We start from the raw sequence: 144,179 nt of genomic DNA on the forward strand, positions 1-144,179 counted from the left end.
TTTTGAAACGCGTCACATCGTATTTATGTTAAAAGAATTTAGTAAATAAATGTCTTTACTTGGTTTTATGTCAGAATTATAGATACACAAATTAATGTCCAACCTGTTACTTTTGTAATGGCATTATTACATGAAACAAAATATAGAGTTATTTTGTATGCATATTGAAAACATGTTTTTATATTAAAATAAAACCATATATCATATCACGCATAGAAATATAATACATATTTTATACCTATGTTACGTGTTCCATCATATTTTACTCTTTATCAAGAGCATTGTTAACAAAAACCTTCTAAAAAGGAATCATAAAAAAATCAAAGTATTTAAGAAGTAATCCTAACTATCAATTCTTTTAAGTTAAAATAAAAAATTCTAAAGAAACAAAAATTATAAAAAAGGTTAAAGGAAACTATTCTCTTTGCATTTATTATATTCTCAAAAGTCTATAGAAAATATAGGATGCTGAAAACTTGATAAAAACCCAAATAAGTTAAATCTACGTTCACTTTTTCCACTTTATGCATTTAAGTTTACAATCATTCACAGTGTAAAAGTCTATATAGGTTATTTAACTTGATTATTATTGTATTAGTTAGAAGTGATAATAATATATCTGAATAGTTGTTGAAAGTATAAGTGATACTAAGAATACGTGGTTCGTTGTAATATGTTTGAGTATAATGAGACTTTTTAAGAGTACTTTAAAAAGATTATTAGACAGAGCTAAAACTTAAGGCGAATTAATATAATTTTTGTTCTTCATTCTCTTACTCTTGTATTTTAATGATTCATGTTCAAATCATTTCCATTTTTGTTCAGCTCCCTTTTAAAGTATATATCTTAATTATTTCTAAGAAAGTAATCACTTATTTAATTTGATTTAATCAATAGTTACCTTTTCAATAAGACTTCACATAGAGAAAAAAAAAAACGTTCTCTTTTTCTTGTGATAACATTATTAAAGTACTCTTTCAAAATATTACAACCAAACAATTATAAATCTACATGTCAATAAGCAGCATCCTATACTAACATTATAATTATATAAAATAAGTAATACTTGAGATATTACTCTTAGTTAGATACTCTTTCAATATTTTATAATCAAACAATTATTAAATCCTACATTACAATAAGTGGTATTTGTACATTCTAATTATATACTACAATTGATTAAATACTAAAAGTTGATGAAATTTAATTGTGTTAATAATAATAAAATATTTATAATTTGAAAGGAAAACTTGTTTCTATCAATTATTTATATTATTCCTATTACTCCATATCATTTAAACAATTTAGAGTTATAACAAAAAATGTTTGTATTCTTTTGTCTGTGAGCCTGGATTAATGGTTAACACTTTAGTTAGGCCTTTGACCTAGGTTCGATACCAGACATCACTGCTCTTTCATATCATCCAAACTCAACAACATCTCAAATGAGGTACTCCTTAGTACCTTTCTTTTTCAATTTTTTATCTAATTATAAAAAAAATATTTATTATACTTAATTATTATTTATAAACTTGACTTTTCATAATATTTGTCCATTTTAAAATATATATTAAAATCATAATTTTTATATGAATTTCATAGTCATTTTAAAAATTCACAAATATGAGGTATTTTAAAATATCTCTTTTATTCAATAAGTTTTTTATATTTACTGGCTTAATAATACTTTATATTCCATTATTATTGTAAATTATTTTTTCTTTCACCTAATTATTTTAGACATTCTTAATATAATTATATTTTTCCAAAAGATATAAACACGTCATATGGAGAATAAATCATATAAGAATATCATTATACTAATATAATATAAATGACTATGTTAACTTATTTGAAAAAAAAAAGTGTAATTAAATAAAAAATATTTAAAGTAGTGCGATGAAATTTAAAGAAAAAATGACTACCTAAGAGAAAAACAACTATTAAATTTTATTTATAATATTCAAATAGTTGTGATACTGTGTAGCAATTTTGTGCTTTTGTTGTGCATTATATCGCTTAATATATCAATATACGAAAAGGTTAATAAGAAACATTTTAACATTTTATTTTCTCACATTTTTTTATTTGTTATTTTCTCTGTATGTTTTTAACTGTTATTTAAGCTTCAAACTTTTATCATAAAAAATAGTTAATGTTACCTTGAACTTTGGAAATGAAATATTTTTCCAAAGTATGGTCAAGTAGTAATATACTTTCCGTATTCATCAATTTAAAATCGAAGTCTAATATTTAGAGATGTTAGTATTTATTTAATAAATTCAAATCTCTTAGTAAATGTGCTTTTACCTATACACAGTCTATAAATTAAATATCCTAGCACATACTTAAAAGTAAGAAGTTACTATTGAATTATTAAAGAGGATAAAACCCACACAAAAACGAAAATCACAAAATGTTAGAATGGGTCATTGGTCATTTAATAAGTAATTTAGCTGAAAAAAGATAAAAGTCTATTAAAACTACTATACATATAAAGGTCATTTACATAACATACATATAATCTGGATTGATTGTTAATCAAAAGGTTAATATTGAAGTATTTTTCGCAAATATCGTCCGAACGTTGCATAATTTAACCGACGACCCATAAACTACTTACCTTATAACATAATTCGTCAGGTATGCCACAATCACACCCAAGATTTCTGAAACACTTATAATTTTTTTATTATAATTAATTATTATTTATAAACTTAATTTTCTTAATATTTGTCTATTTTTAAATAAATATTACCATTATTATCAATTTCATTGTCATTTTAACAAGTCAGAAATATGTTTTTCAAAATTTCATCACTTTCTCTCAATATTCTTGTTCATTAATATAAGAAAGAATACCTAATAATTCTTTTACATTTTGTATAAAACACAGTACACAACAATTATTTCGAGAATAACAAAGAATACATTTAATTATTAACTATTAACTATTCCTTGATATCTAAAATCAATATATATTTAAATGTTTTAAAATGTTTGTCTATCTGGTATCTGATCTAGTGGTTTGCTTCTAGTAAATCCATTGGGTCCAAGGTTCAAGGTCGGACACCTTACTCTCATTCTCCACCACAAACCCTACACATACTATTCTCATTATCTAAATGAGGCACTTTAAAGTATCTCTCTTTTTTAATGAATTTTTTGTATTTACGGGTTTAATAATTCTTTATATTTTATTATTATGGTACATTTTTTTTTTCAATTTCATCTTATTGTTTTAGACATTCTCAATATAATTATATTTGTCCAAATAATATAAACACGTTATAATTATTTTTTTATTTGTTACTTTCTCTCTACTTTTGAACTGTTATTTAAGGTTCAAACTTTTATCATTAAAAACACTTAATGTTATCATGAACTTTGAAAGAAAAAAAAATGAAAATAAAGATCTTTCAAAAGTATGATTGTTCTTGAATAAATCTGCCATTCTGCTTTCCTGTCTAGGAGACTTCCGCTTGCAAAGCTTGTTCTTCAATGACTCTGTCAGAATTTCTTGATAGCAACTTCAACTCATGAGCCTCCAACGACCCTTGGACCTCTTTCATCTTTGCAATATCCTTGGACTCTTCTATTGCAAAAACGATGTAGCCTATTAAAATAATTTGCAACGAATTCTTGATCAAGCATGGACAGTAGCTCATACTGCCTTCTGAGAGATTACAACTTCACTTTCCTAGTTTTCTCAGCACCTCCATATGCTCCTTTCAGAATATTCCAAACCTCGTTTGTTGTCTCGGCTTTGAAAATCTTCCCAAAAGTGACAAGATTCACACATTGATGAAGTAAACAGCATGCCTTGAAGTCTCTTTTCTTGGTTGTCGCATCTCCTTTTCCTTTTCACCAATGCCTTCTTTCACAGTGTGAAGGACTTCTTGATAACCAAGAATGATCTCCATTCTAATCACTCAGTGGTCATAATTTTTGCCATCCAGAATTCGAAAAATGGACAAGAAATCTCCTCCTCCATTCAAAGCCATGACTACCCTATAAGGTCCCAAATCTTGATGCTCTAAATACCACTTGTTAATAGGGAACAAAATAATAGACCATATTCTGAATAAAACACTCTATATTATTGCTTCAGATATGACTCTATTTATAGAGTCAATTATAAGCTTGACTTAGTTACATACAACTAGAAACTTGAATTAGTTACGACAATTTTTTACATATACACGATCTAGAAATTGAATATCTCAGCACATACTTAAGTGAAAAAAATAATACTGAATTATGTCCTTCCATATTAATTAATATTTATATTAGTCCTATTTTCTTGTATTAAAGAGGAGAGAAAGCCCAAACAAATACACAGGTAGGCCCATAGAATCTCTAAGCAAAAGAGATATGTACAGTGTATGACATTAACTGTATAGGCATGAACTATAGGCCAAAATATCTGTTACCAAATTGGCTTCTCTAATGTTACTTTTTCCATAAATGATTACAAAGAAATTTATTCAAAGAAACATTTCAGTGAAAGGAAAATATTGTTATTTCCTGAACTTCCCATATGCCCATAACTTGGAAACTGGCCCTCCTTCATAATCACTGTCACTGTCTGAGGAAGATGTTATGGATAGAGAATCATCTAAAAGATATTCCACAACCTGAAATTAGGAAAATTAAAAAGTTAGTGTTAGCTACATATAGTCCAATTCCTCTTGTACATGATTTTTGATCGATAGCTGGAGACAAAGAAAAACGATATATCGTATAAACAAAAGTAGGTCATCCCTTGAGAAGAGGTCTGTGATACTTTTTTGTAAAAATTATTTATTTCCTTATCCACATCTGTCTTTCCCCTTTTCTTACCCATCGTTAACCCTTCAAGCTAGTAACTCTAAGAGGATCCATCCAAATACAATGTAAAGAAAAAACACTAGGATGAATGACCAAATTAACCTGATACAAAGTGGCTAAATACAGTGCAGAACATACCTGGAATGCTGTTACGGGCTTGATATCTTGAATTTCAGATATTCCAGAGTGTACATTGGGACATTTTGCGTTATTTAGCCAAACTACTGATTTGCAGTGTCCACAATATCCCCGGTTGGTTGTTAATATACTAGATAATGCTCCTACATCAAAATCAAACTACTTAAGACAGAAGAGAAAATTTAATGTGACGTGTGTTTCTCTATCAGAGGGAGAAAGAATAACTCATTTATGTGATTATAGCACAAACATTTAACTGAAAAATAATACAAAATTCAAAGTTCCTAACAGTTTCTAAAGCTGTAATGTCGTTTCCAAAAAAATTGAACCGAAGAATAAATTTTTAGTTACATTCATCATTCTAACTTTTAGCATATGGTTATCAACTTAATTCCCTAGTCTCACTAAAGTATACTTGTATTCCACTATTTGACTGAGAACATGTTGGATAAAAAAAACAAAACTGTTTGACTATATTTCTTCAACATTCAGCTTACCAGTGTATGCTCCTTTAACTCTGTCTTTCCAGTTAGTAATAAGTCTATTATCAACGGTTCCCTGCAAAAGACTATAGTTCTTTCCCTCAACCGGTTTCGTATGCTTCAGTTTAGCATCATTACCGAACAGTACAACATGCTGCATCTGCCACAGATGGTTATCGTTTGCAGCTATGTTCCATGACCTAAATATGCAATGTCCACAAGTAACAGGGAATTTATTTTCATAATGATATTTAACAATTTTCATGACAAATTTAACGAGCACTCCAATGTAGAAAAATATATGATAGGTTCTTGTATTTCGCATCCTCAAGAACCAAGATGTGGCTAAAATGATGACTTGATGCAATGTAAATATGATGACCATAAAAATAAGGAAAGCATTACCAGCAGACTAGCCCCGCTGAAACCAAAGATTTCATATCAAGAAAACTGAAAACGTGTACAAGAATATCTTGTGGAAGTTGCAGTGAAGCTGCAATACAGGAAAAACAAACTTCTTAAGCATGATTACTTTGCCTTCATTAAATAACATAAAGCCATTTCTTATTACTGTATATCATCTGACCTTTCTCTATCAGTTGAGCTTTGCTGCGTCTCTTATGAGAAACCATAGCATGCTTAAATTCTGTTACAGCCACATTCTTTTTTCGATTTGGTAGTGCTGCTTCTACACTCTGAAGGAGGAAGTGGACTGCTGAAACAGCACTCTTAGTCTCTATTCTAAAATTATAATAGAAAAATAATGAGACAAAGTGGGCCGTGAAGACGACAGCTAGGTGCTTAATTAAAAATTTCATATAAAGTTAAAATTGATTAAAACTAGTAACAATCATTTGCTCCACATGAAAAAGACAAAAATCACCCTTCTCAGTTTTGCACAAGGCCTCTTTAAAAATATCTCTCTGTAAATACTTTTAGAAGAAGTAAAATTAATTGAGTTTCTCCCATAAACTATAATCAACCTATACACTTAACTTTTTCATAAAAAGTTCTTTCATTTAACTCATCCATAAATTGAAATGCAAAAGTTAGTTTTATTCTATGTAAGAATCTCAATTCATTTTACTTTCATATTTTTTTCTCTCCTATAAACGTTTATGGACAAGTTTATATGAACAAGGTAAATTCTTCCATTGGTTAATGAAAATTCTCCAATACAGCTTTTAGTTCTGATTCTAATTCAAGTGAAAAGCAAGATATGGTTGCAACTAACAGTTTAATACTTTTAAAGTTTATTAGCCAACTTATACTAGCAATTGCATTGCTTAATCAATGTCAGGGAAGCTACCCATTCATATCCACACAAAGAAGCGGCCACTCTAACCACCACTTTCACCTTTCTGCACATTGCGTCTTCATGTTTGTTCTCTTCCAGAAAAGAATGTGTTTAAAACACTGTTAATTTGACTTATAAAGTGTACTTAGATAGAGATGCTTCAGTAGGATTAAAAAAACTTTCAGCTCAAAGAAAATATATGACACAAGAACCAGCGCTGTGATTGACACTTTCAAAAGGCAAACAAAATTGGTTGTAAAATTGCTTCATTTTCCATAAATCTCCTGAAATTTTCAATCAGAAGAAAAAGGAACTCCAATATATGGTAACCATGGTCTTCAAATAATAATTGCTGACACATAACAATTGGCAGCAATTATCACAATTCCAAATTATTAGATTAAGATTAATCATGTGCGGCGAGTTTGATTAACGAAACAAATCGATAATTATAACGAAAAAAAAAATATTAAAGAATGAAAAGCCGTAGCAAGCATACTCTGGGAGGAGACGAAAAGCGAAGAGGGTGTCTTCGAAGATTATGGATTGCAAACTTTTGGGAATTTGATGAAAGGCTTCTCTGAGGATAAAGCTTAGCTCTTTGCAGGCAATTGAGTATCTGTAACACTTTTGTAGAGACTCTCTTAAGCCAAGTTTTTGGTATCTCTCTGAAGGGCTTGTCATCTTCTCAACACAGTTCAGTTCTGTTGTGTTAATCGATCCAATTCATATATTCGAATCGAAACACATATACACAAAATAGAACCCTACTTTTGGTTGTTTACTCCATTCGATCAAATTAATTGGGTAATCTTTTAAATTATCTTAATGTTTAAATATTGCTCGTGTTAAATGACTTCTACTTTAGAAAAAGATTAATACTGTATATGTAGGTAAATACAGATCTAATTAACCCAAATCTATAGTTTCACGGTGTCCATCAGAATAATTGATTATTTAACTAAGTTAAATAGATCAGTGTGATATCTAATATTAGTGTTGAACAAAAGCTACCTGTATTAATGTTATGATGTGATATCACCATGTGATATCCAAGACATTTAAAAGTTTATAAAATGAAAATTAAAGAAAAAACTTTACAAAAATTAAAATTAAAATTTTGCACATTTTATAGAAATTTAAACTAGTTATTTTGAAATACATATTTTAAAATTGAGTGATGTATTAAAAATAATAATAAAATATTAAGTTTATAGTTTTATTTTGAAAGTAATATCAGCGAATTAATATTTTATAAGGATAAATATTATCGGTGTATATCATAGATGATGAGTTGTCTTTGTGCTCAACTCAGAGACAAATATATTTTTATATGTTAAAACCAATAATAATTATGTTGTTAAAGAAACTTGTGATATGAGCAAACATTTTTTTATTATATAAATACAAGAAAATTGAGTAATATATAAGAAAAATTCATAAATAGGAAGTCTCAAGCTTTTATATTGAAAATGATATCAAATTTTTTATATAGATAATTCATTCATTAAAAGTGATAAATCTTCCCACAATAAACACAAAATCCCAATAAGTACAGTTAGATTATAACCATATAATTCTTTCCTCTTAAAATATAAAGGAAGCATAAAATTATTTTATTATTTAGGTTGAATTTATTTTTTATCTTTAATTTCCATAAAAAAAATTAATGACACATTTGATTTTAGAAAATTATAAACAAAGTAATTTTATGGTGTAAACTTGGAAGATTCATCATCTTTGAGACATGAGTTACGTGTATAAAAAATTATGAGATCACTTCTAATTCGATATATTAAAATTTAGTTCGTTTATTAACATTTGTTATTGATTATGTTTTAAAAACTTTTTTTTTAATGATTTGAGCTAAAACTTCCCTTTAATATTTTGAAAGCGTTTTTTGGTTTTTATTATTATAAGTTTATGTGTGAAAATATTATGATACAGAAGGAATTGGTATTGCTTGCAATACATGTTCAATTTTTATACGATTGTATTTTATTTGTAAATGATATGTTTAATTTAAATTTTATTAATTAGATCAATGTTAGATTCTGAAATTGCCCTGATCGTTTACATTGTCTTCTTGGTTGGGATTTGCCGTTTTAACGTGAGACTAAAGAGGTTATTTCTTAAATTTCACAAGGTATTTTCATGTTTTTATTCTAAATCTTGAATTACAAACACCATGAATGCAAAAATGCGCAGTGTTTATGTAATATAAACATTTCATATGAACTCAATCACGCAGATTTCTTACTCGTTTGCAGATATAGTTATTTCCTTGAATTTCGACACAGAAAGAAAAAAGATAGGAAATAAATTGCGCGAAAAGGTAACATCTTTCCAAATCTTAAGAAAGATTTAATGTTATACACGATAATTGTAGAATTTGATTTATAAGCATTGCATCTACACTATCCATTCACAAAGTTCTACTCTCAGACAGTGACTTGCATATAATCTATCCTATACCTAAAAGGTCTGTGGTGGATTATTCCAATTTCCCAACAACACATAGCATGTATTAGAATACATGTTTCCACTGGTTTTCAGACAATGCAAACCATAACTGAGCACCCTCTCCCAAACATGATGCATGATAATGATCTACACATTCTTTGAACCCATATAGCATTTCAGGGATGCTTAAATCTCTTTAACCTCTGATTTGTGCATTCTTCGTACTTTTAGTTCAATATCTCTGATCTGCTGAGTATTCCTCCCTGGTTAAAGGGTATCCTTTGGTGATAGATACTCTGACATGTCCAAAACAAAATCAGCTTTCCACAGTCTAAAGAAAATAAGTAAGCTGCTCCTGCTTCTTCTTCCTTGAACCTCCTTCTCCAAATAAATCATTCCACTCCTCAAGCTCACTCATTATTGATCCTTCTGCTGCAAAACTAGCAGTCACCTACATTCAACGAGCATCTGTCAATTTCTATGCCACAGAAGCTAACAGATTAACTTTGTATCGGTATCTAATGGTGCAATGTTCATTGAAGAATGGAATGGAGTGTTAATTGATGTTTATAAAATTACTCAAGGTGAATGTTCTATTTCTTGGATTTGATATAACTTTTAACCTCAACTATATAATATCATCAATTTAATGTCATTTACCCAAATACCAGATATCTGTTCTTGATTTTCCTTGGACCATCTTGTAGAATTATTCGTTCTTAAGGAAGTTAACTATCTTTGAGACAAATAAAGTACCCTCTAATAATTGAAGTGAAAAATTGTAGATACCTGACTCTTTGCCTGTCTCATGTCATCCATGTTAATAGGTCTCAAAGTAATAACTCGGTTTTCTTTATCTTCTTTAGCATCAGATGCACTTTCTGAGCTTTGAACTACTGCCTCCTTTTTGTTCTTTTGAAATAAGACAAAATGGTTAATGCTTACAATGCAGAAAATAATAATTTTGCGTTAGATTGAGATCTATTTATGGTTCGCATTATTTGAACACATAATTTTAAGTGATTAGGTAATTACATTTTCCTTAATCCTCTCCTGTCGTAGTAGCTCTCTAACAGGTCGATAGGCAGCAGCCGTGCACAAATTCTGTTTGCATAAATAAATGTCAGTATAATCACCACAAACTATAATTAAGGAATCAGAATAAGCAATAAAGTGAACCTTAAGATCACTTCCAGTATATCCTTTTGTCATGATTGAAAGCTCTTTAAAGTCAATATTTTCATATTTTTCCTTAGCTAGGAGAGTTTTCAAGATCCTTTCCCTGTTTTCAGCAGATGGAATACCAACCATGATCCTGCTCAACATCGTGATCAATAGATATATCAATCAGAAATATTAAAAACAATAGCTTTGGACTAAACTGTGCAATGATATGGCTATGATATATCTATCCAAGGAAGACATCAGGTAAACTCAATCTATTAAAGCAATTATGTACCAAAATAAACGTAATTAACAATTTAAACACATTAGTGGTTCTTTCAAAAAGAAAGTTTGCATTTTGGATCAGTTTTCATAATAATGTGTAGTTGTTCTCATAAATAAAAAAACAGCAGCTGAATAGAAGCAAGAAATCAATATGATCATGTCATTCCAACCATAGGACAAGTGAGGTCTTACCTGCGCTCAAACCGTCTTATAATTGCTTCATCAAGGTCATATGGCCTGTTAGTTGCAGCAAGAACCAGAATTCGCTTACCGGGTTTTGACAATAGCCCATCCCAGTGGACCATGAATTCATTTTTAATCTTTCTCATTGCCTCATGCTCACCAGATTTAGTCCGTTGCCCAAGCATGCTATCAACCTCATCAATAAAAATAATAGTTGGAGCAACCTTTGCAGCTAGTGAAAACAGAGCTCGGACATTCTTTTCATCTTCTCCAAACCATTTTGAAGTGATGGTCGATATTGAGACATTGATGAAACTTGCTCCAGCTTCATTTGCAATTGCCTTTGCAAGCATTGTTTTTCCTGTACCGGGAGGCCCAAAAAGCAATATACCTTTATAAGGCTTCAAAAGCCCACCATTGAATAAATCTGGTCTTCTGAGGGGAAGTAGGACTTCATCTTGAAGTATTTCTTTAATATCATCCAATGCACCAATATCTTCAAATCTAACTCCTATCTCTTTTGCAGGCACCACATCTGCTCTCATGCGCTTCTCATACTCGTTGTCAGGAGGAACATCCTGAAACATGCAAAAAATTCATTGAACAACATGAGCAAAAATATGGTAAACTCAAAGAATTGGTGGAAAATACAGAAACAAGGGAATTGTTTATGGTATGAATATCAATCATCAATATTGGAACCGATATTAATTTCTAATTGGTGAAAATATGTTTAGAATAATTAATATATTCTCTTTTTTAAATTATTTGGGGTTCAGAAGGTGACTAATAAGTTGGTCTAAAACCAAAAGGAAGAAAAATAATCTATTTGTTTTCAGTAGACATTTCATTTACCTCCGCAGGAGCATTACTGTCGCCATCTTTCTTTGTTACAGGAGCACAGTCATTACAATAAAGTAAATGTGATGATCCCCTATTTTCTAACTGATAAAATAGATCACATACCTTGTTTGAATCTTTGGTCTCCGAATTACTTTCACTTTCCTGGAACAAACTCAATACATAGGACAAACTGCCCAAATCCAATATCAGTAACTAGAAAACTTTTCTTACTAAATAGCCTAAAAGGAAATTTGTCAAGATATTTACCTCTTGGCTGATATAACTAATTTTCCATTTCGGTATTCTGGATCTTTAGTCCTCTTTAGGTGGTGAGAAACTGCTGCTGCCACAATCTCTTCAATGCAACTACTGAGTAGCATAGTGTCAGCATGGCAGACGGAATTCAAGTCATCACAATCAATGTCACTTGCTGCAAGTACTTCTGCAATGTGGTTTCTGCTATCTTGAAACAGAATTGTTTTTGTGTCCTCTTTCAGTTTGGTTTTCCAGATTACAAGATCGCTGTCATTTTGAGGTGGTTTGATCTCAATGTTGTAAGGGAATAACATAGTGAGCTTGTCATCAATTTCGGGATCCTTTTCATAATCAAATATCTGCGAACCGAGTATTAGTACTGGTCCTGAAAGTTTCTTTATTAGCTTTTGGAACAAATTGTGTAGCCTTGGTGATCGAACAAAGAGCTTCTCAACATCCTTGATGTATAAAATAATGGAACTGGTTTCCGAGATAGAAACCAAGACCTGAAAAGTTTCATAAGTCTGCCTGTTAGAACTGTATTTGTAACAGATATATCCTGACAATCTAAGATTTAATTAATATTTGATTTTCAATGCACAAAATTTAAAGAGATATTGCGAGTAATTGACCAAGCGCAGAGAAAAGGAGGATTTGAGAGCCATATGGGCCGGGGTGAAGACAGCTATGTATAAATTCATCATTCATAATATCATCTCAATGAAATTTTGTCAACTGAACTACTTATTCTTGACACAATAGAAATTTGTACTTCAAAACAAGTTTTAGTGATGAACTCACCTTATAAAGTGATTGCACGAAGAGCTTTTCATCAAAACAGAAGCCGCTTGTGCCCTTCAAAGGAGCTGAAAACATGAACTAAAACAATAAGTATAATATTGCTGAAGAACAATGTAATCTCGTGCATAAGCGGCAATAAAATAAAGCATAATGGACTTATCTTACTGAACTTTAATGGATTTAACAAAAGAATTTTGACTTTTAAAATTAGATCATGTCAGAGTACACGACTGCTAAGAGAATCATAATGAATAGCTACAGAGAATGAAGTAACCAAGTAATTTACAAATCAATATTAGAAAGTGAGTCTAACTTAACCCCACAAAACCGACTTGTAAGATGAGGTTTGTACTCCACTTATATATTATAATTTGACTTTATCTCTAGTCGACGTGAGACTTCCAACAATCAAAGCATTATTTTGTCAAAAGGCACACAGCGCACCACTACAGTAGAGAATTAAAAGAAAGAGAATAAAACCAAACAGTGAGAAGAATAACAGGCCCAATAACTTGCGAAAGAATATAATTTAAAGCTATAAATGTGAATATAATTATGGAAAACAAGTGTGGAAGATAATAACTAAGAATTTTCCTTTCAAGTATGACCTGGATCTGATTGATCACATTGAGAAGAGCTAATCGTATCACATGCACTAGAGGCATTCCTACAAAGTTTCAGAGGATTGCTGGAATTTTCAATTTCACTACTCTGTCGAAGTAGTGTACCTGAGAAGAAATTAGCATTCAAAATATCATGAAATGATAATTAATGACATAGATGATACAGTCTAGGTAATCGACAATAACTGGAAGATACAATCAGTCAATGCAAATTCAGAAGCATTAGAGAGATGACATAAATGATATAAGAACTAATGACCCTTCATAATTATGAGCACCACTTTGAGATATTGATAGCAAAAATAAAAAGAATAATCAATTGGTACATTTCAAATAATTCACCATTTTTAACTGATGATGACTAAACTAAACTTCATAACAGGCAATCATAAAATAAGAATAACATTTCCAAAAAGCTCAAGTTTTACTTCCTACAGTACCTCTGGTTCTACCAGTTGAAGGGAAGATTGGAAAGGACCCAAACAAACCCGACACTCGCTCCAAAGTCACCTCAGAAATGGACCTTTTAAAATACTGTCATAAGTAAACGGGTTAGAAAAATCAACCCACAAACATTAATAAAAGAGCACTTCAGTTCAGGGAACCAAAAAACAACCCAGAAAAAAGTTCACCGAAGAAATGATCACAATCATCTCAAATTCAATAAATAAATTGGTTGTGTACATGCAGGGAACAACAGAGTACAGAAATAGATTAAGACAGGGTGAATAAATAGTGATTTATCTTGAAGCAGAAGCAAAATATGGAACAGACAAAACTTACCGGTTCTTTTCGGGGGCATCCATATTTCCTCTGCATCTGTACAAAGGTAAACATGACAGGTATGACTATATTTGTGATAATTTAAATCACAGGGAAAAGATGTAAATAAGTACCTCCAAGGAGAAGTCAATTATGTCTAGCAACAGCAACTTCGATCCAAAGCACTGAGCTAAAGCTTGGGCAACCTTTTGCTGATAAAGTTCTTGAAAATGTAACATGCAATAATGTCAATTATATGGATTTGAAAACCAAAATCGATTTTGGATGGAAAGATAGAACTTGTAGGTAATATACCTGCAGGTCCACAAAGCAACATAGCTCTGCTTGCTGGACAAAGGTTCCTCATGTGCTTGGAAAAGTCTTGTTTCAAATAAACATATCCAGCACTTGTTAACGAAAATTGGTCTCTTTCACTGTCATTTTGATCATCAGACAGAAACATAAGACGTGGTACAATTGGGCGGAGGTTTTTCATGACAAATGTATGAATCAGGAAAATGGTCATTCACATCAAATTCCTTCATGGCTAGATCAAATCTACTTGTAACAGGATTCCAGGTTCAAATATAGCTATCTATGCTGCAGATTGGCCCTTGCTAAGTTAATTAGAGTATTCATAAGCTTACATTTTCTTACTAGCAATTCATTTAGTACCCAGACAAGGTTACTGATATAGTGTAGGGTACAGTGGTTGGAAACTAATAAGACTAAAAATCAAGAAGCAGGAGTTTGAATTCAATAGAATCCAAGATGCACCATCAACCATAAAGGATTTGTTTTTTAATTTTTCAGTAGTTAATAACATTTATCATAATTTTAAACCAAGGAAATCCTTAAATGCTAGTACATAGCAACTTACTTAGCAGTGAAGTAGACCACATAAGAGCAGTAAAACATATGGAAGAAATCATATATAATAAAGGCATCTAATAAACAGGAACTTCTGAGGACTATGAGATAACAGCATTTTTTGGGTAAGTTGGTTTTGCCACGATTTGAACCTATAGCTTCTACCTAAATCCACGCCCATCTAACATTCTCCATCAAAAGTAACTTCTTTCTCAGAACAAAGTATGATTTTGATGGAAGAAATCACATATTCCAAGAACATTGCATTCAGCCAATTAATACATTAAACGCGGAAAGGAAATTGGAATCTTCCGTAAGTATAACGTTTTAGCAGAATTTTGACCTTCAGACGCAATAGTTTTGTACTATGCAAAAAAAATTCTCCCTTGCATGTTAGCTGGTATGACTTTCAACGCGCAGGATTACTCAAATCACAGTTTATAGGTTCAATGAAACGAAATACTAACTGAAAAATGTCACAAAGTATAGTAAAGCACAACTGGAAAAGTTTGTATCTTTTATTAAGACTTGAAGCAGGTATCTGGGATGGATACTTAACTTAAGCAACAAACAAACTAGAAAAAAGTGTCATAGCACACAGTAAGACCAGGTATTCAATCAAAGTGTCCTTTAATTATTAGGACATAAATATTTCAGTCCCAGCATATGAATTCCTACACTCATTCATTTTTTTGTGCATATTTAGATTCCTGATATACTTGTGGGGATAACAGGGTCACCTTGCATCGTCTCATCGATGTTTTACTGAATAAATACTCAAAATAACTTTACATTGAAAAGGCAGAAAGAACTGTCAACAGAAGGTCAAAAATTGAGGTTGTCAATGTAGTGGTGGTGAGGTGAAGTCAACGACAAACAATCTAAGAAAAGAGATGAGAGGTGAACCATAGACTGAAACCAGAAAGAACGTTTACTGTGAAATTCACAGAATATTGCCATGAAATTCGCAAGTCTAACATGAAACTGTTTCATGTCTTGAAAACACTTTGACCAGTCAGGATTATTTTGATAAGGAATGAAAATATACTAGAGTTAGAAAATTGAATCGCTGATAATGAATGAGTCTATAAATTACCTTAAGTAATAAGGAAAGTCTTCAAATGTGGTTTTGCTGTTCTTCCCATCAATGACTTTGTTGTTCAGCTCCAGCACAATTTGCTCCCCAGAAATCTCATCTGATTCACAACTCCCTCCCACCCATTTTTGAACAGCCTGTCCTGTACTCAATCCAAGTCCTACTCCCAATCCCACCCCAACACTCAATGCTGACAACAACACGTGTTTCTGTTCCATCACAACCCACTTTACTGAACACACAAAAGCTTGCTCCTTTGACACACCGGTGATCTATTTTCACCAAAGGGTATCTGAATTGTTGAAATTCATAGGAAGCAGGTGAAAGATTCTTGATGCTTGAAAGAAATAGAGAAGTGGTTCTTTATAGACAAGGTATGGGAAAACAAAGTCTGTGTGTACAATTATTTCTCCGTGTTGCTTCAGGTATAGCTTTCATAGATTCACTTCTGCGAAACAAATTCAAAATAATGTAAAAGGATCCTAGGAAGATAAATAAAGAAACTCTTCCTCTACATCGTTTTGATAGAAAATCCTGGTATAGATGAAGGTAACACGTAATATTTTATAGTGGGTGTTCGTAGTTCAGTTCTAAGGTGTCAGAACGACTTAAGAATTCATATTTGATTAATTAATATTTGAAATAAAATTTTAGAAATTGTTAATTTAAAATGTATCTTCAAACCTACAAAAATTATTTACGATCCTCAAATTGGACTTACTGCTAAAATAAAAATTGACTAAGATCTTGTATTTAAGTAATATGGTGAGACCAATTCTTACATTGAAGATGTTCTTCTACTTGTACTAAATATTTTACTCTTTTTTTTATAAAATACTTAAATATAGGATAAAAGAACCCTCGATTACTTTGTTTAATTTTTATTATTTCTTTTTAATTGTGGAGTTCAACCTGGAAACCCATAATTAAAGTAGTTCGCTAGTGTTATATAAATTAAGTTCTCTTGATCCAGTTTTAAGGACCAAATATTACGCATGTCTACGTCATTATAACTCTTATAAAAGAATATTAACTCGCATCAAAATGAAATATGGATAACGATTAAAATAAAAAAATATTACGTATTCATAATAATGAAAATAAATTATTTGTAAGAAATAAAATTTATAGGGTTGATGTTCAATAGAAATGGTTTTAAAAATAATAAAAGATAAAGTTCTATTTTATCTTTAATATATAAATTTATAATTTTAACTATTTGATTTTATTTTGTAAATTCATTGTTTCTCTAAGAATTTATTTATCATATTTTTTTTATTTTCTCTTTAAATTTATGACTTTAATTCTTGTTTTTTATTTCTTAGAAGTCGTTTTATAGAAAATAATAGATAATGTGATTTGATGATTGACAGAATCATTAAAAGCGCACCCAAACTCCTCTGAACGGACGCTAGGTGTCAAGTAACGAGGATTCGAAAATCAGATAGTGGAAGGCAGATGTCGACAGATGAGCGGACGTTCGTTTTAAGCAAAACTGAGTTTTTAGAAAGTTTACGTCACACTCTCTGCATGCATCTTCTTCTCCCAAACTCTGAAATTCTCATTTCTCCTCCTTCTCTCTAAAAGTTCTCCCTTCTCTCTACCAAATCTCACATTTTCTCTTCTCCGATCACCGTTCAGACACCGTAGAAGCACTTTCGGCGTCTAGAGCTTCAGACTGAACCAAACGGTTTCGGGTTCTGAACTGGTAAGTTCTTCTTCTCGTTAACCGTTCGTTATCTGGTACATGCACACCATGTTCTGGTTGCATGATTTCATCTCGTCTGAGCCATTGTTGGTTTTCTGTTTGGTTAGTTTTTGAAGAACTGTTGAGCGTTGAGGGTAGAAGGAATTTTAGTTAGACGAACCTTAATTCTGCCTCTAGGAACGTTCGTTCACACTCAGAGGTAAGGGAAGCTTATTAATTTAATTTGTATGGTTATATGTATTGCATGAACGTTCGTTGAATGGATGAATTAATATGAAGTATGATTTTTGATATGTCTGACTATATGAAGTATGATTATTTGCCATGTTATGGGTGTTTGATCTTATGATAATCAATATTTAGAAATGAGTTGAGATAAATGATTTTGAAGTATGAAATTTTCCCTATGAAAGTGTACGTTCGTCACTGAACGGTCCTTGACCGTTAGGTTTTTCTATCAAACTTGGTTAGAATTGGATTCTTTCATTTGGGAATAATCCTAGTTGAGGACGAGCGTCTTAGTTTCGAAATCCTGTGCTTGAGCGTTCGGCCAAGCATAGTTGGTTCTTGGTATTCAGTGATAAACTTAAATATGTATATATGTATTTGTATATTTTAGTTTATTATTAAACACTACTCCAATAAGTATCTTATTATATTTATCAAGATTTCTAATATAAGTTTAGTAGTGCTCGGTCTTACACCAAGCGCTCGTACTGAGTAGTGCTCGGTCTTACACAAAGCGCTCGTATTGAGTAGTGCTCGGTCTTACACCAAACGCTCGTTCTCTTTTCTTTTATAATCTATCTTGATGAAAATAGCGTTCGTCCAACTTCGATAGAGTTCTCTCTCTACCGTGCTCGGTCATTGACTGACATTCGGTTTTCTTGATGTGAATTCATATAAGCTAAGTATTTATAAGCGTACGGTTTCATCATGTGAATTCTTCTAAGTATTATTCTTTGAAGTGTGTGTATTCATTGGTTTCGGCCTAGAGTCTTAACACATGGCATGGTCTTTGCGGTGTTCGGTTTGAGCTCTCAAGAGTCAGTTCATTTAATTGGCTCACTTTGTAAGTAACGTTCGTTCTAGTCGTTCTTGTGATATATGATTGTACTCGTTTCTTTCTCAACCCGATATTAACCCTCTCGATCTTAATCCGTTCTAGAACTGGAGACCTCTCGGTCTCGCTCCAAGTGTTCGGTCTCGTTCTGAGTTAATGTTGAACGTTCGGTATTTTGTATCCCTACGGATCTATGTGCGAAATGTTTAAGTGAGATGACTAATAAAGAAAGATGAAGAGAATATGATATGGATGAAATGTTTTGGATTATGGACGAGCGTTCCGGGAAGGAACGACTCATGAATGAATATTGAAATTGGTAAAGTATGAATGTGGTCATGCTAAGCTGGCGGTTCATCCTAATGTTCTGTGAGTACTCGTCCTCAAGTAGAGGAGGGTAGGTCATGTGTGTGAACGGCAGGAGGTCCTAGTCCTTATGGTTAATTTGGACAGATAGGACTAACCTCGGGTGGTAGCTGTTGAGGGCATCCCAGTTACTACATCATCCGGGTGCACGAACGTCGTAGCTACACAGATTTCATACAGTCCAGACAGTCAGTCTAGTATTAGGCTTTGTATGAACGAACTATGAACTATCTTGTTTGTTTGATTTTGTGAAATGTATGTTTATACATGAATTAAATTACATAAGCTTACTCTGTGTTTCCTGTCTTGTCATGTTATGTACGTTCGTCTTTGTCATTGCAATGATCATCCGTGTGGATGTGAGCAGAAGGAGACGTACTGCTGGAAGATACGCTGGAGGAAGAAAACCTAGTTGAGGTTGAAGTGAAGACCGAACCGTAGGACGTTCGGTCAGTAGTTTAGTTTAAATGTAAGGTGGTCGTTCGATCACCTTCCCCTTTTGATTTTTTGACCGTTCGGTATAGGTTTTTGTAAACCGTTCGGTCAGATCTTCTTAACCTGTATAGATTAAGTTTGTAACTCTTTCTGTAAGGCCATTCGGCCATAAGCGTACGTTCGACTCTAGTGTAAGACTGATCTGAATTATTATTGAATGTGATTATTCTACTATATAGTTTTAAACTGTATTTTTGGGATGTTACAATGATACTTTTGACAAAAGTTTTCTTTCATTTCATATTTCATATTTTTGTCTACATGTAGGTGTTTAGAGCTTGCATGCAAAATCTAAAGTATGTCGGTTAAATAACTTATTTTAGTCTAAGTTGGTAATGATAATTTTTTGTTTGTGGATTAGGATTTTCGGTTAAATAAACATTTTTTAGTCTAAGTTGGTAATGATATTCTTTGTTTGTGAATCATGATTTCCAAGAACACATTAAGACTTTTCTTGTTTGGTTTAATTTATGTTCTTCTTTGAAAAGCATAGGATAAGCAACAAAGGAAGTTAATATGTTTATGAGTTTGGTATAATTGAGAAGTTAATTCAAGTTAGAATTTATAATTTATTAGATTATAAAAACATAGTTGAAGATGAGTATCTTTGAACTTATCAAGTGTATTGAACGTGAAAGAATAATTTGTGGAAGAAATTGGTGTATGTTGATATAAGTAAGGATATAATTTAGTTATGAGAACTGTAAATTGTTAGATAATCCAACATAAATATGTACCAAAGGAGTAGTTATAATTTTGTTGTATTATAATATTTTTATCACTCAATTTTTTATGATAGATTTCAAGTAATCTTAAATTGGTGTTGAATTGTATTTTAACTTTGTATGGTGAAAATTAGATAACATATATGAATAAGAAAATAAGCATTTGAAACTTGTTACAATTATAGTTTTGGTTTAAAAAATAAGTCGATGGACTTTCTATATCTATTTTGAAGAAGTTGCATATAATGATAAATTCTTCATATATTTGCTCAACAAATGTAACCTCATTTTTACTTTTGTTCTCTCATCACATATACGTTTTTTATGTGTTCTCTTTATAAGATTTTCGTTATATCTTCTTTATCTCTACGTCCATTCAATTTGTTCTTTTCAAAATCCAGTCACACCCTAGAAGATGTGGAAAATTGTTTTGAATGAACAAGATTATCTTAAGAGCTTTTAGGAGTTGGAAGCTTTTTTTCACTTCTAGTAGTTCTTGAGAATATAAAGTGTAATAAAAGGAAAGCTATCTTAGATAGTCCTAATTAAACGATGTTGGAATAAAGCTTCTTCTTTCATGAAGAACTTATGTTACATGTGTATTTGGTAATTTTCAGATGTGTGTGCATCTAAGGTTCTTTTTAAACAAATAATAAAAAAAAATAAAAATATGTGGACGACTTGACTCCATTAAATACATTAATTTTTTTTATTGATTTTGATTTTAAGTAGTATGAACGCACGACTCTATAGCTAGCGTACCAAAATGCCAACGGCGTGATGCAATCTTATTCATGTTTCGACATACCTAACTCTATTATTCTTTATAGACAACTTTACTGTTTATTTATATAATTACCGTATATAAATATATATATATATATATAGGGGTTTGCTAACGCGCGTACGCCTGTTTTTCAGTTGGTACGTTTTAGCAATGTGTAACGGGTTTTAGTAGACAAAAATATCCTTATATATCATGGATTCTAAGTTTTAAAGTTAAGGGTATTTTAATAATTTTCATTCTCAAAACTAAAAAAAAAAAAAAAAGAAACCCTCAAACCCTTACTCACCTCTCTCATTCCTCTCAACCCTTTCTTTTTCATCTTTTTCACTCCAATCTTTTCTCTGTCATCCCCTACTGTAGCCCCAATTGAAAAAATAAAAAATTTCTCTCAACCTTTTCTCTTTCATCTTTCTCACTCCAATCTTTTCTCTGTCATCCCTACTGTAGCCCCAATTGAAAAAATCAAAAATCAAAAACACTTGTTGTTAAACCATCTTACAAAAAAATTATTTTATAATGAGTTTTCATCTTATAATTTTTGTCTTATCTAATTTTATCCAATTTTCACAAGCATAAAAGAATTGGAAATTGACCTGGAAAAAATCAGAAATACTCGTTGTTAAACAATTTCTTACAAAAAATGATTTTATAATGAGTTTTTATTTTATGATTTTTGTCTTATCTAATTTTATCTAATTTTCACAAGCATAATGACATCAAAGGAATTGGTAATTGGCCTTGAAAAAAATCAGAAACACTCATTGTTAAACAATTTCTTACAAAAAATGACTTTATAATGAGTTTTCATTTTATAATTTTTGTCGTATATAATTTTATCTAATTTTCAGAAGCATAATGACATCCAAAAGAATTGGTAATTGGCCTGGAGGAGTTTTTTAGAGATGATGATTCTGCAGATGATCAAATTAGAGAGGTTAGTGAAGATGTTGAAATTGAAGAGATCTTGAATGAACCTTTGCCTGAAGGTGAATATGTCAATGACTCAACTCTTTACAAAGGCAAATTGTTTAAAGGCAAATGTTTTTTATTTTTTCAATTGGAACTACAGTAGTGATGACAGAGAAAAGGTTGGAGTGAAAAAGATGAAAGAGAAAAGGTTGAGAGAAATTTTTGATTTTTTCAATTGGGGCTACAGTAGGGATGACAGAGAAAAGATTGGAGTGAAAAAGATGAAAGAGAAAGGGTTGAGAGGAACGAGAGAGGTGAGTAAGGGTTTGGGGGTTTCTTTTTTTTTTTTTAGTTTTGAGAATGAAAATTATTAAAATACCCTTAACCTTAAAACTTAGAATCCATGATATATAAAGATATTTTAGTCTACTAAAACCCGGTACACATTGCTAAAACATACCAACTGAAAAACAGGCGTACGCGCGTTAGCAAACCCCATATATATATATATATATATATATATATATATATATATATATATATATAAGTTTTGTGGAACTGAAAATTTCTTATAAAGTTAGGTCTATTGTAAAAAGATGTTATCCAACTAATCACAGATGTGAATTAGTTGCACTCTTTTATTTCTTATTTTAATGCGTTTACTCGGTTGATGCGGCAGGTCGCTTTCGTATTTATCACGTTCCGCGTCTCTACATTTGCCCAGTAATTTACCCAAAATTTCTTATCTCATCTTTCTTTTTCTTTAATCAATTTCAATATTCAAATTATGCATTTTTTATAGAGTGCGGCTCACGCCGGTGATTCTTACGAGTCAGCAAAATGATTTAAATGTTTGACTTACACTTAAATGTAAATTCAAGAGCAATTTCCTATCATTTAAAAATCAAAACTGAAGGAAATATTGCTTTTGGCACTACATTTATGAGTACTTTAATTTATGCATAACCCATTCTTTTCTGAAAAAAATATTATATATATATATATAATATAAATATAATACTTCGTACACATCAAATATATGTTATTTTATTGTCATATTATTATTGAAGATTTTAAGTTATGTTTTTAGATCTTAATTGATAGTATAAAAAATTAATATCGTATAAAATTTAAAGTAAAAAAAATAAAATAATAGTACTTATTTTTGTATAATATATGTATTCAAAACATAAGTTGTTGACGTAATCATGTCTTTACCGACAAGTCCATAAAAAGGTAGTTCATACACATTAATCTTTGACAAATGATTTTGAATACTCATGGAATGAATTTTCTTCGAGTAATATATATATATATATATATATATATATATATATATATATATATATATATATATATATATATATATATATATATATATATATATATAACTTGCTTATAAATTTATGAATGCGATTTTTTGGTCTAATGATGTTTAGATTTTGGATACAATTTACATTTTTTTTGTTATGAGAAACAAACATTTACATCATATTTTACACTATTGATGAAAAAAAATTATATCTATATATTTTTTAAGTATAGAAAGATCAAAATTTAAAATAGAAAAATAAAAATCGTTCTATATTTTAAAGATTTATTTTATAATATATTTGGTTTAAAACATAATTTTGGATTTTTTTTAAAAGATAATTTTAGATTGAGTTGCTTTTGTAGTTCATATTTTGTTTCCGTCGTGAATCTTCCACCTTTTCTATTTTGTTTCCTTTTTTCGAAAACAGAATCTAAAATTGACAATGGAAACTTTCGTCGTTATTTTTAAGTAGAGTCTCCCCTCATTTCTAATTAAAAACTACTGTTACTAACTTTATCAAAGATTTTCACAACTTTTTTTAATCATATCTTTTTAAAGAAATAATATATTTATGACGACAATATGTGGTTTATGCTAGTATAAAAAATACGCGTACCGTTAATATATTGTATGTAAATTCAAATAAATGTAAAATATGAAATTATTTCAAAAGATTAATTTAACTGATAAATTTTATTCAGCGAAAAGAATGCTATAATTATATCTAAATGCAAGTTTAAGTTCTATATTAAAAAAAATTAAAAAAAATTGAACAATATATAAAAAAATATAAAAATAAAAACATATAAAAGAAAAAAAAAACAAATAAAATATAAAATATAACTGACTTTCCTTAGTGTATGAAGTTTATGAACAGAAAGGGTGGGATGAAAAACTCCTCGGGATTAATTTTTGAGCTATTTTTTTTGTGAAGATACGAGGTTAATTTGGTGGTAATAAAAGGAAGTTCAAGGAAGAATAAAATAAGTAATAAAAGAATTAACAAAAAATCCTATAATTTATGCATAGTTATTGGTTAAAATTAGAAAGTGGATTTAAGCCAACACACCTCTTCACGCTGAGGTATAGACATTGTAGGAAGGTTCAACACACACATATACATAGATGTGTCCATAGATATAAGATATTGTCTCTTTTAGGCCAAACCCTCATAGATTTGCTCAAAAAGGCCTCTTAACAATGAAGATATGTTATGTGTATATAAACTCATGTTCCTCTCTTATTTTATCTGATGAATAGACATCTCATGCGTGATAGTAGAAATTAATAGGTGATTCGATAGCAACCCGACAACGGATGAAAACAAAAATGTTCACTTAAAACTCGCTAGGATAGGCTCTAACCATGACTCTGATACCGAATTAGAAAGTAGGTTTAAGCCTAACTTAATCCTACAAAACTGGCTTGTAAGGTGACTTAATATTTTACTTTAAATAAGTCAATTTGCATTACATGTGCTGATGAACATGTTGTATGTACTTAATAACATATTTTCAAACTTCATCAGAGTGTAAAAGTTGGTCGGACCAACCACAAGCACAACGACTATAACGATTAAAATTAGTCTTTTAATTGAACATCATTTTAAAAACTAGATAGAACAAAAATGAAAAATAAGTTTAAATCAGATTAATTTAATAAGAAATGATAGATTCAAATGTAACTATAAATTTTATATTGAATAAAAATAAAAAACTTAAATGATATAAAAAACATAAGTTAAAAGTAAAGTCAAACTCGAGTCTCATAATATTGTATCTCTTTGATTCATCACTGAGTTATAAATATATAAGTACTTGTGAATAAAAATAATAATAATTTAAACAATTAAGAAGAGGATAACTTGATAAAATTGATTGATTATAAAGCGATGCAAATTAGAAGTCAGCATTGTCGGAAAGGAAATGGAAAAGGGAAAAGGATAACTTGTAAGTGTATATTTGATTTCACCACATATCAAATTAGTAATAGATTTACACTTCAAGAAAACATAAATTTAATTTCTCAGTCAAATAAATTGGAATGTTATTAGTGTTAATTTAGTTTGCTCTAATACGACAAAAAAAATTAATTTAAAAAAACTAAAAAATATGTAAAATTATTTGTAATTTTTATTAAATAACTATTTAAGCTCGTATACTAACAAATATTAACTAAAATAAATATTAAAAATAAATAAGATTAGTATTGATTTAACCAACAATAATTTTATTTTTTAATACTCATATTTATTTAACTTAGTGTCAACTAAATATATTAAGTATAAACAAAAAGTAAAATAAATAAAATTAACGTAAATTTAGTACACATTAACTTTATTTAATTTTAATATTTTTTTTATTTAATTAAGGTTGGTTAAATATAAATAAAAAATTAAAATAAGTAAAATTAGTGTAGAGTTAAAATAAGACTAATTTTATTTATTTTTAGTATTTTTTAATTTGAAATTAATATTTTAAATTAGCGTTTATTATATATTATTAATATTATACTTTTTTATTGAATATGAATAGTATATTTTTTTTTAATTTAAAGATTTAGATTTATACTATGAATCTTTTTATAATTTTCTTTTCTTATTTTCTATATAAATCTCATATCACACTCATTTTTATTTATATTCATAAATCTTTTAACACTCTTATCTTTCATCCAGACCAAATCGTTACAAGTAATACAGTGATAAGTAAAGTATCGTTCTCCTCAGGGAATTTGTGTTACGTTATTCAATTAAAATTTATTTATCAAAATCAATTTGAACAACAAAATATAAGTGAATTAATAGTCTCAAAGTATATGACAATTTAAAATTGAAATTAAAATTTAAAGAAAGCTTCATTGGAATTGACTTCATGACCACATTACAGTAACTATTCTGAGCAATATAACTTGCGTTCAAACATCAACATCACAGTATCTTGGTTTAATTCCTTAAAACAAGTTCTAAAGAATTATGTTCAATTATTAATTCCTTAAGTAATTAAACATAAACTTTGCATTAAGAACGATGTTATTGATGACCAGAAGAATTGCAACTATTCCTAGCATCTTTCCTTCTGGTTGCTTTTCTTGCGTTAATACTCAAATTTACTTCCCAGTATAATTTAAATATAAAAACAAGTTTATTTTACTTCCGTAAAATAAAATAAAAAGTAAACAAGAAAAGCATACGAACACAATTTATATTGAACAGGAAAGATTACATCAAATGTCAGCCATTACAGTCAATTCCAACGAATAAAAGTTTAGCCTATCCTAGACATCACAAACGTACTCATTTCTGCAATTCCTTGCATGATGTGCAGTCTTGATGTCTTCAGAGAGGTCTCCTTCTCCAGAGCAGTTCTCCAGTCTTTTTTTTCTATCTTCGTGTCTCTCTCTCCTCTCTATCCTCCAAAGCACGTCTTTTAAGAGACAGTTTATTTCTCATAAAACTGCTCCATTCGCTCAGCGCACAGAAGCAGATTCGCTGTGTGAATTAAAATTAATTCAGCAATCAACTGCACCAACTCGCTAAGCGCACAGCCTCTGGTGCGCTGTGCGAATTCAAGACTTGAAATCTCCAAACTGGCATGATTCGCTCAGCGAACCAATGGTGGTGCGCTGTGCGAATGTATTCTCCTGGCTCTGCGAATTTTGCTCCTGCTATGCGAGAATTGGCTGACAAATTCACTTTTGTACAACTTTTCCTGAACAATATTTTACAACACAATCTACTTCCTATTACGACTTTTCACTGAGTAATAACATGAATAATTACAAAATTGAGATCCTTTATAAGTGTCAAAACATCTGTTTTTCACACTTATCATTTACCCCAGACTTAGAATAAACAAGGATACAAGCAATATGTTCTTTATGCTCTCTACTTTGAGTTTGTTTAATTTTGAATTGAAGAAACTTTTAGGGTGATGGAAGTCTAGATGAGTAAAATAGTATAAAGTAGCAGTAAAATAGTCTAGATGAGTAGTGGCATTGCGTGTAACCAATAAATCAAAATGCTTATAGAAGAATCAACACAGAATGCGATGGTGATGTGGAAAAGTAACATGAATGACAAAGCATCCTTAGATTTTTCTTATGTTTTGAATACAAAAAGAGGTGGTTGAAAAATTATATTAAAAGATTGACTTAGTAGCTGCTCTAGTGACTGTAAGTTGCTGGTCACAAGGGCTTTCAGTGCTCACATTTCTGGAAACTTTTCTCCAAAGCTAGTTGTAGTAGCAAATACTTTAGGATGTCCAAAAGACACTCTTTTTTCTCTTTGGGAACATATTGAAGACTCTTCAATAATCCAACTAAATCCTCAACTGTGAAATTTAAACACTGGATACATGAAATTCTTTAGTTTGATTTCAATAAAGTGCTAAAAATCTTTCACATATAATGTTGCATATAGATATCTACCATGGGTTTTCAATTACTTGATATTATATTCTTTTTATGATGACATTGTACATAAATTAAACACTTTATACAATATTTTTTTTCCTGAAATGAATAAAATAAAGTAAGTTATTTCACCTACTGACAAAAATATTTTAATATATGCATAATTAAACACTTTATACATGTTCACATAGCACTGACTTTTAAATGCTCTATAAAAAAAATAATGTTTTTATGTTAAAATGAATAATTTGTTTTAAATCAGCCCCCTTTTTTTAGATGTGATAAAGGGTTAATTTCTTTGGAAATATATGCTTACTAACACTGGTTGAGGAGCATAAGGGTGGGTTTTGTGGTCTACATATTCTTTTAGAATCAATGAGAATTGAAATGATTTTTAATTTATTTTAAAACTTAAAATTTCAATAAATATTAGATATATAATTAAATATAATAAAATAAATTGATATATTTTTAGAAAAAGAAAATTATGATATTTATTTTATATTCTATTTTTTAAATGTATATCTCTTTTTTATCTATAGTATTCTATTTTATTTTTGAAAAAAAAAAGTTATGCGAAAGTCAATGTTTCCCATCATTTCTTATTTGTTGTGTTTCATTTCTTATTTATTGAAACAATATCACTTTCTTTTACTCATTCACAGGAGCATGCAAAAAGTATTTATTTTATTTGCATATATTTGTAAAACAAAAATTTAAATAGTTATATTCTATAATATTCTCATTCTTTTACACTCTAACTAATTTAAGTGTTCTTGTTTTTTTAAAATGTTTTTTTTTCTTTTATGAAATTTTCTTTTAGAAACATAAAATGAAATATTAGTTGTTCTATTTTTATTATTAATTTTTCAATATTACTTATTTATAACATTTCAAGTTTAATAGTTTATTATTATGAAATAAAAACGTTATAAAATTGATAAAATAAAATAAATTGTCTCAACACATAAATATATAGTATTAATATAATTATCAAAACTAAATAATGATAATAATAAAATATATCTAAAATAATTAGAGTAAATTATTAGATGACAAAGGAGAAAACTTCGTTGCATCAATGTACTCCACCATATCACACCTATATTTCATTTATTCGTATCAATATGGTAATCATCGCAAAAGAGACAAATAAAAAACACAAGAAACAACAAAAGAAATGACAGGATAAACTACTATGCAAAGGAAACACCACAAGATATTTAATCATATTAAGTATTAGCTCAACATTGATAAATTACAATAACTCATATAAATACAATAAACAGTTGACATTATACCCAATTATCTGGATATATGTCTTTTGACAAAGAACTTTACTATAGGTGTACACTTATGCTAGTATTTATATTCTAAAGAACCATAAACACACGATTTATCATCGTACTACTCACAAGGTTAGTTCTCTTAACTACTCACAAGATTAGTTCTCTTAGCCTCTAGGACTAAAAGTCCAAGACTAGGACCTCCTACCATTCTCTCTGTCATCTTATCAAAGATTATATAAATAATTATCAAACAGTCAAATTTGAAAAACAAAATAAGCATACAAACTAATACTCCAAGGTGGTGCTCACCGCTAACACCAATCCTATGATTTCAGTTATTCAATGACGAATAGAGAAGGAGAATCCTTAGAGAGAAGCTAGATAACTTTAAAAAAGTAATTTCTAACAAAAATTTATATTTTAAAATAATAAAGCTTGTTGATAACAAAATTATTTATATTAGAATATTTTAATATTAAAATAATCAAGTCTTATTATACTTTTAAGACTTGATTATTTTCTTAATTTCTTTTTAGATTTAATTTTCCGGAACGCACTAAATTAATTTTGGAAATATTTTTCCGAAATATAAGTGGAGTTTTTGGTGAGTTACAGGAGAAATTTGATAAGGTGCACTAAGAAACTGCCTATGGTGGATTACATAATTTGGGTATTGTTTTGTCACCCTTTGGGGTTACTTTTCAAAGCACCTTTATCCTATTTGCACGTCTGCTACTTCTATTTTCACCTTCTTATGGGAAACTTGTGTTTGAAAATTAATTTAAGAAAAAGTGAGTAGATACTTCCAAAATCATTATATGATCTAGTATTTTTAATACATTGTAAAAATTAATTTCCGTAAAGAATTGTGGTAAAGGAGTAGTTTATGACTGTGTAAGATACATAAAATATGAGGGGTGTTGCTCCCTCTACCACCACACATTTCTCCCTCCACCTCCTCTTTATTATTTTGTCCTCAGTAAAATTTTATTTTTAGGTTATTATTTTTTAATTTTACTCATTCACAACCTATTTCATTAATAACCTATTCTACCCGTACATGAGTAAAATACTTTTCTTTCATTTTAACATTATATTTCTTCCTCTCTTTCTTTCGTCGTTGTGACATAAAACCCTAAAATAAACCTTGAAATAAAACCCTAAAATAAAAAACGTAACCTTTAAACAGAGGTGACATCCTTCAACGGATTTCAACATCCTTCAACGGATGTCAACATCCGTTTAAGGAAAAACGGATGTCGACATCCGTTTTACCTTAAACAGATGTTGACATCCGTTGAAGGATCACGATGGTTGATGCTCTGGACGTTCCTCGATGTTCCTCCACACCACGACGACGACGCTCCTTCACACTACGACGGCAATGGAAGCTTTCAAACAAAAAAAAACTGGGAAGAAAAAGGAATGGAAGTGTGGGAGGTGGGGAGGTGAAACGAAAATGGGGAAAGGAAAAAAGAGTTCCCTGGGTGGGTGCTGGAAAAGTAAAATTAGGGTTTCAAATTATTTAAAATAGGATAAAAGTAAAAATCTTTTTAACTTAAGGATATAATTGTATTTAAAATAATGTGGGGAGGTGGAGGAAGTATAGGGTGGTAGTGGAGGGAGCAACACCCAAATACCAGGCAACAATAGTATTTTGGAAATATAAAAAATAAGACCCTCTTATATTCTTATAAGCCTATAAGCCCAACAACTTGTTGGGCTTTATTTTCCTTCTTGAATGTTAATCTAATACTTATTTTTGGTTTTAAATTGAAAAAAAAAAATAGGAAAATGCAAAATTTGCCAAGGGGCTTAATTTTTATAAAAGGAAGACGCAGAGGTTTTGTTTGTTGCATTGCATGGTCGTTCAATTTTGTTTCAGGGATGAAAACTTGCTGAATGACAATTTGTCAGGCCTCAAAAAACGTGCGTCCACGTGGCGGCTGGAGAGCGCGCCACCTCAGCAGTGAACATGGCCGACAACAGTGCCCGACATCCACTGACGGACGCCAGCTGCCGCGCGTCCGGGTGAGTCAGCAGCGTCAGTGGAGCACCGACTGCCAGACTGTGAACGTGCGCTCGAAGTGGTGGATTACACGTGGCGATCGCAGAGTGGACGTCCGGTAGTGGAGAACAGTGTGTCGGCCAGACTGAACGTGCGTCGGCGATAGTGGAAAACACGTGGCAACAGTGCAGTGGTCGACCGTCCGGAGTGGGCTGGTGAAGTGCGATCTGCCGAGCTGGAAAGTGGCTGCCAGAGTAGATGAGCGTTCGGCGGAAGTGGGAAACTAATCAGAGATTCTGAACTTATTCCCCACTTCCCCTGCACGGACCTCTCTTCTACATTTCTGAAATCTCAAATTCTCTCCTCCTTCTCTCTACACCTGAACCTCTTTCTCTCTCTAAGATACCAACATTCACCCCCCTCCATTCTAGTACTCCGGCACTGCTGCAGGACACTCGGCGACAAGAGCTTCCAAGGAGAACGTTCGGCTAGTGAAGCTGGTAAGCCCTCCCTTCATTCTGACGTCCGTTCTCTGTGCATGAAAACTCAGTTTTGAGTTGTACGTTCGTTATTCTCTTTAAGTAGGAGTAGTTCTAATTTTGGTTTTTGGGGTTCGCTCGTATAGTGGATTAACGAGCGTTGGCTAGTGGATTTTGAGTGGAGAAGCGTCTGTGTGCGTCTGTGAGCGTTCGGTCATTTTCCAAGTAAGGGAAGCTTATTTGATTTAATTCATGTTGTGTGCTTCGTTTGAACGTTCGTTGTTAACTGTATGAGTATAATGCATGATGTTATTGTGATTTTATTGTATGGACGTTCGTTATTTGATTGAGTAAAATGCATGATTTTTGATATAACTGGAGTACATGAACGTTCGTTATTTTGGGTGAAGTGAGATAAATGAATTTGCATGATATGGGTCGTATGAAATATGAAAGTTAATGATGATATGAACGTATGAAACTATGAGATTTTGCATAATGAAGAATGAACTGGAAATGTAAATGAATATTGAATAAGAACTTCCCCTATGATTTTTACGTTCGTACTGAACGGTCTTTGGAATGGGATTCGTTCATTTGGAATGATCCCTGGTAGAGGACGAGCGTCCTCATATTCCACTGCCTTGTTGAGCGTTCGGCCAAGCTTTGTTGTATCTGGTATGTTTGAAATAGTCTATTTTCGTTCGTAAAATCTATTATTTAAGGTTATTAACGTTCGGTCTCACACCTAACGTTCGCATCAATTAGCGTTCGTCCAAATGATGCTCTGTTTGAAATGAGCGTTCGCCCTTTTGTGTGCTCGGTTTTAATGGGAGCGTTCGTCCATATTGCAGTTCGGTCTTACACCGAACGTTCGTTCAATATGGGGTTCGGTCTTACACCGAACGTTCGTTCAAAATTGGTGTTCGGTCTCATACCGAACGCTCGTCCTAATTGCTGTTCAGTCTTATACTGAACGCTCGTTCTGTTTGGTGTTCGGTTTTGCATTGAGCGTTCGTTCATTTAGCTGATTATCAAGGTAAATAACGTTCGTCCGAATAGCCATTCGCGTTCGTCCTATGAACAGTATATTATTCAGCCATTCGCGAACGTCATTGAAATGCTGCCGTTTGTACTCTGATTTGAACGAGCGTCTTTTTGGGTCTCGGCTCACAGCGTTCGTCCTCGGTCTTATTGGGGACAGAACGTTCGTTTTTAATGGCTTCCTTATGAATGATGAAAATGATTATGGAATGATGACTAGTGAATTATGAATAGTGAATGATGAACAGTATATGAGATGAAATGAAAATATGAATACATGATGAAAAGTGAATGATGAACAGTATATGAGATGAAAGTAAAGTTATGAATGTTGAACGAGCGTTCCAGGCAGGAACGACTCATGGATGAAAGTTGAAAGTTGTAAAGTATGACCGTGGACAGACTTAGCAGGCGATTCGATCCTGATATTCCGTGACTACTCGTCCTCACATAGATGGGGTATGTCATGCGTGGGAATGGCAGGAGGTCCCCGTCACATAACAGTAATTTGGACGGAACCGTCACATAACAGTAATTTGGACGGAACGGACTAACCTCGGGTGGCAGCTGATCAGAATGCCAGTTACCACACCACCCGGGTGCACGATCGTCGTAGCTACACGGGAATTTATACAGTCCGGACAGTCAGTCGTGTTGAGTTTAATTAGTACTTACTTTACAGTATATTGATATGTGATGAATGAGTGCGTTGAAATATGCATGTATGTTGAATTGTTTACCTAAATTTGTATGTTGATGCATGAGTTAAATTACATAAGCTTACCCTTTCGTTTTTCCTTGTGTTGTCTCGTTTTGTACGTCCGTCTTGTCATTGCAATGATCATCCGTGTGGATGTGAGCAGAGAGAGACGAGCGTTTGGAAGAGGCGCTGAACGAAGAGAATCTGGTAGAAGTTGAAGTGAAGACCGAGCAGTGAGACGCTCGGCTATTAGTTGTTGGTGTGAGTGGTCGTTCGACCTACTACTCGTTTTCTTTTAATAATCGACCGTTCGGTAATTGTCCTATGTAAACTGTTCGGTCAGGTTTCTTGTACGTTCGGTTTTCAATAGTAACTCTTGTTGTAAGACGCGAGGCTTGTCGTCGTTCGTTTCTTTAAAGTTGTAATACTGTACTCAAGGACGTTCGTCCTTGAGCGTCCGTTCGTTTCAAATTTTGTTTTTAGTGAAAAACTGTACTGAATTATTATTAAATGTGATTTTTCTGAATTTATAGTTCTGACTGTATTTTTGGGATGTCACATTAGTGGTATCAGAGCAGTTTTGTCCTCTTAAGGACACTGTAGGTTATGAGTACACTGTGTTTTTGCTGTGTGCTTAAATTGCGTTCAATGAGTTATTTTCGACTCTTTCAACAGGACTAACGTTCGTTCCTTTCTCCGTTCCAGAGAATCAATGGCACCTAGACTTCCTCCTCCTCCACCACAGACCAATGAACATGATGTGCCCAACAACACTAGATTGTTGGAATCGGTGATCGAAAGGCTACAAGAGCAGAATGTTGTTCTGATGCAGCAAAACGCGACTAATTCACAAAATCTCGTAGCTGCTCGCGCTACTTCTGAAATGACTCAGAGGCAGCTGATGGAGATTCTTGCAGCTACTAGGGGTACGCCAGGAGCATCTGCTTCAAACACTACTCATCAGGCTGAGTGGAGTTTGGAAAACTTTCTGCAGCATCGTCCAGCGAAATTTGATGGGAAATGCCTTCCTGACGAGGCAGACCAGTGGCTGCGTGACATGGAGCAGATCTACCATGCTAAGAGATGTCCGGACGAAAACAGGTTGGCGTTCACTGAGTATCTGTTGACTGGAGAGGCCAGTCATTGGTGGTCAAGCGCAAAGATGTTGCTGACGGACTCTCACAGTCCCATTTCCTGGGAAGTCTTCAAGGCTAAGTTTTATGAGGAGTATTTCCCTGATAGCGTTCGTTACGCCAAGGAAGTGGAATTTCTCCAGTTGGTACAAGGTGACATGACCGTTTCTGAGTACACCAGCAAGTTCAAGCATCTGGTCCGTTTCAACACTATAGCTACCAGTGAAGAATGGCAGTGTAGGAAATTCGAGAACGGGCTGAGGAGTAATCTGAAGGTGCTGCTATCCAGCCTATGCATTAGGTCTTTTCCTGCAATGGTTGAGAGGGCCAAGGTATTGGAAAAGAATGTGGCCGAAGCAAAGCAACAAAAGAAACAGCAGCAAGCAGCTAAGGGATTGGTCATGTCCAAGCCAAATTTGAACCGAAATAGGGTACCTTACGCTCGTCCAGTACAGCCACCGAATTCAAGTGGGTCTCAAGCTTTGGTTGTTGCCGGACAGTCTGGGCAACGAGGGACGGTCAAATGTTTTCAATGTGGAGGACCCCATTTCAAGTCAGTCTGTCCTCAGTTAACTGGAGGGAAGTATTGCAACCGCTGTAGAAGAAGTGGTCACTGGGAAAGCAAGTGTTATATGGACAGACGTGCGGCAATGACACCGCCAAATGCTGGGAGAATGCAACAAGGAAGGGGTGAACGAACGCAGGCTGTTGGTAGAGTGTATGCGATCACGGGCGCCGAAGCTGCCAGTTCAGGTACGTTCGTCACCAGTATCTGTTTATTATTTTGGAAAGCCTTGTTGTGTGTTGTATGATTCGGGGGCGACACACTCCTTCATTTCGAAGGCGTGCGTTGGGGAATTGGGTATAGTCGAACGCGAGATGCAGTTCGACTTGGTAGTATCAACCACAGCGGCTGGTGAGGTTAGGGTGTCTACAGTATGCTTCAAATGTCCTATCGAGAGTGAAGGACGTAGTTATAAGGTGAATCTAGTCTGGCTCCCCTTAAGGGAATTAGTATTCCCGGACAAGTATGAGGTAGAGTATCCGTGATGCTCAGTCAACTAAAGGAAGACATCGTGGAGGGCGTCAGTTGGTTTCTGATCATGACGCATTCGGACGAACGATTTGAAGGTTTGAGTCGCGAGTGATCGTTCAGTAAACTGAGTGGAGGACGATCGGTCGCGGATGAATTCTTTGACGTAATTCCTGATGAAGTGCCAAACGCCTTTGTGTTGATTTCTGGAAGGGGAAAAAGGTATTAACAGGACCAGAGCTCATTCAGCAGACGACCGAGAAGGTAAAGTTGATTCAAGAAAGGTTGAAGACGTCCAGGAGTCGACAGAAATCTTACGCTGACAAGAGGAGAAGACCCTCGGAGTTCGATACAAGAAGTCATGTTTTCCTTAGACTGCATCCGACCACGGGAGTTGGAAGAGTTGTTCGACCCAAGAAGTTGTCTCCCAAGTTCATCGAACCTTATCAGATCTAGAGGAAGATCGGGCCAGTCGCGTACGAGTTATCTTTACCACCTCAACTATCTAATCTTCATCCAGTCTTTCATGTTTCTCAACTCTGGAAGTACGTAGCCGACCCTTCTCACATCTTGGAGTTAGAAGATATTCGTCTTCGTCAAGATCGTACACTGGAGATGCAGTCGGTACGCATTAAAGATAGCAACACCAAGTACTACAAGAGGAAAGCAGTCAGATTGGTGAAAGTCGTCTGGAACGAGAAGACAGGCGACTCTACTTGGGAGGTGGAAGGTGCTATGAAGGATTTGTATCCCCATCTATTAGAGACTCAGTCCTAATTTTCGAGGACGAAAATTTTTGTAGTTGGGGGGAATGTCAGGCCTCGAAAAACGTGCGTCCACGTGGCGGCCACGTGGCGGCTGGAGAGCGCGCCACCTCAGCAGTGAACATGGCCGACAACAGTGCCCGACATCCACTGACGGACGCCAGCTGCCGCGCGTCCGGGTGAGTCAGCAGCGTCAGTGGAGCACCGACTGCCAGACTGTGAACGTGCGCTCGAAGTGGTGGATTACACGTGGCGATCGCAGAGTGGACGTCCGGTAGTGGAGAACAGTGTGTCGGCCAGACTGAACGTGCGTCGGCGATAGTGGAAAACACGTGGCAACAGTGCAGTGGTCGACCGTCCGGAGTGGGCTGGTGAAGTGCGATCTGCCGAGCTGGAAAGTGGCTGCCAGAGTAGATGAGCGTTCGGCGGAAGTGGGAAACTAATCAGAGATTCTGAACTTATTCCCCACTTCCCCTGCACGGACCTCTCTTCTACATTTCTGAAATCTCAAATTCTCTCCTCCTTCTCTCTACACCTGAACCTCTTTCTCTCTCTAAGATACCAACATTCACCCCCCTCCATTCTAGTACTCCGGCACTGCTGCAGGACGCTCGGCGACAAGAGCTTCCAGGGAGAACGTTCGGCTAGTGAAGCTGGTAAGCCCTCCCTTCATTCTGACGTCCGTTCTCTGTGCATGAAAACTCAGTTTTGAGTTGTACGTTCGTTATTCTCTTTAAGTAAGAGTAGTTCTAATTTTGGTTTTTGGGGTTCGCTCGTATAGTGGATTAACGAGCGTTGGCTAGTGGATTTTGAGTGGAGAAGCGTCTGTGTGCGTCTGTGAGCGTTCGGTCATTTTCCAAGTAAGGGAAGCTTATTTGATTTAATTCATGTTGTGTGCTTCGTTTGAACGTTCGTTGTTAACTGTATGAGTATAATGCATGATGTTACTGTGATTTTATTGTATGGACGTTCGTTATTTGATTGAGTAAAATGCATGATTTTTGATATAACTGGAGTACATGAACGTTCGTTATTTTGGGTGAAGTGAGATAAATGAATTTGCATGATATGGGTCGTATGAAATATGAAAGTTAATGATGATATGAACGTATGAAACTATGAGATTTTGCATAATGAAGAATGAACTGGAAATGTAAATGAATATTGAATAAGAACTTCCCCTATGATTTTTACGTTCGTACTGAACGGTCTTTGGAATGGGATTCGTTCATTTGGAATGATCCCTGGTAGAGGACGAGCGTCCTCATATTCCACTGCCTTGTTGAGCGTTCGGCCAAGCTTTGTTGTATCTGGTATGTTTGAAATAGTCTATTTTCGTTCGTAAAATCTATTATTTAAGGTTATTAACGTTCGGTCTCACACCTAACGTTCGCATCAATTAGCGTTCGTCCAAATGATGCTCTGTTTGAAATGAGCGTTCGCCCTTTTGTGTGCTCGGTTTTAATGGGAGCGTTCGTCCATATTGCAGTTCGGTCTTACACCGAACGTTCGTTCAATATGGGGTTCGGTCTTACACCGAACGTTCGTTCAAAATTGGTGTTCGGTCTCATACCGAACGCTCGTCCTAATTGCTGTTCAGTCTTATACTGAACGCTCGTTCTGTTTGGTGTTCGGTTTTGCATTGAGCGTTCGTTCATTTAGCTGATTATCAAGGTAAATAACGTTCGTCCGAATAGCCATTCGCGTTCGTCCTATGAACAGTATATTATTCAGCCATTCGCGAACGTCATTGAAATGCTGCCGTTCGTACTCTGATTTGAACGAGCGTCTTTTTGGGTCTCGGCTCACAGCGTTCGTCCTCGGTCTTATTGGGGACAGAACGTTCGTTTTTAATGGCTTCCTTATGAATGATGAAAATGATTATGGAATGATGACTAGTGAATTATGAATAGTGAATGATGAACAGTATATGAGATGAAATGAAAATATGAATACATGATGAAAAGTGAATGATGAACAGTATATGAGATGAAAGTAAAGTTATGAATGTTGAACGAGCGTTCCAGGCAGGAACGACTCATGGATGAAAGTTGAAAGTTGTAAAGTATGACCGTGGACAGACTTAGCAGGCGATTCGATCCTGATATTCCGTGACTACTCGTCCTCACATAGATGGGGTATGTCATGCGTGGGAATGGCAGGAGGTCCCCGTCACATAACAGTAATTTGGACGGAACCGTCACATAACAGTAATTTGGACGGAACGGACTAACCTCGGGTGGCAGCTGATCAGAATGCCAGTTACCACACCACCCGGGTGCACGATCGTCGTAGCTACACGGGAATTTATACAGTCCGGACAGTCAGTCGTGTTGAGTTTAATTAGTACTTACTTTACAGTATATTGATATGTGATGAATGAGTGCGTTGAAATATGCATGTATGTTGAATTGTTTACCTAAATTTGTATGTTGATGCATGAGTTAAATTACATAAGCTTACCCTTTCGTTTTTCCTTGTGTTGTCTCGTTTTGTACGTCCGTCTTGTCATTGCAATGATCATCCGTGTGGATGTGAGCAGAGAGAGACGAGCGTTTGGAAGAGGCGCTGAACGAAGAGAATCTGGTAGAAGTTGAAGTGAAGACCGAGCAGTGAGACGCTCGGCTATTAGTTGTTGGTGTGAGTGGTCGTTCGACCTACTACTCGTTTTCTTTTAATAATCGACCGTTCGGTAATTGTCCTATGTAAACTGTTCGGTCAGGTTTCTTGTACGTTCGGTTTTCAATAGTAACTCTTGTTGTAAGACGCGAGGCTTGTCGTCGTTCGTTTCTTTAAAGTTGTAATACTGTACTCAAGGACGTTCGTCCTTGAGCGTCCGTTAGTTTCAAATTTTGTTTTTAGTGAAAAACTGTACTGAATTATTATTAAATGTGATTTTTCTGAATTTATAGTTCTGACTGTATTTTTGGGATGTCACACAATTTCTTGGGGTCATATTTCATTCACCTCTTTATTATACTGTTGTTATATTTTTATTAATTAACGAGGAATAATTGTGTTTAACAAAGAGTTATATTTTCAACTCCTTTTTCTTTGTTACATATAATATATATTATACTGTCATGATTGTATATGATTAAACTTAACTAGTATATTATCACATAATAACATGAAAATCTTGTTATTTAAGCATATAAAAAGTGTTTCTATTTTATTTCACGCTTATAAAAAATGGTCGTTAATAAAGATTAATGTAACGTCCCAAAAATATACATCATGCATATATAATAAAGACGTCATCATACGTAATATGATAAAGCAGTCAAGAGTAATATTAAGGATTACAGTCATCCTCAGAATAGAGCGGAAATTCAACAAGGGTAGATAGAATTTCTCCATGAAAAACGGAGAGAAAATAAACTTAGAATACACACAAGTTTATTCCAAACATTAAGAACCACGAAGAGAAACTAGCTAAACTAAGCTGCAGCACTGCTGTCCCCATCAAGATCTGCTTCCAAAGTACCCTCATCACCATCTGCTCTCATCCAAGTGGATGATCATCGCCAAAGAATCATACCCAAATAGCACACAACACAAACAATGCAAGGGTGAGCTAGATGTAAAAAGCATGTTATACAATTTAACGTGATATACAAAAGTCAATCATACATGGTAAATCAATATCACAAGACTTATTACATTAAACCCCGACTTGTTACTTTATATCCCGACTCGTCCGGACCAGAATGATTACCGAGCTATGGCGGGTCTTGCACTCGTGGTGGCTTTATGGAACTTGAGCACTCCCGCTCTGGCACTCCCGCCTGGTGAAACTTTTGGGCACTCCCGCCCAGCCACAATCACGAGGTTAATCCGTTATCACTCACCTTGGATCATATGGAAGCATCCAAGACTAGGACCTCCTGCTACTCCTCACCACATGTTCAATCCTCTCTACATGAGAAGAAAGACCATTGGAGTTTCAGGATGACCCCCAAAACTGAGCTACCGTGTAATCATTCTATACAACCCCAAAACACCACCATGTATCCTCTCCTTGAGGATCATGGAATTACGTCCATGAATCATGTTGTTACTTTGAAACTTAACCACAATTATGAATAATCAGATACCGCCATATTAACACAACAAATCCGACATATTTCATACATTCACATATTTCATGCCATAGATAATATTCTAAACATTGGTACATAATTCAATCCAAAAGCAAAGGAACTTAAAATTCAACATATTTGTAAAATACTATTTGGACGAGCACTATTCACTGGACACTATTGGACGAACGCTCACTCACTGTTTGGACGAACGCTTTACTATTCTGACGAACGCCAACTATTCGGACGAACGCTCAACTATTCGGACGAACGCTCACTCACTGTTTGGACGAACGCTCAACTATTCGGACGAACGCTCACTCTTTGTTTGGACGAACGCTCACTCACTGTTTGGACGAACGCTCACTCACTGTTTGGACGAACGCTCAACTATTCGGACGAACGCTCAACTATTCGGACGAACGCTCAACATGCAATTTAAGGACGAACGCTCACTATTTGGACGAACGTTCAACATGCAATTTAAGGACGAACGCTCACTATTTGGACGAACGTTCAACATGCAATTTAAGGACGAACGCTCACTATTTGGACGAACGTTCAACATGCAATTTAAGGACGAACGCTCACTATTTGGACGAACGTTCAACATGCAATTTAAGGACGAACGCTCACTATTTGAACGAACGCTCACTATTTGAACGAACGCTCACTCACTGTTGAAGTGGAGGACGAACGCTCACAGAAACTTAAGGCCGAACGCTTTGTAGAGCAAATTGGACGAACGTCCAATTTGGCTCGGACGAACGCGCTCCGCAGCATCTCGCGCTCGGGCGCGACATGCTGGGCGCGGCATTTCCAGAGGCTGGGGCGCCTGGGCGCGACAGGGGCGCCCGGGCGAGAATTCTGCAGAATGCAGAATTCTGCAGATTTGAGGCCAGAACCTCGTTTTACCATTTTCAACCCTTTTTATTAACTTCTAACACCCTAAATTCATGTTTTATACTAGATTGGACTTACCTAATTGATTATAAACGTTCCTTATTCAATTCTTAAGGAATTCATACTCCAATTCAACCATAAAACACCAATTTTCACAACTTAGATACTCAAAATCCAATTCTACCACTTTACACCTATTTTGATCAATTTGATGGCTCTAACAAGTCATAATACAGTGGGTGAAACTGTTCCAAAGGCTCAATAACACTCTAGATCCCAAATACTCAAAATCACTACCTCACTTCCTCTCCAAATAACTAAAAAGCTATGAAATTCCAATTTCCTTCAATTCCAAAACATACAAGATTTCGTACATGAATCAACACCTCAATTTCAGTCCAACCATACATACAACTACAATTTTCCAGCATCCTACTCATGCAACCACTATCAACATCCAAAAATCCAACTCCCCTTACCTCTTGAAGACCTCCTAGCAAATCTTGAATGCAGTGAAATTCCAGACGTTCTCTGCCTCACCACTGGATGCAGCAAGCTTCCTCTTCTCCTTCTCCCGTACGTGCAGCAAGCTCTCTGTTTCTTCTCTCCAGAATTTGCAGCAATTCTTCCAATCCTTCTTCAAACCCACGGTTCTCTCTTTAAAGTGGAAAACCCTGCACTCCCAGCCACTCATTTCCCTTCCTAGTGCCAAGCCCAATAACTGGATGGAGATGATGGTGTTTTGGTGGCTGGAGCACTTTCCAAGTGGGAAGACCCACCACCATGTCTGCTACCTACTCCACCCAGCCGTCCCTCTCCACTTCTAACGTGCAGCCACCCCTCCCCACTTTGCACGGTCCTTACATTCTCTCCAACAACAAAATTTTCGTCCTCGAAAATTAGGCTTAACAGAATAAGTGGGGATAAGCTTCTCTCATCTCGTCCTCTAACTCCCAGGTAGAGTCGCCCGTTCCACTGCTCCAGATAACTTTGACAAGTCTGACATCTCTTCCTCTAAGTTGTTTGTTTTGACTCTCCTCAATCCTTATTGGTTGCACCTCAATTGACAAATCTTCTCTGACTTGCACATCGTCAACTTCGAGCACATGAGACGGATCAGACATGTATTTTCTCAACTGAGATACATGGAACACTGGATGCAAGTTAGCTAACCGAGGTGGCATGGCTATCTCATAAGCTACGGGTCCTACTCGTCGAAGAATCTGATAAGGACCAAGATATCTAGGAGAAAGTTTCCTAGCACGAATGGCTCTTCCTACACCTGTAGTAGGAGTCACTCGAAGGAACACATGATCCCCAACTACAAATTCTAACGGTTTGCGTCTCCGATCAGCATAGGACTTCTGCCGACTCTGAGATGCTCGCATCCTCTCTTGTATCAGCTTCACCTTCTCTGTAGTCTGCTGAACTATCTCTGGTCCCGTCAAAACTGCTTCTCCATCCTGAAACCAACAAAGAGGTGTTCTACAGCGCCTCCCATACAACGCTTCAAACGGTGCCATGCCGATACTAGCCTGGTAGCTGTTGTTGTAAGTGAACTCAACCAGTGGCAATATCTCATCCCATACCCCTAAGTGATCCAAAATGCAAGTCCTCAACAAATCTTCAAGCGATTGGATCGTCCGCTCAGACTGTCCATCTGTTTGGGGATGATAAGCCGAGCTCATCTGTAGTCTACTTCCCATCTCACTATGAAGAGTTTGCCAAAATCTGGACGTGAACCTCGGGTCTCTATCCGATACAATGCTCGAAGGCACTCCATGCAACCTTACTATCTCCTTAACATACAGCTGCGCCAACTTCGCCATAGACATTCTCAAATCGATCGCCAAGAAGTGAGCACTCTTGGTCAATCGGTCCACTATTACCCATATTGCATCATGCCTTCGGATAGTGCGTGGCAAATGGGTAACAAAGTCCATAGCGATGCTATCCCATTTCCACTCTGGAATTTGTAATGGCTGCATTAAACCTCCCGGTTTCTGATGCTCTATCTTCGCTTTCTGACAAGTCAAACAAGAAGCGACGAACTGAGCTACATCTTTCTTCATACCGGACCACCAAAAAGACTCCTTGAGGTCTTGATACATTTTAGTCATGCCAGGATGCATGCTAAAACGGCTTTTATGGCCTTCCTCAAGGATTAACCTCTTCATTTCTGAATTGCTAGGGATACAAACTCTGCCTTTAAATCTTAAGATACCATCAGTCCCCAAAGCAAAATCTTTTCCTTGCTCAATCCCAATCAAACTGGATGACGTTTGGAGCTCAACATCCTTCGACTGCTCTTCTTTAACACGCTTCAACAAGTCATTGGACACCACCAAATTACTGCATCTGATGCTGTCAGCTCCAAATTCTACCTGCAACCTCAAATTTCTGAAGCTTTCCACCAACTCTAACTCTCTGACCATTAAGGCTGAAATATGCACTGACTTCCTGCTCAATGCATCTGCCACCACATTAGCCTTCCCAGGGTGATAAAGGAGATCGAAATCAAAATCTTTAAGAAACTCCATCCACCTCCTTTGCCTCATATTAAGCTCCTTCTGATCAAAGAGGTATTTCAAGCTCTTATGATCACTGAACACCTGAAATTGCGCGCCATACAGATAGTGTCTCCAAATCTTCAAAGCAAAGACCACAGCTGCCAATTCCAAGTCATGAGTGGGGTAATTCTTCTCATGAACCTTAAGTTGCCTTGATGCATATGCCACTACCTTCTTCTCCTGCATCAGTACACATCCTAATCCCTGATGAGAGGCATCACAAAAAACCTCAAAAGGTTTACCTGTGTCAGGGATAACCAAAACTGGTGCACTGGTCAATCTGTTCTTCAACTCTTGGAAGCTAGTCTCACAACGGTCGGTCCAAACAAAAGGTTGATCCTTCCTAGTCAGTTTTGTTAACGGTGCCACAATCCGGGAAAAGCTCTCGATAAAACGACGATAGTATCCCGCTAGACCCACAAAGCTCCTGATTTCTGTAACCGTCTTAGGTCTCTCCCACTGAAGTACTGCTTGCACCTTAGCGGGATCAACAACAATTCCTCCAGCCGAAATCACATGTCCAAGAAAAGGAACCTCTTCCATCCAAAACTCACACTTGGACAACTTGGCGTACAATCTTCTTTCTCTCAGCACTTCAAGTACTGCCCTAAGGTGATTTTCATGTTCTTCCCGAGTTTTAGAATAGACAAGTATGTCATCAATAAACACCACTACGAACTTGTCTAAGAAGGGTCTGAAAATTCGATTCATATAGTCCATGAATATGGCTGGAGCATTAGTCACACCAAAAGGCATAACTACATACTCATAGTGACCATATCTAGACCTGAACGCCGTCTTTTGCACATCATCTTCTTTCACCAAAATCTGATGATAACCCGACCTCAGATCAATCTTAGAGAATACCGTGGCTCCGTGTAGTTGATCCATCAGATCATCAATCCTTGGCAACGGATACTTGTTCTTGATCGTCAACTTATTCAGCTGTCGATAATCAATACACAACCTCGAACTACCATCCTTCTTCTTTACTAGCAACACTGGCGCACCCCATGGCGAAGCACTTGGCCGGATAAACTGTTTCTCTAACAACTCTTCAATCTGCTTCTTCAACTCAGCCAGCTCAGCTGGAGCCATCCGATAAGGGGCTATGGATACTGGTCCTGCTCCTGAGACCAGATCAATAGAGAACTCCACTTCTCGCGGAGGAGGTAAACCAGGAACTTCTTCAGGGAAAACATCCATGAAGTCATTCACAACCAGAAGGTCTACACTCTGGTTCACAAGCGCTGAAGAATTCAAACCAGAAGTCCCATCCTCATGAAACGTGATTAGAAAACAACTGGCTCCCTCGAAGATGTCTTGTCTCAAAACACCGAGTGTCAATGACATGTCTTCATCTTCTTCGGGAAATATTAGCTTCTTGCCGCCACAATCTAAAAGAATACGATTGGCTGCCAACCAATCCATTCCCAAAATTACCTCTAGCTCCTGCAGAGGTAAGCAAATAAGGTTCACTCTGAACCTGCGGCCCTCTACCTCAATAGGACACCTGGAGCACACATTAGATGTCCTGACTAACCCAGCTGTTGGTGTAGACACCACCAGATCACACGGAAGCTCTCTGACAACTAAACCAAGCCTCTCCACACAAGCCTTAGACACAAAAGAATGTGTCGCCCCCGAATCAAACAAAGTCACACACGATGCTCCAAATAACAAACAACTGCTGACAATTAAATTACCTGCACTGGCTGCCTCAGTCCCGGTCAATGCATATACTCTCCCTGCTGCCTGAGGTCTGTGCCCACCCCTCTGAATAGATCTGCCAGCCTGGCCTGGCTGTGGTCCTACCCTCCTAGTAGTAGGACAGTCTCTGGCATAATGTCCCTCTTGCCGGCAGATATTACACCTCCTATACCCTTCTAACTGAGGGCAGGAATTCTGGAAGTGCGGTCCACCACACTTGAAGCATCTAACGGAACTGGCAAAACTGGATCGTCCCGATGACTGAGAGGAGGAACCCCTGAATCCGGATGAAGAAGGTCTAGAAAAAGGAGTCCTTCTGGAAATGGATCCTCCCCGGGACATCACAGGTCCACCAACCCTAAGGGGTTGGCTCTGTTGTTTCTGAGGCCCCTCTGGTTCTCCCTTGGTCTTTTCCATATCACGGGCCATCTCTACCAAAGCAGAGAATTCTCTAATGCGCAATCCCTTCACCAGAAGCTTTATATCTTTCCTCAAGCCATTCTCAAACTTGCGACACTGCCATTCCTCATTAATCTTCATGGTGTAGAAGCGAAGCAGGTGCTTAAAACTGTTTGCATACTCTGATACTGATCTGCTGCCATGAGTCAACTCAAGAAACTCTATCTCCTTAGCAAACCTGACACTGTCTGGGAAGTATTCAGTGTAGAATTTATTCCTGAACATCTCCCAAGTGATAGCAGTCCCGTTACTCTCCAAGATCGTCTTCACACTGTTCCACCAATGTCCCGCTTCACCTGTCAGCAAGTATTGGGTGTAAGCCAGCTTCTTCTCATCAGGACATCCCTTGGCTTCGAATATCCTCTCCATGTCCTCAAACCAGTGATCGGCTTCATCAGGGCTACACTTACCAGTGAATCTCGCTGGGCGATGTTGCAGAAAGCTCTCTAAGCTTCACTCTTGTGCAGGAATCACAACTGAAGAAACACTCGGAGGAGTCCTAGCATTAGTCATAAATTCCATCAACTCCCTCTGAGTGTTCTCGGAAGACACTCTCGCGTTCTCCGCCGATACCCTTGCGGCTTCAAGATTTTGCAGTGCAAAGGTATTCTGTTGAATCAACTCAGTATTCTGCTGTCGTAACGTCTGGAGCACCTCATTCAGCATCTGATTAGAGTCAAGTTGATCGACTCGCGGAGGAGAACGATGTGGAGACGTGGGTGCCATCTTCTGCCCACACAGAGAGAAAAACCATTAGATTGATTCAAGCTAACACAACTTCCTATACGAGACTAGAGTACGCAATCACAAACGAAGCACACTCATAACCTACAGGTTTCTAAGGAAGAAACTGCTCTGATACCACTAATGTAACGTCCCAAAAATATACATCATGCATATATAATAAAGACGTCATCATACGTAATATGATAAAGCAGTCAAGAGTAATATTAAGGATTACAGTCATCCTCAGAATAGAGCGGAAATTCAACAAGGGTAGATAGAATTTCTCCATGAAAAACGGAGAGAAAATAAACTTAGAATACACACAAGTTTATTCCAAACATTAAGAACCACGAAGAGAAACTAGCTAAACTAAGCTGCAGCACTGCTGTCCCCATCAAGATCTGCTTCCAAAGTACCCTCATCACCATCTGCTCTCATCCAAGTGGATGATCATCGCCAAAGAATCATACCCAAATAGCACACAACACAAACAATGCAAGGGTGAGCTAGATGTAAAAAGCATGTTATACAATTTAACGTGATATACAAAAGTCAATCATACATGGTAAATCAATATCACAAGACTTATTACATTAAACCCCGACTTGTTACTTTATATCCCGACTCGTCCGGACCAGAATGATTACCGAGCTATGGCGGGTCTTGCACTCGTGGTGGCTTTATGGAACTTGAGCACTCCCGCTCTGGCACTCCCGCCTGGTGAAACTTTTGGGCACTCCCGCCCAGCCACAATCACGAGGTTAATCCGTTATCACTCACCTTGGATCATATGGAAGCATCCAAGACTAGGACCTCCTGCTACTCCTCACCACATGTTCAATCCTCTCTACATGAGAAGAAAGACCATTGGAGTTTCAGGATGACCCCCAAAACTGAGCTACCGTGTAATCATTCTATACAACCCCAAAACACCACCATGTATCCTCTCCTTGAGGATCATGGAATTACGTCCATGAATCATGTTGTTACTTTGAAACTTAACCACAATTATGAATAATCAGATACCGCCATATTAACACAACAAATCCGACATATTTCATACATTCACATATTTCATGCCATAGATAATATTCCAAACATTGGTACATAATTCAATCCAAAAGCAAAGGAACTTAAAATTCAACATATTTGTAAAATACTATTTGGACGAGCACTATTCACTGGACACTATTGGACGAACGCTCACTCACTGTTTGGACGAACGCTTTACTATTCTGACGAACGCCAACTATTCGGACGAACGCTCAACTATTCGGACGAACGCTCACTCACTGTTTGGACGAACGCTCAACTATTCGGACGAACGCTCACTCTTTGTTTGGACGAACGCTCACTCACTGTTTGGACGAACGCTCAACTATTCGGACGAACGCTCACTCACTGTTTGGACGAACGCTCAACATGCAATTTAAGGACGAACGCTCACTATTTGGACGAACGTTCAACATGCAATTTAAGGACGAACGCTCACTATTTGGACGAACGTTCAACATGCAATTTAAGGACGAACGCTCACTATTTGGACGAACGTTCAACATGCAATTTAAGGACAAACGCTCACTATTTGAACGAACGCTCACTATTTGAACGAACGCTCACTCACTGTTGAAGTGGAGGACGAACGCTCACAGAAACTTAAGGCCGAACGCTTTGTAGAGCAAATTGGACGAACGTCCAATTTGGCTCGGACGAACGCGCTCCGCAGCATCTCGCGCTCGGGCGCGACATGCTGGGCGCGGCATTTCCAGAGGCTGGGGCGCCTGGGCGCGACAGGGGCGCCCGGGCGAGAATTCTGCAGAATGCAGAATTCTGCAGATTTGAGGCCAGAACCTCGTTTTACCATTTTCAACCCTTTTTATTAACTTCTAACACCCTAAATTCATGTTTTATACTAGATTGGACTTACCTAATTGATTATAAACGTTCCTTATTCAATTCTTAAGGAATTCATACTCCAATTCAACCATAAAACACCAATTTTCACAACTTAGATACTCAAAATCCAATTCTACCACTTTACACCTATTTTGATCAATTTGATGGCTCTAACAAGTCATAATACAGTGGGTGAAACTGTTCCAAAGGCTCAATAACACTCTAGATCCCAAATACTCAAAATCACTACCTCACTTCCTCTCCAAATAACTAAAAAGCTATGAAATTCCAATTTCCTTCAATTCCAAAACATACAAGATTTCGTACATGAATCAACACCTCAATTTCAGTCCAACCATACATACAACTACAATTTTCCAGCATCCTACTCATGCAACCACTATCAACATCCAAAAATCCAACTCCCCTTACCTCTTGAACACCTCCTAGCAAATCTTGAATGCAGTGAAATTCCAGACGTTCTCTGCCTCACCACTGGATGCAGCAAGCTTCCTCTTCTCCTTCTCCCGTACGTGCAGCAAGCTCTCTGTTTCTTCTCTCCAGAATTTGCAGCAATTCTTCCAATCCTTCTTCAAACCCACGGTTCTCTCTTTAAAGTGGAAAACCCTGCACTCCCAGCCACTCCTTTCCCTTCCTAGTGCCAAGCCCAATAACTGGATGGAGATGATGGTGTTTTGGTGGCTGGAGCACTTTCCAAGTGGGAAGACCCACCACCATGTCTGCTACCTACTCCACCCAGCCGTCCCTCTCCACTTCTAACGTGCAGCCACCCCTCCCCACTTTGCACGGTCCTTACAATAAACTTTTTAAATGAATTTTATATGAAGATATTAGTGATTAATTTTGAATGGAGAAATACCTTAGTTAAAAAAATCATTAGATTAAAATGGATCCCCCATATAATGGATTTTTAGATTAGAGCATGCATGAAAATGATAGCGTGTCTTAAGGTAAAAGGTTCACAAGGATATACTATAATTGGATCATACTCATTATATAATCTATTCATGGGTTTACTTTTTATATATATTCTAATTGTAAAAATACTTTATAACGTCAATTATTATAAATAAAATTTTATATAAATTGTATACATTTTTGGTTTTGAGAAAGAAAGTAAAAAGAAAAGGGAAATAAGAGAGAATAAAAAAAAGATAATTTTTAAAAGGAAAATTAACAATTAATATATGGAAAAAGTAAATGAAAAAGTTAATTAGTTTTGAAAGTAGAATAAAAGAAAAAAAACACATCTATAAAATCACATAAGATTTGTTTATTTAGGAAAGGATGTTATGTGCAATGCACTTGTTTATACCAATCAATGATTTCAGAATAAAATGTCTAGAATGAGTCAAGATGAAACATGAAAGCACCTTATGAATAATTGAGGATTGCTTAATCATGGCCGGTGAAAAATAGATCTAACATTGTAAAATCTTTAAATTTACTCGATTTATATTATGATTGAAAGTTTTAGATTAGAAATAAAATTAATTTATAATATATAGATAAGTATAAACTTTATTAAAAATTAAAGTTTATTCTAACAAAATTTATTATTTATTAATATCCATTTTCATTCATTGTCTCAAAGTCGAGTTGTTAATGGTAAACATGATCAAATTTTTATCCCATTGTTCAGTCACAAACTCTTTGAAGATTCATGCAGCAAATGATTTAGTGTGATTTCTCTAATCCAACTCCAATGAGAGTAAATGAGACCAATGTCACTTTGTTATTAGTGGAACATCTAAATGTCCTCAACCAGACAAGTGCTGTATTCTAATATTCAAAATTTCTTAATCCTATAGAAAAACTGTTTTCATAATAACTTTCTATCTGTTTGGTCATTTAGGTTGTTTCCTTATGTATTGTGAATTCTCAACTTAAGTCAACTTCATATAAAGTAAAACCAGACCATGTCACTTCATTCTTACCATGTGTTTCCAGATACATCAGAAGCAACCACAAAGCGCGTTTACTGCATCCTCAAATGATATTTCTTTTATTAACCCATAAAATAATTCTTTGCAATCTATATAAAAATCTAAATTTCATGTTAAGCAAGCATAAATAAGATTGTTCAACATTCATAAAAAAAGAAAATTCATAAATTCAATATTATTATTTTTAAGTTTTTAATTAAGAAATGTGTCATTCTCATAGAATTGGCTTCTTCATGATTCCTGTTGAATTTCTTAACAAACCTATAATAAATTATATTAAAACCAACAGAAGATACCAACCTACTTGCATCTAAATATATAATATATTTTTCTTCTAAAGAATATATTGTTATATCTATTCACATCTAGCTACCTAACATTTAACCAAAATAATCCTTCTTAACAACACAGATTTCCTAACAAATCACCCAAATGAAAGAAAACATGCATGCATAATAGATACGCACACATCCATAACCTAAGGTTAAGACAAATGAATTATTCCAATATCATATTATTGACAAAGACATGTTTGAGAAAACTTGTCTATCAAAAATATATAAAAAAAGTTCATAAATTAAAAATATTTTTTTATTAGCAATAACTAATATATACAAAATAAAATATTAGGAATGATTTAGTTTATACACATTGTAAAGAACAAAACTAAATATTATAATGAAATAATTATACTTTGATCACGAGATGAAAAGTTGTTTAAGGATAATTTTACTACGGTAACATTACAAAAAGAAAAGTTTGAAATGATCTGTTGTGATTGACGATTGATTTTATATTTAAAGAGATAAAATGGGACAAAATAAGCAATCTCTGTAGTTTTATCAATACATCATCTCTTAATTTCTAGTACAATTTCTATAGTTCTCTTTTATTTAAGAAAATACTGTAAAACATGAATGATTATATAAGTGACTGATTATCGCTACTCTTAAAAAAAACTGTGATTATAAATTCTTCTTCAGGGAAATGTGATCTTAATATTTAACGTCTCGTTGAATAATGATAAAATCAATTTGAAATATATAATTAGATGTAAACTTTATTTTATAAACTGAATTTGTTGGATTAAATTAATCTTAAAATTTACTTTTAAAATATCATTAAAATAATATCTAAAAGAGTTAACAGAAAATAATAATTTAAAGTGAGCACAAGGAAAATTGTATTTTTTTTTTAATTTTATGCGGATTAAATTTCTCTTGGTACATAGACCATAAATAAACAATTATTTTTAATTTATGGACTAAGTATAATGCTTATAAAAATAGTTCAACTCATTTATCTAACATCCATAATGACCATCTTTATTGAATGAAGGGGTTGTGACAATAAATTTTCATTCATTTATTTTATATTGATTCTTTGGTGAGAAATGGACTAAATTATGACAGCATACAAGTGCAACTATGCATAATTTTGTTGCAAATACAAATTTAGGAAGGGTTTATGCATAAGGCATATTAAGTTCCTTGATTATTTTTGTTTATTAATTCTCTATATTCAATGAATCAACGTGTTGTAGTAGAAAAAGAAGTGATAATCATGTGGTTTGTATGAGTAAAATGAAAAATTCACATGTATTTTTTTTAAACAAACTATGTTCGAATATTTTGATTCAAGTTTATGAATAAAAAAAAATATGTCATTAAAGATAATAATTCAACATTTTTAGTATAAATTAGTTTTACACATATAATTGCAAGAGTTGATATTTATTTGTGTGTTTGTTAGAAAAGAAACAGTAAATAATTTTAAATTTATAATTAAGTTTTGAGTATAATCCATTCAAAAATTAATTTATACATTAATACAAAATAATTTTTTTATAACGACATTTTAGAAAATAAATATATTTAAAAAATATAAATAATCAATTGTTAAAAATTAAAATTAATGTACGAATAAATCTAATATGGACTGTTAGAATTATATAATTATAATATAGAAAAATTTATTTTAGTGTCAAATATAAATAAAAAAATTAACAATGAATAAAAAGTTAATTTTTGAAACACTTGTAATCAAATAAAATAAATAATAAAATAAATATTTTAGTATTTTTTTTCTTATACCAAAATAGATTAGTTATTGATAAATTAATAATTATCTTTTACCTCTTAAAAATATTCTAGAACTATAAATATTCAGAAACTTATTCGAAGAGTTGACTAAACATAATAAGTTGACAAAATTTAAATAGCATTAGCAATATTTAAAATAAAGAACCATTTAAACATTCTAAGTACTCATCAGTATTTATTTTGAACATTTTCGACCTATAAACAAATTTTATTCATTTTAGATCTTTTATATTATAGTAGGAAAAACACGTCTACATATATGTTTTTCTATAATAATAAAAAAATTATTATTACTATAATATAAATAATTTTTGTTTATTTTTAAGTAATTTTATAATTAAAAAATATCAAATAGTGAAATAAATTTCAAAATAGTTACTTAAAAGATAAAATAAATAAAATAATTATTTTAATTTAATTTTTTATTAAACGATAAAATTAAAAATAAATATAAATACTAAAAAAGGAAATATATTTTATATATAGATATAGATATAAAATTGTATTAGAGTAATACATGTTTTGATTGATAAATAATTAATGTAACTCTCATTAAAAATATTTTTACAGACTCTACATTACCACGGACAAGATTATAATGTCTACATTTTAATATTAGGTTATACCTTTAAGTCAAATATTTAAAATGTCTGAACAAAAAGTAAGTTTAATTTTATGCAATTTGTTATAATATATAAATATCTCCTGTGCACCAATCTATAAATGTCTCCTGTGCACCAATCAGATCATACAAATAAATCCAGGTATCATTGGTTGGTTAGGTATGCAAGCTTTTCTCTTTACCATATTAAAATTATTGTTAACTTTGCATTCAAATACGTCATAGTTTAAAGCATTTATTAGGATAACTAACAAAATTATTATACACGGTTAAATAAGCATTTATTAGGATAACAAACAAATTTATTTTCACGAATATAACTTTTTTTTAAAATTAATGAAGAAAAATCCTGAAATAAATTTGACTGAGTATGAATATAATAGTATTTAATTTTTTAAATTAGACACTTACCCTTTGATCTCTTTTTATACCAATTCTTATATATGTATTCTTGTTTTAAATATTTTATTAAGTAATATAAAAAATTGATTTTTAATGTTTTATTTTTTAGTTTCTCTTCATTTGGAATTTTTTTTATTTCGATATGCAGTTTTTCATTTTCTCTTATAATTATTTGTTTATTTAATATTCACAAGTTTATTCATATTCATAGGTTACTTTCTCTTTTATTATGAGAATATAGATTATATCCTTTTTATCTTTGTACAGTTTCATTTACATAGTATATTGCCTTTCAGATACCATAAACCTTCAATTTTATTAAATTAAATAATTTTTAGTTACATATTTAATTGTTTCTACTTTTTTTTTAATATTTTTATTTATTATTTATTTTTGATAATGTGAATAAAAGAGAATTTCAAGTGTTCAAACTTTTCGATATTTTATTTTGATATTTGTACAATGAGAGAGGAGTTACAATAGTACACATGCAATGCACTCACAAAAGAGGCACACAGATAAACAAACATACACACACATACACACACATGGATATACAAACACTCCTACAAAGACACACCAACACACAGAAATACACACAAACAAACAAAAATACACAAAAACAGATAGGCACACACAAACAAGATACTCAAACACACACATGTTAAGTTTTGTTTATTAAATGGTTGTTTAAAATATTTTGAATTAGATGTGATTTAGATAAGTAAATTTACCTTGCTTATGTCATTTTTATCATTTTGATGTGAATATAGACATTCATACTATGAGTTTTAGTAATTAAGGTTGAATTGAGTGCAGGACGAGGTTTGAATAGATACGATTTGGATTGATGGTTTGAATTATTTCAGAAGTCATATTATTGGAATACTTTTGAAAATTGATTTAATTATAATGCTAAAGCTCATTTTTCTAATATTTTCATTAAAGTCATTTAACCAAAAATAAAACAAAGATTAAACCTTGCTCTCAGTCTATTTTCAGTTAAGCAGAATATTTTTTTCTCAAATATTTTTTTCTCAAGAGAAAATAGAGTTGAAAATTAACCTTACTTTTTGCTTTGTTTTCACTTAAGAAAAGCAATTTTCACTCAAGTAAAAACAACACGCAACTTAATTAAATTTCTTTCCAAAATATTCTCAAACAAGAAAATTTCCAATCCTATTTTCACTCAAGTTATATTTTTATAAATGAAAAATGAATATTTATCCTTTATTTGATTTATTCTAAATTTTGTTTAAATAAGTTATATTGTATATTAATACTTACTACGACTAATGAAATTTTTTATGAATTTGAGATTATAACTTAGGATGTGTTAATCATTGTTTGAGTTTGAGTTATGTATAATTATTGACATTTCCATGATCTCCTTAGATGATCTAAGTTATATAGACTAAAATGTCATGTGGAGAAATTAAAGAAAGAGTTCTTATGTGAGATATAGAAATGTATAGATCTAAGCTATAATGAACTTACTATATTCTATTATTCTTATATTCACTTTATTAAAATTAAATTGTTTATGAATTACTAATAAAGTTGTTCTTTGATATATCATTATCTCATATCACAAATTTAGTTTCAATTGCTTACTCTTTTTGATGACCTATTATGAGTGTATTATATACATAAGCATACATAAAGACAAATACAAGAACAACATAGGAGAAGAATAAACACTTATTTTTATTTTTTATCTTTGTAAATTTTTGCAAGTTTATTTATTTTATATGTTGAAATTGTATTTCAAAATACTTTATGCCTTGTATTCTTAGATTTATATATAATAAATAATTATTTTTTTGAGTATTACATTTATCATTATATATCTATTATAGTTTTTTTTTATTTGAGAAAATATTGTAAGACAAACCATTTAAGATTATACAAGTGAATGATTATCGCTAATGTTAAGAGAATCATAAAATCCTTTTTAGAGCAATGGAATTATAGTAGCATATCATTAAAAATAATCTTAAGAAGTGAATAAAAACAATAATTTAAAGTGAATAAAAAATAATAATATTTGTTAATTTTTAGATAGCATAGGTAAATAAGAGAGAAAATTTTGAAAAGCCATAAACTATGTGTAAAAATGTTTAAAAAATATATTAATTCTTAATCCAATATTGATCCTATGATAAAATTAAAAGTGTAAAATAACACTTATTTCAAATAAATATTAATAACAACATAATAACTCATTAATTCTTTTTTATTATTGATCATAATGCGCCTAACCTAATATTAGGTTATACCTTTAAGTGAAATATTTAAAATATCTGGAGAGTGAGTTTTGAAAAGTCTATGTAACTTTTTATAATATATCAATGGACTTTCCATTTTTGTAGACACCATATGTAGAAACAGAAGAGACACACCCTATCGGTTAGGTATGCACGCTCTTTTCTTTACTGTATTAAAAATCTTCTTGTCTTTGCATTCATATACTTTATAATACTAATTAGCAAGAACCTTATGTAAATGCACCAGAATGTCTAATATGTTGTATTTTAGTATTGATTGAACTTTTATAATTTTATTTATTATTTTAATATTCATCATTTTAATTATTGTTATTGCAATAAAAAAAAGAGAAAACACCCATATTAGTTAACCTTATTAAAAAATTGATTCCTTTTATTCACAAGCTTTGTATTGAAAGGTGAGAAATTAAAAATTATAATTCCTCTGAATTAAGAATTTACATGACTAGAGTTTGTTGAGTGTGGTGGAGGAGGAATCACCTTCCTTTATTATTTAAATTTGAATTAATTGAGTAAAATATAAAATTGTAATGGGATTCTGATTCTGATCCCAATGCTTCTACTTTTCTTAGAGAAAAGATGTGTCATTTGATGGTTCTTGTTGACTCTGAGTCTCTGAGTGACATTACTTAAAACTAAGTCTAACATTTTGTTTCTTTTGTACCCGACAAAAACAACATCAGTACCACATTATTCGATCACTTGCAACAAACATAGACAAAGTCTTGCGCATGCAAACAATCCCACGCATTTTCTTAGGAACCTTTCATTTTTCGGGTACCACTCACCGTACATCCGTGATTATAATTTATACCAGAAAACAACACTCATACAAGTTTCTATCCTCCTCTCTTTAGTAACAGTTTCCTTCCACAAATTTTAAATAATTTTTTTATTAAAAATAAAATTAATTTTTAATATATAAATGAATATATATATAAATCAATAAAATAATAATAATTATTGATATATATATATAAAATAAAAAAAATTACTTATATGTATATGAGAAAAAAAATCAATTTTATAAATTACAAAGTATTATTATCATAATTATAATAATTATTGCTATTATTAGTATATATATAATAAATATAAAAACAAATTATATATATATATATAATTAAAAAAAATCAATTTTAAAAAGTAAAAATTATTATTAATAAATATATATAAGAGAGTGAGAATTGATTCTTCCATATCAATGCATTAGATGAAATAAGCAATAAACTCCGATAAAAGTAAATTCAGATCTATCTAGTATCACTATAATCAATTTTATTATCTCACTTCCATATCAATGCATTAGATGAAATAAGCAATAAACTCCGATAAAAGTAAATTCAGATCTATCTAGTATCACTATAATCAATTTTATTATCTCAAAAACACGCTTAATCATGGAGTTCTTATGAGTTAGGCTACCGAAAAGTAAATGTATTTTTGGTGATATGAGTAGCCAAATCAATTCATTTAAACTATCCTTCAACTGTATAGTCTCATACCTATACAGTCTCTAAATCCCTCTCATTCCGGTGTATGTTCGATTTGTCCATGTGCCCCTTCCACTGGAAACCTGCCAGGAGTCACTCCTTGTCAGTGTCCCTTGCACTTCGTGCCTCTTGCACCGGCGATCACTCCTCATCCTCGTCAGTGCCCAAGTGTCACACATTCAAAATCAATTCTTTTTTTTTATTCAAAATTGGTTATCCTTTCTCCAAAATTAATTGTATAGTCTCCCACACATGATATATTTCTTATATAATACACATGAATGAATGGATAAAAATGTTCCTCCACCAAATTAGTTCCTTCAAATCATCTCAAATCAGTAAAAATCAAATAGTCAATGAACTTTTATTTATATATATATATATATATATATATATATATATATATATATATTCTCAAAATAGTACCATCCGTGGAAATAAAAGACAGTCAAGTGCCAGAAAGATATTAACTGTTCCCACTCTTATTACCTCTATTTTTCTTTGGTCTACATTTTCCTAAAATATGAATTGTACAAATTTTGAACAGATTTCTTTCAAGAATTTGATGATTGTTTCCTTTTAGACTTTTAGTTATTGCCACTTCTAAACCTAATTGCACCCATTTTTTTTCTTTCCAAAACTGTTCATCTCTTCCTATGACGTAGGGGTTGTTGCATCTTTTATCTTAAAAAATAAAATTTGATAATTAATTTTGTTTGGGTTACGGGCTGAGTTCCCAAACTCCTTCACAATTTTGCTTTTTCGCAGCTCGGTTTCGCTCCAAGTTCCGCTGTCTTACTCTTCCCTATAGGAGGGAATCTGTCAAATGTCAAAATACCCCGATATTAAAGTCAGTATATGAATCGTTAGGCAATTCAATAAAACAGTGCAGTAAATGCAATCTGTCTACCACCTACCTTTGACCTGTATTTATAGTTTTCGCCATGAGCTTGAGATTAGTGAAGAGTTAATCACGGCCCAATTTTAGCTCAATGACTCTAATCGTTGTTTACCTTAATCATGATCTTAATGATACAGAGAACCTACCGGTCGATCTTGATATAACCGTCCGGTCAGGTTGATTCAGCATTGCTCCTCTGGACCGTCCGATGTGTATGGTACAAATTTAATTTTTACCTATTTTGGCTTATTAATTATCAAAATTCCAATACCAGACAAGACAATGCATGGAAGTGGAAGAAACTGCAACACAGCACAAAAGCCCTTCAGAAAAAGAAATCCAAAAGCACAATTTCCGTGTCATACTTTAAAATAAATGTTGGGTGTGTGTGATTCCTAAATATTTGAAGTATGCGTCTGTATTTTATGTAATTCTTTTTTGGGAAACATTGTTGAGATTAAATTATTACATCTTTAAAGATTCATGATCAAGTGCATTGTGACATAAGTTTGGTACATAGTACGCAATTTAAACATGATAGTTTTTTTATTTTTTATTTCTATTTTTTTTATCAATGTTTAATGAAAGAAGTTATAAATGGACTAAAATAAAGACTTCGTTATTATTTTCTTAAAATCTCGTAGTTTATTTTTAAAATTTGAAGAGTAGTAGAAGAGCTGAAGAAAATTAATTTGGGTATTATTAAAATCATTATATGTAGTTATTGAACCGTACTCCATTAAACTATGTATGAACAATTTTTATTTTTCAATACCAATGAGAAGGATAAACGATTTAATTTGAAATTGAATTAACATATATGTAGTAAAATGTTCACACTGAGACGTCGTTTTCTTTTTATTAGTGATAGAACGAACATGATGAAAATGAGAGTGTGTAAAGTGACTCTTCTCCATTAACTAAAGATATCTTTTTCAGCTGTGTTATTGGACTCCAACACGCACCATTTTTAAAAGTGTTCTATTCCAACTCCTATTAGTGGCTAAAATTAGGTTTTTCGTCAAATACTCATTTCACATAACTTGTACTTGCGTATTTATTATATTAACTTATTTAAAGTAACCACTCAATTTCCATTTTACTTGATTTACGTTTCCACTTGTTTCGAAAGAATCACAAGTGCAAAAAAAAGTTTTTTATACCTCTTAAAAAATGTTTTTTATACCTATTTTTTGTAGATATAAAAGCAGGGTGTATAGAAAGTTCCGATTTTTTATACCTGTGTTAAACTGGTGTAGAAAGTTTTATTTTTATACCTATTGTTTATATTAAGTTTAAAAGTATGATATTTACACTTAGCATTCTGGGAACACGTATAAAAAAAACCCTGATTGTAAGATTCATGAAAAAAAAAAGATATATATATATATAGTAGTAAATTTTAGTATTTTATTATTAATAATAATTTTAATGGATAGAAAATTGTAAATTTTGGATATAAAATTATAGTAATTTTAGAAGGAGAGGTTCAAATTTTTGGTAACTTATTTAGTAAATTTTTTTAAATTGAATAGTAAAAAGTAAATAGTAAATAGTAAAAAGTAAATAGTAAAAATAAATTTTCAGCATTAAGATTTCTTAGCATGGAAGAAAGTAGTAGGTAGAAATTAGGATCAAATTTGGTGAGAAAATGATTGAAATATTATTTTTAAATAATATTAAAATAATAAATAATATTAAAATAATAAATAATATTAAAATATTAATGAATAGTAAATTTTTTTTTTACCTATAAATAGCCATAGGAGGGAAGGTTATTTTGCACCAAGAGAAGAGAAATCAAGTGAGAGCTTGAGAAATAGAGAATAAAGAGTTAGGAAAAATTTTTAGTTGCAAGAAGAGTAGAGGTTCTGAAGGGTTTCGGGGGAAACAAATTCGGAGCAGGAGATTAAGTCTGGAATAGAGGTAGGGGAGCTAACTTTTCTGTGCTTTTATATTATGATTTAGTATTTCTATGCTTTTATATTATAACTTAGTATTGTTTTATTACTATTCATATATTGAAATTCTGTATGAATATTGTTAATGCTTACTGTATGTTTATCTATATTGAAATTCGGTGTTAATATTATATGTTGTTGTTTTGAATCTGTAAATAAGAAATTTGTTAAAAACTAGTTGAGGAACACTTTGGCTAAGGAAAGACTTGGTACTTAAGTTGTCCATTGTGACGCACCTCTCTTTCCTGGAAGTCTACTCGACAAGTTTTTAACTTAAATCCTATTTAACAGATTTTGTATTGTTAAAATATTGTGCAATATATCTTGTTGGAATGGAAATGTTTGATGAATTCATGTTTTTGTGGTAGATATGGAATTATGAATTATAATTGTGATAATTGCATTTTATTATATTGCAATTGAATTTATGCATCTAAACATGATATAAGTGATATAGGGAGATTTTGTAGGGGTATAATGTGAGTTGAGGAATATGAGTATGGTATGAGTCTCGTGGAGAGATTCAGTAATATTATGGTATTTGTGTATATGTTGATGTTGAGGGTCCCGTAGTTGGAGGCTATCCTGATACTCTAATAATAATCCAGTCTCAAGTAGAGAGGGATGAATTATGTGGTGAGAGGAGCAGGAGGTCCTGGTCTATGTGCCGGTTTTGGACATAGTGAGGGGACTAACCTTGTGAATGGTATGAAGTATTTTGGAAGTGTATTTGTAAGAAGAAGTAGAAGTCATTCCAAGTGCATAACCTCCCGTGACCGCTCATCAACGTATCATCCGGATGAGTGTCTATTGGGTATTGTGGTGTCTATTGGGTATTGTGAGACGAGTGTCTAATAGGAATTGTGGTATGAGGGTGTCGAACATAATTATTATATGATGTTTATATCAAGGTAATTATACATGTTTTAAATGATTTGTTGCATGTTAACTCACCCTACTTGTTTGTGTTTGTTTTGTGTTTGGGTATGTGCGATGATCGTATAATTCGTTATACGGGAGCAGACGAAGGATTGTCGTCTGATCCAATGCCAATGAAGAGAGAGACAGAAGAATAAGTTAGAAGAATTCGAATTATATTTATGAGTTTATAGTTGAAATCTGAGTTTAAAACATGTGTAGACATATATTAATTATGAATTATCCGGCGTGAGATATTGGGATGTTACACTGATGGTAGAGAAAACCTTTTTTTACACCTGCTGGTAATAAAATAGGTATAAAAAAATCTTACTTTTATACCTGTTGATGCTAAAATAGGTATAAAAGAATCCCACTTTTATATAACAGGTGTGAAAAAAACAAGAATTTTTTTAAATAGGATTGTTTTATTAAAGTGGATAATGAAAACGAATTTTTATAGATCCATCAAGCTAAAAAAAAATAATGATGATTTGATTGTTTACATTGAAAAAAAAGATTTTTAATATAAGTTATTTTAGGCTTTTAACTTCTACTAAAAATTTGATATTAGGATAAGAGACGTTAAATTCTTTAAGAACATGGTTACATTTATAACATACATTAATTTATGTTTGTTACACTTATAATAAACATTAAATCACGTATGAACAATAGACTTTGGATTTTCTTTTTAAATTTTTTGTCAATATTTTCTTTCCTTTCATATATAATACAAAATTAGACTACAAAAATTTCATAATTTTAAAAATAGTATAAACATCTAAAATAAAAGTGTAAAGTATAGAAAATAGGTGAAAAATATTAATAAAAATTAAAAAATACCTTAAACTATGGATTTTTCAAAATTCTAAAATATTTGAGAAAAAATAATTTAAAAGATGGTAAGTAAGTTTATCACCAATTTTCAACAACTTTAGTTTTTGGAATGTCTCTATGCGAGGCTTATACCAAAAGTTATAACAATTTGAAGTTTACCAAATTTAAGGTTAAACCTAAAATGCAAAAAGACAACATTTATGGCATATAACATTAGCTAGTGGAAGAAAACACCAGCCTTAATAAGAAATGTAATTGGAGAGAATAAAAACTTCAGTCCAAACGACCATCACAATAATAAAATGAAGTGAAATGAGTTAAATAATTTACTCTCCAAAGTTTAGTATTGTCAGTTTTACACAAATGAAAGGAAAAGATAAAAGATGTTGACACTGTTTATAAAATTAAAAAAAACATAAGTTAAATGACGTAGGACAAAACCAACCTTAAATTACAAATTAATATTTTTTGTAGGTTTAATGTCATTTTAGACAAAAAAAAAAGATATTTAAAAAATGTCAAAATGTTAAAATTTACTACTTTTGATATTAATATAGTGACGTTATAAACTCTTATTTAGAGTTAAAAATATTTACCTTTTAATTTCATACCGCATCATAGTTATTCTCTTGTCTTCCCCTGTTAAAGCCCACTGCACCACACCACCTTATTTCACTGTTTCTTCATCACTCCATTTGCTGTTGTCCTCTTGGCACGGCTAAAGCGTCACTGTCTCCCCACTCCATTGTGGTTTTTTTCTTACACCCACTCTCCATAGTAGTTTCATGCAGTGTTTTCTGCCATTAGTTCTCCTTTTGCGTACCATCCATCCATCGTCTTCCATTGTTGAGACATTATTAGTCGTTCTCCTTTTTTGTTTGCTATCGATCTCATTATCCTTCCTCTTTTATCGTCACCAATCTCTTCATCTTTATTCCTTTCACCTTCATTCCAAATAAGTTCTTTAATATCGTTTTGAACCTTTTTATTTTTTTTATTAGTGTTTATTTTTTATAAAATTATATTTGACTCTTACTAATCATTATTTAATTAATAACTTGCTTTATTTTAAGATATTATTTACAAGCGTAAACGAAAAAATATCATAAATTTGGGAACTTTTAAAGGACCACAAGACGAAAAGTCAAGAAAAATATCTCAATAAATTAAAGAATGGTTCAAAGAGTATTTTCGATAAACTAATTCAATACAAGTTAAACGCAAAATTCTTATTCACATCTTGAAAAGACTATTTATTTTCAATTAAATTAGCCACGATATTTGGTTTTCATCTATTTACGTGTTTCACCTAAAAACTTTCAATAAACTCCTAATATTATGAGTGTCATATTTAAAAATATCAATCGACAACCATAACAATAATTCTCTTGTAGTTTAACTTTCCAAATATTTGTTATAAATTTACATTATAGGTAATAAAACTTAATATTGTACAATATTATATATACTATAAGTATAAATTTAATTTAAAATCATTTGTTTTTAATCCTTTTCTAATTAAAGAATAAACATAATATAATATTATAATGTAATTTTTAATATATTATATTACACAAGAAAATGAACAATATAATATAATTTTATAGTAGGGATAACAACGAAAGAAGACACTTGGGTTTCTTTATCTTATTTCCATCCTCAAATTAAAAATTCATCTTCATCTCAATCACCACAATTAACGAGTATACAATTTATGTTCAGTTGCCAACCCACTGAATAACTGACATGTTTTTTTACCAATTTTTTAACCGTTTTATTATCAATGATTTATATTATGAGAAAGAAAACATGATATTATCAAAATATTTCTATATAATTGTGATGGGTAAAATTACAGTTATAAAAATAATTTAGAAAACATAAATAATTATATAAAGAATTATTAAAACAATATTCTACATATAAAAATAAATAACAATAAAAAATAATTTAAAAAAGTTAAATATGACCACATATCTGTCTCAGAAATGATTTGATGATACATTATTAGACACAATAAGAAAAATATGTACATTTAAGGATATGATAAGATGAAAAATATTTTTATGAGAAACCATTTTAGAATTCAAACTAGTTGAAACAGTGATAGTGAAAATTATTTTAATGAAACAATAGTTTTTTAAATGAAACAAAAATTTAAGATAAAAGATAATAAAGAAGATATGTTTTGAATAGTGTCTAGTAAATAAAAGGTTTATAAAATTAAAAACTTGAGATTGAGAGTCAAACATATTTATGTGAGAGAAAAATAAACAATAAAAAAATATATTAAAAAGTAGTAGAAATAAACAAAACCCTAGATCTAGAAACTATTTGATTTATTCTATTGATAAAACATCATTTGAATACAACGTAAACAAAAAAGTGTAATTAAGGGTTTGATAAAAGGGAAAGTACATTGAAAATGTGAGTAGGTTTTGTGGATATAGAATAAGTTAAACAATTAGAAAAGACAATGAAAATGTTTGTAACGAAAGAAAAAAATTATAAAACTAAATACTAACAAACTAATATATATATATATATATATATATATATATATATATATATATATATATATATATATATATATATATATTAAGTTTATATGATAAACTATAGGCAGTTTAATAATTTAAATTGGAACCAGAATGACTATGGGGATGGGATTATGATAGGTATATGAATGGGGACGAAACATATATATATATATATATATATATATATATATATATATATATATATATATATATATATATATATATATATATATATATATATATATATATATATATATATATATATATATATATATATATATATATATATATATATATATATATATATATATATATATATATACACACACATACTCTTCCTCTTCTGAGTATCCAATTAATAAAATTGGGTATCACTGATACCTCTACTCGTATGCGTAAACATTCAATAAGTGGATTTATAATCAAAATAAGGATGGATTAAGAAAATATCCACGTGAATAAATTTATTTGTCATTTTCATTTTACAGTGATATATTTATATTATATTAGATATTTAAATTAATATTTTAAATTTAATCAAATTTTAATAACTTTAAAATGATTTTTTCACGAAAAAAAATGGTTAGAAATATATTTTGGTAATTAGATCATGGTCCAAAACTTCATGTTTTGATTGAATCAAAACATATTACTTAAATTGAATTATTTCAGCCGTTATAGTTTGTAGGTAACTTATAATAATAGGATGTTAATGGGTGATATGTAGCTAATAGTTTATAACAAAATCCTAAAAATACAGTAAACATCTAAAGAAAGAAGAGAAATATTCCGATAGTAACATGTGTTATAATGTCTAATAATATTAATGGTTATTATCCATGTTGTTCATGTATATAAAATCCAATCAAACTTGAAAAATAATTCACTCAACAAAAGGAAAGTGAGGTATAATCCAAAACTACAAAACAATATGAAAATTTCCATCATCATATTATTTTTATCTTTTTTCACAATTCACTTTGATTTAACTCAATCATTCACTATTCATCTATCAAAAGTGGGAACAGTACCAAATTTCGACATAACTGAGGTATGGATATTTAATATTGAGCGAAACAGGAATTCACATTATTTGATAAAAAAAAACCATATTTCATCTCCAATTTATGGGATTTCTTTTTATTATTATAACAATCTTTTCAATAATTTGCGATTTGCATATTCTTTAGGATTTAAAAAGTGGTTGGAAAGAAGCATGTGCATCCAAAGAACCTGTCGAAATTTATTTTTCGGGAAAATATACACTGAGACATGTAGAATTAAAAGGTCCTTGCAAGGGTCCTGTAAAAATTACTATTGATGGCCAAATCAAAGCACCAGTCAACCAAAAGGATCTTGGAGGCGACCATTGGATCAAGATTAGCAATGTTAATGACTTGACCCTGTCTGGTACAGCAATCTTTGATGGTCAAGGTGCATCTGCTTGGAAAGAAAATGAATGTTCAAAAAACTCTAATTGCAAAATTGGCATGGTAAATAAATATTATTTCAAAATTCAAATAAAATGCATGTGTATTTATCAAAATTAGATTTTATTTAATTTTGTATTCTTTCATCGAATGTCAACAGAATTTTGGTTTCCATTTCGTCAACAATTCAATAGTAAGTGGCATTACTAGCAAGGACAGTAAACACTTTCATGCTAATGTCTTGGATTGCAAAAATTTCACGTTTGATGGATTTAAGGTAAGCGCTCCACAAAATAGCCCCAACACTAACGGCATCCATATTGAAAAATCCACAAGTGTGAATGTTCTTAATGCAAACATTGGAACCGAAGATGATTGTGTTTCACTAGGTGGTGGTAGTAAACAGGTTCTTGTCCAAAATGTAACATGTGGACCTGGTCATGGTATTAGTATTGGAAGCCTTGGAAAGCACAAGAAAGAGGAACCTATTGATGGTATTACAATTAAGGGTTGCACTTTGAAAGAAACTGATAATGGAGTGATGATTAAGACTTCGCCTAGTGAGCCAGAAACAGTCACAATTACTAATTTGGTATTTGAGGATATTACCATGGAGAATGTTAAGAATCCTATTATTATAGACCAAGAGTATTGTCCATCGAACCAATGCTCCAAAAAGGTATCTAGTCTCTTATATATTCATCCACACATTAATGTTATTATTTCATTTATAAAATATTTTATATAGTACATGAGGTGGCTTAAAGACTAACTTTTATCTCATTTATTCTTGTGATGATTCAGCAACCATCAAAAGTAAAGATAAGCAAAGTTACCATCAAGAATATTAAGGGTACTTCAGCCACTAAAGAAGGAATGATTCTTGATTGTAGTAGTGGTGTACCATGTGAGGATGTAGAGATATCTAATGTTGATCTCAAGTTCAATGGAACTCCAACAATAGCTGTATGCAGTAATGTCAAACCAAAAATAACAGGAAATGTCCCTAAGTGCACAACTACGAGTCAAAAAAAATAATAAATACAAATTTGTTTAAACTATTTAAATTATTTTTTCTTGGAGTATGAAAAATTCATATATAGTTTTAGTCGTAATTGTAATTCCTTCTCAATAAATACTTGAAATAAATTGTAGTAAAATGAGAATTGTGTATATAATTATTCTTTAATAATAAAGTACTTTAGTATTATCTGATCATGTCATGTTTAAACAATTTTTTTTTATTAAGGTCGGACGAGTTCCATTATCTTATCTCCATCAACATAAAAAAATATTACTTATTGAATTATTTATTTGACATCGGTAGTTTATAAAGAAAATATAAGAATAAGTTGTTCATAGTGATTTAAAGTTAATAATTTATGCAAATATATAAAAAATCCAAAAGAAAAAAAAATACCGAAACCGTAAATAATGTGTTATAATTACTAATAACATTAATGGTTTACTATTCATGTTGCTTTATTATAAATAATCTCCAAACACATTAAAAAAATAACTCACTCAACACAAGTATAAGTGTGGTATAATAAAAAATCACTAGACAATATGAAATTTTCTACTATCTAAATTTTTATCTTTCTTTATAATTAGCTTTGATTTAACGTAATCAACGAATTTTTATATACTACAATTTAGAAAAAATCAAATAGGAATATACTCTAAGTACATTTGATATTGAGTTAAAAAAAAAAAACTAACATTATTTGATGACAACAAAAACATATTTGATTCAAAATTATAGTATTTTATTTTGTTATTATTACAATCTTTGCAGTATTTTGTTGTTTCCATATTCTTAAAATTTTTAAAAAGATTTGTATTCAATCATGTTCATCCATGCTTGTTTTACATTTGTTATCAAAATTGTGATTCTAAAAAGAACATATATATGAAATGATACCTGTAGATGTAAAAAGTCCTTTGAAACTGCTATCGAACTTTACATTGATGGTACAATGAAAACATTGATAAAAGCAGATGACATTAACAGTGATCAATTGCTCAAAATTGACGGTATTAACGCCTTAATCATATAGGGCAAAGAAGTCTTTGATTGTCAAGACTGATATACTTTAAGAGAAATAATTGTTCAAATAAAATGTAACATGCCTTTTATAAAAATTAGATTTCATTCATTTTTATATTCATCAGAATTTTGGTTTCAAATTCATCAACAATTCAATAGTTCGTAACACTTTAATGTCAATGTTTTGGATTGCTCCTATGGTACGAAACCTTTTACTTTCATTTTCCTCTTCCTTAAAGGTTCGAAGTACGGAAAAAGAAAACACTTCCCTGAAAAAGAAAAGGTAAACAAAAACATTTCAGAGATCTAAAACACCTTCAACCCGTTTTACAGTATCGTTTGATGTCGTAATCTATAAATCTTGGAATCGAGACCTCAAAGGATGTGTTTGGCGGTGATTACAGGAAGTAAAACAATAAGAACCATTACAAAACCCTTCATTATAACAAATTTACCAAGGATTTGTTCTGATTTTAAACCTTCGCGCATTGTCCATTATGTCAAATCCATACACAGTGTTGTGGACAGAGAAGAAGAGAAGACATGAAAACACAGTACACAAAGGAAGGATTAAGCAGGGAGGAGAGAAAGACAGTAAAGCCCAATAACATGATTGTGGGAGCAGGATATTGAAGGCTATTGTGGTCAATTCTGCAAGTAAAGATGAATGAAAAAAAAACTTAAATAGTAGACAGATGTCACAATAATAAATGTGGCTAGATGAATAATTTTTTAGTATTGTTTTTCCTTAGTTATATTTTCTTATTCTTTTAATAATTAATTTTCGTAAATAAATAATTAAAATAAATATTAAAATAAATATTTTAAAAAAAATCAATTTAATATCAAGTCAAAATTTTATCATTTTAATATATTTTTATTTTAAAATATAACTGATTGACATTATCATGTTTTTTTATCATACATATTTTTATTGGTATTTTTACTATTATCCTTTTAAATAACTAAAGATCTATTAAAAAATTTAGAAAAAAATATATTTTATTTTGTATTATTATTTTTAAATAATTAAAAATTAAATAATTTTAGAAAAGATAAGTGAAAATTTCAAAAGATATCACATTTTATCAAGATCATAAGTTAAAATTTATTTGAATACAAATTTCAAGTTAGTCCAATAAAAACATTAAATATAGTGTTATATTTACTCATTTCTATTGAATGTGGAACTTGAACTTACATTGTATTCCAAATAATATTTCTCTCAAAAGGAAGAGTCCCTTTTACATTAGTACACTAAACATTCTCAACCAACTACAACCACGAGTAGTCATTCATATCGTCATTCATCTTAACGGAACACACTTACCTGAAACCCTTCGTCAGAAAGACTTTCGATAACTATTATATTCATGACCTAAGAAATTAAGGTTTTTATTAACAGGGTTTAGATTTGTCACTAAGAAATTAAGTTTGTTAACTCGAAATGTGAATGCTAAAGTTTAATTAAAGGTATACTACTCAATATTTTCATATTGAATTAGTGCATGAAATCTGGTATTGGTGAAGTCTCTATCACATTTTATTTCATAAATTTAATTATTTTCTAAAATTTAGAATTATTTTATTAAAAATTAACACTTTTCATTGTATGTAAGACCCATGATATTTACCTGTAACAATTTTATTACTAGTAGTAATAAATTTCTTTGTGAATGAAAAATATAATAAGTTTATAATATAAAATGTGGAAAGTTAAATAAGAAATTTTGGTAGCTTAATTGGTAGAAAAAAAACGAAAAAGTAAAATAAAATTTAAAATATTGATAATTGAGAAAGCATTCAAATTTGAAGGCATTATTGAGGAAACCATTATGTAAATGGTGATTAAGAAATTAATATAATAAAATAATATTAAAACAATAAATAATATTAAAATAATAAATAATATTAAAAAATTGATGAATAGTAAAATTTTTGGACTATAAATAGTCATGAGGGGGAGACTATTTTGCACAAAGAGAGGAAGAATCAAGTGAGAAACCTTGAGAAATAGAGAAGAAAGAGTTAGGAAGAAATTTTTAGTTGCAAGAAGAGTAGAGTCTCTAGAGGGTTTTTGGGGAAAACAAATTCGGAGCAAGAGAAGTCTAGAATAGAGGTAGGGGAGCTAACCTTTCTAAGCTTTTATATTATGATTTAGTATTGTTTTATTACTATTCATGTCTTGAAATTTTGTATGAATACTGTTAATGAAAAACATAGATGCTTACGGTATATCTATCTATAGTGAATTTCTGTGCTAATATTATATGTTGTTGTTTTGAATCTGTAAATAAGAAATTTGTTAAAAACTAGTTGAGGAACACTTTGGCTAAGGAAAGACTTGGTACTTAAGTTGTCCATTGTGACGCACCTCTCTTTCCTGGAAGTCTATTCGACAAGTTTTTAACTTAAATCCTATTGAACAGATTATGTACTATTAAATTATTGTGCAATATATCTTGTTGGAATGAAAATTTCTGATGAATTCATGTTGTTGTGGTAGATATGGAATTATGAATTATAATTGTGATGGTAGGATAGAAGAATCTTAAAAACCGGAGTTGATACATCCCTGATCATAAAGCAGCCATGGTCAAATCCAATAAGTTGTGACTAGTCATATGTACTGGCGTTTATGGCGAGTTTGATTCGTCAAACATTTGATTCTTCTCCGGTGACCATTTATGGTGATATTTTAGTATTGTTAATTTATTGTGATATATTCATTTTGTATGATTTTTGCGATGATTGGATTTTATTATTGGATTTGAATTTATACATCTGAACATGATATGAGTATTATGGGGAGATTTTGTAAGGGTATAATGTGAGTTGAGGAATATGAGTATGGTATGAGTCTCGCGGAGAGATTCAGTAATGATATGGTATTTGTGTATATGTTGATGTTGAGGGTCCTGAAGTTGGAGGTTATCCTGATACTCTAATAATCATCCAGAAAGGATGAATTATGTGGTGAGAGGGGCAGGAGGTCCTGGTCTATGTGCCGATTTTGAACATAGTGTTGAGGACTAAGAAGGCATCACAAGTGCGTAACCTCCCGTTGACCGCTCATCAACATATCATCGGGATAAGTGTCTATTGGGTATTGTGGAATGAGTGTCCATGGAGTATTGTGGAATGAGTGTCTATTGAGTATTGTGGAACAGGTGTCTATTAAGTATTGTGGGATGAGTGTCGATTAGTAATTGTGGTATTATGGGAGGATTATCTATGATGCGATTGTTGTATGATGATATGAGTGTGTCGGACATAATTATTATGAGGTTTCTTGAGTGCATCAAAGTAAATATGCATGTTTCATAAATGATTGGTTGCATGTTAACTCACCCTACTTGTTTGTGTTTGTGTTTTGGTATGTGCGATGATCGTATAATTCGTTATACGGGAGCAGATGAAGGAATGTCGTGTGACTCAGTGCCAAGGAAGGAAGAAATAGAAGAACTCAAGTTATAATTATGATTTTTGAAATCTGAGCTTAAAACATGTATAGACATATATCAACTATGAATTTTTAAGTGTGAGATTACGGGATATTATCGTAAATGTAATGTTAATATATATAAATTATGAATTATGAAGTGTGAGATATTGAGATATTAGATTGTACACATTAACTTCTTGGTTTTAAAAAAAAAGTTATAATTAGATTATGAATTTTATTAGGATTCATTATCTTTAAAATTATTCAGATAACTGCCGTCATAAAGTTACTTTAAGTAAATAACTGCATGGAAATAAACTAAAAAACCAAATTTAAAAAAAAATTACAAATCCTTAACAACTTTCTTCAACTATTTACAAAACTGCATAGCAATAAAACAATAAAAAAATAAATGAAAATATATTCAAATTTGATATAATTTATTTTGAGTAGTAGCTCGCCGCCATTGAGATGCAGGGTTTCAAATTTGTTTTGTAGCCATGAATGAGAGCCGATGAGATACATGTATTTGTAAATTGATGTCTTTTTGACACGCATTGTCACAAGTTCATAATTTACTTTTTAAAGATATTTTGATTATTAAAAAAATTAATTTTTATGGAAAGAAGGAAATTAAAAATAAATAAAATAACTGATGTAAAAATTTATTAGATATCAAAATAATATTATCCTTTTAATGTTTAAGTGACCGCATATAAAAGTGTCCTCACCCACAGTCAAAGACGTACCAGAATTAGTATGAGCTATAATATCTTGACGTTGAATGTATGAAAAAAAAATCTTCTAAACAAGGAACTCTAGCATCATTTTCGTAGTTCAGTATCGATTCGATCTATAATATCATTAAACCTGATTCTGATAATAATAGTTCATACTATCTCAATTTAAAAAATTACGATTGTTTTTTAATTTGAGTTCTCAATAAACACAAAAAAATAAAATAAAAGAAAAATACAAAAAGAATAAGAATGAAGATTTTTCAATCTAATAAATTAATAAGTTAAATAAAAATTTATAATTTTTAATAAAAATAAGAGTTAAACAAAATATTCTCTCAAATATAAATACATATAAAACTAAAAAATACATGTATTTGATATTTCTATATTTACACAAAAATGTTTAAACCATCTAAAAAGTTTTAAAAATATACTAAAAAATATCATACTCAAATTAACTTAAAAATTTTTAGAAACAGAAATAAATTGTTTACAATTAAAAAAATTACAAATACTTCTAATTTCTTAACCTATAGTATAATTGTTCTTACCTTATTATAAATAGTTTGAATCAAAATGACTCTTCTTCATGTTTTGTTAGGTTTTTCTTTCTATGAAATTAAGGAATAATCCTTTGTCATTTATTAATTTCATCTTCACCTCTATTTAGATTGTTGTTTGTTGTCAAAACTCTTGAAAAAAAATTCCTCTAACTTTATCCAAGTAGATTCATCCATGACAGATAACCTACACTCTTTAGTAATTGAGGAAAATATTTTGACGAGTTTAATAATAGAAAGCACAAACTCACATGTCAAAGTTGATAATCATACTCAAAAACAAGTTTTATGACTCCACACGACTCTTTTCCAGAAAAAGATTTATCAAGGAAATCTAAAATATATCAGTTCAATTTATATAAAAAATTAATTACTTTAATCTAATCTTAAAAAAATAATTGTATATTTTTTTTTTACATGAAATATAAGATATATGAGTCTTTGACTTACATCTATATTTCCAATAATTTTTTCTTTAAATGTAAGTCTCATTGACACATGAGATAGGCAACTATTTATTAGAACTTTGCAAACAGCGTGTGTAAGGCGGCAGCTTTTATTTATTAAATAAGCTTCATTCAATTATATATTCTTTTTCACACTAAATTAGTTCAAACATCAATGCGATTTCATGATAAAGATAAATTTAAAGAAAATTTCAAAATTTAAAACCGGCCTATGTTCCAAATATTTAATCATCCTCTCCTTTTGAACAATAAAATTTTAAAAATCTCTTGAAAAAGTTAGACCTAATTTTTATAATTAAACATTTAGACGAGTTAGGTTTGAGGGGTTCACTAATCACTAGACTTCAAGACTCAAATAATTAATTTATCTTTTTTAATTAAAAAATGTTAAAGTAAAAATGGATAAAATTTGCCTTAATATACACTGCAATCTAACATCACCAAAATTGCACATATTTACAATTTTATTTTTCTCTAAAATCTAACTCATGATATATACGTATAATTTTGTTCTCTCTCCATAAATAAAATCTCTATATTTTTTAATAATAAATTACGTGTCACTATTTTATTAATCTGTATATTTAAAACGGACCAATCACAAGTTACCATATAAGTTGTTGTCAAAATGTTGTAAAAAAAATTTGTTAAAAAAACATTTTTCATTTGTTAAACTTATAATAATAGTATAATGATTTACAATTAGTTAGTACGTGTCAGATACCTAATGAAAGAAACTAAAATTTAGAAAATGAAAAATGGTTAAAAAATATAATTGAAAAGTATTGAAGATTTTATGTATAGTATTATTAATTTATAATAATTATTTTGAAAATTAATTTGGGAAAGTTTTTAATTGATGGTAATATAAAAAAAAAGAACACAGCAACACACTCTGAAAATTAAACTCAAAACATAAGATTTATATTTGGAATATGCAAATAACAAATGCGAAAAAAAGTGAGAACATCTCTTTTGTTTTTCTATCTTTTAGTTTCTTTTCAAAGTAATTTTTAAAACTTGATAAACTTTAATAAGATAAAAATTAATTGTTAAACAGTGGAAGTAAATTGAGAAGCGAAACAACCATGCTCTATTTATTTTTTTTGTTTATTTAGGAAACAACTAGAGAACCCAATTTCATACTGTGATAACATAAAATTCTATTATTTCATATCAATTAACAATTTAAAACATATGAAAGATTTATTTCTTTAACCCTTTGTTGGCAGTGAAAGATGCCAGTTGTTAACCATCAGTTTTTGGCCTACGACCTTGATAATATTATATATATAATATACGGAAAGATTTTGAAGTTAATGATGGCACAGACAATTTTTACATCATACACAATAAACAAATCAATACATTAGATATGGGTTTTCTGGTATAAGTTACATATTTTATTAATGTATATCCATTATATAAGTCTTTAATTTCACGTTTGAACTTCAGTAAATATATTATAGCTCAGTCAAATGAAAAGGAGAGGGAAGAAAAGCACACTTACTATTTTCCTAAAATTATAAATAAATATATCAAACTTATGTATTGTAACAAATTCTTGTATTGATAGTGATAATATTATTTTTTAATAGATTGTCCGTGGTGATAAAGTATCTGTCACTGTATTATAGAGTGTACTACAAAAGCTTTTAGTCTTTTTAATATCCATTTACTTGCAAATTCCGTTATAAAACTTGTATTCTTTTTATCTCTAGGATTGAATTTTTGGTCCATGTTGGGTTTGTATTGGGAGATGACGAGGAAAATACTAGAATATTACCATATCTGTTATTTCTGCTAATAAGGGTTAGCTTAAGTGGTAGTGGTGAACCCTGTTCAAAAAAGAAATTCTTTATTCCATTTTAGTACTAATTTAATCCTGACATCACTCAAATGTTAGGTGATGGCTACAGAATTGCGACATGCACTGAGCTAGAAATTTGAAGCTTAATTATTTTGTATACTTTTAACTTTTTCTTCTTTGGTTATTTTACTGTATTCATGGACTCATATATGGTGTATGACATATCTGACCTACCTACATTTTCCATATTTGTATTTTAATGTGGCCACGCCGTTGTCAAAATAAGCAGCTGTTGTTATCACCAATAAAGTGCTTTTGACGTAATGGCTGCAAAAATATTATGGCCACCGTAGTCCTGCATTGTATATAATCTCCTCTCATCGATCATCTCTCACGCATGTCTCTCTTTATTTTCCCTGAAGAAGCAAACTCTTGCTTCCTCACCACGTTTTTTCTACGTTTGTGTTTTCTCTTGTGAAATTTCTGCTTCCTGAGTTAAGAGCCTCTGTAACGGAAATTGTTATTTGTATGTCTAATGTAAATTCCTTTAGAGCTAAATGACTCCTTCACATGTCAGTAAACTCAATCATTTCTGTACTTTTTCAGGTGTAGGCCTAGCATGGAAAACAACCTTTGCCGTGTTGGCTTGCCTAAAGTTCCATCACTAGTTCAACATATATCAAACGTGAAAAACAGCTCCTCTTCCAAAGTAAGAATCGTTATCATTAATGTGAGTTTGAAAAATTGAAAAAAAATAAAAATCGAGAGATCAGTGATGTTATGCAATAACTACATCCGTTTTGGTGATTAAATGTTAGGATATTTGTTTCCAATAACAGGAAAGTGAAAGAAAAGGCCAAGGTGATGAACAGGAACATTCAGTATCTATCAACATGCCATCAAATTGTGAAGAGGTTCAGCTACATGACACCGTGAGAGTTCCCTACAGTGGTGAAACTGATCTTAATGGGGCTCCCATTTTCTCTTCTGAATCAACTACTACATACTCCAAGCCACGAATGCCATCACAATCAATGCCAAATGGCAGCGTGCAACCAGAGGCAGCAAGCAAAAGGTTGAACGATAACAGAACTAAGTTTTTCCAAACATGGTACGGTAAACTTGAGGCGAAATTATCAATTCTGCATGGAAAGGTACATACACAAAGTGTAGAAGACGATAACAACTTAAGCAACACTGAGAACCCTTTACCTGTTGATTCGTTCGTGAAAGCACTGGAAGATCCACATGTACAAACTCCTAAGGTATGCTGTCGTACTCTTCTGTGTAACAAATGTTTCACATCCTAGAAATCCTTCAATGCTGTTTTTACTGATGTTTCAACCATTTGAGTCTTATGTAGACGAACATAACATAACCATTTTTTCCTAATTATTCTTTTTGGACACTCAGTATTACATAGTAAGTTAACCATTGGCGTTTACCTAATGAATTTTACACTTTGATTTACTCTTTCAGAAGTCTTCAGAAGAGATGGTGCCTCCTCAGGACAAGCAGTGGCCATTCCTTCTTCGGTTTCCGATTTCATCTTTTGGTATTTGTCTAGGAGTTAGCAGTCAAGCAATTCTATGGAAAGCATTGGCCACGTCACCTTCCACTGAATTTCTTCACATAACTCCGAAAATAAATTTCGTGCTATGGCTTACCTCTGTTGCTGTTGTTGCTACTATTTTCGCCATCTATCTGTTCAAAATAATTCTCTATTTTGAAGCAGTTCGCCGCGAGTACCATCATGCAGTTCGTGTTAACTTCTTCTTTGCCCCATGGATATCCCTCTTGTTCTTAGCTCTTGGAGTTCCTTCATCGTTTGCAAAAGAATTGCATCATGCGGTTTGGTACATTCTAATGATTCCATTGTTCTTCCTTATGTTAAAAATATATGGACAGTGGATGTTTGGGGGCCAAAGGAAGCTCTCAAAGGTTGCCAATCCAACAAATATGCTAGCACTTGTTGGAAATTTTGTGGGAGCCTTATTGGGTGCATCTATGGGCCTAAGAGAAGGACCTATTTTTTTCTTGACTCTTGGACTTGCACATTATATGGTGATATTTGTAACTCTCTCACAGATGCTACCAACAAATAAGACCATCCCCAGGGACCTCCATCCAGTGTTCTTTCTTTTGGTTGCACCACCTAGTGTTGCTTCTTTGGCATTGGCCAAGATTCAGGGTTCTTTTCATTTGGAATCACGGATTTTCTATTTCACTTCCATGTTCCTATATCTCACGCTGGTAAGCTTTTTCTAAGTTTTCATTGTCTAGAAAAAGGGGTTAATATAGTTTGCACAACTTCACCACTACACAATCAACGATTTTAGTATTCAAGTTGCTTATCAGTTTCACTTCATATGCTTTTGCAGGCTGTTCGGGTCAATCTTTTCAGAGGACTCAAGTAAGCTACACTCTTGTTAATATCCATAACATTGGCTATTCCATTATGTTGATTTTTCCGACACATTGTGTGTGATTGTGCAGATTCTCAATCTCATGGTGGGCCTACACTTTTCCAATGACTGCTGCTGCAATTGCTACCATAAACTACACAAATCAAGTCACAAACGTTGTAACTCAAACTCTGAGTGTAATATTGAGTCTCGTTTCTACATTCGTAGTAGCAACAGTGCTTGTCTCGACTATTGTGCATGCCTTTGTCCTCCGAGACCTCTTTCCCGATGACCTTGCCATTGCCACAAGTGAGAGAAAGCAAAAAACTCATAAGAAACGCTTCCCTTTAGGATTTGGAAGCCACGGACATGCCAAAAAGACTGAAAATTACTTGAAGTTTGTGAACTCGGATAAAAATGATTTAGTTTAGAAGCTTCTTTGACAACAACATACTCCAATATTTCAAGGAATTCATCATCTGCGTGAGTATTTAGATCTCTCAAACGAGTAAGAAAATAATGAGGACAACCAACATCTTTACTAATAAGTACCTTTGATGGTTTTAGATTTTTCTTGAGTAGTCCCTGACACTGCAAATGCTGATTATTTTAGCTACTGATTATATGAAATTTTCACTTTGGTCCTTGAGTTTACAAATGTTAGAACTTTTTTTGAGCTAAACAACAATGGAAAGTGAAGTGAAAAAGAAAACGATTAAAATGAATAACGTTTTGCAAAGTCAGAATCTAAAGGAGAATTCTGTGAAGTTATAAAATAATGGTTTCATCAATTTTCCCATTGACCATGTACGTTCAAATTATCAGAGAATACCGTTGAGTAATTAAGCACAAGGGAACATGATTGAAAAACAGAGCAAATCTTTAACGATTATAAAATCTGATTCAAAGTTAATGAAGATGACGCTTTCATTAATGTCTAGCAAGAAACTTTACGGCAATCACTTAGTCGGGAATGGTGCACGTATTTAAAAATGCAGAAACATATACTAAATAAACACAAACGGTAGTATACAAGTAAATCTGAAATTGATAAAGAAATATGAACCAAAATTCACGCAAATTTCTATCTTATTTAAAAATTTAAATTCAACGAAGTAGCCTTCCAATATAGTAACCAAACGAATTCTACATTACCTTATGCATTGAACTTATTAATGTTTCAACATTTTTAAATAATGTGCAATAACATTATTCTTCACGCACTTTTAGATAGATAACGATACTTTGACAACATTTGTTTCACAATATTTTAACACCATTATGTATCATTATGTGATTAATTCATGTTGGTGTTTATGATTATTATTATTGATTGTAGAATAATTTTAGACAAATCACAGAATTACATAATTGCATCCTCTTCAGATGTCAGAAGCATTCAGAAAAAAATAAAATTTAGAAACAATTTTAAAGTAGAAAATATTGTTCATAAAAAGAAAGTTTTATAAAGCTATTTCAACATCTTATGTCCATGAACTTCTCTCATCGTGTACTCTTAATATCTAGAATTCACCCTAATGTTTCTGGGATCAAATAATTATGAGAGTTGTAAACAATTGAAGGGTCTATTGTTTCTTATTCTCCTAGTTTGTTTTATCTTTTAACACAAAAATAATCATTTAGTAACAAATAGACTTTAATCTAATGAGGTCAAAATATTAATATTCCTTCATTCAATTCACATTAATTTGCTTTAGAAGTCTACCATGGTACCCAATATTTGTTGGTACAGTGATTCTGTAGACCAAACCAATTATAATGGTAACCAACCTCCATTAAAGTCCAATAATATCCATAACTCCACGGTCCATACTTCAATAGCTTCTACCACCCTAGAGTCCTCGAAGAGTAAAGAGGAAAAAAATTGTTATTGGACACTCATATAAAAGTAAATTAGTCATACAAAAAAAATTGTATTTGTAAAGAAAAAGAAAAAAAATAAAAAGTAGTAAAGGATAATAACAAATGGGTGTAAAATAATTTAATGTCAAAATATTATTGTCCTAAGAGTAAAAGTATTACTCAATGACTACTTGTAAACAGTTTTAGATAAAAAAAATTCTTGTTGGTGCTTTTTATTTGTGTGTTTCATTATATGAATTTTATGGAATTACTTTTGGTTGATATATAAAGGATTTATTTAGAGCTTAGTATATTATACATACTATTATTTTTGGATTAAATTATAATACATTGTTCCAGTTGTTAAGAGACAGCTGTGACAAAAGAGGGAAAATGTAAGAGGTTGGGGGACCAGCTGGTGGCTTTAGGAATCGCAGCTCCGAAGAAAATGACTAGAATGCAATGAATTACAGAATTTGAAAAAGAGAATTTGGGTACACATTGCATGAATCCTCAAATTTTCAATTATACATGTCATCTTATTCTGCCACCACCTATATTGCTAAGTTTTAAAATTTCTTTGAACTTTAGTGTGATGAAAATTTCATTTGGAGCATGTTTTAAATATTAGAAGCACATGGAAAGTAAAGATATTTATTTATTTGGAATAAAAAGGATACTAAGGAGGGTCCCGAGTGTTAGAGTGCATGAATATATGGTAACAATAACCAACGTCATAGGAGTATCGTTTTCATGTTTAGCTATTTCAATATATATTAGTGACTGTTCCTGTCAATATGCTGGCAATAGCCAAGAAAAGAACCATTCTGAATATACGATGGTTCTCACAACTGCTGCAAACTGTTATTCATACGCACAAATAGCTATGCTGTTTCCCAATTCACACCAAATAATTTCACACAAATACTGCATAAAAATATCTTACAAAACGCATGCGATGACTTAAATGCATGCATTCCTTACCTAATGCATATATGTTACTATGGACTTATAGGTGACCAATTGGATAGGGTGACAAACTAGATATAAAAGATTGATAGATTCTGACAATCGTTGAATAGAATTAAGACGCAATTAATATCACAATGACTTTTGTTAAGTGGTTAAAGTTTGCATTAATGATATTAAAAGATAAATTAATTGGTAAGATTCTTATTAACTCTATAAGAGTTTAATTTCACGATAAAGTCACTTTTATTCACTGTTATATTTCTAAAAACCTACAAAGAAAAATTCTGTTGAAAGAAAAAATATTCATACCAGAAATAGAAAATTCAATTACAGTAACTGGGTGGAAACTTTACTTTAGTGTGTCATTTTAATTAGATTGAGATAAATTTAAATTTGATGTCTAAATCATTTATATTTTATTATATTATAGTTTGTTAACTTTGTCATATCATTTATCAAAAAATATTTTTCAATTTTCATGTTTCATCGTCTCAACATAAAAAAAATATGTTAAAGATTTTGTATCGATTAAAAATATTATTTAATTTTAATATTCAAATAGAAGTAAACCTTATAATGTAATTTTAAATTTTATTATTTTAATAAAAATAACAATTTTTATCTCAAGTTATTTACAGTTTTAATTGGAATATACCTGGGGTTTATATGTAGAGATATTTAAAAGTATTCAAAGGAGAAAAAAAATATAGCTTTTCAAAATACTGTTGTTTTTCATGTTCGGCAGAGAGTATCTCGAATTATATTCATTTAGATGATTATTATACATTGAAAGCTCAAAATTACAGCTTATACTTCTAATTTTCAAATAAAAATTGGATCTTTCAATTCAAAAATTGTAAAGAATCATGAAATGATATTCTAAAATTGAGAATAGTTTAAAAATAATGAAAGGCAATTATTTTAATATTAAAAAAATTTAATATAAATAATTTTGTTATAAAAAGTTTTATTATTTTAAAATATTTTTTTTATAATTTTTTGACTTTTTTTAAGAGTTCTTATTCTGTGTTTTTATGATTTAAGAACCAAGATTGTAGGATTGATTATTGCAGCAAATTTTTTAATTTGGACAAATTAGTTTATTTGTTTGAGTAAGTTAAGTTTCAATTTTTTTCCTTGGTTGGCCTACTATGTTAACAAACTAATCTTGTGTGTAACATAGTAAAACACATTGATAATGATTTTGTAAAATAATAGAGGTCTATTTCTATGTTTATTTATGAGAACTTTTTTGTACATTAACTTATCATTTTTCTTATTTTGTTTTATTTGTGTTATTTTTTTTTTTGCAATAATCATTGTTGATCAACTCCATCATATTATTAATATTGTTACCCTTCATTATACATTGTTTTCCTTTTCTTTCAATATTGAGAAAAACTTTCATATCTTTTACTGTACTATAATTTTTTTTTAAATTATATCTTTATATCTTATACTGTAATTATACCTTAAAATATCTGTAATAACAATTTTTCAAAGTTGTAAATTTTCTGTTTTTGAGTATTATTAATAAATATCTTATTTTATTAGCTATTGTAATAACAATTTTCTAAAATTATGTTTTTTTTTGTTTTTAGTATTATTAACAAATATTTTATTTTATTAGCTTATGCCAGTAAAATGGAATATTATAAAAATAACTCAAAAAGTAAGTTATCAAATTATAGAAAAATCTTTTAGCCTGATTAGAAGTTTCACCTCACTTATTTCGCTAAGTAAATAAAAGACTACTGACCATTAAGAGGTATATGTATATAAATTTTGGTAAAACAAATAAGTTAACTTCTAGAGACTAGTTTATATAGTAGACTAATCAATATAAATGCTTGGTAAATATTTCATAGTAGAGTATTTTAAAAATTTATAAGTTATAAATTGTAAGTTTATTTAGTTGCCTTCTAATCTGTATTTTTTTTTTACTTTTATTTAATTTTCTTACAACTACTATTATATTTTAATATATTTTTCTGTTATCGTTAGTTTTTTTTTTTATATAGAGACAATTACTTATTCACAGTTTAGTATTTATTAGGTCATTTTTATTTTTTATTCTAGTTCAAATTAATATAATTTAACATTATAAACGAAAAGAACTAATGTTTCATTACATCATCCTAGGTAAGAATTACTGAAAATTTAAAAAAAAAATGCAATGTAGTAATAGTTTCAATTGAGAAATAATAATATTTAAGTTTCTAAAAATAAAAATAAAAGTTAATATCCATTACGTCAACTTGACGTGACCAAATAAAAAATAAATAAAAAATAATTAAATTTTTTTTAAAATTATAATTCCATAATAATATATATTTGTTTAAAAAAATGTAAAGCTTATTTTTATAACAAAAGCAATTTATTTATTTAACAAAAAAAAATAATCATATTTTTCTCTGTTATTTTATATTTATTAATTAATCTATTAAATAGTTTACCAAATATTTCTATTCAAAAAGTTAACTTATAAATTCAAACCTTATAAAATAAAAACTTATTAACTATAAAATAGCTTAACAGTTAAAAAGCTAACTTATAAATTAATTAGCTTTACAGAAAGATTATATGATTATAATGTAATGTACATAAAGCATAACTTAGTTTAAATTATTTTCCTTTTTCTTTGTTTTCATGTTTTATTTACTTGTAGTATTTATGGTAGGATGTTGTTACTATTCTAATTTTAAAATAAAAAAGAGTTAATTTCAAGCTTTAACGTCTTATTAATTATCTATTTTCGACACAAGTTCTACTAGTTTGGTTGTAACGTCCCAAAAATATACGTCATGCATATATAGAAAGGACGTCATCATGCATAATATGTGAAAGCAGTTAAGAGTATTAAGGATTACAGTCATCCTCAAATTAGCTACAGAATTTTAAACTTAAACGTAGCAGAGTATTTTAACGTACTAATGACAAATAGAACTCCTAAAACGACTAAGCGGCAACGTCAAACATCGTCACTGGATCAAACGACATTCCTTCATCTACTCCCGTATAACGAATTATACGATCATCGCACATACACAAACACAAACAAGTAGGGTGAGCTAACATGCAACAAATCATGCATAATTACTTCGTTACAAACATCATATAAATTATGTCAGACACCCTCATACCATCATACCACAATTCCTATTAGACACTCGTCCCATAATACCTAATAAACATCACAATACCTAATAGACACTCATCCCACAATACCCAATAGACACTCATCCCACAATACCCAAATAAACACTCATTCCACAATACTCAATAGGCACTTATCCCCACGATATTCAATAGGCACTTATCCCAACGATATGTTGATGAGCGATACAACGGAAGGTTTTTCACTTGTGATGTCATTCTTAGTCCCCTCACTATGTCCAAAACCGGCACATAGACCAGGACATTCTGCCCTCCATACCATTCATAAGGTTAGTCCCCTCACTATGTCCTAAACCGGCACATAGACCAGGACATTCCGCCCTCCATACCATTCACAAGGTTAGTCCCCTCACTATGTCCTAAACCGGCACATAGACCAGGACCTCCTGCCCCTCTCACCACATAATTCATCATTCTCTACTTGAGACTGAATGATTATTAGAGTATCAGGATAACCTCCAACTTCATGACCCTCAACATCAACATATACGCACATACCATGACATTACAGAATCTCTCCACTAAACTCATACCATGCTCATATTCCTTAACTCATATTATACCATTACGAAATCTACCCATAATCCTCATGCTGAAAATTTATTTTTACTATTCACTTTTTACTATTTACTATTCACTTTTTACTATTCAATTTAAAAAATTTACTAAATAAGTTACCAAAAATTTGAACCTCTCCTTCTAAAATTACTATAATTTTATATCCAAAATTTACATTTTTCTATCCATTAAAATTATTATTACTAATAAAATGCTAAAATTTACTATTATAAATATTTTTCATGAGTCTTACAAATTAAGCTACCAAAATTTCTTATTAATCTTTCCACATTTTATAAACTTATTATATTTTCCATTCACAAAGAAATTTATTACTATTAAGGTAAATATTTTTTTTATGGGTCTTACATTGGTTGACCTGAAACTCTTTTTAAAATAAAAAGTTGTTTTTAAGGAAAATATATTTATCTTTACAGATTAATTTAGGTATGACGTCTTGAACTCCATTTGAAGAACAACCATCACAAAAAAAAGGGGTTAATATCTCCTAATATTGGACATGGATCATAGTTGTTGACAAGAGTCGTTAAACTCATTTTAAAAAAATAAAAAACATTTTTAAGATCGAATTATTTTAAAGGAATGACCTGGTTGGTGTGATATGGTTGTTTGTTTGACATTTTTTTTAAGTATAAATTGATAACTCAGAAATGCTATAATTTTCTTTTAATATAATAAGTTAGCCATTTTACTTTTTCTTTTCAAAAGAAAAATATAATTTTGAGTTTTCTATAACACCAAATGATAAAAGAACAATAAACCGGTCTATTTTTTTTTTCCCTAAAGTTATTCTTTATTAGTCCAATTCCCAAAAATATTGTCCAGTTTCATCATTCATTAATAAAATAAAATAAAATATATGCTTCATAATCAAACAAATAAATTTTACAAAATCTCTCACTATATATCTCTCATGTTCTCAATTATGTCGTAGAGTGAGAGAAATAATTTCAGAAGTTATTATCATTTGTTGAATTAATTAGAGGTAAATATTCTTGGTTATAGTGCATCGGAACTTAATTCCTTTATATTTATCATAATTTGTAATAAATAAAGAATTTATTTTTTATGCATGATTAATTTAAAAAAACATTATCAAATATAGAAAAAATAGTGTATAATGTTAAAATAGAGATGACAACGTTTCATTATCTCACCTTTATTTTGAAGTAAATGTTTATCCTCATTCCCGAACTCATATTTAATGAGAATTTTTTTTCATCCTCATTCCCAATATCTGTATTTGTGTTTAGACATCAATTTAGACACAACTTTTTTGATAATTAAAACTTTGATAGGTAATGTTAGAAACCAATTATTTTTTACCACTAAAATTTATTGTTATTTAATTTTCTTGTAGTGTTATTTATAGATGTAATTAAATGTATATTTATTCAATTTTCAAAATAAACTTACATATACTATACTATTTGACTCAAAGACTAATGTTAGTTTAATTTCCAAGACTGTATGTTCAAAATTATAATCAATTAAATATAGATAAAAGAATGGCAATGAGAAAGTTGAAAGAGTTTGTTTTTTTTAGTGTTGATAATGTTTGATAAAAAGTGTGAGATTCTTTAATACATTATTGAGTTGTTTGTTGTAAAATCTATATATATATATATATATATATATATATATATATATATATATATATATATATATATATATATATATATATATTTTTTTTTTTTTTTCTAGTTTCTTTTGCATCCGTAACAAATTGGTATTGGAACAATATTAGGGTTAATGTGTAGTTTGAGTTTTATAGCAATCTTTATGATGGGTCTCAATGGGTACATTCATGAAAATTTGCCATGATGGTAAGAATTAAAACAAATTGAATGTTCACAAAAACATATTTATAAAACATTCTTCATATTGTCAAGAATGATTATGAACAACTTGTTGAACCTACACTTAAGTCCAGAGATTCAAGGAGAATCGAAAGAAAGATTGTAATCGTTAATGTGTTGTTATGTTACAAATTATACGTGAATTATATTTTTTTATAAATATTTATGTTAATTGTGTTTAATTTTAAACTTATTTTTACTTTTGGTGTGTGATTGGGGAATTATTAATGATAAAGTATAGTAAATTTTATACTGGGAAAACAATACTATTTTCCACGTGTTCATATTTTATTATTTTAAAAAACATATTTTAAACTATGTTTGATTTAAAATATTCTATTGCGTTTCTTCATTTCTTTTAATATTCAAAATAAAAATAATAATTAACTAATACAAATAGAAATCATGGCGATGAATGCAATGCAACACAATGAACATTCATATAAACGAGAAAGAGAAATTCGTTGCGGAGAATATAGTGTTGAGACATCAAATATTCTGTCAGTTAGAGTCAAGTTCAACAAGTTCACAGACTTCATATATTACAAAAACCATGGTAAATGAAAAGAATAAATCAAGATTACGTTTAAATTATGTTTATAAGAAAATTGAATATATTTATATACAATTGTTATCTTGGCCTTTTTGCACATAAGTTCAATATAAAGGTAATAAGAAATTTTATAAAAGTGACATTTTTAATAAAAATATTTTAAATTAAGATTTTTTGAAAAATTTTAAGATCAATTTTAAAAATTTATTCTCCAAAGTAAAATATTAGCATATTACCATATTTTATTATTATAAAAGAAGATTTGAATTTAAAAGATGTTAATCATAGGAATTAAGCTATGAAGTAAAGAGGTCCTTCAAATAAACATTCATACAATCATTAATAAGAGTATCATTAGTTCTTATTTTAACGAAATAAATTAATCAAAAACAATGTAAACCATTAGAAGAAATAAGTACTTCTTTTTTCACTTACAAGTCTAGTTTACATCATTCCAAAAACTTTATGATACCATCAAACACTAATAGAACTTTTGTTAGATATATTATGGTGAGATAATTGAACCCTTTATTATTACGGAATTATTATATACATAATTGTCATTTTACTTGAATTTATTTCAAGTATTTTATTTAAAATTGAATTACAATTAAATCTACAACTATATACTATTTTTTTTACAAGAAAAATGTAATACAATAATTAAACAAATTTGTATTACTGTTTTTTATTACTCGGAGCTGTGCAGGGAGGAACCTTTCCTGTTATTTTTGGTTTCACATTACTGCATACAGCTATTGCCGGAGCTCCATTGAACTTTAGATCAACATTAGACATCTCTACACCCTCACATGGTACACCACTGCTACAAGCAAGAATAATTCCTTCTTTAGTTGCTGAAGTTCCCTTAATATTCTTAATGATAACATTGCTTATCTTTATTTTTGATGGATACTGGATCAACACAACAATAAGAAATCATATAAGTTAGTCTTTTAGGCCACATTATTGTATTATATGAAATATTTTGCAACTTGAATACACATGAATATATAAGAGACTAAATACCTGTTTGGTACATTGGTTCCATGGACAATACTCTTGGTCTATGATGACAGGGTTCGAAACATTATCCATGGTAATATCCTCAAATCTCATGTTAGTAACTGTTATTGTTCCTGGCTGACTAGGCCAAGTCTTAATCCTCACTCCATTTTGAGTTCCTTTTATACTACAACTTTTAATTGTAATACCATCAACGGGCTCTTCTTCCTTGTATTTTCCAAGGCTTCCAATACTAATACCATGCCCAGGTCCACATTTCACATTTTGGACAAGAACCTGTTTACTACCATCACCTAGTGAAACACAATCATCTCCGGTGCCAATGTCTGTATTAAGAACATTCACACCTGTTGATCTTCCAATATGGATGCCATCGGTGTTGGCACTATTTTCTGGAGCAGTTACTTTAAATCCATCAAATGTGAAATTTTTGCATCCCAAAACATTAACATGAAATTGTTTGCTATCCTTGCTAGTGATGCCACGAACTATTGAATTGTTGACGTAGTTGAATGCAAAATTCTATTGACATTTGATGAAAAGATTAAAGAAATGAATTAAATATAATTATGATAAATACGCATGTTATATTTTATTTGAATTTAAAAAAAAAATTATTTACCATGCCAAGGAGTTTGCAACTAAATTTTTTGGAACAATCATTTTGTTTCCAAGCATAGGAACCTTGACCATCAAAGACTCCCTTACCAGATATGGTTATTGCGTTAGCATAATCAATCCTTAGAATTTCGTTACCACCAACGTCCTCTGGCTTTACGGGTGATTTGATTGTTGCATCAATGCTAAGTTCAATAGGAGCCTTACAAGGACCTTTTAAAAGTACATGTGTCATTTGATATGTGCCTGCTGGAATTACAATATTTGAAGCAGATGTGGATGCACATGCTTGAGCCCAAGCACTTGTTAAAGCCTTTGAAGAATACGGAAAATCAAATCAATGAAAAAATTGTAAAATTAATTAAAGATATCCTATAATTAATGATGAAAAATGCTTTTGTTTTCATCAAACAATCTTAGTTCCTTTTTGTTACAATATCAAACCTTCGTACCTTAGCTATATCTCCATTTGGTTTTCCCCCAAATTGTGATATTTGAAGAGTTGCTGATTGAGTTAAATGAAAACTAGTTGCGAAAAAGGACAAAAATAATACGATAGTACAATATTTCATATTGTGTATTTATTTTCGATTCAACTAACTTTTAATTGTGTTTAGTGAATTACTTTTAGAAGAATGTGTGAAATTGATTTATAATATAGCAAAATGAATTCATAACCATTAATACTATTAGCAATTATAACACATACGTTACTTTATCTAAATGTGTCATTTCTTTTTTTAGATTTTTAATATATTTATAGGATTCATTTATAAATAGTAACTTTTAGATCATCCATAAACAACCTATTTTTATCTTCTCCCTATAAACTGTCAATGTCAGAAGATATAATCCAATTTAAGGAATTTGTTTTCGTTTCTTGAGGCAAGATGTTTTTAATCCATGTTCTACATAACAAATTTTTTTATTTCTAACTTTTTTTTCCTTCAAGAATATAGCTTTTATAGTTTTTATAATTTAACAATATTTTAAGTATTAATATGATAAAAATATATTTATTAATTTAATTATTCTTAATTATAATTATTTTAAATTATATTAAAATATTTTGTCCTTTTGAGATAAATATGTAAATATTAAGAAAATAAAATATAATTATAATCATATATATATATATATATATATATATATATATATATATATATATATAATGTGATATATTATATATTTAAGTAAGATTGTGTAAATTTTATGATAATAAATTTGTGATAATTATAAAAGTAAAATATTTTTTCTAATTTTATTGTTGGTGGTTTCATTTATTCTGTTATCAATTATTATTGTAAGTAATTATTTTACTTTAAAAAGGTAATCACGTTTAAAAAGAAAGTATGGAAGATAAGATAGTGAGAACATGAGCTAATTAGGGATATAGAAACATGGAATAATGTAGACTTAGAAAATTGTATTTTTAAAAATAGTAGTTGTTTATAAATAGGGAGACTAGATTATTTGAATTTTAAAATGTTTTAATATAAAAGTTTATAATACGAAAAAGTTTTATAATATCTCTTTAATAGTCACTTTTTTAGAATTCTATGACGTCTTTAGGAGTTTTCATCATCTGATTCACCTTATTGAAGAACTGACACGGTAGGATTGAACTTGATCGTGAGTTTTTCAATTTCGACCAATCAATTTCTTAGATAAGATAGGTTTGTTTTCTTCTCTTTCCTTTGCTCAATTTTTTTTTCCTTGCATACTAGTCCTCTATGTTTTTCATGTGAGGTTTGAGTCCTTTATAAGACGCTCTGATGATCAGTAGTGCTAATCGTGTATCTTAATTGTGTTTTTGTTATTTATTGGAGTAGATAGAGTTTTCTCTGAGTTTGGATCTATTTTAGATATTTTAGAGCGGTTAGGTCTTCTAGAGCGGTTTAGTCATTTGTTAGGTAAAGAAAGCTAATTATCACTTTTTGATGTTAGTGTTGCTAAATGTGTCCTTGTTTTGATTGTATTTGTGTTGCGTTGAGGAATTAAGAATCTTAGTTATTTGAGAAAATTGGTTATATTCATTATAACACCGAAACCTGTTTTGAACCATACATTACGTCATTTATGATAAAAAATCCCGCTGCACACATGCTAAAAATATTTCTCTGAAAACTGCGGGACAATTTCATTGATTCATGATGGCTTTTAAATAGCTATGACTCAGGGCTTGGCCGTTTACAATAATAAAAAACCCAAATAACTCTAAGCAAAATAAAAACTGAAACAATATAATAACCTGTAACTAACTCACGAAATACAAACTACCTCTACTGCTTTCTAAATTAAAAATAAAGACCCAAATGAAATTATTAAACTACCCTAATTTTAAATTTATCCCAACAATTTGAACGGGTCCTAGGTTCTCAATTAACAAAGTTGAAGTTTCTTTATTTTGATATGGGTTGATGGGCAATAATGTGGCAGTGAGGGGGCACTAATGTGCACTGAGCGCAAGCTTGACCGTTAGGAATAGGGAACATTTAAGCTCTATGCCACTTAGTGCCAAATTTGTGCAACCGAGCAACCAGAAATGTGAATGTTTTAACATTCAATGATGGCTTTATACGGTTGATTGTTACTTTTTTCTATAGGTCTGGATCTTTTTTTCTTCATAATTTGTTGGGCGGGGGTTAGTCTCACTGGACGAAAAAAGTTGTGAGAACTCTAGCATTAAGTACTAGAGATTAGCGTTGAACGCACAGTTTTACGAGAGCTTTTGCGTTGAGCATTAGTCTGAAGACAAATGTAGTTCTTTGCGTATTTTATGGTTCTGTTAACCTGGCTGGTTTTGGATTATATATATATATATATATATATATATATATATATATATATATATATATATATATATTAATGAAATTAATGATGCTTCATGGATTCTAGTATGAGTATGAGTATGTATGGTGTTTATTCAAGTATGATTTGGTAATTATGATGAGTTTGTTGTTGACATGGTATATGTGTTTGGAGTAATTCTATGGATCTCGTGAAAATATTTGAGGGTGGCGTTTAGCAACATAATGTATTAATGTATAGATTCCTTATTATGGATTATCCTACTACTCTAACAACCCTCGAATCTCAAGTAGAGAAATGTTAGATATGTCGTGAGAAGTAGTAGGAGGTCCTACGCTATAGACTTTTCATAAGTCATAAGTGGTTGACATACTAACCTTGTATGGTAGTTTCGATGGACAAGTTGTTTCACCATTTCAAGTGCAGAACTCGACAGAGTCTGATATCAATACATGTATTCAAATGGTCTAAGTCTAGCATGTATGATTTCATGTGTTAGGATTTCGTGATATGAATGTTTATTTATGTTAATATCTATATAAATGTTATATTATTGTCACTTTTTGATACATTATCTTACCTTTTTCTTTTCTGTTTGTTTGTTGTTTTGTTCTTTTTATTTGTAATAATCACCTTATCAGTGTGAGTAGATCAAGATGTTCCAGTTGATCTTGTAGGGTGAGAAAGAAGCAACAACATAGTTAGGATTTGTTTTGCTGTGTAAATTCTTTATCTTTTAAAAATTCTAGTATACTTTTGTATGTAGATATAACTTTCTATACTCCATGCACATTTTGTGGACGACTTTAATATAAGACTTGTTTGTTTGTCTCATTTATTTTGTTGATTTTGATTTATATAACTTTCATTTAGTAGTCTTCTACGGTTAAATGAGATGTAAACGGTTAAATGAGATGTTACATATAGAATGAAAAAATATATTTTTTGGTGTGACAACTTTTAAAGTAAAACAAAAAAAAACAAAAAATTAGATTTAGATGTAAAAATCTTCTATCCTAATTGTATACTTTATTATTGATCTACTAAATTTCTTAAATATAAAACTAAGGATGAAAACATATGAGGACTGACACGAGTTTTATTATATCATGCCAACCTCGAAGTAAAAATTCTCACAAATTTTGATTCATATAACTGGTATATATAGTTATAAACGTTTTTGTCTCATACTCATCCCGAGGATAACTAAATAATTGTGCTTATTTTGTTTTCTTACTATTTTAATATCAATTAAATAACATAAAAAAATTAAGAAAAAAAAGCATGTTGTTATCAAATATTATATTTAAACAACATATAAAGTTTTACACTATTACACACGAATAAAACTTTATAACTAAAACAACCTTTGAAAATGTCAATGAAACAAATTAGATAAAATTACAAAATACTTTTAAAAAACTATAAAAACAAAAGAAGTAGTTAAGTTTAAAAATATTTCAAATATTTTTTTTAAAGTTATAATAAAATCTGTTTTTTACATATTACTCAATATTATAATACACAATTTAAATAAAATCGTACACAGAAAAATATAGTAAGCTAATAATAATTCAAATTTAGACATAAATCATTCATCTTTTAAACTTTATGATAATGATATTAAATTATTATATTTTGACAAATAAAATAACTTTATAGTATTTTGATGGTAAAATTACATTTCTTTAGAATGAAATAGGAAATAAAAGTATTGACTTAAAACCACTAAAATAATAATGTACACATTAGAAAAAAATAATTAAAAATGATGAACAATTCTACTGTGTTTTGAAAAATCATTGAATGATATATATAGTTAAGGGAATGATAAGATACACAGAACATCTGAGCATTATACAAACTTTTTAGATATGAAAGTAGTTTAAATATTAAAAGATAATTAAAATTGTTTAAATAAAATAAAATGTTTTTTTAAATAAAAAATTAAAAATAATCAAAAGTAAAAAAGATAATTTTTTTATATTATTAAGTAAATGAAAAGTTTATGCGGTTAATCACAAATTGAAAAAGTCATATACAATCTCAAGGGAACAAAAAAATAATAAATTAATATATATATATATATATATATATATATAAATTAAAAGTTTCTTACAAATTAAATGAAAGGAATAAATCTAGAATATATTTAAATTATTTTTATAGGAAAATTGAATAGATTTAATATACAATTCTTATCTTGGCCTTTTTACACATTAGTTCAATCCAATGGTAATAAGAAATTTTATAAAAGTGACATTTTTAATGAAAATATTTTAAATTAAGAATTTTTGAAATTTTTTAAGGTCAATTTTGAAAATTTATTTTTTCAAAGTAAAACATTAGGATATTATCATTATTTTATTATTATAAAAGAATATTTGAATTTAAAATATGCTAATCATAGGAATTAAGCTATGGAGTAAAGAGGTCCTTCAAAAAAGCTTTCATACATTAATAAGAGTATCATTAGTTCTTATTTTAATAAAATGAATTAATCAAAAACAATGTACACCATTAGAAGAAATAAATACTTCTTTTTGGACTTAAACGTCTAGTTTACATCATTCCATAAACTTTCTAATACCATCAAACACTAATAAAACTTTTGTTAGATAATGGTGGGATAATTGAACTCTTTATTATTAAAAAATTATTATATACATAATTATCATTTTACTTGAATTTATTTCAAGTATTTATTTAAAACTGAATTACAATTAAATTTACAACCATATACTATTTTCTTTTTTAACAATAAAAATGTAATACACTAATTAAACAAAATTGTATTACTGTTTTTTATTACTCGGAGCTGTGCAGGGAGGGACTTTTCCTGTTATTTTTGGTTTCACATTACTACATACAGCTATTGCGGGAGCTCCATTGAACTTTAGATCAACATTAGATATCTCTACACCCTCACATGGTACACCACTGCTACAAGCAAGAATAATTCCTTCTTTAGTTGCTGAAGTTCCCTTAATATTCTTGATGATAACTTTGCTTATTTTTATTTTTGATGGATACTGGATCAACACAACAATAGGAAATCATATAAGTTAGTCTTTTAGGCCACATTATTGTATTATATGAAATATTTTGCAACTTGAATACACGTGAATATATAAGAGACTAAATACCTGTTTGGTACATTGGTTCCATGGACAATACTCTTGGTCTATGATGACAGGGTTCGAAACATTATCCATGGTAATATCCTCAAATCTCATGTTAGTAACTGTTATTGTTCCTGGCTGACTAGGCCAAGTCTTAATCCTCACTCCATTTTGAGTTCCTTTTATACTGCAACTTTTAATTGTAATACCATCAACGGGCTCTTCTTCCTTGTATTTTCCAAGGCTTCCAATACTAATACCATGCCCAGGTCCACATTTCACATTTTGGACAAGAACTTGTTTACTACCATCACCTAGTGAAACACAATCATCTCCGGTGCCAATGTCTGTATTAAGAACATTCACACCTGTTGATCTTCCAATATGGATGCCATCGGTGTTGGCACTATTTTCTGGAGCAGTTACTTTAAATCCATCAAATGTGAAGTTTTTGCATCCCAAAACGTTAACATGAAAGTGTTTGCTATCCTTGCTAGTAATGCCACGAACTATTGAATTGGTGACGAAGTTGAATGCAAAATTCTATTGACATTTGATAAAAAGATTAAAGAAATGAATTAAATATAATTATGATAAATACGCATGTTATATTTTATTTGAATTTAAAAAAAAAATATTATTTACCATGCCAAGGAGTTTGCAACTAAATTTTTTGGAACAATCATTTTGTTTCCAAGCATAGGAACCTTGACCATCAAAGACTCCCTTACCAGATATGGTTAAGGCATCAGCATAGTCAATCCTTAGCATTTCGTCACCGCCAACGTCCTCTGGCTTTACGGGTGCTTTGATTGTTGCATCAACGCTAAGTTCAATAGGAGCCTTACAAGGACCTTTTAAAAATACATGTGTCATTTGATATGTGCCCGCTGGAATCACAATTTTTGAAGCAGATGTGGATGCACATGCTTGAGCCCAAGCACTTGTTAAAGCCTTTTAAGAATACGGAAAACCAAATTAATGAAAAAATTGTAAAATTAATCAAAAATATCCTATAATTAATGATGAAACATGCTTTTTGTTTTCATCAAACAATCTTAGTTCCTTTTTGTTACAATATCAAACCTTCATACCTTAGCTATATCTCCATTTGGTTTTCCCCCAAATTGTGATATTTGAAGAGTTGCTGATTGAGTTAAATGAAAACTAGTTGCGAAAAAGGACAAGAGTAATACGATAGTACAATATTTCATATTGTGTAGTTAATTTTGATTCAACTACCTTTTAATTGTGTTTAGTGAATTACTTTTAGAAGAATGTTTGAAATTGATTTATAAGATAGTAAAATGAATTCATAACCATTAATACTATTAGCAATTATAACACATACGTGACTTTATCTAAATGCGTCATTTCTTTTTTTAGAACTTTAATATATTTATAGGATTCATTTATAAAATCGTAACTTTTAGATCATCCATAAACAACCTATTTTTATCTTCTCCCTACAAACTATCAATGTCAGAAGATATAATCCAATTTAAGGAATTTGTTTTCGTTTCTTGAGGCAAGATGTTTTTAAACCATGTTCTAAATAAAAAAATTTGATTTCTAACTTTTTTTTTCCATCAAGAATATTACTTTTAAAATTTTATAATTTAACAATATTTGAAGTATTAATATGAAAAAAATATGTTTATTATTTTAATTATTCTTTATTATAATTATTTTAAATTATATTAAAATAATTTAACCCTTTTTTTTAAAATATATAAATATTAAGAAAATAAAATATCTGTATAATTATATATATATAATTATATATATATATATATATATATATATATATATATATATATATTATGTGATATATTATATTTGTAAGCAACGTTGTGGACATTTTATGGTAATAAACTTCTTATAATGGTAAAAGTAAATATAATACTTTTTTTCTAATTTTATTGTTGGTGGATTTTATTTATTACGTTATCAATATTTCTTGTAAATAATTATTTTACTTTTAAAAGGTAATTGCATTTAAAAAGAAAGTTTGTAAGGGAGTTAGGGATATAAAAATCTGGAGTTAAAATATAAAAACTTAGAAAATGGTATTTTAAAAGTAGTAGTGTTTAGAAACAGGAAACTCGATTATTTTAATGTTAAGATGTTTTAATATAAAAAATTTCAATATGAACAAGTTTCATATTTTTAAAATACACTATCTCTAATAGCCACATTTCTAGGATTCTATGACGCTTTTAGGAATTTTCGTCCTCTGATTCATTTTGTCGAAGAACTGACACTCAAGCTTTTCGTTTTGGACAAATCAATTTCTCAGATAGAGTATGTTGGTTTTATGCTCTTTCCTTTCCTTAGTTTTGTTTTCCTTGCGTGTTAGTCCTTTATGTTTTGCATGTGATGTTTAAGTTTTCTATAAGACTCTGTTGATCAGTGATCCTAATAATGTATCCTAATTGTGTTTCGGTTATTCGTTGGAGCAGATAGAGCTTTATTTGTGTTTGGATCTGTTTTAGACCTTCTAGAGCAGTTTGGTCATTTGTTAGGTAAGGAAAACTAACTACCACTTTTTGATGTTAATGATGTTTTGATACACTATGATGCATGTTTGATTACATGTGAAATTCATGTTTTAGTATGTGTAGTTGTTGTTGTTGGATGTGTACTTGTTTTGGTTGTATTTATGATGAGTTGAGGAATTGAGAATCTGGCCATTTGAGCAATTTAGTTGTATTCATTCTGACACCTAAAGTTGTTTTTGAATCATACTTTGAGTTAAGAATACTAATTTAGTTATTTGAACAGGTCCTGTTTTCTTAATTAACATAGTTGAAGTTTCTATTTTTTTTTATATTGGGTTAAGGGGCACTAATGTGGTGTTGAGTGGTACTAATGTGGCATTGAGCCTAAGCTTGACAGTTAGGATTAGAGTTTTAGTTCCAGGCCACTTAACGCCAAGTTTGTGCAACTAAGAAACCATAATGTGAATGTTTCGGCATTGAGCGGTGGATTTGTACATTTGAGCTTCACTTTTTTCTACAGGTTTGAATCCCTTTTCTTCATAATTCGTTGGAAGAGAGGGTTAGTCTTGTTGGGCGATAAGAATTGCGAGAGCTATAGCGTTGAGCTCTAGAGTTTGATATTGAGTGCACCCTTTTACAAGGGCTTTTGCATAAGCATCAATTTGAGGGCAAATGTAGTTCTTTGTGATTTCTATGTTTTTGTTTATCTAGCTGGTTTTATTTGTATTATATATATATATATATATATTATGAAATTGGTGATGCTTCACGGACTCTAATATGATTGTGAGTATGTATATGGTGATTATTCAAGTATGATTGGGTAATGATAATCTTGTTGTTGGCATGATATATGTGTTTGGTGTAATTTCATGGATCTCGTGGAGAGATTCTATGGTAGCATTCATTAACGTAATGTATTAATGTAGGGATTCTATATTAAGAGTTATCTTGAGATTCTGATAATTATCCAATCTTTAGTAGAGAAGAAGGTATGTCATAAGGAGTAGCAAGAGTTCCTAGTCTATGGGCTTTTCATTGGCCACAAGTGGTTGATAAACTAACCTTATGTGGTAGCTTTAATGGGTAAGTTGTTTCACCATTTCAAGTAAAGAACTCGCTAGAGTCCAATATCAATACATATGTATGATTTCATGTGTTAAGATTTATTGATATAAATGTTTATTTGTGTTAATATCTATATAAATGTTGTATGATTGCCTCTTTTTGGTACATTATCTTACCCTTTTCTTTTTTATTTGTTTGTTTGTTTTGTTCCTTCTATTTACAATAATCACCTTAATGGTGTGAGCAAGATGTTCCGATTGATCCGGTACAGGATAAGGAAGAAACAACAACATAATTAGGATTTGTTTTGCTATGTAAATCCTTTGTCTTTTAAAAATTCTAGCCTACTTTTGTATGTACATATAATTTTCTATATGCATGTTTTGTAGATGACTTTAATATAAGAATTGTTTGTTTGTTTCACTTACTTGATGATTATGATTTATAAATTTTTCATTTAGTAGTCTTACAATATTAAATGAGATGTTACATTTAGAATAAAAAAATAACTTTTTTTTAACAACTTCTAAAGTAAAAAAAATACAAAAAACTGGGTATAGATGTAAAATTCTTCTATCTTAATTGTATTGTTTAATATTGATTTACTAAAATTCTTAAAAATAAAACTAAGGATGAAAACATACCAGGACCGCCACGAATTTTATAATATTATCCCCAACCTCAAAGTAAAAATTCTCACAACTTTCATTCCTACAACTTTATAAACGTTTTGTCTCATATTCATCCCAAAGATAACTAGGATACTTGTGTTCATTCTGTTTTCTTATTATTTTAAATCAATTAGGTAACTTTTATAAAAAAAATTAAGAAAAAAAAACACGATGTTATCAAATATTCTATTTAAACAATATATTGAATGTCAATTAATTTGAACGAAGTAATAATTATATAAATTTAAAATAAAATAACCAAATAATATATAGGAAAAATTCTAAGAATTGTATAAAATTTTACATCATTACACATGAATAAACCTTTATAACAACTAAAACAACCTTTGGAAATGTCAACGAAACAAACTAGATAAAATTACAAAATATTTTTAAAAAACTATAAAAACCAAAGAAACAGTTAAATTTAAAAACATTTCAAATGTTTTTTTTAAGTTATAATAAAATCTATTTTTTACATATTAATCAATATTATAATACACAATTTAAATAAAATGATACATAAAAAAAATATAAACTAATAATAATTCGAATATAAAAATAAATCATTAACTTCATAATAATTGATAGTAAATTATTACATTATGACAAATAAAAAAACTTTTTAGTGTTGTGATGGTAAAATTACATTTTAGAATGAATTAAAAATAAAAGTAATTATGTAAAGTTATTAAAATAATATTGTACACATTAGAAAACAATAATTAAAAATGATGAACAACCTAATGTGTTTTGAAAAATCATTGAATAATATTGGACAAAATAAAAATAATTATAGTACGACTGAGTATTATAAAATCTTTTTTATATATAAACTAGTTTAAATGTTGAAAAATAATAAAATTGTTTAAGTGAAATAAAAAAAATTAAAATAAAAAATTAAGGATCAACAAAAATAAAGAAGGTAAGTTTTTCTTATATTACCAACTCAATTGATCACAAATTGGGAGAGTCATATATTCTCAGGTGAACAAATAAATAATAAATTAAAATACAAAAAAGGAGTTGAAATAATTGAATGATATTTGATTTAATGAAAATATTAAAACAGCAAATGTCTTAAACATCTAAGTGGATTTTATAGATATTTAACTGACAATTTAAAGAGAAGAGAAAAAAAAAGTGTGAAAAAAAAATCAGAAAACTAAATATAAATATTATATAAACATAAATATACAAACCTGAAAATTGAAAGAGAAGAGAAAAAAAAGTGTGAAACAAAAAAATTCACAAAATTAAATATAAATATTACATATATATATATATATATATATATATAAATTAAAAGTTTCTTACAAATTAAATGAAAGGAATAAATCTAGAATATATTTAAATTATTTTTATAGGAAAATTGAATAGATTTAATATACAATTCTTATCTTGGCCTTTTTACACATTAGTTCAATCCAATGGTAATAAGAAATTTTATAAAAGTGACATTTTTAATGAAAATATTTTAAATTAAGAATTTTTGAAATTTTTTAAGGTCAATTTTGAAAATTTATTTTTTCAAAGTAAAACATTAGGATATTATCATTATTTTATTATTATAAAAGAATATTTGAATTTAAAATATGCTAATCATAGGAATTAAGCTATGGAGTAAAGAGGTCCTTCAAAAAAGCTTTCATACATTAATAAGAGTATCATTAGTTCTTATTTTAATAAAATGAATTAATCAAAAACAATGTACACCATTAGAAGAAATAAATACTTCTTTTTGGACTTAAACGTCTAGTTTACATCATTCCATAAACTTTCTAATACCATCAAACACTAATAAAACTTTTGTTAGATAATGGTGGGATAATTGAACTCTTTATTATTAAAAAATTATTATATACATAATTATCATTTTACTTGAATTTATTTCAAGTATTTATTTAAAACTGAATTACAATTAAATTTACAACCATATACTATTTTCTTTTTTAACAATAAAAATGTAATACACTAATTAAACAAAATTGTATTACTGTTTTTTATTACTCGGAGCTGTGCAGGGAGGGACTTTTCCTGTTATTTTTGGTTTCACATTACTACATACAGCTATTGCGGGAGCTCCATTGAACTTTAGATCAACATTAGATATCTCTACACCCTCACATGGTACACCACTGCTACAAGCAAGAATAATTCCTTCTTTAGTTGCTGAAGTTCCCTTAATATTCTTGATGATAACTTTGCTTATTTTTATTTTTGATGGATACTGGATCAACACAACAATAGGAAATCATATAAGTTAGTCTTTTAGGCCACATTATTGTATTATATGAAATATTTTGCAACTTGAATACACGTGAATATATAAGAGACTAAATACCTGTTTGGTACATTGGTTCCATGGACAATACTCTTGGTCTATGATGACAGGGTTCGAAACATTATCCATGGTAATATCCTCAAATCTCATGTTAGTAACTGTTATTGTTCCTGGCTGACTAGGCCAAGTCTTAATCCTCACTCCATTTTGAGTTCCTTTTATACTGCAACTTTTAATTGTAATACCATCAACGGGCTCTTCTTCCTTGTATTTTCCAAGGCTTCCAATACTAATACCATGCCCAGGTCCACATTTCACATTTTGGACAAGAACTTGTTTACTACCATCACCTAGTGAAACACAATCATCTCCGGTGCCAATGTCTGTATTAAGAACATTCACACCTGTTGATCTTCCAATATGGATGCCATCGGTGTTGGCACTATTTTCTGGAGCAGTTACTTTAAATCCATCAAATGTGAAGTTTTTGCATCCCAAAACGTTAACATGAAAGTGTTTGCTATCCTTGCTAGTAATGCCACGAACTATTGAATTGGTGACGAAGTTGAATGCAAAATTCTATTGACATTTGATAAAAAGATTAAAGAAATGAATTAAATATAATTATGATAAATACGCATGTTATATTTTATTTGAATTTAAAAAAAAAATATTATTTACCATGCCAAGGAGTTTGCAACTAAATTTTTTGGAACAATCATTTTGTTTCCAAGCATAGGAACCTTGACCATCAAAGACTCCCTTACCAGATATGGTTAAGGCATCAGCATAGTCAATCCTTAGCATTTCGTCACCGCCAACGTCCTCTGGCTTTACGGGTGCTTTGATTGTTGCATCAACGCTAAGTTCAATAGGAGCCTTACAAGGACCTTTTAAAAATACATGTGTCATTTGATATGTGCCCGCTGGAATCACAATTTTTGAAGCAGATGTGGATGCACATGCTTGAGCCCAAGCACTTGTTAAAGCCTTTTAAGAATACGGAAAACCAAATTAATGAAAAAATTGTAAAATTAATCAAAAATATCCTATAATTAATGATGAAACATGCTTTTTGTTTTCATCAAACAATCTTAGTTCCTTTTTGTTACAATATCAAACCTTCATACCTTAGCTATATCTCCATTTGGTTTTCCCCCAAATTGTGATATTTGAAGAGTTGCTGATTGAGTTAAATGAAAACTAGTTGCGAAAAAGGACAAAAGTAATACGATCGTACAATATTTCATATTGTGTAGTTATTTTCGATTCAACTACCTTTTAGTTGTGTTTAGTGAATTACTTTTAGAAGAATGTTTGAAATTGATTTATAAGATAGCAAAATGAATTCATAACCATTAATACTATTAGCAATTATAACACATACGTTACTTTATCTAAATGTGTCATTTCTTTTTTTAGATTTTTAATATATTTATAGGATTCATTTATAAAATCGTAACTTTTAGATCATCCATAAACAACCTATTTTTATCTTCTCCCTACAAACTATCAATGTCAGAAGATATAATCCAATTTAAGGAATTTGTTTTCGTTTCTTGAGGCAAGATATATTTAATTCATGCGAACAAAATTTGATTTTTAACTTTTTGTTCCTTCATAAATATTAAAATATCCTTAACCTTAAAACTTAGAATTCATGATATATAAGGATATTTTTGTCTACTAAAACCCGGTACACATTGTTAAATGTACTAACTCGAAAACAGGCGTACACGCATTAGCAAACCCCATTTATATATATATATATATATATATATATATATATATATATATATATATATATATATATATATATATATATATATATATATATATATATATATATATATATATATATATATATATATATACTCAAAACTAGTCATCCATTGACATGTTTCCGTCGTCATCTTGTAAAAAGAAATAACTCTAGGAAAAAATGAAAACGTTTTGGGTTGGTAGAGTTGAAAATAAGCATGTAACAAACAATCTCGTACACCAATCAGGCAATTATTGATGTTTCAGAACAAGATAGATAGGAATATTCCTGCTGAATTTGACGCATTAGTTAAAAAATAATAATGGCATCTTGTGTTTCAAGGAACTTCTTGAAAATTAAGATTACAAATCGTTATTAGATTCCAACTACTGTAATTATGTAGCATCATGATAGCATTAGTGTTACGATCATATAAAACTTGATATGATAATTCTTATATTAAAAAATATTTTAAATCTAACTCAACCCTACAAAACTGAGAAATATCATTAGGATAAACTCTAATATCATATTAGAAAGGATTTTTAAACCTAATTCAATTTCACAAAATTAACTTGTGAGATTTGAAACTCACTTATATATATTATAATTTGACCATATCTTTAGTCGAGAATTTCAACGTTCTCATCCAAAATGTATTCCCAGAGGAATCATATATATACAATTATTTCAAGAACTTTTGCATCACTGAAATTGGGAAGCAGAATCTTATCTGTTGTAAAAGGGTTCCTCAGTGTAGTAACAAGATTAGAAAGAAAAATTGAGCAGTGTCTTTATTCTTTTTCCACAAATTTGCGTGCAAAAAGCTTGACTAACAACATATAATAATTTTCCTGTGAACTTCCTATGCCATTTAAGCAGATGAGAGAATAGTGACAGGATGAGTGGCTGATGATAATTTGGCTTCATGCATATTCAGTTGACATGTGACTGTTATTCTTTCTTATCCCTATTTTTTTAAAAATGATTTGAACCCACTGGCATGTAATATTAGTGAAATATGGTTAAGACATCCACAAGAAGCGTCAAAGCTTTTAGCTACAACAATAAAGTGTCGTCTTTTTTTCCTCCTAGTATAAAAAGTTTTACAGTGACAGTGACAGTGGATTAAGTTTAATCCCTTTTCTTTGATCTTCATCTTCTCCTTTCCCTTTTGCAGCTCCCTTAACCAGTTCTCTCTGCCATAATCAAAGTATTAAAATGTTAGAACTTCAAAATCTAGAGAATGCTATGATGGGAACAGCTGTGTTCAATTGACATGTATAATATGTTGGACTTGCACTTACCATTACCAATGGATCTTTTGCAATGAAGAACGGCCTCATATATTGAGCTTTCAGAATCACAAGAGTATCGCCAATCATCAGCAGAAAGGGCTACACTAATTCGAGGGGATGTGTCTGAATAGTATCTCCTATTCTTCACAGACACACCTCTTTTAGCAGCAGTTTCAGTACTTGATTTGTGACCCCTCAGTCTTCTACACAGAGGCCTTAAGAAGTTCAGATACTTCTGAAAGACACTCTTTGATAATGTTCTGCACCCTTTTAAGGAAAGGCATCTAGAAGGGCATGTAGGAGCCTCACTCTTTGGTGCATGTGAAGATGAAACCGAGCTTGTGTTGGAATCAGAGAACTCATATTCTTCCAATTGCAGTGATTCAACAAAAAGGGGCATGAGGTAGCCATTGGAAAAAAGTTCATCTGCATGGACAAGAGTAAGAGGGGACTGTGAAATTGGGAAGTCAAATTTGGAGTCCTGTGAGTTCTTAAAGAATCTTTTGGAGGGTGGCTTTCTTGGGTCCATCTCAATGAAAGAAGCTTCATCAGATGCATCAAGGGAAGTCCTAAGAGAGCTTTCAAGGCTTTCTAGTGATGATGGCCTCAGGTTTACTAACCAACTGTATGAGAAGCTTTCAATAGAAAGAGACTGAGAAGTTTCCATGGCTATGGTATTGTGAAGGTATAGAAAGGATCTTGGAAAGAATTGACAATTTAAGTAAAAGGGGATACAAGGTAGGCTATTGCTAGCAGAAGCACTCACTCCTCTTGTGCAGCATATCTTTTGACTTATATGCATACACATACACACACACCCTTAATATATATCATCTCTGTCCAAGAATTAGTCATGTGGCTGTCTGGCAAGAGACAATGAGTTTTAATAATTGGAAATGAGAAAGGAAGAAAAAGAAACAGGAATATGAGCCCACCAATAGACCCATAATGTCTTGTTTCATCAGTTAGCCTCACCTTCTCTTTTTAATCATTTATTGCTTTCAAATTTTCATAAAGGAGGAGTTGGTTTGTTTCTAGACTTGCAGTCTAAATTGCAAATCACATTCTAGAAAATTCTTGAAGTTCATGCACATTAATATTCAAATGTTGTTACACTGGGAATTCAATCCAGTAAAAAAGATGCAGAACAGTAAATTGAAGAACAATTTGTTTACATCCTCCGCTGTTATGATAAATCAATGTTTTAAAACAATATGTGCAATGGTTGTTGATTGTACTAAGGTTTTCTACGTTTTTCCATTGTCTTCTTGTTCTGTGTAATAAAATTATTTGGATGGACATGACCACTTGAGAAAGGTGATTTCATCAGTGTGATATTACTTTCCAACTGCTGCACGCCTGCAACACCAGGCTAAACTCGAAACTATAAAATATTTCATCTTACAATATTTATTATGTGCATGCAACCTAAATGACATAGATATGTTGTATATTTTATTGGACCATCATGGATTATTATATACACGAGATACCCTAGGACAACATTATTGTTTCATGAAGAGAAAAAGCATCGTACCATAGTATTTTAGTGGTTTTTCAACTATGCACAATATTAGTCTTATTCAAGAAATTTAGAATAGAAAATACTGTACTAAATATATCTATCAAGAGATTGTTCTCTAAGTTAGCCTTGCCACCAGCTATTGCTGTGGTAAATTATTACCTTGCACAACGAGTTTTCATCGATAATAACCAAAAGCTCTTTAAAAGGTGAGTGTCGGTAAACCTTTCTGTGTAAAAGCAAAATTTTGATTCTAAATCGTATCTTACTTTTCTTTGGGAAAGATCGTGATAAGAAAAAGAGACGACCAGGACAACTTATGAGAAATAGTTTATAAAAGTTGAAAAAGAATGCACACACATATACATAATAAATTTATGGTAATATTGTAAGAAAAATAATAAATAAAATGAGTAATGCAAAAGAAAGAGGAAACGATTCAGTAACTTTTTTCTGAAAGTTATAATGTGATTTTAGTTAATTTGCTCAATTTTTAACTGGTTACTTTTATATTTTAATTTTTTGAAAATTGAAGTTTCTTATTCTACATTAAAGGTGTGTTAGTAGTTAGTACACGTATGTCGGAGTGTTTATAATTTAAAGGTGAGCAAACCAAAACCACATTAAATCTCAAGAACAAAAATATTCCTTCTATAGACGTTAATAATTGTCAATGTAGCAAAAGTACAATCGAGCTTAAATTAAAATGTTGTATTAAGATAACTTAAAACCAAATTGACGTGCACATAAGGACTATCATGCACTTTCTTCTTAAAGGAAGGCATATGCATATTACAGAGTGATAAATTACACGATAACATTCCCTATTGGCATATGCAGAATCATTTGCCATTCGATGAGTTCAACTCCAATTTGAATTCTTAAAGAGCAAAACTGATGAGGTTGTCGTGGGGTAAGGAAATTCAGGCTTTTTGATCCACTAGCTGCCCACAAATCTTCTGAGGCTTAAATGTGTAAGAAAGTAACGTCGTTTTCATAAAAAAAAACGGGCAAACTGGTTGTGTAAACAATTCTATGAGATGCTAAAAAAGCAGACAAGGGTCCCATCAGCTGTTGGATAAAGTAAGCATCCGCAAAAGTTCATGGGACAAAAGTTACTGAGCCAGGATAGTAAGTGACCTGAAACCAATTGGTCCCCTCCCCTATGTCCCCATTTAAGACAATATGTATTTACTGGTAAATACAACATTCATTAATGCAGTCTAATTCTGAAAAGAATGTTGCACCATTCATGCAAGCAGGAAGGACCCAAAGAATTAAGTGGTTCTGATAAAAATTGACAGAATTTTTATCTACGAGAATATAGTTAGCTGCATTGCAGATAAATTTCACAAGGGAGCATCATGACAACCAGCTCAGCAGCAGGTAAAATGTGGCTATAGGCATTAGGCAAACCACATGCACTCATTCTATAACTATTTGTCATTAAGTGCCGTTCTGGGGCCAGCTTGTAAGGATGTTAAGACTGGGAGAGGCAACCAATAAATTATTGGATTCTGTATAGTTTAATAAAGCAAACTCTGCATATTGGATTCTCTATAACTTAATCAAGCATACTCTGCATTTCGTTTTCAGTCATCCTTAATTGTTCATCTTCCAGAGACTTCTGAAATATTTTATCTTGGAATTCCATCTGCAGTTGGCATTGAAAGTTGAAATTCTGAAGTTCTTGCATTTGGTGAAAGACTGTCAACCATCTTAATGTGATGCTTCACAAACGGGGTCCTGACAAACATTTATCAGCACTGACAATAATAAGAGAGGACTGTTCGCAACACACTCTCTAGCTCAAATCGAGAACTTTGAGCTTAAAAATGATACCATTAAGTCTCCTGAGAAACTCATTTGCAACATCTTTCTGACACTCCTTATCCTTAGTTGAATTTTTTCAAAATTACAAAATCAAGTAGAAACGCATTGAAAATATGGTGTTTTCTAGTAGATTTCAATCAATAGTAAAGAACGCGTTCATAAAGTATATTAGATAGTGTTTTGCTGACAGTTCTCCCGACAATAATCGTACTACTGATGTCAAGTGTCTAAATATTGACAAAAGTAGTACAACACAACCCCACCCGACCTACTCCTCCCCCTTCTGGTTTTAAACTTTTAACCCTTTAACCCTCCGAGTTTAACATTGAGAAGTGAAAAATTATATAAAATCTTGATCAAAGCATAATAAGTGCACCTTAATTTGTCTGACAGGGAGTGGAAAATAGACAGATTCAGAAGCAAGAATGCCAAAAAAGTAAGAAGAGAGTCAAAAACATATATTTTATTTCATGAGATCCAGAAATACAAAAGCATTCCACAAACTATGCAACAACATTGATGGCAAGAGGTTCCTAGACCGTACAAAGACAGTACCCATCACCATACCAAGAAATACAAGCGGTAGTATCCTCTGAATGTTAAAATGTGCCAAGGCAAAAGATACCGAACTAACTAATATTGCACTCCATACAGGCATGTATTTGGTTAAAGATGGGAGAAGGAAACCACGGAAGACAATCTCCTCCCATATTGGGGCACAAACTGAGACTACCACTGCATAGAGCGCCATTGCCACAGGATCTCGAGCAACAATGGATTGCTCTACACTTGAGATGGGAACTGGAGTATATTGAAGAACAGGCAACAAATTTAGGTTCATTTGTGATAGCTGATTGATAAGGGGGAACATAAGGCAGCCCAAACCGACATCAAACTGCCACTTCCCCTTCAGTTCAAATTTGAACCAATCAGATGAAAGAGGTTGAAACTTTGCAAGACAATGCCCAAGAATTGCTATCCCAACCACACCCTCGGCAACATCGGTCAAGAGGCTGTACAATGCTTGCCCTCTGTATGTGAGGGATTCCTTTCTAAACCCTGCTGTGTATGCTAAAAATGGAACTATCCAAGATCCTACAAACCAAAATGAGGCAATCCAGAGGAGCATAACCTGCAGAATCCAACTTAGTTTGCCTTTCTAGATGTAATGATAGTAAGAGCAAATCAAACCGACAATATAATTTCTGAAAAAGTAAATATATGGCAATTTCATCCATTTACAAGTTCCTAATTGAAAAGAGTTGTAACTGTTAAAGATATGATGTGATAACATTAAATAGAAAAATATGATATAAGTATATTACATCAATAAGAAAATATCTGCATATATTTCTCTTTATAAATTATTATTTTTATTTCTTATTATGATATGTCTTCTTCATTATAAATAAGAATACTCAAGTCATGCGTGTACGCTACATTCAGAATTCATCACATGCCTTCAATTTCTCCCTTTTCAACAATAACAAAAAAAATTATAATACTTTATTATAAAAGTCTATTTTTGAAATGAAATAAAAGTTTATTTCTAACCTAAAATTTAAGTTAGTTCAACACAGAGAATGGTATTTGCATACTATGAAAGGAGAATAAAAAGAGATAGAAGTGATCATTTCATTGCTTGTTAGTCTCGTGATTGCAGAACATATTTTATATTTGGAACATGGAATAGAATCAGAATTGTATTGTAATGACAACAAAAACTTCTCTAACATCAAATGATACGATTGCTAAATATAACTATTTTACAATTTTGCACTTGAACAGAAAGATTTCAATAAAAAAGAAGTAATTATTTTAGTTTTCCAAATTCAGATGGTCAAGTAGCAACGGATGAAAAGTTTTATAATAATTTTTAAATATAAGTAGTTTATTAATTTTGCAGTCATTTTAATAGGGAGAGTGGGCAAACCAATAAATATCATTTTTAACCACATTATTATTTGCCAATCAAGTAATACCTTTTATCATTTTTGCATCAATGACATTGGGGTAAAGTTGTCAAGCATCAATTTTATTGCCGTATTGACAGCCAAGAATCCCCATTCACTACAAAAGAATAGGAACGGGCATTCCTGGCAATGCAGAAGTAGGCCTGAATGGAATGGCCATTTCATGCCTTTTCATTTACTAAACATACAAATAGAGCTTCCTATGGTAAGAAGGCATGAAATCCTGGATCTAAAGTACAAAACATACTCAAAATATTGACAGCATTGATAATCGTATCAAAACGTTAGAAAGCATATACTTTACCTGGACAATAGTTTTTGCTGTCCAAGGAACTGTCCACGGTTTCACACTATGAATAACAGTTATGACCTGAAATGTTAAAAACACAGTACTATTACAATCTCTGAGACTCCCTAAAGATGTTTTAGTTCTCTGTGACAGATTTATACGAACACAATATTATTGATTAACACAAAATGAACTAATAGAGCTACTATAATCAAGAAACCTTAGAAAATACCCAGAGACCGAGCTTCTACGGGAAGATAGCCTCCCTACCCGCACTTCAACATAGTAATACTCACTTCCTTCCTGCCACTATTCAACCCTGCTCCCTACGAACCTACTATTCACTAACGAATCCCTCTTTCCTCACACTTCAACATGACTAACTCCCATCTCACTCAGTTCTTTTCCTTCTTCTGGAAGTGTATAACAACTTGTTTAAGGACAGATTGTAAAGATTTAAAAGCATATTGATGTTTAGACAGTTTGATAATGTTAGAAATTCTTTTGAGAATGATGTCATCAGATTCATTTTAACCAAAAACATATGAAGACATAATCTATACGACTCTAATTTATCTGGTCCTACACACTATTGCCAAATTAATTGTTTTAGAGATACTTCTAATTTTACTTCTGTTTATCTTCTTGTATGTGTTGTACGGATTATATAACTTACTGGTTCAGTTAGTTATTACAAACTTTGTTAAACGTCTATCTACTATTATATATAAAGGACTTTTGTAACAAAGAATAGACAAGTTTACAATCCCTGTACTCATTCAGTGTAGAATCAATAAATGATTTCTTTCCACTTTAGTATGGTATCAAGAGCCAATTGATCCATGGCTTCTGAAAATAAAACACCTAATGATCCTCCACCTCCTCCTCCACCACTGACAGATCAGCTTCATGCCATTGCATCTCATACTTCGAATCATGTATGGCTTTACTTTCCTTGTTTCAACACAAGCTCAATGACCTTTCCACATCAAATCATGAAGAAACTGGATGATAATTTTTTTTGCAATGGTGCCACCAGGTAGAACCAGTTATCCAAGCACACTGCTGATATCATTTCATCATTGCTGTGAAAATTCCTTCATGTTTTCTGATTGAGTAAGATTGCATTCTTAACCACTAAACCTTGACTATGTTGTTTTGGGAACAACAAGATCAATTACTCATAGCATGGCTTCGATCCTTGCTCTCCAACACTATTCTTTCTCACGTTCTTGGTTGTACTAACTCATGAAATTAGGTAGAAGATCCATGCATATTTTTATCATCAAACTGGTACAAAGGCATGCCAGCTGCATTCTGAGTTGTGCAATTCTTCTCTTGCCAATAAGACAGTTGATTTCGTTTGTGCATAAAGTCGTTTGTTAATTATCTTGCGCCCATTGGAGATCATGTCTTCCAAAGAACATCTTGATTCCATTCTTGAGGGATTAGCTTGAGTATGATTATGCTATCATCAGAGGCATACTTCTTGCCCTTGATCTACCTCAATGGATATGGAAGTATTGAAAAAAACAACACTGGTTTATCCTTTTACCTATCTGTCAACATTGATCAATTTTCTCCATCATAATCATCCTCCAATGATCAACAGATGCAAATTGCTAGTGTTACCTCAAAATATACTAATTTTGTGGCAAACTGATCGTTCCAGTGGTTGAAGTCATGATGGTCAAGCCTCGATTCAATGCCAAGTATGTTTCAAGGTTGGTCATGCAATGCTTTCATGCGACAATTTATTCAATCCACAGTTTCAACCTCCTCAAGTCTCTCACACTTCTAGCATGCGCTGACCTCAAGGAAATTCACATTTCTCTTCTCATTGGACACAATCATCTCCTCAGTCTTTGCAACATCAATATCAACCTTCACAGTTTGCTACTTCACAGCTTGTTACCTGTCCCAAAGCGCCTCAAGCAATGTTAACCAATATGGATCAAGCCATTCCTTAGACATGGTTCCCTTGGTTTAGTGTTTCTTGTTACTGTGGCTCAAAATATTCAACAATTATCTCTTTCTGAAGGTATTGATCAGATCTTCATGGAATGGATAAAATTTCCTCATTCAGTTCTACTTTGCTTACATCTTTACATTATCCCAAAATGCATTTTATTCTTAACAAACTTTGACACGTTTCTTCCACTACAAAGAATCTTCTCAGTGTTAGTAAATTTTCTCAAGATAACAACGCTTACTTTGAGTATCATCCTAAACATTTCTATGTCAAATGTCAAGCATCCAATGAAAGTCTTCTACAGAGAAAAGTTCGACTTGATAGCTTCTATTAGTTTCCCAGCTTGTGTCTTGCCTCTTATATACACAAACCTTCTATTTTCCTACTCCTAGTTTAAAACTCTCACTATTTCTAATAATAATTTTGATTGTAATGCTCATACCTAGCATTTACAGTTAAGAAACACCAATTTCAATGCACTTTGTCTTGTTTTTCAATGTTGTATTATACCTTTCAATATTAAAACTAGTTTGCCATTTTGTTCAGCTCATTGTGTGGGCAAAGCACATTGATCCCTTCTCATCATTCTCTCACTACTTATAATTCTCCTTTTGAATTATTTTTAGTGATTTGTGGGGGCTATACCTTCGTCAACCCTCTTGTTTCTTCCAATATTCCCATAGTCTAACCATTCCAAGCACCTATACTTAGCAGTGCAATTTTTCAGATCTCATTAGCTCCACCTTATCACATATAGCTAAGTCTACACCCACTAATCATCAACTCCATTGTCACTTTCTTCAACCACCAATTTCTCTTGATCTAATTTAGAACCTGGTCAATCACCAAGACCTTCAAGCATTCATCCAAATCAAACTAGATCCAAAACTGGTATTTTACAAACTCATTTCATCCTACCCTTCTTCTTGCCCACTTGGAACCTGTTGTAAAACAGTAGTAGGATGCTGGAATTAATTATTCTCTCATTCATGCTTTTGAAACAATACATAGGTGTTTAAAAAGAAACAAACTATTGTCTAATTAAGGTAAAAAATCTCCTGAAATAAAGTCTCTAAATCAGGAGATATCTACCCAATAATACCTGATCTTAATAAAAGGAAATCTGCCCAATAATTACTAATCCTAATCCCTTAATTTTAGGGATTACACATAATTGTAGGATTACACATAATTGCTATATTAATTGTGCAATAAATTCACATATTCTGACACCCCCTCAAGTTGAGGAATAGATATTGGTCATTCCCAGCTTGCTTATAAGATCTTGGAAGATAGGGCTATTGAGACCTTTTGTTAACACATCAGCTACTTGTTACTTGGATGGGACATACGCCATGCATAATAGACCTTCATCTACTTTTTCTTTGATGAAGTGTCTATCTATTTCAACGTGTTTTGTCCGGTCATGTTGAACCGGATTATGTGCAATTTCTATTGCTGATTTATTATCACAGTACAGTTTCATGGGACCCTTCAAACCAACTTTCAAATCATCCAGAATAATTTTTATCCATAATAATTCACATATTCCTTGAGCAAGTGCTCTGAACTCTGATTCAGCTAATGATCTAGACACTACATTTTGTTTTTTACTTCTCCAAGTTACTAAATTTCCACCCAGGAAAGTACAATATCCAGTAGTCGATCTTCTATCAATTAGAGATCCTGCATAGTCTGCGTCGGTGTAGGCTTCAAGGTTCAATTTTTCATTCTTCTTGAATAGGATTCCCTTTCCGGGAGTGCCTTTTAAGTAATGTAGAATCCTGTAGGCAGCTTGAAGGTGAGACTCCTTTGGTTCATGCATAAACTGACTTATTACACTTACCGAATGGGCAATATCTGGTCGGGTATGCGCCAAATATATTAATTTTCCAACCAACCTCTGATACATCCTTTTTTCTACTTCTGGTTCATCTCCAGATTTACTCAGTTTGTGATTGGGGTCCATTGGAATTGTTGCGGGTCTGCATCCAATAGTCTTTGTCTCAGCCAACAAATCGGTTATGTATTTTTGTTGGGATATAAAGATTCCTTGGGTAGAGTATGCTACTTCAATTCCTAGAAAATATTTCAGTTTTCCAAGCTCTTTGAGATCAAATTCTTGGACTAGTCTTTGTTTCAATTTTTCCTTTTCTTTTTCATCATTCCCAGTTACTATAATATCATCCACATACACCAAAAGAACTGTTACCTTCCCCTTTTCTGAATGTTTTATGAACAACGTGTGGTCTCCTTGGCTTTGTTTGTAGCCAAATCCCTTCATAACTTTTGAGAACCTCCCAAACCATGCTCTAGGAGATTGTTTCAGTCCATATAGTGCCTTCTTAAGTCTGCACACCTTATTTTGTCTATCTCCTTCAACCCCCTTGGGATATTCATGTAGATTTCTTCCTCTAGGTCTCCATGAAGAAAGGCATTTTTAACATCATACTGTAGTAGTTTCCAATCAAAATGAGCAGCTAAGGATAGAAGAATCCTTAGAGTATTCATTTTAGCAACTGGTGCAAACGTCTCTTCATAGTCTATTCCATATGCTTGAGTGTATCCTTTGGCCACCAATCTTGCTTTGTATCGTTCAAGTGACCCATCAGCATTATATTTTACTGTGAATATCCACTTACAGTCAACGATATTCTTTTCTTTGGGTTTATCCACAATTTCCCAAGTGTTATTCTTCTCTAATGCTGTCATTTCCACTTGCATAGCATCTCTCCACTCTTTCTTTGTTAGTGCTTGAGTAATATTATTTGGTATAACCACAGAATTCAAGTTTACAATAAAGCTTTTATGGTTAGCTGATAATCTATCATAAGAAACATAATTTGAGAGAGGATAGAGAGGTTTTTTAGTGCAATTTCTAGTACCTTTTCGGAGGGCTATTGGAAGGTCAATCTCATTTTCTGGTTCACGTATTTCTTCATTTCCTGGTGCAGAACTTGGATTGGATTCATGGACTTGCATCATCTCTGGAATTTGCTTTCTCCTGGTGTAAACCTTGTTAAATCTCGGAGGATTGTCAGCTTCTATTCGAGTTGCTTCAATGGGGAAATCTGTATCCATAGCTTCTGATCCTCGTTCATAATTATGTTGTATAGTTGGAGGCTCAGATCTGTTGGTTGTGATATATGGCAGAGTTAAGAACTCAGCATTTTCATGAGGGTCTTCTAGACATTGTTCTGTAGGATTGGTTTTGTTAAAAAAAGGTTTAGTTTCAAGAAAAGTAACATCAGCTGAGATATACCATCTTTTAATGATAGGATCATAACATTTATACCCTTTTTGTGTGGCTGAATATCCTAAAAAAATACATTTAACAGCCCTGGGATCCAGTTTATCTCTAGCTTGAACAGGGACATGTGCAAAGGCTGTACATCCAAATATTCTAGGAATCAGTCCATTTGATTTCTTAAAGTGAGGAAAGAAATTATTTAAGACTTCTATTGGACTCTTATTACTTACGCCATGAGAGGGAAGTCTATTAATAAGATATGATGCAGTAAGAACAGCTTCTCCCCAATATTTTTTTGGAACATTCCCTTGAAAAAGAAGAGCCCGAGTTATATTGAGTAAATGCCCATTTTTTCTTTCTGCCACTCCATTTTGTTGTGGGGTATAAACACATGAAGAGTCATGGATGATCCCATTAGATTGGAAATACGAGGATATGGTTTGGTTGAAATAATCTCTAGCATTATCGGTCCTAAACCTTTTAATATTAACTCCAAATTGAGTTCTAATCATTGAGTGAAATATGGGAATGATAGTGCTGACATCGGATTTTTGTTTAAGCAAATAGAGCCAAGTAACCCTAGTGCAATCATCAATAAATGTTACAAACCAACGGGCCCCAGAAATATTTGGTACTGTAGACGGTCCCCATATATCACTATGAATCAATTGAAAAGGTTGAGAGCTTCTATTATTGCTGTTGGGAAAAAAAGCACGAGTATGCTTCGCTAACTCACAAGTTTCACAATGAAGTTTTGAGATATCTAAGTTTTCATACAAATGAGGAAACATAAACTGTAGCACCTTAAATGATGGATGTCCTAGACGATAGTGATACAACCATAGTTCATCCTTATTTGTTATACTGTGAAGGGATTTTGCTTGGTTGGTTTGGGATTCTTGAGATACTTCCAAGTAGTAAAGACCATCTTTTTCTTTAGCAAGTCCAATCCTCCTCCCCGAGTCCTGTTCCTGAAAAACACATAGAGATGGGAAAACATTGCAGAACAATTGAGATCAGAGGTTAGTTTCTTTATGGAGAGAAGACTGGCTGAGAGTTTGGGAACATGGAGAACGTTTTTAAGCATAAGGTTGGGGTTTACTTGGATATTACCATATCCTGCAACAGTAGCTACTGACCCATTTGCAACAATAATTTTTCTATTACTTGGTGAGGGTGTATAAGAATGAAACAAGTGGAATAAATGTGTCATATGATCTGTAGCTCCCGAATCCACAATCCAAGAGTTCACATTATATGAGGTATTCATACAAGAAGTTTTACCTGAGAAAACAAGAGAACATGATCCAGAGGGTTCCTCCATATTCCCCAATAGCTTCTTCAATTTCTTTATTTCTTCCATATTGAAACTGTCTACTGCTGGAGATTCTTTAATCTCTGTTTGTGTTACGTGCACTTGGGACTTTTGTTGTCCTCCACGATTCACCCACTCCTTTCCTGGAGGTTTGCCATGCAATTTCCAACATTTCTCCCTTGTGTGTCTCGGTTTCTGACAATAGGTGCACCATAAATTATCTTTGTTTCCTTTCCATAGAGAATTAGGAATTTGCTCATTTCCTTTCTGCACCAGTTCAGGTTTGGTAAGTAGAGCTGACCCATCTATTGGTTGAGACTCAAGCATTACACTCCTCCGACTTTCTTCTGCACGAACAATAGATATGGTTTCTTCTAGTGAAGGAGTATCCTTTCTCCCTAGAATTTGTACTCTAACCTAATCAAATTCAGGATTTAGTCCTGCAAGAAAATCATACACACGATCCTTCTCTATGAAATTCTTCAAGAGGATTGCATCCTCAGCACACTTCATTTCAAAAACTCTGTAGTGATCAAGTTCCTGCCATAGATTCTACAACAGTGCCGCATATTCTGTGATTCCTCTGCTTCCCTGTTTTGTGGCTGCAGTTTTTATTTTGATTTCATATACTTGGGCAGCATCATTGGCTTTAGAATATGTGCAGTTTATGGAGTCCCAAATATCTTTAGCTGTATTAAGAAACATACAAGTGTCGCTGATGGTAGCTTCCATGGAGTCCCACAACCAAGACATAATCATGGAATCTTTTTCATCCCATGCTGCAAATGTTGGATCCTCCATGCTTGGACCATTTTCAAGGAGATGAACCAGGCATCCTTTTCCCTTGAGATAGGTTCTAACAAATTGGGACCATTTGAGAAAATTTTTTCCATCCAATCTGTATGACGCTCGGAGACCTTGGAGTTCTCCATTTTTGTGTGAAGGACTAGAGACTTCTCTACTTGATGTAGCACCAGACATTGTAATCGGATGTTAGGTTAACACAGCGGAAAGAATAACAACAGCAATTAAGGCTGCCCCTTTTTTTTTTGGACGAGAATGGCAATGAAGGCCAGCAATAGTTGAGGAACGGCAATGAAGGCCGTGAGACAAAAAACAAAGACCAGGGCTCCAGGAAAAACCTAGAGCTCTGATACCATGTTGTAAAACAGTAGTAGGATGCTGGAATTAATTATTCTCTCATTCATGCTTTTGAAACAATACATAGGTGTTTAAAAAGAAACAAACTACTGTCTAATTAAGGTAAAAAATCTCCTGAAATAAAGTCTCTAAATCAGGAGATATCTACCCAATAATACCTGATCTTAATAAAAGGAAATCTGCCCAATAATTACTAATCCTAATCCCTTAATTTTAGGGATTACACATAATTGCAGGATTACACATAATTGCTATATTAATTGTGCAATAAATTCACATATTCTGACAGAACCTACTACAACCAGACAAGCTCTTTGTGATTCACAATGGTTTTCTGCTTTGAAGGATGAAATTTCTAACCCCTGGTCTCTTGTTTAACTGTTGCCTCACAGAACAGCTATAGGAGGCAAATGGATGTTTTGGATTAAGGCAAATCCTGGTGGTAATATTCAAAGGTATAAGGTAAGGCTTGTTGCAAAAGACTTTTATCAATAGTCGGGTTTTGATTATACAGAAACTCTCTCCAGTTGTTAAACCACTTTTTATATGAATTGTTCTTACTCTTGCTCTTTCATGCAAATGCTATATCTTTCAATTAGATGTTCACAATGCTTCTCAATGGTTTTCTATATGAAGAAGTCTTTATGGCTCAACCACCTGGACTAGAAGCCATTGATTTTAAAGATAGCAAGTGTTATCCATCTTTGTTCATTCATAGTCAAGCATCCTGTGTTGTCTACTTACTGATATATGTTGATAACATCAATAAAGCAAGTAGTTCATCCTGTTTTTCTTCAACATATTATTAAGTAGTTGGATTCAATCTTTTCCCTTAATCAATCTTTTCATGGCATAGAAGTGTGACCTCAATCCGATGGATCCTTGCTTATGACCCGGTCTAAGTATTTTGAAGATTTGCTTGCCAAAACCAAAATGTTGGACACTTGATAATCATGTTTTTAACAATAATCATTGAACATATATTCTAGGTTTTGGACTTTTACCGTCAAAATAGATTTTATTTTAGAGTTTTTATCTTTTATTTTATCATTGTTAATGAATTGAAACAATTTTGATGGTTTGTTGAAAGTGTGAAATAAAACATGTAAAAGTATAGATTTGATAGGGTGATATCATAGAAGTTGCAAAGCTGAGAAAACCATCTTTTAAAAGCTAATTCTTTCAAAAATACCAATTCTCTTCATGTATAATCCCTTTGAGATTCCTCTGCCTTATCTTTTTGTTCTTTGTTCACTCTCATATGACTATGTATAAAGAATCTTTCTTTTCCCCTTCTAATTTCTAACAACATGGAGTGAAAGTTGAAAAAGGATGAACGAACAAGAGTTTGCTTCATGTTTGCTGCCATATTTATTACTCTCTTCAGAGCTAGAAACCTACGTTACCATGGTTCAAGTTCTAAAACTAAGGAGCACCTACAGCATGAGAAAAACAACTTTTTCTTTGGTTAGTCAAGTGCCAATCTGACAAGGGGAGAGAACACGAATCAGCTCAGGTTCTTCAGATTGTCCAAAGGAATTAAATCAGAATGGCATGTCAAATTTGTCAAGATTGAAGGACAAGTCAGTAGGTGATTTGGTAAACATGTTCAATCAGTAGGTTAAAAGCAAATAATAGCAGCTTCTGCATCTTTTATCACTTTCGACATGGATTTTAGTTCTGACATGAGTACAAAACACCATTACAAACACGCAGTTACTGTTGGAACTTTTAACTTAAGAGTGACCGTACTGATTTCATTAGGTCAATTGAAGTAGCATACTCAACGCCTTTTGTGGGAGAAAATAATTAAAATGTAAGATAGCATATAGATCTTTGTCCAAGATTTTCACCCAACCATCTTGCAAGAAGTTATGAAATTGTGTTTTATAGATCAATAATAAGATTGTGTTTTATAAAAGTATTTATCTTACCCACTTGGTCACCGCTTACGATAATGCCACCATGAAATTTTGTTTCATGAAGCACATAACAGAAAGGGAAAAAATGAAAAAAGAGTAAACCCCATTCTAGTTCTTCTACAACTTTGCAAAATGTAGTCCATTGTAGTCTTGCTCCCCAATTTAACTTTTACGATTGTTTTTCACAAAAAAAAAATATAAAAAAAATATAAAAAAAAAGATTAAATGGATGTCATCTCGTAAAATCTGGGTCAAAGTTGAGAATTTTGTTTAGTTAGGAACTAAAGTGACTAATACACAATGACCAGAGAGGGAATTCACTTGAACAAACAATCTAACCATTTTTCTTTGTGGACTTAAACTGAGGGTATGATAATCTTAATAAAGTTAAATAGAGAACAGGTTGAAGGATAAAATAAGCCAAAAAAGGTTCACCGAAAAGACAATTATATAAGAATAGTATGACTGGACGAGAGAGAAATAGTTATAAATTATGATATGCAACCACAGATGCAGCTACAAAAGTGTAGTTTTGGAGGTCTCTGGAATAACGATTGAAACCACATCAACCTCATTAGTCTGAATTTTTTGTAATTATGTGATATTGAATTGTTTAAGAAAATACAGAGACTAACTCCATATAATGAAGATGGACCTCTAGAATTCTACGGGAGAAAAGATAGTGCGTGCCATTCAAGAGAACTGAACCTTCCTCAAACCCACAGAAATTCCTACCTCCCTCACTTCCCCCTCTTCCCTTACACAGTCTTCAACTTTATGAGTTAGCTTTCCTAACCTTTTGACACGTAGGGAAGTTTTTTTACAGCCTAAACAAGTCACTCTTCTCTTCCCACTCACTTCTAACATGGTCTAACACAGGAATTCCTAACATAATCACAAAGGAGCCAGAACTACAATTTAAAACCATAATTCTAAAACAAAATAACATTTAAGAGGGCTTATCTTTCTTTAATCAGTGACAGCCTTCACAATATATTTAGACATTTTCATCCATTGAATGTAAATTAAACCCATGGGCTTGTGCATTTTAAAACAAGATGAACACAATCAAGAAATGCGCAACGCATAGAGTACTTAATAAACCAGCATTAACCAAGAATAGAAACTTCAAAATTCAAAACAGAACAAATGAAGTAAATACCGCACGAATAGCAGCAAACCAATCTTTTTTCAGGTCATTGGACTGGTCACCTTCACGCTTCACCAAATCTTCCGCCAATTTATCGTCTTTGAGCTCAGGAACATTAATTTCTGATGAAGTGTTTTCATGTTTAAAACACAAAAATCTCCATTTCTATAATGGACAAATGATTCAGATCAATAATAAAGAAGAGAAAACCAAACTATCTTCATACACCAACTGCGTATTTCATGCACCAACCCAATCATTTAATGAAATTCCTCAACAATAATTAATTGATTAAAAAAATCAATACCCAATTGACCCATTAGATTAAATATTAATAAAAATAATATTTTTAAGAAAAAAACTTCGTTCAAAAACCAAACTTACTTTTGTGGGAAAGGTGATAGATGATTGGGATGGAATAGGAGAGGAAGGTAGATAGAAAGGTGAAACCCTAGAGTTGTGGTGAAGGGGGAGAGAGAAGGGAAGGGAAGAAATGGTGGTGGACATTGATGGCAGTGCAACAACAGAGATTGATGAAGCGGGTTGATTGTTTCACTGTGCATCATATACGCAAAGATATGGCCATTGGATTGGAGCTTCCACCCCCACCAATGAAACCAACACACACTGTTCTAATAATATCATGTGTCAATAGCCTGAACCATGAATTAAACTTCTGGCCTTTTTCAAATTTTCAGACCCTTAAATTTAGTTAGTAGTAATAATAAATTAAAATTGATAATTATCACATAATCAGGGATGAAAACATGGGTTGTACAAGGCAGCATTTTGCTTCAGTTGTGTAAATAATATCCACATTTTATTAGGACGTGGCTGCCTTTGAAAGTAGGTTGATGTTAACATATTTTGTCCGTTTACCGTTTTTGCTACCTCTCTCTTTAGTGGCATTTGATGGCAATCCATATAATTTGCCATTCACTCTTTTTTCGTTACCTTTCTTCTTTCAGCAACTTTTTCTTTTTTGCATTTTAAGGAAATCTATATATTGTGGTGGGAGAGGTAGAGAGAAGAGATCTTGAAATTAATTAAGGAATATCAATGTTTATAAATTATACTTGGTTTTTGTACTGATAGGTCCTCCCGGCATAAGACACGCCCGCCCAGTAATCCGGACGTCCGCCAAAGTCTAGGACCGTCCGTCCTTAGAAACCGGACGACCGTCCAAGGACGTCCGCCCAGGAATCAGGACCGAACGAGCGGTCAACCATCCGAGAAGTGGAGCGTCCGCCCAATGTGGAGCGTCCGCCAATATGGAGCGTTCGTCCAATCCGAACCTAAGCGCTCGTCCGCCCGGATTCAAAGAGCGTTCGTCCAATCCGGACCCAAGCGCTCGTCCGCCCGGATTCAAAGAGTGTTCGTCCAAATCTGGACTCAAGCGCTCGTCCGTCCAGCTTCAAAGAGCGCCCATCCACTTGGCTGAAGCGCTCGTCCATCACGCCTCATCAGGCGCTCGTCCATAAGGCCTTAACTCTCGGCCTCAACATATTATCGGCCCGCTCGGCCTCAACGTATTGTTGACCGTTCGGACTCCGTATTTAAGGACGCTCGGTCTCAGCATTGTCTCTCGGCCGTTCGGCCTCAGCCTATCTTCGGCCATTCGGCCTCGTCATGATTTCGGCCATTCGGCCTCCACATATTTAAGGACGTTCGGCCTCAGCAGTCTCGACCGTTCGGCCTCCTCATATTTAAGGACGCTCGGTCTAAGAACTATTTCGGTCGTTCGGCCTCGTCATATTTTCGGCCTCAGCCTATTTCGCCATTCGGCCTCCACCTGATTAAGAGCGTTCGGCCTCAGTACAGTCTCGGCCATTTGGCCATAGCATATTTTCGGCCTTACAAGGTACGGACACATCTTTCGTTAAACTTGAAATTCGCTATGTTCCCTTCATGGTGCAGGTAACCGGCAACGATGGCGACAAAGCGAAAGACCGTCCGCCCTACCAAACTCCAAGCTGGTGAAAAAGAGTGTTCCGACGAGAACAACTCTCAGCTTGGTTGGGCGACGGAGCGAAAGACCGTCCGCCCTACTAAACTCCAAGCTGGTGAAAAAGAGTGTTCCAACGAGAACAACTCTCAGCTTGGTTGGACGACGGAGCGAAGGATCGTCCACCCCAGTAAGACCAAGCTGGTGAAAAAGAGTGTTCCAACGAGAACAACTCTCAGCTTGGCCGGGCAAGAAAGCGAAAGACCGTCCGCCCCATTAAGACCAAGCTGGTGAAAAAGAGCGTTCCAAAGAGAACGACTCTCAGCTTGGTTGGGCAAAAGGACCGTCCACCCCAGTAAGACCAAGCTGGTGAAAAAGAGTGTTCCAACGAGAACAACTCTCAGCTTGGCCGGGCAAGAAAGCAAAGAGTCGGCCGTCCGTAACTTAGCCGAATCTGGCATTCAGGAATCAGCCGGCCATCCGTAACTTCGCCAAATCTGGCATTCAGCGATCAGCCGGCCATCCGTAACTTAGCCAAATCTGGCATTCAGCGATCAGCCGACCATCCGTAACTTAGCCAAATCTGGCATTCAGCGATCAGCCGGCCATCCGTAACTTAGCCAAATCTGGCATTCAGCGATCAGCCGGCCATCCGTAACTTAGCCAAATCTGGCATTCAAGAATCAGCCGGCCATCCGTAACTTAGCCAAATCTGGCATTCAGCGATCAGCCGGCCATCCGTAACTTAGCCAAATCTGGCATTCAGCGATCAGCCGGCCATCCGTAACTTAGCCAAATCTGGCATTCAGCAATCAGCCGGCCATCCGTAACTTAGCCAAATCTGGCATTCAGCGATCAGCCGGCCATCCGTAACTTAGCCAAATCTGGCATTCAACGATCAGCCGGCCATCCGTAACTTAGCCAAATCTGGCATTCAGGAATCAGCCGGTCATCCGTAACTTAGCCAAATCTGGCATTCAGCGATCAGCCGGCCATCCGTAACTTAGTCGAATCTGGCATTTAACACTAATCTGGAGTAGGAGGACGTCAATCAACAATCTGGCCATTTGTCCTCCAAGGTACGCCAAGTCGACCACCACATGGACCCAACAATTCGGGGACCATCCGAAAAATCCCTTTGCACAATCACATTACGCTCGGGCTTGGGGGGCTTATGTACTGATAAGTCCTCCCAGCATAGACCGAGCGAACGGTTAACAAGGCCGCCCCCCAAAATGGCAATCAGGACCAAGGCCGCTCGAACGCCACAAGGCCGAGCGTTCACCCCTGTTGAGTACCAAAGTCGAGCGCCCACCCTGGACGACTCGCATAACACAAGAACCGGACGTCTATCTAAAGTAGCACGTCCGCCCAAAGATTGAACGAGCGTCCAATCACTCAAAAAGGGACGTCCAAGATGGAACGTCCGTCCAGAGTGAAATGACCGCCCAAAAATGGAAAACAGGACGAGCGTCCAGCCATTTGGACGTCCGCCCTAAGATGGTGTCGCAACCGGAATCGCGACGGGACGACGATCCAAAAAGAAACGGGTTTGGAAAAGAGATTTGGAGTCGCCACGAAATTGAGTGTTGACAGATGGCAATCAAGACGAACGTCCACCCAAGGTGGCATGACGAGCGGCCACCCGTGTCAAGCAGCAAAGACCGAACGCCCAAATAAACATTAGTCCGAGTTTGCATGGATCCAGCGGTTTTCCAAAAAGACGCCCATCCAAGCACAGACAAGCCCTTCGCACAATAAAATTATGCTCGGGCTTCGGGGGCTTATGTACTGATAGGTCCTCCCGGCATAAGACACGCCCGCCCAGTAATCCGGACGTCCGCCAAATAGTCTAGGACCGTCCGTCCTTAGAAACCGGACGACCGTCCAAGGACGTCCGCGCCAGGAATCAGGACCGAACGAGCGGCCAACCATCCGAGAAGTGGAGCGTCCGCCCAATGTGGAGCGTCCGCCAATATGGAGCGTCCGCCCAATGTGGAGCGTCCGCCAATATGGAGCGTCCGCCAGTGTGGAGCGTCCGCCAAAGTGGAGCGTCCGCCCAATGAGGAGCTTCCGCCAATGTGGTAAGTCCGCCCAATGTGGGGCGTCCGCCCAATGTGGAACGTCCGCCCAAGAGCTGGACGTTCGCCCAAGAAGTAGGACGTTCGCCCAAGGACTGGACGTCCGCCCAAGGATTGGACGTCCGCCCAAGCAAAGGATCGTCCGCCCAAGAGCTGGACGCCCACCCAGGGTAACATCCCTAACCGACCATCATTCCCAACCGACGCACTTCGCTGATTACACGGTTAAATGCTAATGACACATTAAGTCCTTAATGAAGATTAAGGTATTATTGGGCCGTTCCCAGGCCCCCAAAAGGTAAAAGCCCATTACAACTCACTATAAATAAAGGTCTCAGGTATGAACTCGAACCAACTGGAGAACGATGCATACACGCATCACAATCGCTCTGTCATATTACTGACTTGAGCGTCGGAGTGCCTTTAGCAGGTACCCGGCTCCTCCCCAACTGGGAGGGTGGAGTAGCGCCAAGGAGAGGGAGGACGCCCGCCCAGCTTGGAGCTGAAAGCAAAGGATCATCCGCCAGGAGGGGAGGACGCCCGTCCAGCTTGGTGTAGAGAGCGAGCGTCCGGATTGGAGGACGTCCGCCCGGTTTGGAGCATAGAGCAATCGTCCATCTCGGTGCCGCCTGCCAGTGAAGCTTGCTTCGGTTCGTGGGATCCAGCTGAAAGTGTCTGCCCGTTTCCGACGTTCGTGAGCGCTCATCCGCCCGGCCCCAGCATTCGCCATCAGTCGTCCGTTCGTTCGGCTTCGTCGTCCGCCCGTCTGCCATCAACAGTAAGTTCGTGTGTTTTTGCAGGGTCCGCCCGGATCCGGCCGAAACAGTTTTAATTATTACACTGGGTGAAACTGTCTTGATGTATTGGAATATAAAGTATATTTAAATTAAGACATATTTAATTAATTATCTTGAAACACTAAATTGATTTTTTTTTGTGGACAAAAATGAGAGTAGTTTAATATTCTGATTTTACTTAAAAATTGATAATTTTTTTTCATTTTTAATTTTATTTAACATGACATTTTGTTGCATTATATTAATATGATCACATATTATTTATCACTTATGTTTTCGTTCGAAGTGAAGATGAAGTAAAAAAAGGAAAGAAAAAAAAACTTTAAATAGAAAGAAAGAGAGTAAAAATGAAAAAATCATTCATGGAAAAATTATAGATTTGATTGATATAACCAAATAATAAAATAAAATAAACTAAGTAATAGAATAAATTATTAAAATAGTTTTAATTAAATTTAATAGAAAGGAATATGATTTGAAATTAAAACTGTCTTATTTTTCATATTTTTAAGTTTTTCTATTAACTTTTTTGAAACAGACTTTAATTAATAAAATAAAAAATAAAATGCTGAAAAGTTAGAGCGTACACATGAAAAACAACAAATAAAAACATGATTCATGAGTTGATGCAAAATGATACAAAAATATTTGTGGTATTGATGTTTTCTTCTTCAAAAATTAGTAGAAAAGAAAGAAAAGCATATTCAAACAAGTAGTTATAAGTTGAAAATGGATAAATGCAATAAATTTTGCAGTTTCTTTTAAAATTTGTTTATCCAAAATTGGAGTTAAAGCTCAATGGACGGTGGAATCTCTTAAATTCGATTATGACAGAAAACACATTCATCAGGAATAACTAACCATATATTTGGAACTCATCATTCATCAATTTATGAATATAATTATCGCATGGCCAGAAAGTCATGATCTTTCTATTCAACAATAACATAATATTATATTTATAGGTTAAATTATTTTCTTAGATTTTTTTCTTATATTAAACATTATTTTAGTGTAATCATAATACTGTGAAGGATTAAGTTTGATCTCAATTTTATTTAGAATAAATAAGTAAATTTTATTCCTTCTATTAACATGTATTCATTCTCTCCTAAATTCTCTTATGTTTTGTTTGGATTGACAAAATTAATGCAGGTAAGATTTGGGAGGTAGTAATTTAGGGTGATCTGCAAATAAGGAAAAGAATGGTGGATAGTAAAATTTAAATCTTTTAATGAATTTGTATGTTATCTTTTCGTTATGATTTTAAAATATACTAATATATATTTATTCTGATGTTTTATAAAATATTAAAATTTTCACATATAAAATGAATATTTTTGAAACTACTAGTAATTTAGTTTTTGTATTTAAATTTCTAATTTGTTTTATTTTTTATACTTTTTTATTTAATTGGATTTTAATATGTTTTAAATAGAATAAGTTTGATAATTTGATCAAATTAACGTAACACCGTTTAAAAAAACATTATTATTAAAAATTAAAAGATACCATATGATCAAACTGAAGGGATTCCAAAATAAAAAATAGTATAAATTTTAATATATATTAGCAACAATTTAATAAAAGTAATCCAAACAAAAAATATTAAAAGAAAAATAAATCATAAACGTAAATATAAAATATAAATTACTTATTAAATCAATACATTAAAATAAAAACATAAAAAAATCACTAACCAAATTTGGACCGTTATGATTGGTCAATGTATTGTGATTGAATGTAAAAAAAAATTTCAATGTTGTATTTATTTGGATTGAAAGATAGATTTGAGTAGAAAAGGAGGTAAATGTCAGATTGTTTTTATTAAGGGTGTATTTTTTTTAAAATAATGAATTTGAAAAATAGTAAATGGATAAATTTAAAAATAAAGTTTGTGTTTTTTTTTTTAATTTGAAAGTGAAAATATATGAATTGACGAAAAAAAATTAGGACATCATTTGATACTATTAGTTTTGTAAACATTTACAAATTTTAATTTTATTTTATGAACCAAAATATATTTAATTTATTTTTAAGTGAAGCGATTGTCATGAAAAAGATTGAGTGAGGAAGTTAGGTGGCGAAAAGTCAGCATGGATGAACGCGTAAAATGGCAAATGCCCCTATTTTTGAAAGAGAGAAACGTGAACAAACGTACATTCACAATCATCGTCCTCTTTGGTACAAACTAATATTTTCAACAATTACGTGTCCATGTTTTATAGCCTTTGCTCTTTCGGCCATGCACACATCTGAATCCCCATTTGAAACCCACAAAGCACTGTGTCCATGCCACCTTACACACACATATCTAATCATATCTTATTTACCGACCACACATTACACAACATTTTTCAAACTTTATAGTTCAACCACCACTTTCCACGTGTTCATTTTCTATGTCTTTCTTCTCCAAATACAACACTACACTCGCCCGCTACTCATCCCCTTATATAACACCATCCCATAACATTTTCTAAGCTTTGTTCTTTCACTCCAAAACCACTCTACCATGCTACTCTGACAACTTTCCATGGCCAATGCTGCTTACTCTTCCTTTTCATGTTACTGCCTAATTCTTGCTTTGGGCCTCTCTTCTTTTAGTACCTGCATTTCGGCCCACGTTGCCTTGGGCTCCAGGTTATTGTCTAGTAAGGCCCTAACTTGGGTTTCAGAAAACGGCACATTTGCTTTCGGGTTCACTCCGGCAGATACCGATAATCGATTGTTTGTGCTTGGCGTTTGGTTTGCACAGCTTCCAGGAGATCCAACTGTAGTTTGGTCACCCAATAGGTACCATTTTTTCATCTTCCACTTTATAAATGAACTTATTCTATTCAATTCACGTTTCTGAATATAGCAAAAGTATTCCATAAAATGAAATTCATTCAGTGTGTAAATTAAGTTTTTTTTTCTTTCTGAAATTTAATTTACTGAGAACCTTGACTAGATTAAAATTTTATAGTGATCGTACGTGAGGGCCAAAATGAAGAACGAGTGAAATGAAAAAAAATAAATAAAATAGCCTTAAGCCAAATATGATGTAAAAACCAAACGGCACCAATATGTCAAGGGAGCACAGGAAGAAAAGATGTAATATATTTGAAAAACTATAGACGCAAGGAGAATCAAACAGTCATATAGTCGTAGTTATATAATATTTTTTCAATCTCTTATGCAAATAAATTTGCTTTTTATTTCAATTATAAAATGCATGAACTCACGTTTAGATTGTAGGTATTTTTAAAATAAAATTTAAATTTACGAATTTATTAATTAAAGTTAACTACTTTAATCTTCTCAATGAATTAGTTTTTTTTTTATCATTTGTATCAGAATATTTCTCAATAAATAGTCATTAGTTATTTCTTTTTATAACGTAAAAGTCATTAATATTTAGTTATTTGCTGAAAAATAGTATAAAGGTTAAATTTATTTTGCATACTCTTGTAGTTTGCTACATTTTTATATATAGTTCTTAGTTTATAAATTTTTAACATTATCTTTACACTTATCTTTTTAATAAATCTTTACAGATCAATCTTTTAAACAGGTAATATTTCCATTCGTCTTGAAATAATGAAAGCATTAATTTATTGGGAAATCAATTTAGTTAATCAAATGTTGGGGGCTAGTTTTCACACAAAACAACAATAGTGTTATATCAGTGTAGTGCAGATTATATTTAGATGGTTAGTTCTGGTTTTTGACTTAGACAAAGAGGAAGTCATGAATCGTATCTCCATCTAGTTTTTAGTGTTTACAAAAGCTTCTGCAGGTTATGAATGCCAACATGTTTCATTTTCTTTGATCTCAATCCAAATAGAGACAATCCTGTATCCCAAGATGCAACATTGGAGCTTGACACCACTGGCAACCTTGTTCTCGTGGATGGAGACATCACAGTGTGGACCTCAAACACCTCAGGTGCCGGTGTACAAGCAGCAGTCATGGCAGAATCCGGCAACTTCATCCTCCAGAACGCCAACAACCACCCTGTGTGGCAGAGTTTTTCTCAACCTTCCGACACTCTCCTCCCCAACCAGCTTCTAACAGTGTCTTCAGAACTAACTTCATCTAAGTCTTCTTCTCATGGTGGCTACTATTCTCTCAAAATGCTTCAACAGCGTACTTCCTTAAGCCTTGCTCTCACTTACAATCTCCTTGAGACTTACCAAGCCTCAGATGAATCATACACCAACTATTCCTATTGGAAAGGCCCTGATATCTCCAATGTGACTGGAGAGGTTATAGCAGTTTTAGACCATGCTGGGAGCTTTGGGATTGTGTATGGAGACTCCTCTGATGGTGCAGTGTATGTGTACAAGAATGATGGTGACGATGCAGGCTTGCCTTCTGCAGTTAATCAATCTGCACCATCGACTGTTCTCAGGAGACTAACACTGGAAAAGAATGGCAATCTGCGGTTGTATCGATGGGACGAAGTGAATGGCTCAAGGCAGTGGGTGCCACAGTGGGCTGCAGTTTCAAATCCATGTGACATTGCTGGAGTTTGTGGCAACGGGGTTTGCAATTTGGATAGAAGTAAGACAAAAGCCACTTGCACTTGCTTGCCAGGAACTTCTAAAGTTGGGAGGGATGGTCTGTGCTATGAGAATTCATCTCTAGTGGGAAAATGCAATGGCAAACATGAAAACCTGACATCCCAGTTTAGGATTTCGACGGTGCAGCAAACCAACTATTATTTTTCTGACATTTCAGTTATAGCTAACTACAGTGATATTTCTAATGAGTCAAAATGTGGGGATGCTTGCTTGTCAGAATGTGATTGCGTGGCTTCTGTTTATGGGCTAAATGAGGAGAGAGCATATTGTTGGGTGTTGAGGAGCTTAAGTTATGGTGGTTTTGAAGATACAGGATCAACTTTGTTTGTGAAAGTAAGAGCAAATGGGTCATGGACTCCAGAAGGCCAAGGAGGGTCTAATAATAGCTCTTCTGGTGGAATGGGAAGTGCAAAGGAGAAGGCTGTGATTATTCCCACTGTTTTGAGCATGGTAGTTCTCATTGTTTTGCTGAGTTTATTACTGTATTACAGCGTTCACAGGAAAAGAACTTTGAAAAGGGAGATGGAAAGTTCCTTGATCTTATCCGGTGCTCCAATGAATTTCACATACCGTGATTTGCAGATCAGGACATGCAACTTTTCACAGCTGCTAGGAACAGGTACGTGTGTTTTATATCAATTTTCACTCCAAAAAAGTTACAGTTACATTAAGAGTTTCGACTTTGTGTGAAGTGTTACTAAAGGTACATGTTTTGCAGGTGGGTTTGGGAGTGTATATAAAGGAAGCCTGGGAGACGGTACTCTAGTGGCAGTGAAGAAACTTGACAGGGTTTTGCCCCATGGAGAGAAGGAATTCATCACTGAAGTAAACACTATTGGCTCAATGCATCATATGAATTTGGTTCGCCTATGCGGCTATTGTTCTGAGGGGTCACATAGGTATGCACTCTTTCTTCGCGATCAATTTTATGATTTTTTCCTTCTTACATAAAAAAGTATCAAGTCTTTTCACATATTTTCTAGCTTTGATAATAACTATCTTAAAAATTATCCTAACGATATGGAATGATACATGTTTACTAAACTAAATTTGTAATGGTTTATTGGCTTTGACAAATATTTGTTTGACAGGCTTCTGGTTTATGAGTTCATGAAGAATGGGTCCTTGGATAAGTGGATCTTCACTTCGTATCAAGGGCGAGATAGATTGTTGGATTGGACAACTCGTTTCAATATAGCCATAGCTACTGCACAAGGAATTGCATACTTTCATGAACAATGCAGGGATAGGATAATACACTGTGACATAAAACCGGAGAATATATTGGTGGACGACAACTTTTGTCCTAAAGTATCTGATTTTGGACTGGCGAAATTGATGGGAAGGGAGCACTCTCATGTGGTGACAATGGTGAGAGGCACAAGAGGTTATTTGGCACCAGAATGGGTTAGTAATCGCCCTATAACTGTCAAAGCTGATGTTTACAGCTATGGGATGCTTCTTTTAGAGATCATTGGTGGTAGGAGAAATCTTGACATGTCATTTGGTCCTGAGGATTTCTTCTATCCTGGTTGGGCTTACAAGGTATATTTTTCAGATTGCACTTATCATTATTAGTATTATGAGAAGAAAAATGTCACTGCACATCATAAAACACATTATACCATCATTCTATCATAATTGTGATGTGTATTAAATTTGTTATCTATGTGGTTGATAAATATAGTGATAGTATAATGTTGGGTTACTGTAGGAGATGACAAATGGGTCAACAATTAAAGTGGCAGATAAAAGATTAAATGGGGCAGTTGATGAAGAAGAGCTAACGAGAGCTCTGAAAGTTGCATTTTGGTGCATCCAAGATGAGGTATCCATGCGACCAACAATGGGGGAAGTGGTGAGACTTCTGGAAGATACGGTGGACATTAATATGCCACCGATGCCACAAACAGTGCTAGAGTTAATTGAGGAAGGCTTAGACCATGTATACAAAGCTATGAAAAGAGAGAATAATCACTCCAGCTCATTCACTCTTACAAGCCATCTCACATCTCGTGCCACATGTAGCAATTCCACAATGTCACCGAGATAGTCTTCAAAATGTAACACAAAAACCTCAACAACCTAGGAATTTGTCTTTCGTGTGATCTGAGTATATGGAAAATCATGGAAGGTTTTGGGAGAAGTCCCACATAAGAAGGAAATAGATTCTTACTCCGCCTGTGTATAACTCCTACCTATTTCTCATTATTTATCCAATATAGCAACAACTGTTCTTTCCTTCTACTCCTTTGTAGTAAAGGGTCATTGTCTGTAATCTTTGTAATTATACCCTTTGCAATTTTGGAGTATTTGTCCTTTATATTCATAATATCTATAATTTTGAATTTTTTACTTATTCTCTTCACCTGTCAATAGTATCATTTTTATACACGTTTTTACAAGTTTAAAGTACAATTAATTTTATAATTAAAATGAATAGAAAAACATTTTATCAATCTAAAAAGAATATTTATTTACTGTAGAATTTAACGGTAACGGTGAACCGGTTCGGTTCAGCTGATTGGATTTGGAAAGTGAGGGGAAGGTCTCCGTTCACAATCAGCACCGAAGATCGGAGACGACGCACGTGCAAACACGACTTCAGTTGAGTGCTAACTAACTACCACAAATCGCCACAAAACCCCACCGGCGCAAATTAGCACCGCCACCGCAAACCCTCTCCTAATCCAGCACGATTCTATTTCCCGTACCAAGGTCGATCAATTCTTGATGCTATTGAGTAACGATAACAACAGCGACTTTCGTTTGCACTTGTAAGCGACGATGGAGAAGATGCGTCACGCGGAGGAGCTGGTGAGGGAGTTTCTGGTGTTCCGCGGCTTCACCAACACCCTCGAATCATACGAGACCGAATTGCGCACCGACATCGGCAAGGGCTTCGAGGTCGACAAGATCCTCGACCTAATCTTCTCCGTCTACGTTCCAAAGTTCCACGCCGATAAGCTTGTGGCGCTTCTCGGGTTCTTCAAGCACTACCTTTCTTCCTCCTCCGACACGCCGCTGGTCTCCACGCTCTTGAAATTGGAGGCTTCTATTCTACGCTTTTATGTCGTCCACGCCGTGCAGTTGAACCGAAACGACAAGGTGGTTGAGTTCTTTGCGCTCTACGGCTCCGAATTGTTGCAGAGGTCGCAAGATTGGACTCAATGGTTCGGTGCGTTTATTTTCTCTTTCGTCGTTTTTGTTTCTGCTCTCATGTGATGAACTTGCACGGTGAAATGAGATGTCGTTTTGTGTTGCAGCAATTCCTTATAAGAAGAACCCGCACTTGGATCCCGAGTTTCGGGTTTTTTTCTCCAAGGAGTGGTATCAGGCTTTGCATCTTTCTTCTAAAAACTTCTTCAGCGAGGTTTTCAATGTTACTCATATCCTTCACGTTAATTCTGTTCGTAGTTCTAAATTGGTGTGGTGATTTTATTTCATGACCATCCTTGACATTGTGGGAAATTGCAGCTGATGAGACTGTAATATTAGAGTTTGGGTTTTGGATTAACTTAGCTCAACAAAATTGTTTTGTGACTTAGTGTTCTCTCCCACTTATATAATTTTCGGAGTTGAGTTTCATGTTTGTTACTATTAGGCTCAGTGCATGAATACTGTGATAGGTGATTTATTAATGGATTTAAGATAAACTCTGATTCCGTATCAGCATTCGGGTATGGTCTAATTAAATCTTATGAAACCGGTTGATTGCGAGATGAGAGTTTTTCTTAATTTATTTACTCGTTTTTGGTCTTATCACTGGTCAATTTCGAGATTTAGATTTTTTTAAACATGGGCGATGTGGTTGTGAAGCGGTGAGACAAACAACCTTTATGTCATTGTAGACCATAATTTAAAAGCATGAATTTCGGTGTCTTGCTTGTTAATTCACAAAATATCGTTATCTCTTTCATAACTTGTATCACCTTAATATTGTATCACGTCTACCTGCACTACTGAAGGTTAGTTCGGAGATGAATGCTACTAATATACTCAAAAGAGATATCGTACATTTAAATCTGAAGTTGTCCCAACTTCAGGCTTTGCTTGATGAGAAAGAGGCACAGTTACGTCAATTTAGAAGGTAAGCGTGTGTTTGTTTATTCAGTCCTGTAGCGTGTATTGGACATACTTGGTTTTCTGATTATTTTGGATTGAAGTATGGTTGGGAGTACTGGTTCACAAAGCAATTTACGTGAAGAAACTGCTCGTACGGTGAAAAATTCTCCGGATGTTTTTCCAACTACCACCTCACAAATAGGTCAAATCGAGGTTATCCAAGATTTAGCAGTGGGTGAACTCGGAAATATTAATTCCGAGTTGATTGGCTCCACATCTTGTGATGATTCAGCCTTTCTATCTGAAGACTGTCTGAGGAATGGCGGAGCTGACGATGCCAGTCTAAAAGGTAACGCAGTGCCTATACATGTCATGCTTCAATACCACTCACTCTTTTAATTCTTTAACCAGTGGACTCTGGTTAAAAAAATAAAAAAGGATTTTTTTATTAGAAATAATGGGATAGCGTACTAAAGTCATCGGGGAGTGCATTGTTACACAACCAATAACAAACTTTCCCTTTTGATTCCTTTACCAGTGACCTTAGGGACTCGATAGCATTTACCATTATTTCAATAGCTTGGTCATTGTATTTAAGATAGTTGCTACCTGATGGCTGCGTTACATGGATAGAGTTGTTCTAATTCGTGGTTGGACATCTTCAAAATGAATAATTATTGTTCTGAAAAGATAATTAGTCAATTAGTCATGGAAGTTACGAGAAAAGTTAGGAAAAAATGTCAGATGCCTGAGTTTTTAGAAATAAAGGAAGTTGTCTGCCAATATGACTCTCATTTACACTTTGAAGACAATGACATCAGTTTTAACTAGTTGTAAACTGTAACTTGCAACCACAAATTGCACTGATTTTGTTTGGTTTCAAATGATAGTTTTCCTAACACGACACTGCAACTATAAGAAGGTACCGGATATGAAAATGAAATTAGAAAGCTAGAATTAGTCGCAGTCTTGCATAACTCATCGAAATGAAACTAAACAGCTTTGTATTTTTTTTTTTTTTTTAATTTCAAACACGGAAGCAACCTTATCAGTTTATCATTACTTATTATTTTGTATTCACTAATTCAGCATGTAACTCTGGTGCACTTTATCTGAACTTTAAATCACACCTAAGTTTCTGGACACTGAATAAATTGTTCTTTAGAATAAGATAGCACTAAATGTTTCTGTAATCCTTGATTGAGTATTTGATAATTGCCAATGAATTTTGTGGTAGAAAACGATGGGGATGAGGATTTTTCTGAAGTCAACGTAGAGCACCAGGTAACAGTGCCTGTTACAGAGACATTGAGGATTCATGTGCCTCAGCTGTTCTGCTTTTGCGTTTTCTTTATCAGAATAAAGTTTTATTGGAATCTGTGTAAATATTATATCCCTGTGGTTTCTAGGAGACATTTTTGGGGCATACTAGTCCAATCAGTCGATGCCGCTTCTCTGCATCTGGAAACAATATTGCCAGTGCTTCTCTGGATGGAACTGTCAGGTGCCCTTTTTAGGAGTCGATATGAAGTGTTATTTTAGTGGAAAAATGAAATAGTTTTCTTGTAAATTTTAGTCTCAATTACTCGCTGTAGCATGTACCTTATTTGCTACGATTTAGAACCCATGTGTGCAGATTTATTCAGAACAATAACATAAACGTCACATACAAATTAAATTAAAAGAAAGCTTGATGCAGTCTAATACCTTTTTTTTTACAAAATGCCCTTTATAGGTTCCACTTCATCAATCCTTCTTTACCTTTCACTGAGTATCTGCAACTCTTCCTTAATTTTTATGAAGTCTCTCAAGCATTTTCATCTTTGTTTGCTATGCATGTTTTAATGAAGGATATGGACTTATGACACATCAACACCAGTGTCTAGAAACGCAACCATATATTGTGGCACTGAAATTTTGTCCCTTGACTGGGAATGTAAATCAGACCGCTTGGTATGTGAATAGATCAGTGATTGAATTTATTCAGTTTCAATGAACATGAGATTATACGATCAGATTATTAAATTTTTCCTCTTGATAAAAAGCTTCTTATTGGTACATCCGATGGGTGCATTAAAGCATGGAATGTGGATGCAAAGAGAGTTGTCTGTGATCTCAGCACAACTGAATCATTTCCAAGGTATTTTCCAATTATATGATGGCTTAAATATTTTGAAGGTCACGGAAAATATAGCAGTTTTATGTTTTTAATCCCTACATTTGTTTTTTGGTTTTGCTCCTTGCAATTGTCATTGTTTTTGGTCGTTGTCATGACATTGACTTGCCATTAACAATATTATGTTTTATGTCTTTGCAAATATAACAGTGTTGGTTTTATGTTCCTGCAAAATATAACATTTGTTTTTAGTCCCTATAGTAATTTTTGTTTGCTCCCTACTTTTTGGCTTCCATAAAATATAAAGGTTTCCCTTTTAAGTCTCTACTGTTATGACTAGGATAAACAAGTGACAGAATGTGGCAGGGATGAAAAATTAAAGAAACTAAAAACAATGTTATAATTTTTTGGGGACTTCAAATGCATTTGAACCTTATAATTTTTTCAGGTTTTTGTAAAGGACACCGGTAGGTTGATACATCCACACTCATTTGACTTTGTTTTTATTAATGGGAGAGTGAAGATACATGTGTCAAATGAGTATAAAAGTGTATTAAAGTAATTTTTCCCTTCTATGAATTACCTTTTAACACTTCTATCCATGTTTTACAGTGTATTGGACCTAAAGTGCAGTCCTGTGGAACCTATTTTTGTGTCTGCAGCAGCATCTGGAGGGTAATTGTTAAATTTTTAAATATTGAATTCTTTCGTATACTAGTAAATTAATTTAATTTGGTAATCTGTTTTAAAAATGTTAGTTTATTTATGATATATGTATGTTTTTCTGTTTTGAATTCGGAAATAAGGATGAATCTATGGTTAAATACCATTGGTTAAGGTATCCTTTCCTTTATTTTGCTTTCACTATCCATTCTCTGTTTTTCACCTTTTGTTAATATTGCGATGTTTATGCTGTCTGCGTAGTGCTGGTTCCAAATATGTTGACAACCTGGGTTTCGCATCTCTAACTGTGTGGAACATGAAGACTTGGAAAGCCATGGTACGGGCTTCTTTGTATAAAATGTTTTATGTATGTTGTTTTATGGCTATTTTTAATTTTGGATTTCATAAAGACAGTCCTTCCTCTTGGAGAAGATCCCCCAGCAATTACTTCTCTATGCTTTAATCACAATGGAAAGATTTTGGCAGCTGCTGCAGTTGATGGAATGATTCACATGTTTGGTATCCTTAATTTTATTTATTTGATTCTTTCCTTGCTGTGGTCTTGGTGATTCCTTTATAAAATAATTTTTTGTGGTTGTTAACACTTTTCCATTATCATTTGACTTGATTGTTATATTTCCATTATTATCTGTTTTGATTCTAATTTCACTTAATCCTTTGCTTTTATATAATTACCTTAAGTTATCATCACTTAATTTCAACAATGCTATTTATTTAAATATTCTCTTTCTGGAGTTGTCAATTTGCTGGAATTTCTTATGCATTCTACTAGAGGTTCCCTATTTTAGACTAAATTATTCTAGGATTATAGGCTCAGTCATTCAGTGAAATAGAATACTGCAATTTTTTTTTGGATAATAGATTGTATATTGAATGTTGAATCAGTGACCCCATGGTTTGACAACGTCATCCTTAACCAGTCGAAGACATGTCTGCTGGTCTACAAATCACTGGCTGGCCAGCACATGATTCTTCCATCAGTTCTATTCTGTTTGGACCAGACGAGACTAGCATTTTTAGCCTTGGCTCTGATGGGAAGGCAAGCATAATTAATAATGTTATTCCAGCTCGTGAAAAGGGTTGTACATCGGTATTGATTGCTTCTTTGTTGTCAGATTTTTGAATGGAGCTTGCAAAATCAAGGTCAAATCCTGTGGTCGAGAGACTGTAGTAGGTATATTCCTGTTTGGCAGCTTACAATTAGATTTAAAATGTTTCCTTTTTTTTTGTGTGTGGCTAGTTGTACTTTGTCGAAGGTAGGGAAATTAGATTTGAAATTGAGGGTTGTCATATGTTAGACTCAAGAAGTAAACACACTTCAATATGAATAAATTATGGATATAATATCGGTTTTAACATCAAGCAAGACAGGGCTTCTCCCTATCAAAGAATTTCGTCGTTCAAATACCTCAAAAAGAAATCCAAAATCTTAAATTCGCTCTACAGAACTTGTCACAACCTACATAACTATTATACCATTACATATAACTGCAGAACCCTGAATTCATCTAAACAACTCATCTTCAATGATGAATAGTGCGAGAAACATTAGCCTTTGCATGTTCCGTCTGCTAACTTTGTTCTACTCATTCATAAAATATCCTCAGGCTTGTTCCTCTAGAATTTCTTACTATACAAGTAACATGACGAACAGCTGCACATAATCTCTAACCTAACACGTTTGACAGATTTCACTAACATGTTGCTAAGGTTCCCCACTCCACTTTTTTAACTTCTCTAGAACAACTCTGCAGTCAGTTTCCAATTCTTCACATGTAATTTCTTTTTCAAATACTGAAATGGTAAACCCAATGCACCACAGACCCTACATCCATTGTCACAAAGGCCAGAGGTCCCTTCATCTCTGGTCTTGTGTTTGGATACTTTTCTGCCCAAGCCAACCCTCCAATTGGATCACTCATCAAACTTCGGCAATTTAACCCTCTGTCTGCACTGCCTTTCTTTAGCCATCATTGGTTGTGTTTGCATCTAGATGTTCATGACTGTGTGTAATGGGAATTCATGAATGACTAGGACTTCCTGTATCTTGACCGCCTCTCCTGAAGCCTTTTGCTTCATCTATTCCTTTGTGCATCTCAACAGGCCAGAACATCATCGTAACTTTAGATGGCGCAGGACAGAGGTATATGATGTAGTGGCTTGATAAACAATCATATTTAACCAATGCTGTCGATCAGAAAGGGTGAAACAAATGTAATTTGTGGACTGTAACTCGGATAGTAAAATCCTCGCGAAAATGCTCAATTAATTATATTTGCACGGATACTTATACATGAAAATAACAGAAAATACTGGAGTAGCTTGTTATGTTGCATTAATTACAACTTGATGCGATATATGTGGAATAACAGTGGTACGATGTGTGCATTTTTTTTTCTGGCTTGCTTTCTAGAGAAATTTTGTCTCTATTCCTCCTACCCTTGGTTTTAGATATGTTTGAAGAATTAATTCTTATTATGACACCTTTTAACCTTTCATAGGTTCTGTTACCCCCTCAACGGTTCAAAATATTTCAGACATGAGATGGCATTAGACGCAAATGGGAGGAGACTCTTGGTAACATCCAGTTCAGTCAGAGCACCCATATATCAGGTTGATTTTTCCTCGTGAACTGTGATTTAACCCCTCTGCTTTTAAGGGGCTATACTTTAGTTATCCATATATTGGCTTGAACATTTCTGGTTCTGTTGCTAGTTATCTGGAATTGTCAATGTCTGGTTCTCTTGTTTCAGGTTCATGGTCATCTAAGTGGTTGGAGAACACTACCGCACGGTGCTCCTATTACTGCTGTAGATTGGCATCCGACCCTGCCGATTTTCTTGACTGGATCAGCTGATAACTCCGTCCGAGTAACATCTTTGTCATAGCACCAGGTTGTAACATGCGAGTTTTTTTATTATTCTTTTTTGAGACTTCATTGGATTTTTATGTTGTAATATATTGGTGTTCTCGCTCTCTCTCTCTAGATTGACCGGTAGATGTATAGAGGTTACCAGCCGATCTTATATTATCAGCAGCATGTTTTGCTACTTACTACACAAATACCATTGTTTATGAATATTCCAAAGCCACAATTTTTTTATAGGAACCAACTTGGACTTGATGTATTGGTTTGTTTTAAGTTGATGACCATATATAAGAGATATGGAAACCTTCTAAGCTAGAACACTCAGCCTTGTATTGTGTCTTATGAATTTCAGGCTTCTTATTTGTATCTGGTTATCTCATGTAAATTATAATTAATGCATAATTGGAGGTGTTACCCTTGATTTTCCTCTAATAATTAAATCATTTCTTCTCTAAAATGGTAGTATGAATGAGGTCTCATTGATGATCCATGTTAGCTTGCTAATAATTAGCGTTCATCAATGCATATGTTTGCTTTATTAAGAAAGAAAGTTTCGAGATCTGACATTACAAGCAAGTATAATACTTAAACAAGATTATTGGGATTCTCCTAACATGATCTTGGCTCATAGCTCAAAATAAAATAACCTATGTTCTACGTGCCTTATGAATGGGGGGTGGTAGGGATTGTTTTTCTTATTTTATATGCTTGCAGTTTTAAAAGTATTTTAATTAACTATAAGTTTCTTATTGGTTTTTTGTCTAAGATTTTCCCTCAATGAGATGGATTATCCCACTAAATCAGTTTTTTTTTTGGATGAAAATTCAAACAGAGTTGACGGAGTAAACAACATTTCTTTATTTGATAACTTTTGCAAATGAAAGAAACAAAATGATCGAATACCGTAAACCTAATATCTGATTTTTATTTTTATTTTTTACTTTTCTATACATTATGCAATTCCCTTAATAAAAAAAAAGTAAAGTTTGATCGTATAGTTCCTCAAAATATTTTGGAATATTAATTTTAATTCTATAAAACAATTAAATTGTCTTCTTACTTTTTTCCTTCAAAGCTTCACTGTATACTTTAATTTGTGACTCTGCTTTCTTACCATACTTCTATAGTCTCGTTTATTTATGGAAGATTTTCATCCACTTCAATTCTGGATCGAAAACAAATCAGGACAAACTCGTCAACGTTTCAAATGATCATTCCAACTTTTTTTAATATTATCCTAAACCCATCTCCATATACATTGCAAACCATTCACAGAATTCAAATTCCAGAGTAAACAGAAGCATTTACAATGGACTATGTAGCTCCGCTAAACTTTGTACAAGTCACGACTTTTATTGTAGAAAATCATTTATATATTGGCCGTGTAAAGCAATTTTACACTGCCATTTCATCACACACTTCTTTTATTTTTATATATCCTGAATCACACATGAACTCCCGCTGCAAAAACCTCTGTATTTGATGGGTAACTTTGTGAAGCACATGAACATTAAGGACCTGCAGTGCATAAATGAAACTGAAGTTTATATTTGAAAATGTGTCCATGTATTTGTGTATGCATGCATAGTTGCATGTATTGGATCAAAGAGAGTAAATCTAATTACTTTCTAGATAGTGAATAATATATCGATCTTTAAAAAAAATATGCATATTGACTTGACTAAATTTAAAACTGAAAGAAAAATGTCTCTTCACGTACCACAGTGGCAGTTTCCTACATTTCAGTAATGGAGTTTATCTTTTGGATGACAAAGTCAGAAATTCTGTTAAGGAATTTAAAATAAGCACGTCTGCATTTTCTGTTGAAGAAAACGGTGCCCAATAGTCCCCAAAATCCTGCGGCAAATCCCATTCCTAGTCCCATGTCGAACCATGAATGCACCTGAAATTTGTCATCATCACTATCATCTCCTCTCATAGATTTTTTGTTGTTGGGATATTCATCTGGAGGACATATCTTAGTAAGTGGAGGTCCACATAGGTCAGGATTGTGGATATAGCTAAGATTTGTGGAACCAAGTTGCGTCCCTGCTGGGATTTTGCCCATAAAATTGTTGAATGATAGATTCAAGACCCCAAGAAAATGCAAAGCAGACATGGACTGAGGAATTTCTCCCGATAAATTATTTGATGAAAGATCAATGGACTCCAACTGTTGTAAATTGCCAATCTCATTTGGTATCGTTCCAATCAATTGATTATGGGACAAATTCAAGGACTGTAATCCAGTTAGCATATATATCCCCAGAGGCACACTTCCAGACAAGTTGTTGCTTGAAAGATCAATGGCATTCATCACATCAAAATATGGTAACTCGTTTCCCTTTATAAGCAGCTGAATGCTACACGAAATCTGTACAGATAAACCTGGGTAATTAAGGGTAAATTTGAATGTACGAGTTACAGAATTACTAAAATCCATAGCTGTGATGTTTTGGAGACAATTGGGTATTGGTCCTGATAATTTATTACTCGCCAAATTTATTATCATTAAAGAACGAAGTTGGCATAGCTGCGTGGGAATATTGCCATTGAATTGATTGGATCTCAATTCAAGACCTTCAACTTTTTGCCCCAACCAAGTTGGTATGACCCCAGAAAGATTATTGCGGCATAGATCGAGTATGCGAAGATTCTTGCAGTTTCTCAGTGAAAAGGGCACCTTTCCGAAGAACTTGTTACTTTTCAGATACAGAAAACGAAGGTTAGACAAGGAACCCATTGAGCGAGGAATCTCGCCTGTGAGATCGTTGAATCTTAGATTGATAAGAACCAATGACTTCCAATTATTCCAACAATCTGTGAGTTCTCCTGATAAATTGTTATAACTCATGTCCAAGTACACTAAATTGCTTTCATGTCTCATATTGTGACACAAAAGAGGAGAAATGGATCCTGACAATGAGTTATTACGTAAGTGTAAAACAACCACTTCTGGTGATATACGCGGCATGCCACCTCTTAAATTATTGGCCACTAACCAAACCACTTTTGAACTTAGAAACACCTTTGACATGTCCCCATTGATCGTGTTGTTTTCCAAAGAGGTATATTCGAGTTGAGTAGTGAAGTTCCAAAACATGTCCAGAGGTTCAAATGAAGCGGTTGAGTCTCTGATAGTCAGATATTTCAGAGAGCTTTGTGTGAATAGCCATGCAGGAAGTTTGTCTCTCAAATAACCCAATTCAACATTTAGAAGTTGAAAAGGAGGGACCCACTTGGCATCAAAGTCAAAGATCAGGAAGGGTGAACTCAGGGAAAAGTTCTTTAAATTTCTTAAAGAACGTAAACTTTTTTCAGACACAATTCCAGTTAAGGGATTATTTGAAACTCTAAGGGTTTCTAATTTGAAGAGTTGTCCGAGCTCCACTGGAAGGTTTCCATTCAAATCATTTGACTCGAGCATCAATTTGATCAACGATGACAAATTTCCTAAACTTGTAGGGATTGGACCAGAAAAAAGATTGTGAGAAAGATCAAGTTCTTGCAGTTGTTCAAGTTGTCCTAGCCAACTTGGAATGGGTCCTTTGAGAATATTACCACACAAAACCAAGGACTTGAGACTTTTAAAATTTGGTAGTGTTTTGGGTAGTTGGCTATGTATCTGATTTTGACTGAGGTCAATACGAGAGATTTCACAGCTAAGATTGAATAACCAATTAGGCAACTCAAACATAAAACGGTTGTCAGCAAGATTTAGAACTTGAAGTGAAGTGAAATTGGCATGTTGAAGATATGGATAGATGTTTTCAAGTTCACAACACTTCAAGTGTAACTCTTCAAGTGAAGGGAGCATGGTCACTGGTTGAAGCCAGTCAATGTCCTTGTGAAGATGAACACCACCAAGGTTAAGATATTGCAGTGAGGTAAGATGGGAAATCCAATGGAGATTATCGACCAAAAGATCATAATTTTGTGATAAATCTAGATACCGGAGATTGGTGGAGTTTCCACACAGACGAGAAAGGTTACCTATTGGTGGAGTTACCATTGAGGTATATTGCATGAACTTGAAGTTATTGTTGCTTAAATTCAAGTAACTCAAAGACTGAAGTTCCAACAGAGACAAGCTGAGTGTTCCTGTTAGGCAATGTGATTTGTCGTCCTTGTCTAAGAAATCAACAACTTTAGGGTGATTTGTGTGACAGGGGAGATGAAGATTCGTAACTTTACCAGTGATATTGTCACATTTGACTCCAGTCCATTGACAACAATCTAAGTTTGAGATCCATGAGGAGAGCATGCCTGAAGGATCTGTGAGTCCTTGTTTGAAGAGCAGGAGTGTGTCCATGTCTTTTTTGTTGCAATGAATTTTGGGATTGGACATGACAGAACCAGACATCGTTGTAAATAGTGAACAAAGTAAAAGGAATTTCAATTTAACAGAGACAGAGGCATCCATTATTGGAAAATATGTGTGTTGGTGATGGGAAGGAATACAATCCATGGCAGTATTTATAAGGGCACATATGCTGTTGAGGTACTATCATTTGGTTAATTATTTATTATATCTGGATTATTTTTTAAACTCTTATCATAATGTTGTTAAAGGATTAAAGAGAAAAATTGTATTTAAACCATTTTTAACTTCTACTCTTGTATAATATAAAAATATTAGATACCGAAATAAACACTACTCGTTCTAATTCTTTGTTTTATTTACACTTTCATTTTGTATTAAAAAGATAAAAGTGTATCTTAATATAACGTAGAGTGATAATGTCATGTTTATTATGATGTGTTGTGGACTTTACTTGGAGATTTGAGGACTGATAAAAAACTTTTAAGACTAATTTGTGTAGTTTTGGCTTATTGTATATATACTCCGGATAAAATATTAAAAGCGTTACAATCTTGAATTATTATTTTTAT

At 32.5% G+C, this 144,179-nt stretch overlaps 12 protein-coding genes across 17 annotated transcripts; 4 read left to right on the forward strand and 8 right to left on the reverse strand.

Moving 5' to 3' along the window:
- Positions 1–4,283: 4,283 nt before the first annotated feature.
- On the reverse strand, positions 4,284–7,545 carry LOC108325349 (F-box protein At5g52880). Its single transcript, XM_017558411.2, has 6 exons — positions 7,247–7,545; positions 6,037–6,191; positions 5,856–5,943; positions 5,466–5,650; positions 4,969–5,111; positions 4,284–4,637 (listed from the first exon to the last, which is right to left on the reverse strand). Exons 1-6 carry the CDS (start codon positions 7,429–7,431, stop codon positions 4,521–4,523), a joined length of 873 nt encoding a protein of 290 aa, XP_017413900.1. The 5' UTR covers positions 7,432–7,545; the 3' UTR covers positions 4,284–4,520.
- A 1,525-nt stretch (positions 7,546–9,070) lies between these two features.
- LOC108326473 (cell division control protein 48) lies at positions 9,071–16,644 on the reverse strand. Its single transcript, XM_017559999.2, has 14 exons — positions 16,093–16,644; positions 14,442–14,560; positions 14,261–14,349; positions 14,148–14,183; positions 13,805–13,898; positions 13,350–13,469; positions 12,742–12,806; positions 11,953–12,446; positions 11,809–11,875; positions 10,852–11,420; positions 10,390–10,525; positions 10,246–10,314; positions 10,000–10,122; positions 9,071–9,661 (listed from the first exon to the last, which is right to left on the reverse strand). The coding sequence occupies exons 1-14, from the start codon at positions 16,308–16,310 to the stop codon at positions 9,542–9,544; spliced, it is 2,319 nt and encodes a 772-aa protein (XP_017415488.1). The 5' UTR covers positions 16,311–16,644; the 3' UTR covers positions 9,071–9,541.
- A 48,885-nt stretch (positions 16,645–65,529) lies between these two features.
- On the forward strand, positions 65,530–67,171 carry LOC108324749 (polygalacturonase). The gene is made up of 4 exons (XM_052874119.1): positions 65,530–65,553; positions 65,894–66,196; positions 66,294–66,812; positions 66,938–67,171. Exons 1-4 carry the CDS (start codon positions 65,530–65,532, stop codon positions 67,169–67,171), a joined length of 1,080 nt encoding a protein of 359 aa, XP_052730079.1.
- An 8,413-nt stretch (positions 67,172–75,584) lies between these two features.
- On the forward strand, positions 75,585–78,268 carry LOC108325148 (S-type anion channel SLAH2). 2 transcript variants are annotated; one of them, XM_017558162.2, is made up of 6 exons: positions 75,585–75,731; positions 75,812–75,914; positions 76,045–76,470; positions 76,685–77,458; positions 77,587–77,618; positions 77,702–78,268. In XM_017558162.2, exons 2-6 carry the CDS (start codon positions 75,825–75,827, stop codon positions 78,039–78,041), a joined length of 1,662 nt encoding a protein of 553 aa, XP_017413651.1. In that variant the 5' UTR covers positions 75,585–75,731; positions 75,812–75,824; the 3' UTR covers positions 78,042–78,268. The 2 variants fall into 2 exon arrangements, with proteins under 2 accessions (XP_017413651.1, XP_052730970.1); XM_052875010.1 differs by having other exon boundaries at positions 75,597–75,699.
- A 9,023-nt stretch (positions 78,269–87,291) lies between these two features.
- Positions 87,292–88,158, reverse strand: LOC108324748 (polygalacturonase; the record flags this gene model as incomplete). The annotated part of the gene is made up of 2 exons (XM_017557678.2): positions 87,292–87,528; positions 87,643–88,158. Coding segments are annotated over 2 exons (753 nt in total), but the record flags the coding sequence as incomplete, so codon positions are not given.
- Positions 88,159–93,819: 5,661 nt separating this feature from the next.
- Positions 93,820–95,404, reverse strand: LOC108324747 (polygalacturonase). The gene is made up of 4 exons (XM_017557677.2): positions 95,285–95,404; positions 94,836–95,144; positions 94,215–94,733; positions 93,820–94,100 (listed from the first exon to the last, which is right to left on the reverse strand). The coding sequence occupies exons 1-4, from the start codon at positions 95,402–95,404 to the stop codon at positions 93,864–93,866; spliced, it is 1,185 nt and encodes a 394-aa protein (XP_017413166.2). The 3' UTR covers positions 93,820–93,863.
- A 4,975-nt stretch (positions 95,405–100,379) lies between these two features.
- Positions 100,380–101,993, reverse strand: LOC128195934 (polygalacturonase-like). Its single transcript, XM_052875011.1, has 4 exons — positions 101,845–101,993; positions 101,396–101,704; positions 100,775–101,293; positions 100,380–100,660 (listed from the first exon to the last, which is right to left on the reverse strand). The coding sequence occupies exons 1-4, from the start codon at positions 101,962–101,964 to the stop codon at positions 100,424–100,426; spliced, it is 1,185 nt and encodes a 394-aa protein (XP_052730971.1). The 5' UTR covers positions 101,965–101,993; the 3' UTR covers positions 100,380–100,423.
- A 1,251-nt stretch (positions 101,994–103,244) lies between these two features.
- LOC108325627 (probable membrane-associated kinase regulator 6) lies at positions 103,245–104,592 on the reverse strand. Its single transcript, XM_017558718.2, has 2 exons — positions 103,784–104,592; positions 103,245–103,675 (listed from the first exon to the last, which is right to left on the reverse strand). Exons 1-2 carry the CDS (start codon positions 104,580–104,582, stop codon positions 103,662–103,664), a joined length of 813 nt encoding a protein of 270 aa, XP_017414207.2. The 5' UTR covers positions 104,583–104,592; the 3' UTR covers positions 103,245–103,661.
- A 44-nt stretch (positions 104,593–104,636) lies between these two features.
- LOC108326023 (retrovirus-related Pol polyprotein from transposon TNT 1-94) lies at positions 104,637–120,856 on the reverse strand. Of its 4 annotated transcripts, none has more exons than XM_017559249.2 (4): positions 120,546–120,856; positions 120,174–120,326; positions 109,407–109,472; positions 107,567–108,261 (listed from the first exon to the last, which is right to left on the reverse strand). In XM_017559249.2, the coding sequence occupies exons 1-4, from the start codon at positions 120,666–120,668 to the stop codon at positions 107,593–107,595; spliced, it is 1,011 nt and encodes a 336-aa protein (XP_017414738.1). In that variant the 5' UTR covers positions 120,669–120,856; the 3' UTR covers positions 107,567–107,592. The 4 variants fall into 4 exon arrangements, with proteins under 4 accessions (XP_052730973.1, XP_017414738.1, XP_052730974.1 ...); XM_052875014.1 differs by lacking the exons at positions 120,174–120,326; positions 120,546–120,856 and adding exons at positions 114,249–115,584; positions 115,898–120,163 and having other exon boundaries at positions 108,086–108,224; XM_052875013.1 differs by lacking the exons at positions 107,567–108,261; positions 120,174–120,326; positions 120,546–120,856 and adding exons at positions 104,637–107,042; positions 114,249–120,163.
- A 6,440-nt stretch (positions 120,857–127,296) lies between these two features.
- LOC128193324 (G-type lectin S-receptor-like serine/threonine-protein kinase At5g24080) lies at positions 127,297–131,911 on the forward strand. Of its 2 annotated transcripts, none has more exons than XM_017559397.2 (5): positions 127,297–127,780; positions 128,814–130,171; positions 130,271–130,451; positions 130,644–131,097; positions 131,267–131,911. In XM_017559397.2, exons 1-5 carry the CDS (start codon positions 127,521–127,523, stop codon positions 131,603–131,605), a joined length of 2,592 nt encoding a protein of 863 aa, XP_017414886.1. In that variant the 5' UTR covers positions 127,297–127,520; the 3' UTR covers positions 131,606–131,911. The 2 variants fall into 2 exon arrangements, with proteins under 2 accessions (XP_017414886.1, XP_017414887.1); XM_017559398.2 differs by having other exon boundaries at positions 127,660–127,780; positions 128,766–130,171.
- A 166-nt stretch (positions 131,912–132,077) lies between these two features.
- On the forward strand, positions 132,078–139,528 carry LOC108326120 (uncharacterized). Its single transcript, XM_052875016.1, has 15 exons — positions 132,078–132,730; positions 132,819–132,940; positions 133,500–133,642; positions 133,719–133,966; positions 134,855–134,901; positions 135,027–135,121; positions 135,468–135,570; positions 135,663–135,757; positions 136,346–136,408; positions 136,658–136,733; positions 136,807–136,915; positions 137,344–137,456; positions 137,533–137,591; positions 138,919–139,030; positions 139,171–139,528. The coding sequence occupies exons 1-15, from the start codon at positions 132,340–132,342 to the stop codon at positions 139,303–139,305; spliced, it is 1,911 nt and encodes a 636-aa protein (XP_052730976.1). The 5' UTR covers positions 132,078–132,339; the 3' UTR covers positions 139,306–139,528.
- Positions 139,529–140,583: 1,055 nt separating this feature from the next.
- On the reverse strand, positions 140,584–142,739 carry LOC108324745 (receptor-like protein EIX2). The gene is made up of 2 exons (XM_017557676.2): positions 141,007–142,739; positions 140,584–140,804 (listed from the first exon to the last, which is right to left on the reverse strand). Exon 1 carries the CDS (start codon positions 142,711–142,713, stop codon positions 141,022–141,024), a length of 1,692 nt encoding a protein of 563 aa, XP_017413165.2. The 5' UTR covers positions 142,714–142,739; the 3' UTR covers positions 140,584–140,804; positions 141,007–141,021.
- Between the last annotated feature and the right edge of the window lie 1,440 nt (positions 142,740–144,179).

The sequence above is a fragment of the Vigna angularis genome, chromosome 3 (genome assembly GCF_016808095.1).
Source record: "Vigna angularis cultivar LongXiaoDou No.4 chromosome 3, ASM1680809v1, whole genome shotgun sequence".
NCBI lineage: Eukaryota > Viridiplantae > Streptophyta > Magnoliopsida > Fabales > Fabaceae > Vigna > Vigna angularis.

Coding starts and splice junctions, on each gene's coding strand:
- LOC108325349 (XM_017558411.2), bottom strand. CDS start 7,431: ATGACAAGCCCTTCAGAGAGATACCAAAAACTTGGCTTAAGAGAGTCT. Junction 6,192..7,246: donor GCTTTTCGTCTCCTCCCAGA/GTATGCTTGCTA, acceptor TTATAATTTTAG/AATAGAGACTAAGAGTGCTG. Junction 5,651..5,855: donor TCAGCGGGGCTAGTCTGCTG/GTAATGCTTTCC, acceptor TTGCATATTTAG/GTCATGGAACATAGCTGCAA.
- LOC108326473 (XM_017559999.2), bottom strand. CDS start 16,310: ATGGAACAGAAACACGTGTTGTTGTCAGCATTGAGTGTTGGGGTGGGA. Junction 13,899..14,147: donor GATGCCCCCGAAAAGAACCG/GTAAGTTTTGTC, acceptor TACTTATGACAG/TATTTTAAAAGGTCCATTTC. Junction 10,315..10,389: donor ATACTGGAAGTGATCTTAAG/GTTCACTTTATT, acceptor TTATGCAAACAG/AATTTGTGCACGGCTGCTGC.
- LOC108324749 (XM_052874119.1), top strand. CDS start 65,530: ATGGTTATTATCCATGTTGTTCAT. Junction 65,554..65,893: donor TTATTATCCATGTTGTTCAT/GTATATAAAATC, acceptor CATATTCTTTAG/GATTTAAAAAGTGGTTGGAA. Junction 66,813..66,937: donor CGAACCAATGCTCCAAAAAG/GTATCTAGTCTC, acceptor GTGATGATTCAG/CAACCATCAAAAGTAAAGAT.
- LOC108325148 (XM_017558162.2), top strand. CDS start 75,825: ATGGAAAACAACCTTTGCCGTGTTGGCTTGCCTAAAGTTCCATCACTA. Junction 76,471..76,684: donor CACATGTACAAACTCCTAAG/GTATGCTGTCGT, acceptor TTACTCTTTCAG/AAGTCTTCAGAAGAGATGGT. Junction 77,619..77,701: donor AATCTTTTCAGAGGACTCAA/GTAAGCTACACT, acceptor GTGATTGTGCAG/ATTCTCAATCTCATGGTGGG.
- LOC108324747 (XM_017557677.2), bottom strand. CDS start 95,404: ATGAAATATTGTACTATCGTATTACTCTTGTCCTTTTTCGCAACTAGT. Junction 94,734..94,835: donor GTTGCAAACTCCTTGGCATG/GTAAATAATATT, acceptor AAATGTCAATAG/AATTTTGCATTCAACTTCGT. Junction 94,101..94,214: donor GGAACCAATGTACCAAACAG/GTATTTAGTCTC, acceptor GTGTTGATCCAG/TATCCATCAAAAATAAAAAT.
- LOC128195934 (XM_052875011.1), bottom strand. CDS start 101,964: ATGAAATATTGTACGATCGTATTACTTTTGTCCTTTTTCGCAACTAGT. Junction 101,294..101,395: donor GTTGCAAACTCCTTGGCATG/GTAAATAATATT, acceptor AAATGTCAATAG/AATTTTGCATTCAACTTCGT. Junction 100,661..100,774: donor GGAACCAATGTACCAAACAG/GTATTTAGTCTC, acceptor GTGTTGATCCAG/TATCCATCAAAAATAAAAAT.
- LOC108325627 (XM_017558718.2), bottom strand. CDS start 104,582: ATGTGTATGCATATAAGTCAAAAGATATGCTGCACAAGAGGAGTGAGT.
- LOC108326023 (XM_052875013.1), bottom strand. CDS start 115,404: ATGTTTCCTCATTTGTATGAAAACTTAGATATCTCAAAACTTCATTGT. Junction 109,473..114,248: donor TCCAATAGCCCTCCGAAAAG/GTACTAGAAATT, acceptor TTAACATTTCAG/GTCATAACTGTTATTCATAG.
- LOC128193324 (XM_017559397.2), top strand. CDS start 127,521: ATGGCCAATGCTGCTTACTCTTCCTTTTCATGTTACTGCCTAATTCTT. Junction 127,781..128,813: donor GTAGTTTGGTCACCCAATAG/GTACCATTTTTT, acceptor CAATCCAAATAG/AGACAATCCTGTATCCCAAG. Junction 131,098..131,266: donor ATCCTGGTTGGGCTTACAAG/GTATATTTTTCA, acceptor GGGTTACTGTAG/GAGATGACAAATGGGTCAAC.
- LOC108326120 (XM_052875016.1), top strand. CDS start 132,340: ATGGAGAAGATGCGTCACGCGGAGGAGCTGGTGAGGGAGTTTCTGGTG. Junction 133,967..134,854: donor TGACGATGCCAGTCTAAAAG/GTAACGCAGTGC, acceptor ATTTTGTGGTAG/AAAACGATGGGGATGAGGAT. Junction 135,571..135,662: donor AATGTAAATCAGACCGCTTG/GTATGTGAATAG, acceptor CTTGATAAAAAG/CTTCTTATTGGTACATCCGA.
- LOC108324745 (XM_017557676.2), bottom strand. CDS start 142,713: ATGCTCGAGTCAAATGATTTGAATGGAAACCTTCCAGTGGAGCTCGGA.